This window comes from Microtus pennsylvanicus, chromosome 13 (genome assembly GCF_037038515.1).
Source record: "Microtus pennsylvanicus isolate mMicPen1 chromosome 13, mMicPen1.hap1, whole genome shotgun sequence".
Lineage (NCBI taxonomy): Eukaryota > Metazoa > Chordata > Mammalia > Rodentia > Cricetidae > Microtus > Microtus pennsylvanicus.
In genome coordinates this window covers 41,263,377-41,407,555 of record NC_134591.1, presented here as the reverse complement: position 1 = coordinate 41,407,555, position 144,179 = coordinate 41,263,377, and the positions used below count along the sequence as shown (strand labels likewise).

The window sequence follows — 144,179 nt, the reverse complement described above, 5'->3', positions numbered from 1 at the left end:
CGTTCATTTGCCACCATGTATTTATGGAGCACCTAAGATATGTAAGATAACATGCAAGTGAAAAAGTCATATGATCCCAGTAGAAAGCAGACACGTGTCACTGCCTGCATAACCGAGGAAGGCTTCTCAAAGCAATGACATTTGATCATGGGGGAGAGGGGATGACATACGTGGGGATGGTGGCAACGGGACTTTGTTCTAGAAAGAGTGAACAGCTCTGCCTGACTCGGAAGAAGCCGTCCTTTAGAATGGAAGAGCGGGCTGAACACTCCTGGTTCTGTGAAGTTTCAAACCTTGAACAAATGGCTGACATGCCTATGTAACAAATCAAAGCAGACCTGGCCTCCAGGTTCTCCCAGCATCCCTCAGTCACTACCTGTTCTATGGTATGACTGGCAAACTCCACCCTCTACCCTGAACTCTACAACCCAGAGTCTGGGCTGCCCTTCTTCCAAGGACTCTTCAGTATATAATTCAGGCATTTTGGTTACCCAGCCTTTTTGTACAGTTGGCCTCCTGGCTGCTGCTCCTGGTTCCCCCTCTCCTCTTTCCCTTCTACCTTCCCCCTCTCCTCCCCCCTCCCCCACGGCCCAGCTCAGTCTGGTCACATCTATTCTGGATTCTCCCAGATGTCCCTGTCCCTGCCTCCACCTCTACTCCTCCTTTTATCTACAATAAACTTTATCCTCCACCATACCTAGAAGCAATCATGTCCTTCCTTTCCTTTTCCTTTCTTTCTTTTTTTCTTTCCTTTGTTCCCCCCAATTTCTACAGCCAGGAACACAGTCTGCAAGAACATAGGGCTGGTCACTTAACAGGATAAACTTCAGTTGGCCACTCTTCCCAGGCCCAGCCTTTCCTGTAGCATAGCTCCCTGCACCCTTATCCAAAATCCCTGTGGTTAGTTCTTAGAGCATTCAAGGACTTCCTGCTTCCGCCCTAAGTCCTTGGCTGCTGCTATCTTCATTGTCTCCCCCTTAAGGAACAAGTTTGCTCTCAGTCCTGAAGGTCAGACAATAGAATTCTTGTGCAAGGTCCTTCTCTGGCAGGGGACAACCAGGCAACCTTGCTGCAGCCTGAGGAGGAGAGGGCAAGGCAGATTTTCCTTCCTGGAAATCCAGCTAGCCTGCACACTGCCTCCCCACCCTGCTGCCCTGCTCACTGCCCTGTACCACCTCGTCCCTTCCTCTGCTTACCCAGCAGCTACTCCTCATCCCTGACAGACAATATGGGCCTTGACTTTTCACATTAAGGCCCAGACTCTTGGGTGGTGCAGCTTCCCCATGTTTTCCGAATCAAGGAAAGCTCAGCTCTGTAGAGACCCCATTCAGAGAAATACCTAGTCAACAATCAGGTTCCCTTCTGCAGAGTCAGGAGCGTTATTTACAGTCTCGGGATGTCAATGGCTGTTTGGACTGACCCACCAGTTCTTTTAATATATGTCTTTCTTCCCACTGCCTTCCTGTGTCTGTGAGCATGCGTACACACACACACGCCACACCCGCATGCGTGTGCATGGAAGTGGGGGCACTTGGCCCTCTTATGACCTATGCTCACACCATTACCCACCTATTACTCATATTTCCTGACCTCCCACGCCTCCATGAATTCTCACACCACCACTGACCTCGGTACTACAACGGCACCTGTGGCAGAAAGAAAAGACCGACAACTTTAAATCAGAGCAGACTCAAATGTCAGCTCTAGCAACTGTTGTATCAACTCTGTGTAAAACACGACTCTCTCTTCTTTCTTCCACCCCACACCCAGAGACTGAAAGAATTACATTGCAGATTGACGGCTACAGTCCATCAGTAACAAGGGACAGTGGCTGCGCCAGAGCGTCATCTCAGGGTGTTTCTTGGGTCTTTCGTTAACAAATCAAATTCAACTGCATTCCAGCAAGTATGGAGCCAGACTGCTCATCAAGACCATGGAGAAATGGCAAGAAGAGCAAGGGCTCCTGCCTGTATCCTTAGAAGACATTTTATTACAAAGAACTCAAACCCCAACTCCAGCTGGATTTTCAGTGGAAAGATAAAGAAAATATTGGCTTGACAAAACCTAATCACTACACCTCTCTAAATCTATTCTCCCGCCCTTCTTTTTATTAGTAAATCTCTCCATGCATCTTCCATGTACACTGCAGACTGGATTGCCCAGCCTTCTCACATCTAGGAGTGGCTGTACAATAGAACAGAAACGAAGTAGATGAAGACAATCTCAGGCCACTTTCTTTGAACCTAGATAGGGAAGCCACGTGTTTCATATGGCAAACTCCTGCAGCGTTGTGTGAGGTCAAATGCACATCTATTTGATAGGTCCCTTTGTCGAGGAGCCTGTGACAGTAGTCTAGTTGGTCTTCAATTCATTTCAGGTGGGATCTCATTCTCCACAATGCCAACAAGACTCCGGTTCCCTTCATGGCCCTCTTTGATGGTGTTCATCTTCCTCTAAGACTCTAACTGTGCCCCTTCCTACCTGCTCCTTGGATCCCCAGTCAGCTCTCACCCCATCCCCCAAACAATTTCAGGAGCAGTAACAAAGTTTTCTGCAGCAGGTAACATCTCAAATTACTACACTCCTAGTAGAGTGAGCTGTTACTCCTATTACCACTGGAAATTACCACCAATGACAATGAGGTAGCGAGTGCATCTGAAAGGGGGGTATTTGTTTTGTTTCTTCTTCAAATGTCTCATTTAGTTTGAGCCACTTAATTGCAATTTGTGCTCTAATACCCAAAGTTTGTTCTTCTGGGGCCATTTCGGGATCTTTTATGAGAGGCAGGAACCTGCTTCACAATGTCCCATCAAGACGCACAATGGAGTAAGACAGATCCCCAGAATGAAACTGAGTCCCGCTAGGAAGTAGGAATCAATACTGGGAAGCTAAACAATGGCAGATATCTATCTACTTCAGCCAAAAATGCTGTCCCCTAACTGACAGGGCTGAGACTAAAGAGGTAAGCAAGCTGTCTAAGGTATAAAATTTAAGGAGACAGGGTCTCATATGCTGACTTTTTACTTAAGGGATCCTGAGAGAATCCTTCAATTTTGCTCTCTGTGTGACCACTTTGCCTTTCCCTAATCCTGACCTTTGACCAGAAGCCTATTTGTCATCCCTGCACGAAGCAGGACAGTCCACAGACTTTGAAAGTCCAGCATGATTAAGACTGAACCAATTATCTTCACTCCCCAGTCTCATCCTTTTATGCTTCCTGACACAATGACTGCTCAGGCCAGAATCCTGGAATCGTCTTTGGCACTGCCCTCCTCTCCCTCTGGGTCTGAGCAGCATCCACTCCATATCACCCAGACATTATGCCACCAGCATCTTTCCCTTGACATCAGCATGCGACCTGTTTTCTTAGTTCTGATTTTCTGTCCTCTGTTTTGTCCTTAACACAGTCAGAATAATGTTTCCAAGCATGATTTACAGCATAGTCCTCCATAATGATGAACCCACCTACATCAGGCCTTCATTATCACAACCAAGCCTTCTCTGCCACACCCCAGCTACGGAGTTCTTCTTTGCCACATCCCAGCTACGGAGTTCTTCTCTGCCACACTCCAGCTACAGAGACCTTCTCTGCCACACTCCAGCTATGGAGACCTTCTCTGCCACACCCCAGCTATGGAGACCTTCTCTGCTACACTCTGGCTATGGAGACCTTCTCTGCCACACTCCAGCTACGGAGACCTTCTCTGCCACACTCCAGCTACAGAGACCTTCTCTTCCACATCCCAGCTACAGAGACCTTCTCTGCCACACTCTGGCTATGGAGACCTTCTCTGCCACACTCTGGCTATGGAGACCTTCTCTGCCACACTCTGGCTATGGAGACCTTCTCTGCCACACTCTGGCTATGGAGACCTTCTCTGCCACACCCCAGCTATAGCGCTCATCTCATGGTTACTCAGCTCCTCCATGTTTCCAGGCCTTCTCAGCATGCTTTTCCCACACCCACAGCCAATTTATTCTTCAGGTAACAATTCCTCAAAGAAGAGCTCACAGCTCACATACCCACAACACAGAATTATACTTTTACAACACTTAGCATTGACGGGAAACATGGCTCATCAGACACAAGCATTTGTTGTGCAAGCATGGGAGCCTGAGTTCAAATCCTCAGCTCCCATGTAAAGAGCCAGGCATGGCCACAAGCCCTTCTATAACTCCAGAGCTCGGCTTGGGAGAGATAAGTTCCCTGGGCCTTATTAGTCACCAGCCTAGCTTCAGTTTCGTTGAGAGACCCTGACTCAAAATAATAAGACATTGAGTGGTGGAGTGGGACACCCTATCCAAGGAAGGAAGAAGGGGAGGGAAAAGGAGTGGAGGGGAGGAGAGGGGAGGAAAGGGGAGGAGAGGGGAGGGAAGGGCAGGGAAGGGCAGGGAAGGGCAGGGAAGGGCAGGGAAGGGCAGGGAAGGGAAGGGAAGGGAAGGGAAGGGAAGGGAAGGGAAGGGAAGGGAAGGGAAGGGAAGGGAAGGGAAGGGAAGGGAAGGGAAGGGAAGGGAAGGGAAGGAGTTTTTCCAGTCTTAGGACCTCCTCCACCCACACTATTGTTCAGAGTTCCCCGAATGCCCCTTCCTCCTTCCCATCTTCTTCTGTGCTGTTCATCTATTCAGCAAGCACTTGCTCAGCTCCTCTCTCACCTGAGTTCTGGTTAAGGAAGGAGAGACTTGGCTTTGCTCCTCAAACACAGTCTAGCATTACCTACGCCAGTTACTGACGTGAGCTAGTAATGGAGAGAAAGACATGGAAGGAGCGTTGTTTGTGAGCACAGTAGCAGAAGATATGGATACAGTTCTGGAGTTGGAGAAGGCTTCCTGCAAGCAATGACTTAAGCCTTTCCTTTAGAGGAGAAAGCCCTACTGAGCGTTCAGGAATGAGATCGTGATTGTGAAGCCCTCTACAGCTCCCTCAATGAGACCATCATTCCCTTATCTAAGATCTGTAGCTGCTTTACCATAGAAACCAACAGTTCCAGGGAAAACAATCACCATCTCCCACCGGCCTATGGTCAGTCTCCCTGCAAACTGGCAACTCCTGGATCTCAGATACCTCTTATTCATTTTTATGGCTCCAAGGTTGTGTTATATACAGGAGGATGCTAGGGAAGCTTGAACTAATTCTACTGTAAATATACTCCAGAATTCAAGGTATTTTATTTTTAAATGTGGGCTGGGAATGGTGACTCACCCTTGTAATCCCAGCATTCCAAGGCTGAGGTAGGAGGATGCCCCTGAGTGCAAGGTCAGTCTGAAGTACAGAGTAAGGTCAAGGCCATCCTGAGCTACAGAGTGACCCTGTCTCAAAACAACTGAGGTTCTAGACATTTGAGGTTGATGAGCACACCCACATATTGCTCCCATTTCCCAGTCCAGCTGAAGTTAGTGCAATACCCAACCTTCATCAGGGACACTTGACTGCAGTAGGCAGCAGTTAAGTCAGAAACTCATAACCGGTCAAAGTGCTGAGAGTAGTGATGGTGGGGTGCTCAGCCTTAAGTGAGACAATTATTTCACCCCCTTCAGGACCCAGGAAACACCACAGAAGACGAGGCAGAAAGAACCAAAGAGCCAGCGATGGCGAGACCTGGAACAAAAAGAGCCTTTTGGTCATGACAGCCATTGCGTCCTTGGAGTCACTGCAGCTGTGGTAAAATGTGCAAGACCTGTGCAAGATTAAGCCTGTCAACACTTCACCATGGCTGGCAGAGGTTCCCTGAATCCTCACCTCTCCCTTATGGTTTATTGGCAATTGCCAGTTGCTGGAGGGGAAAGGTGTCATTTTCCTGAGTGCTGTAGCTGTAAAGTTGTCTTTGCTCCAGTAAATAGTCTCCCAGCCTCACTCAGGCAAGAAACTCTAAACCCAGTGAGTCAGAAACAAAAAGAAGACATCAAAGCAGGAGGGGGATTGCTAAGAAGTGTTTCAGTGGGAGAGGGAAGGGAATGAGAGGGAAAAATAGAGGTGAAAATGATGACAATTAGCTCTCCAAGTGTATAAAACTGTCAAACAAGAAAATTTTAACTGAGATCTTGTCTCAACAAAAAATAGAAAGAAAAGAAAAGAAAAAAACTATCACAGAGAAAAATGGGCACTTATTTCACAATTAGCAGCACAAATATGTTCTTGCTTCTGCTGTGGGAAAATGCTCTTGTACACTGATTGGCCAGTAGGCTGGCAGGAAGTATAGGCAGGGTGATTAGACTAGGATAATTCTGGGAAGAGGAAAGGCAGAGACATGGTCACCAGCCAGATGCAGAGGAAGCTAAGCATGGTAAGAATTATAGGTTACTTTAAGTAGCAAGAGCTAGTAAGTAGACCAAGGTGAGTCTCTCTCGAAGGGACTGACTAGTGCCCCTTTCAGGAACATAGCAATTTGGAAGCAAGTCTGGCATGCGTGAGGTCTCTGGAGAACAAGGGATGCTTTTTGCCTTTGCCTGCCTTTGGCTGCTTACATGTTTAAAAAAAAGAGCTAGTTAGTAATAAGCCTGAGCATTAAACTAAACAGATCGTAATGCCTGGAAGCCAAGTGGCTATAGAAAACCCTACAATTCAGCTGTAGTTTAGAAACCAATTGATTTTTGTTTTACGAATCATTTGCAGCAAATTTGAGCCTTTCTTCCTGAACACCCACATCAGCCACTTTGCTTGCCCGACGGGGCAGCTTGAAGAGGCAAGGTCTTAATCAGGTTCACAGTTTAGAAGGTACAGCCCACCACGGTGGGAGAGCATAGTGGCAGGGGGTAGAGGGAGGAGGGTGAGCAAACCATGGTGGGAAATCAGGGCAGTGGGAGTGTGAGCAAACTAGTCCCCTCAGCTCCAAAATCAGGCGGCCGTGAGATGGATGCTCACACTCCATTGGCTTTCTCCTTTTTATTCAGCCAGAGCCCCAACCCAAAGAATGGTGTTGCCCACATTTACAGTGGGGGTTAAGCCTATCACGGTCACACCCACAGGCTTGTCTGTAAGATGTTTGTAAATTTTAACAGCTGACAGCTGAGATTGACCACTATAACCGGTGTGCATGCCCTGTTCTCCACAGTGACTACTCACTGTGTTCTCCACACACACACACACACACACATACACTTTACGTGAAGAAGCCAAAGCTCCTTGGATTGTCGCATGTTTCACAGTTTGTAAGAGAGCTCTCTTTCCACCTAAAAAAGAATGCTATTAAAGAAAGGAGGCGGGTGAAATGAAGAGAAAATGGTCATGAAAAAGTAGCAAATGGTCAGTGAAGGAATGGGCTCTCACTGAGTGTTAAGCAATGCAAGACCGTAATCATCAAAGAAAGATGTTTTCAGTGGTGCTAAAATTCCTGAAGACTGGGTGCCTTAATTTCTTTCTGTATTTCCTCGATGTTAGTCAATCAACACATAGAATTTTTAAATTAAAAAAAAAATCCACTTTCAAGCTCAGCACAATCCCTCTTCAAGGCCCCCATACCTTGCTAATGATTTGCAAAGTGAAAACAAAATGGGATTTTTATATTTTTTTAAGGCTAGAAAAGTGTTGCTTCAAAAATCTTTACTATAGAGGAAGACAAGCAAGGGTGGGGCTCATTTTAATAAAGGAGAGAGAGAAGCATCTTTACCAAACTCTAGGCAGTGGCCTTTTTCTTTTGTATAACCAAGCAGGTAAGTTCACCTAAGCTATTGACTTATTGCCAAAGCTGACCAGGGAACAAAAACATAAGCTATGCCAACCCCTAGCAAAACAGAGTCTGCACTGCTGAAGTGAGGGCATCCAATAAAAGGTCCAACAGAGAAGAGAGACCAGGGAAGAGGAGACAGCAGTCAGTACAGAGAGGATCATGGCCTTGGCTTGGAAGCTTAGCTCTCCCCATCACTGCCATGGACTTGAGTCTGTTTCTTCTCTGAACCACTTCTTTTGAAAGGGAGTGGACAGAGTGAGAGATTCAAGGGTATGGGGAAGACGAGATGAAATGGTTAACTGTGCTGTTATGGACCATGGGGCTTTTATTCCTGGAAAGATTGAGATAGAGTCCATAATCCCAGACTGTGAAAATGTGATGCCACTTCTGCAGACTCAGAGGGAGGGCACTTCTGCCTCAGACGCATGTGATTCTCAACATGTATTCTAAAACTACTAATTCTATTTAGTATGGCGTTGACCCAGACATGAAATTCAGAACTTGGGTTCCTTTCACTGGTAGGAATCAAACCCAGAGCCATGTGTATGCTAGACATGGGCTCTATGTGCTGTGCCACTGAGCTAGAGTCCCAACCCCTTCAAGTCTTCAACAGTTTCAAGCAATAGTAACACCAGTTGTAGGCAGACTTTTCTATTTCTGCCAACCAGTCCCCAAATAACCACATAGAGATTAATGTTAATTATAAATGTTTGGCTGATAGCTCAGCCTTATTAACAGCTATCTCTTGCTTTTTAAATTAACCCGTAATTCTTATCTACCATCTGCCATGTGGAAGTACTTTCTTTCAGCATGCCAAGTTCATTTTGTTTCTCTCAAGTATCTCATGACTCCCCACTTTTCCCTGCCCAATCTCTTCCTGCCCAGTGATAGGCCAGTCGGTTTTTATTAACCAGTGAGTATGACCCATCTTCAAAGTGAACAAAAGGATTATTCCATAGCAACTAGAGGCAATGCAGTTAATCGTGTATAGGCCACATTAGTACTTACTGACATTACAGAGGGAGAGATTCCTATCGTAAACACGAGTAGCTGCTAATTGAAGGTGTGACCTACTCCCTGTGGAGGCCCACAGGAGCAGATCCCTTCCATCTTGACTAAAGGTCAGAGAGTTCAGACCTATTCTTACTCCTTCAAGGTTAAACAACAAGATGTTTGACCTCAAGTGTGGCTACCGGATGCCTTCCTCCTCCAAGGCCAGTCAACAGGATGTTTTGACTTAGAACTTGATTATCAGGTGTTTTGAGATGAAAGGAGGTAATCATGCTTGCTTGTTCTTTATATCAGGGAAGTCTTGGGCCCTACTTTTTTGTTTGGGGTGTATAAGACTTTGAGTAATAAACTTGGGGCTAATCACAGTACTCACTGGATGCCCTCCCAACTCTTATCTTCTGCTTCTCATCTATTTCTTTCCTCAATCCACACCCCCTTCTCAGGAATGTACTGACCTGTCGGGCCAGACCCAACACTCACTGATCCCCTTTGGACTCTCTCAACCCATGACAGTGTCCTAGACTAACATTTCTGGTTTTTTCTACCCATTACTCACTCTGTGCTGACCCTTCTCCTCTTCTAGGACAAAAAGCACATTCTTCTCACTTCTGCCTGGAGGAATCATGACTATTCTTTTATTTCCAACGTTCTCACAAGCTCTTGTATTCACAAACTGTTTATCAGGTGTTTCAGTAAAGAAAAATAGTAATCTCCCTGAGATTTATGGTGCTGCTATAGAGACGACTTTTAGATTTGTTTTTGTTTTGTTTTCATTTTATTATACATATATACAGAGGCTATGCTTCAGAGCAGTAAGAAATGGTATGGTGATGTATACCTTGTTTAGTTTACTTCAGAAAAATATTTATTTAAATTCACTATTTTCCTATGTGAAAACTGAGGATTATAATGTTATTAGGCTTGCAGCATGTTAAAGGAATTATATTAGCTAAAGCTGGGTCTGGTGGTACATACTTGGAATCTCAGCACTCAGGAACTAAAGCCAGGAGGATCGTGAGTTCAAGGCTAGCCTATGCTACATAGGAAGATCCTGTTTTCAAAATCAAAGCAAACAAATGAGGAATTAAATTTGTTAATGGATGTAACAAACTCATATTTTTTTTCACATGGCATAAGGCTTTGCAAATACTTATCATTCAAGCTTACTAAAGACTTCACTGCATTTGCTATGATGGCCTCTTCTAAGCACGGGATTCATACCATTCCAGTTGCCTCACCATGCAGTCAGTAAGACAGGGAAAGAAGGCATGCCATTTTGGCCATGGGGCTCTCTATTCTGGAGACACTTCCAGGTGGTTCTATGTAACTAGAGTCTGGATACGGCAACACAGCAGCAACAAGCTGCAAGCATACAATCGGTTTTGAAACTCATACCTGAGTCTCAGCCCCAACCCTGGAACCCATCTGCAGTGTGATCTTGGACAACTGCTCTGTAGCTCTCAGACCTGTCGCTTCCTTCTCTTATAAACTCAATTAAAACTAAAATCCACTAAATGGGTTAAAGAATTAAGGAATATAAACTACAGGGGAACGTATCTTGTACATTGCGTGCACTCAATAGTGTCCAAGCAGCAAACACAGGCACTTGCGTGGTCGGCATCCAGAGCATCATCTTTCATCCTTAGGGCTGGTCCTTAGAGTATGCGTTGATACTGCCAGCTCCCAATTCTGTGCCAGTGACCTCTATAACAGCCTGCCCATTTCAAGGTCACCCAGAAACATGTCAGGAGCAATAAGCATGTGAGACTTGAACATTTATGTTTAGTTCGTATTATTTTATGTCATTGAGATCATTTCTGTATAAGGTATTTTATACCCTACTTTTCCACTGGTCATGATATTATAAGTATGTTCTCACACCCTTAAAGTTTTTATACTTTAGTAACCACAGAACGTTCTGCAGTAAAGACCTGTTATAATTTCTTTCACCACTGTCCTGGTGCTGGGCAGTTAGCTTGTTTCTAACTCAGGGTTATTCTAAGTAACACAATAATGAATGTTTTGGTCCAGAAGGTTTTGTCCTCATTTTGGATTATTTCCTTGAACTAAATTCCTAGACAGAATTTCTGAGCCAGAACCCATGAGCTCACAATGCATATTGCCATAGTGCTGTCCAGATCCTTCACATCTTTGAAGCCAATGACTGCACTTCCCAGTCTTTCCTCCAAGCTGAATGCCTTCAGATCCTCGCAGCCTCTGTTGCCATCACCTCTCCGGTACTGGCATTGTCTTTGCCCCTGATATATAGAGTTCAACAGAGATCCATAAGCGGGTATCAAAGCTCTCACAACCCAACCTGAGTTCATCTTCATGCTCCTCTCTCCTGCTTCCCCTTGCCTCTCGCCGGCCACCTTCCCTCCCCTCAGCTGCTGCTCCCAGGATGCACACGGTGACGGTGACGTCACTCACCCACCCATCAGTCATTCCTACCCATCAGTCATTCTGCTACGTCAGTGCAGGATATCTATGTCGGTCAGTTTTCTGCCTCTGCGACAAAATACCTGAGACAATCAGCCCCCAAAAGAGGAAATCTTTGTTTGGATTTCTGGTTATGGAGGTATGGGTCCATCGGCAGTTGGCTCACTGTTTGGGGGCTTGTGACAAGACAGCACATCATAGCAGAAGTCTGTCCCGAAAAAGCTGCTTGCCGAGCAGTTACTGGCAAGCCAAAGGAAAGAGAAGGAACAGAGGCTCAATCTCTCCTCCAGGTACAATGGCCACTGACCCAAATGCTATTGAGCCCCCTTCCTAAGGGTTCTAATATCACCCCAAAGCACAGAGAAGGGCATCTTAGCCTTTATTGTTAACCTTTGGATATGTATACTACACCAGTATCTTGGACATTCTGGGTCCTGAGGAACTGGGTCACCTCTTTGAATACAGGTCTCAAGTGCTGTTGTTTCCCTATGGCCTTCTTCATTCCTTTCTTCTTGCCCAAGACCGAGCAGCTGGTAGGTACACTTGACCTCTGTGCCTGCTTGTGCAGTAGCAGCCAGGAAACCACAGAATGGTGGCTCACTTGTGTTTGACTGACTCCAGGAGAACTGAATAAAAAAGCTGATTCATGAAGACATGGCCAGTCCCTAGAAGCGTGTGAGAAATAACAGTGTCCAAGAACTGTCAAAGTTCTTACTATCCTGTGCCTGAGGGAGCAGGGACAGGAGGGTTTGCTGGAATTCAGATGGAGTCTAACAGAGAGGCCCACCTGGAGAAGACAGACTCCATCGAAGGGCAAAATGAACCCAACTAAGCCCACAGGGAGGAACTCAGGAGAGCAAATATCTTGACATCACGTCCCCCTCTTTATCCCCTGCCTAGTCTTCCTTTAGTAGAGCCCAACTTTATCCAGCCAGAGAGGAAGCCCTAGGTATCCTCCTCCAGGGACAGAGGCTGGTGGAGAAGGGTTGCAGGTAGACGTGTCGGACAGAGCGTGAGTCCGTTCACCACAGCAAAGCTCGCTCCTCTTGGTTGTCTATGCAAGCAGGCGGCACTGAGTCTTACCCCACTCAAAGCTTTCTGCACCATGGCCTGACTATGACGCTGCGCTGCTCTGTCCCCTGCACTCCTCACAGATGCCAATTCAATGCATTAGAACTACGAACAGGCCTTTCTTAGTCTAGCGTACTTTCTTGTGGCCCCTCACCCTATTCTGCTGCTTCACCACCTAGTCATGTGGACAATTTGGGTTCTCTCAACAGCGCATCCTCTTCCAAAGCGCCGTACTTCACCCCTGAGCATGCATGCACGTGCTCGCGCGCCCTGGAAACTTCCTGCTCTCGCTCTTTGGAGCTCAGGCTGCTGCCACTGGAAGGCTTTCCGTGCTTCCCCCAAACAGAGCCTGGCTTCTTTCTTCAAAGCTCCTTTGCGGCTTCTATCGTGTGACATTTTATATTACAGATGTTTATAGGTCTGCCTCCACAAATAAATCACCGACTTCTTTACAGCAGAGACTGTGTCTTGCTTCATCTATCTCCCCCGGAGCCCAGCGGAGTTTTTGGCACGTGACAGAAATGCCGCGCTAAATTGAAGGGTGAATCGCTGGATTGAATAGGTATTTGCAGCTAATAGGGATTTCCTTTTGCGCGTGATTTTGCTTTCAGTCTGTCGTTACTCTTTACGCACTTCTAGCTCATGGTTTTGGAGCAGAGTCAGCTATGTCCTGAGTATTCCAGCACAGGCCAGCATGGGCACCATCTTCCCGAGGCAGAACCTCGGACGGACGACAGACATTTTGGGAGGTCGAGCATGAGATGATCTGAATAACGCCTGCCCTGCGGACATCCATTTGACAGATGGACCTTGTTAACAGGTAACTTGCCAACAAGCCCTTAGAAGCTCTTGTGCCTGCTTCCTAAATCCATTTTGGAGCAAAAATCTGTTTTATTAGCTGAAGACAGAAGAGACCAATTCCAAATATTTAGAAAGGCTTAATCTTGCAAATTAGCTCGCTGTCCTCAGGCCACATGGTGGCCACTTGTGTGGAAGGGAAGCAGGCCCATTTAGGGACAGACCCTTCTCTGTTTCTTGAAAAAACACAATAAAACACCCTTCCTCTTTCATCCACATCTGGCGGCTGCAAAAACAGTGACCCGTGGAATTGGCATTTTCATTCTTGACTATGGCAGGCCAGCGTCCGGAGGTTGCTCTTGCTGCTCTCATGAAAGAGCAAAGCCTGTCAGGATAAGCAGGCTTCTGATGGAGTGCTTATGCTTATTGAGAAAACATACAGGAATTTCGGTTTCCCCAAATTCGAGAGGGTGCTTATGATAAGAATTCCTTTCTTGGATTTCTCCTCCTCGGCTTCCAGTGGGATAATTAATAACTCTGAGGTTCCAATTTGTAAAGAACGTTCTAGGAAAAAATTCCCCCAAGGTTGAATAGATCAGGTGATCCTAACTCCCAAATGTCTCGAGTTACAAGGAAATCATACGGTACCCTAAGAGGGTCACTTGCGCTCACTGGGCTGAAAAAGGACTTTGTTGTTGTTGTTGTTACCATGTTAGGCTAGAGATTTCTCAGTGCACCCTATTTGTGCTGCTGTGTGTTGACTGTCTGATCATCCTTCTAGAATACATGACAATGGCCCAGACAAGTAGAAGGCACCTTCAAAGAGTATCATATTGGAACTCAGAGGAATGCCATGATGAAACATAGGTCATCAGTTCAAATCAGACTCAGCAAAAAGTCATGAAACAAACCAGACAGAGACAAGACGGAGTAATGGGGAAGTCACAGTGGACATTGGGATGGCTGCTTAGGTTAATAAGCATCACTGACATCTCAGTGAATAACTGAAGACCAAGGAGGTACTGACCTAAACAAAGGAAGACACTATCTTGGGGACACGGAAAGCCCTCAGCCAATGCCTGGAGACAGAGAGCTCTAGGTGGGATGGATAGGGAAGGCACAAAGAGGCCAGAGGTAAAAGGGTGTTTTTGAGCCAGGTGAGGATTAGCCTACTCCCTGTTCCAAAGCAAGACACATTTGAGTGTGGAGTCCATGCGTGGATGACGCACCGCCTGCTTTGGGAAGTCTCCAGATGAGTGAGGGTCACGGAATGACCAGAGGTCAGTCTGGCCATCAGTGAGCCTAGTTATTCTTCTGGTCATTGAGCTATTTGAGGACATGGAGAATGTTTTATGTGCCTCTTCAAATCCAGGTCCCCCAGACAGCGCCTAATATGGAGCTTGATAAAACATTTGTTGAATGAATTAGGAAGACATCTGTTGAATGAGTTAATGACTCAACAAACCAGTTTCCACCAATTTTGTAGTAACTCGGGCTAAAATTAGGGCTGAACACAGTTTCTGATTAACATCCACTCTGAGCTTGCCGCTTCTATAAACATGGGAACAGATAAAGGTGACCCCAAACCTGCTTTAAGTTTGCAGCCACCAGCCACCCAGAGCTTTTTCCTCATCTCATCCCCTTCTGTGAGGTATGGACTGGCAAGCTTGAGCGTCAACCAAATCCAAGATTGATCCTGGAAAAGCAAAATCTTGTCGTTTCCTCTGCTTATATAACAATAGAGAAAGCCTATTGTTCAACTTAGCGTGTGTGTCCTGCCTTGGTGGAAGGTGTGAGCTGTGTCTCATGCACCTGCTGTCTCACTTTGTCAATGATTGGCAAATGACGAAAGTCACAAAACACATTCAAAGAAAGTGTTTTCTGGAGGGAAATTTTATGGACAATTTTATGTAAGGACTTGAGTGACTTTTAGCATCCGCTGTTGAGGGTATCCTTTGTTTTGTTTTTATTAACCTACCTTTGACCTAAGGAAGAATGGCTTGCCAGCATCCTGGGATTGAGTGTATAACAAACCTGCATCCATTTTGCATCTACTTTCTTTATTTGCTGCTAATAGGATGGATTGAAAGGCCTTTGCAATTTCAAAAAATAGAGCCAATCCTGTTTAGCCAAGGATGAGTTATGAGCAGCATATGGAACACAATTGACGTCAAATGGTACAATTACCATTAGATTGTCCAGAAAACTCTCCCACACAACACTGTATTGATCTAAGTGAGAGAAACTTGCAAACTCAAAACTTGACCTGACGTTGGGCCTTTGTTTCATCAGCTCTTCTAGACAGTCTTTGCCAAAAGCTATGTTATTGACTTATTTACGAATGCAGATACTCAAATCACCATTGTGTTATGGGTAATTTGGGTAATAGTCTCCATTCACACTTAATTTCCCCCACTTTATGTGGCTCAAGATGAATTCTCCACAATGTCCATCATCTAGAAGCTTGACAGGTTAAGCTCATTTCCGGCCTCCCCCCATTTTATTAACCACAGCTTCACTTGGGATTTTATTTTGTAACCATTACATAAAATATAATTTCTCACATCAAACAGTACAGATCTGATTTTAATAGGAAACTCTGATTATTTCACCACGTTTTTTTGCCAAAAGAGCGGTCAATAGCGAAGACTGGAGGATGTGGTTTGAGTCGTTGTCAGCTTGACTTTGTGATAAGGGCTCATCAGCATTCAAGGTATCCCAGGGATAGTTTGCCATTTCCAATAAAATCAATGCATCATGATGGCCATAATTACATAGAAATTAAAAGTAAAATGGTCTAAATAAGTTTTTAATCTGTCTTAACAAGAAAGACTGAAGGGAGGGGAACAGACTACTTTCAGATTAGACTATGGTATAGAGAAAGTTCCCAAAACACACGAGGATGAGTCACAAACCCTGGGTAACAATACTGAATTATGACAATAGGGCCAGTGTGCGAAGTGCCTGACTATTACCACATGCAATAACAGCTGCCACTTCAGGACTGCTCTTCTGACTGCTGGTGCTTCTGCTCTCGGCTCAACAGTTTCCCGGCCCCTAACAGGAAAATAAAACGTCAGCTGACGGTGAGGAGACTGGCTACCTAAGAGACACACTCGAATTGGTTCGAGAACTATCCTTAAGAGCCAGCTCCTGGGCCAGCATTGGTGGCGCACACCTTTAATTCCAACACTTGGGAAGCAGAGGCAGGTGGAGCTCTGTGAGTTTAGGCCAGCCTGGTCTGCAAAGCGAGGAACTTAATTCACTTGGTGTTTACCCTTGTCAGACAGCCCAGGTACTTAGAGAAACTGACAGGTTTCTTCCAGGTAGCAACCCAATCCTGTAGGTGCCTTCTTCACAGAGGGCAGAAGTTGATCACTTTAGAGAAGTGAATAACTGCAAGCAAAGGTCCATCTTTCTATCACCATCACCACCACTACCACTACCGCTCACCGCCATCTGCCCTGCTCCCATACACCTAATCACACAAGACAGACATCTGGAGCAGTTAGCACAAGGCCTGCAGCAGCATACAGAAGCGTGCAGTAGCACTTGGCTATCTGGCATGAATAAATATATACTTTCAAATTGTCAGGAGTGTGTCCCAAATTTGGACCCGAGCCACTGTCCCTAATGTGTGGGAAGTTAGGGTTAACAAACAACAGCAGCTTTAGACTACAGAGCTGGTAGGGCCTGAGTGCACCCATTGGCCCAGCCAACCTTAAGTCGTTTAAGGAAAATGAGATCCTCTGGAGCAGCCATTCTCAACCTCTGGGTTGTGACCCCTGTAGCAAACCTCCATCTCCAAAAATATTTACATTACGATTCAAAAGAGTAGCAAAATTACAGATATGAAGGAGCAAAGAAAATAATTTTTATGGTTGGGGTAACCACACCATGAGGGACTATACTAAAGGGTCACAGTGTTAGGAAGGTTGAGAACATAAAAGTCTGGAAGGAAGGATTTGGGATAGGCCATGGTCTGAGAGCAAGTCGGAGTTCAGTTCTGGTCCCCACATGCCGTGTTAGGTTTGAATATGAAATGGTCTCATAGAGATCATGAATTGCAGTGGGTCTGGGGAAGTGATTGGATTTAAGAGTCCTAACATGTTCAGGGTTAGTCCCTCAGGATCGTCATGGAAACAAGGCGATATCAGGAAGTGGTGAAGTGTAGGACATGGGGCATGGTTAGAAGATGTGCCATAGAAATATATGTCTTTGGAGGAAATCATCATCAGGTCATACTCCAAAAACCTGTACTCCACCAAATAGGAAAACTTAAAGAAAAGGAACAACTTTCTGCATAAATATCACTTGCCAAAATTAAATGAAGACCAGATAAGCAAATTAACTAGACCTATAACTGCTAAAGAAATAGAAACAGTCATCAAAAGTCTCCCAACAAAAAAAGAGCCCAGGACCAGATGGTTTCAGCTCAGAATTCTACAAGATTTTCAAAAAAGAACTAATATCAATACTCCTCAAATTGTTCCACACAATAGAAACAGAAGAAACATTGTCAAACTATTCTTACAAGGCTACAGTTACCCTGATACCCAAACCACATAAAGACATTACTAAGAAAGAGAATTATAGACCAATCTCACTCATGAACAGTGATGCAAAAATATTCAATAAAATACTGGCAAATCAAATCCAAGAACAATCAGAACCATCATCCACCATGATCACAAGTAGGCTTCATTCAGAGATTAAGAGATGGTTCAACATACGAAAATCTGTCAATGTAATCCGCCATATAAACAAAGTGAAAGGAAAAAAAAGCCACACATGATCATCTCATTATATGCTGAAAAAGCTTTCAACAAAATTCAACACGGCTTCATGATAAAAGACTTGGAGAGGGCAGGGATACAAGGAACACACCTAAACATAATAAAGGCAATATACAGCAAGCCAACAGCCAACATCAAACTAAATGGAGAGAATCTTGAAGCGATTCCCCTAAAATCAGGAACAAGAAAAGGTTGTCCACTGTCTCCAGATCTATTCAATATAATACTTGAGGTTCTGGCTATAGCAATAAGACAACAAAAGGAGATTAAGGGGATACAAATTGGAAAAGAGGTCAAACTCCTACTATTTGCAGAAGATATACTAGTAAAATATATGAGACCCCAAAAATTCTACCAGGGAACTCCAACAACTCATAAACACCTTCAGTAATATAGCAGGATAAAAGATTAACTCAAAAAAGCAGTAGCTCTACTTTATACAGATGATAAACAGGCCAAGAAAGAAATCAGAGAAACATCACCCTTCACAATAGCTACAAATAACATAAAATGTCTTGGGGTAACATTAACCACACAAATGAAAGACCTGTATGACAAAAACTTAAGAACTTTGAAGAAAGAAATTGAAGAAGACACCAGAAAATGGAAGGATCTCCCATGCATTTGGATAGGTAGAATTAACCTAGTAAAGATAGCAATCTTACCAAAAGCAATCTACAGATTTAATGCAATGCCCAGCAAAATCCCAGCAAAATTCTTCACAGACCTCAAAAAAACAATGCTCAACTTCATATAGAAAAACAAAACAAAAAAAAAACCCAGGGGAGCCAAAACAATCCTGTACAATAAAAGAATTTCTGGAGGCATCACAATCCCTGACTTCAAACTCTACTACAGAGCTACAGTACTAAAAACAGCCTGGTGTTGGCATAAAAACAGGCAGGAGGACCAATGGAGTTGAATAGAAGACCCAGATATCAATCCACACACCTACGAACACCTGATTTTTTGCTAAAGAAGTTAAAAATATAAACTTGAAAAAAAAAGCATATTCAACAAATGGTGCTGTCATAACTGGATATAAACATCTAGAAGAAAGCAAATAAATCTATATCTATCATGATGCACAAAACTTAGGTCCAAATGGATCAAAGACCTCAACATAAACCCAACTACATTGAACTTCATAGAAGAAAAAGTGGGAAGTATACTTGAACACTTTGGCACAGGAGACCACTTCCTAAATATAACCCCAGTAACACAGACACTGAGAGCAACAATTAATAAATAGGACCTCCTGAAACTGAGAAGCTTCTCTAAAGCAAAGGACGTGGTCAACAAGACAAAATAGCAGCCTAGAGATTGGAAAAATATCTTCACCAGCCCCAAATCATATAGAGGAATGATCTCCAAAATATAGAAAGAATTCACAAAACTTGACATCAAAAGAACAAATAATCCAATAAAAAATGGGGTACAGACCTAAACAGAGAACTCTCAACAGACAAATCTCAAAGGGCTGAAAGGCACTTAAGGAAATGCTCAACATCCATGACCATCAGAGAAATGCAAATCAAAACAGCTCTGAGATTCCATCAGAGAATGGTCAAGATCAAAAACACTGATGACAATTTATACTGGAGAGGATGTGGGGTAAAGGGAACACTTCTGCATTGCTGGTGGAAGTGCAAACTTGTACACTTACTTTGGAAATCAGTATGGTGATTTCCCAGAAAATTAGGAAACAATCTACCTCAAGACTCAGCAATTCTGCTGTTGGATATATACCCAAAGACAATTATACCACAAGGACATGTGCTCAACTATGTTCATAGCAGCATTATTTGGAATAGCCAGAACCTGGAAACAACCTAGATGCCCCTCAACCAAAGAATGAATAAAGAAAATGTGGTACATTTATACAATGGAGTACTACACAGAGGCAAAAAATAATGACATCTTGAAATTTGCAGGCAAATAAATGGATCTAGAAAAAAAAACATATTGAGTGAGGTGACCTAGACCAAGAAGGACAAATATAAATGTATTCACTCATAAGTGGCTTTTAGAATAAAGAAAAGAAAAACCAACCTACAATTCACAACCCTAGAGAACCTAGATAACAAGGAGGACCCTAAGAGAGACATACATGGATCTACCTAGGAAGGTGAAAAAGACAAGATCTCCTGAGTAGGAGAGAGAGAGTAGGAGAGAGGGGAGGAGGGGAGGGGAATAGAGAAAAAATGTATAGCTCAATAAAAACAATAAAAAATGTGTCTTGACTTCTGTCTCTTTCTCTTCCTCCTTCCCTTTCTCCCTCTTCCTCACCTTCTTCTTCTCCCTCACCATTTGTTTACTTCCTGTTCACCAAGCAGTATACTAATTTGCTCCTGCCATCAACTTCAGCCTCACCTCAGGCCCACACAATGAAACCGGCAGATTCTCTGAAACCTCTTATAGTAGTATATTATTTGTGTTTTAATAAATAAAGCTTGCTGAAGCCACACTAGTCAGCCATACAGGCCAGGCAGTGGTGCACACACCTTTAATCCCAGCAGCTACACTAGCTGGCCATAGAGGCCAGGCAGTGGTGGTGCACGCCTTTAATCCCAGCACTAGAGAGGAAGATAAGGTGAGATGAGACAGGAACTCGCTCTCTTTGAGCCTGAAGATTTCATAGAGGTAAGAGCTCTCTACTGGTTTGGCTGCTTTGCTTTTCTGATCTTCAAGTTGAACCCCAATATCTGACTCTGGGTTTTTATTAGTTGTGCTACAATGTCTAAAAACAAAAAGAAAAAAGGAATTATTCCTCTTTTCAAAACAGTTTTTCAGTTATTTCTTATGGTAACAGAGAGACTTACTAGTGTATACTTATAATCCCAGCTCATGACGTATGAAGGCAGGAGGCTCAGGAAGGCAGGAGGCTCAGATGTTCAAGCCCACCTGCATCTGTTTGGGGTCAATGTCACCTACATGAGACACTGTCCACAGTATGTATGTGTATATATATATATATATATATATATATATAGTTTGACTATACATGCTGCTACCTAAGCTCCAAACCTGTATTCTCCCTCCCATCCCCACCCCCTGCACAGTGCTAACATTCTAGTTCTCCGGTAAAGAACCCAAACTGTGAGCTGAGCACTGCGATCATAGTGACAGAGTTCATAGGCGTTGTGTCTTCCTTTAGCCCTCCGCCTGTCCTCTTGGATTTCTTGGAAAATAATTAAGTATTCTTATTGTTCTTAACTGTTCTTAGCAGTCACTGCTGGCCTTTTCCTTGTAACAAAGGTACTTGGGGACATCTGCTTTGAAGGCCCAGATAAGAAGCATTTAAATGGTACTCAGTGCTCCAGTAGACAGCTGAGAGACTCCAGCCCTTCTGACATTTTAACCCCCTAGTTGGCTCACCCTGGAGCCCTAAAACTAGCTCACAAAGACCTTTTCATTCTTTTCTCCATTCCTCCCTTCCTAGCCAGACATGGAACATCAGGGCTTTAGAGACTCCTGAGTTTAACTATGATCGGCACTTTGCCGCTCCATAGTTGGGAACCATTGCCAAAAAGTTACTAAATTATGTAACTTATCTGAGCCTTTGTTTCCAAATCTGTAAAATTTGATAGCTTCCTCAAAGGCCTCAGTGAAATGGCATAAAGAGCCATGGCTTGTATAATCCCAGGTACTTATTAAAACTTGAGCGTGCCTACCGCACAGCGGTGCTTTAAGGGTTAAGTAAATTAGTGCATCTAAAGCTTTCAGAGAAAGCTGTCTTTTGTGATTTCTATCACCAGCATTGCTGGCAGCCAAATGCTCTCACAGATGTTAAGGACATTGATAAGAAAAAGACATACCTGCTTCAAGATGGGCTTGGGCGTCTTGTTAGCCTAATTAAATGGAAATGAGAGGCAGTCCTGAAAGTCCGTTGGCATCCAAAGGGTGTCAGATGGTATACGACAGACAAACACACATCTGACGCCAAGCCCCAAGTTCTTGGCATCACCGCTCAGATAATACTGCTTTATTTCAGCAACCCTCAACATGATTACATATCTGAGTTCTTTGTTCACAAGGGGAAAAGAAAGAGGGGGGAGAGGGAGAAGGAAAGATGGAATGAAGGAAGGAAGGAAGGAAGGAAGGAAGGAAGGAAGGAAGGAAGGAAGGAAGGAAGGGGGGAGGGAGGGAGGGAGGGAGGGAGGGAGGGAGGGAAGGAAGGAAGGAAGGAAGGAAGGAAGGAAGGAAGGAAGGAAGGAAGGAAGGAAGGAAGGAAGGAAGACTAATTTAAGATACCTTTTCTAGAAACTTCGTAATGTTTTGTCTTTTCCTTGTGTGGGGTGCTTGTGTTCCTGTTGCTTGTGTACGGTGCAAACGTGTGTGGGAGCTTGTGTGTGAAGGCCCAAGGCTGACGTCTGCGGTCTTTCTTAATTCGTTTCTACCTCCTTCTTTCCATTTAATCCAGTTCTCTGACAACACTAGTGCAGTCTTATCTTATTCCAGGGTTTCCTCTTGCTACCTTCCAAGCAAGAATCACCCATGGGTCACCATGCCCATTCTGCTTTAATGTGGCTTCTGGGGACCTAGACTCCTGTTGTTAAACCTGCTGCTTGTACAGCAAGGGCTAGCTGCTGAGCCATCTCCCCAGCCTTCATATACAACATTTCATGAATATCATGGTCCTCGTTCTTAGTCCTTGAAAATCAAGTCATACAAACAGAATTACGGATTTCAAAAGTAGTTAAAGAATCTAGGACTTAGGCTCTTCTTTTTTATTCATAGTTCATAATCTGAAATTCACGTAAAGATGCTTCTTATATCCATGATAATCTCCCCTAGCAAGTATTTGTTACTGCAAACCTGTACATCCTTTTTCTCTCCCGGTCAGGCTATAAGTATAGCAGAGCTTTCTGCTGTGCTTCCTTCCCAATTATACATTCCAAACTTGGGCCATGCCCTTGCTATAAATGCTACGATCTACAATCAAAAGTAGTCACACAGCAGCCCCGTGTCGTGTTGTTTGGATGTGTCCTCTACCACTCTCTCCCTTATCACTTCTGTTATTTCTTTCTATTTTTAATTGTACACGCATGAGTGTTTTGACTGCATGTATGTGCACCGCATGCCCCTAAAGGTCAGAACAGGGCATCCAATTCCTGGAGCTGGAGTTATGACGGTTGTGAACCACCTTGTGGTCGCCGAGAACTGAACCCGGGTCCTCTGCAAGAGCAAGAAATGCTCCCAACCTCTGAACTATCTCTCCAGCTCTCCAGTTTATCACTTCTAAATGTAGCCCTAGCGTATGAGCACAGTTCAGTCAAATTCTTTGCAGTGATGGCCTTACCTCTACCTTCCAAGTAGAATATTTCTCAGCTTCATCAATGTCCTGGTCTTCTCAGCAATAACCCCCGAGATATGTCCGCTTTTCTCTGGTCTTCTTGTCTTCTGAGCCTACCCCAGATTTGCCATCACAATCTGCTTATAGTAGTCCAGGCACTTCCTAGCTTCATCCTCCACATTCTTCCAATCTATGTCTGTTACCCACTGCCAAAGCCACTGACACATCTCCAGGTGTTCATTCTTAGTGTCGGCCCGCGTCTTGGTACCAATTTTCCATATTATTCTGTTTTCCACTACTTTAATAAAACACTAGAGAGTGGGTATTTATAAAGAAAATGCATTTATATAACTCCCAATTTAAAAGGAAGAAAGTCAAAAAAACAACATGGCACTGGCTTCAACAAGGGCCTTACTAGTTGTTGGGCCTTGGTGAATGGCATTATAGCAGGAATGCATGGGGTAGAGATAGCATGGTAACACTAGAAGATATCATGCTAACACAAAAGGAGAGGATGCCCATGCGTTTCCATGCAGCTAACTCATGGAAACCACCTCATCAGCTCCCAATGACCTAAGGGCCTCTCATTAAGTCTCACCTCTTGGAGGTTCTATCAGCCACCACAACTTCACACCAAGACCAAGCTTCCAACTTACAAAACTTTGAGGAACATGCTTTAACTGTATCTAAACCACGGCAGAGACTCATGGATTGTAACAAAAGAACAGGCAACTCAATGAGAATATAAATTATCTAAATTATCTTAGCCGTTAATTGTGGAAAGCCCTATGGAAATAATTCAATAGAAGTTCCAAACCAGGACATAGGGAGAGGAAGCGTTATGTTGATCACTTCTAGGTTTATTACAGCTTTCTTTGTGATAGCCAAGATGTTGAATCTAGGGGCTCAGTGCTTAAGAGAACATACTTCTTTTGCAGGGGATCTGAGTTCAGGTACCAGCATATACATAGAGTGGCTTACTACTGCCTGTACCTCTAGATCCAGGGGATCCAGTTCTCTCTGCCTTTCTTCTGGGAACCAGCACTCACGTGCACATACCCACAAAGACAGACACATACACACATGCACACATTAGAAATATAAATAAATAAATAAATAAAATATTGAATCTGGCCTTATTTGAGACTCTATTCAACAAATACATGGATAAAGAAATATATATGACTGAATAATACATATATATTATGTGTGTATATATATATATAATCATGTGAATATATACACAATGAGTTACCTTCTTCCTTAAAAGAGAAAGAAATTCTGCCATTTGTCACAAATGCTGTGCCTCTCCTTTTCTGCTGTCACACAGCCAGGCTCCATCTGCTGGCTGTCCACCCAGGCAGGGTCAGAGCCAGTCCACTATGGCAGCCCACTTCAGAGGCCCAGATGAACCTCTGGCTCCATGGAAACCCTTACTCTTGTTTTGAAGAAATGAGGGCCTGACCTGATCCCACATCCTCCCCTCTAGGGAGGGATGCTAACTACTCCTCACCTCAGCAACACAGCCTAGACAAGTCCTGTTTTGGAAAACGATTTATTACATTTGTATGTGCGCGCACATGTGTGTGTGCGCGTACGTGTGTGTGCGTGTGTGCGTGTGTGTGTGTGTGTGTGTGTGTGTGTGTGTGTGTAAGAAAGAGTTTTCTCCTTCCACCATATGGGTCCTGGAATCAAGCTCAGGTCATCAGGTTTGGCAGCCAGAACCTTTACCCACTGAGCCATGTCACCAGCCCACAAATTCTCAGTTGTACTTTTATCTCTCAATCAATCTCCAATATTTTAGCTTCTGGATGTGGATATAGGACCCAAGAACTAAAGAATCATTTGGAAGCTGTCTCTTCTGTAAATTATGGTCGTCTTAGCCAATGCTTCATATAAGCATCTTGTCACATGAACAAGTTAAGTGTGGCCCATTTCCACATTAGACAACTCTCAATGCAGAAATGATTCCCTAGTCTCTCTTCGGAGAAGGACTCTTCCCAGATCTTGTCCTGTTTCATTCAGAGTCCCTTCCCAGTTGGCCTCAGTGGAAAGTGACATCACTCTGCTCCTCCCTCCCGAATCCTTTGTGGTCTGATCCGTGTCGGTGACAGAAAGTCTACCTTTCTTGTAGTAGGTCCTCTTTTGTTTATCTGTGGTCCGTGGATTTGAAAACAATGTCAAACGCAACTGCATCCTTCCAGCCAACCCCATTACATCCACTGCTGATCTTCCTCCAGGAGCCAGCAGCATGTATTCACGCATGGAATTATGGGTATCCGTGACCTGAGCCATCGCGGCAGGAGGCAAGGCGTTCCTCTGCTCTTACTGACTAAGGAGCTCGATCTTTCCTGAACCCCCACATGCCGTCTGCTGATCCTGATGGCAACAATTTTCCAAAATAGAACAGGTATTCATTTGCCACTTCTCCAGATAAGAAAACTGGCTGCCACACAGGATAAGTATACCCAGACAGGCCAGCATCTCCATGGTGAAGTTAGACTTGAGTCCCTTTGATTCCCAAACCCATGAGCTATAATGAAAGACGACATCAATTGGTAGGCAGGAGACATGGGTTTTATCCAGCCCTGCTGTAATTTGACTGTGGCCTTAGATAATTTCCTGCCCTGGCCTGAACCTCCTCATCTGTCCATGGAGGAATTGGTTGCAGTGGCCATTCCTGCCCCGCTGCAGAGTTTGGGGCTTCTGAAAAGGGGCTTATGTTAGAGCCTGTTTCACGGCGGCCTGCCCAGATGTTTTAATCCAGAATTTCCCGTGTGGTAATCAGGCTCATCATGTTATTTCCTGTCTGCACTTCTAACCTCCCTCATTTAGGATCATTTATATCACTGTTTTTATGTTGCTAGTGTTTACTGAGGACTCGATTTAGATTCAGCTGTAAATTTCATCAAAGGGCAGTTATTCACCACCTACCCGGGGAAACGCTATGGGCCAAGTGAAATACCAATGGCAGAGCCCGCTTCCAAAGAGCTGTTCTTCAAGTGTCAGCCCTGTCCTGAAAAACCATGGCCCTGGGACAGGCAGACCCAGCTAGAGGCCTTTATAATCATCTCTTTTGAAGTTCGGATTAGCCATTTGGGAAGCAGGAATAGTCATCCAACCAAACTGGTGGTTTAATATAACGGTTATATACAACATATAGTAAAGAGCCTTGGTTGGTGTCTACCTTCCTGTGGTCACTTTCACAGGGCCTCAGGTAAACAGGGGTCTTTGCTCCTGAGCTTAAAAGGCTTCTCCTTCTTTATCCAAATAACATCCTATAGAGCTGACATTCTCTAATGTCATCATAAACTTCTTAACATCTTCTACAAATATAATGAAGCAAATAAAAAAGGAAAAGAACTGTAGGTATCTCTAGTGAGCACTTCATGGGCATTGCTTCATCTTGCTAAGGCTTTTGTTTATGCCATCTAAGGCTTTGCTTAGGGAGTTCAGTGAAATGACAAGGTATAGTGTCAGGTCATATGTAGAAGGCACTCAATACATCGTATGGGTCTAGATTTGAACCCACAGCTTCTGTTTAATGTTAGAGACCCCTTTGGAAACTAACTTCTAAGCCTTTCAAAAAGAGGTGAAGATTCTTACCCTGATAGTAGAGTCTAGGCAGCAAGTAACGTTAGTGGGACATGCCTAACACAGAAAAGGTACTCAGGATAGGCGGGGGTGTATCCCACTTTATTCCTCTGTGTGTGTGTGTGTGTGTGTGTTTACAAAGCCCCAATTAAGTTAGGAACAGGAACAGTTCCTGCAGGAAGTTGAGGCAATAACTGAAGCAGAGACCAGAAAAACACAAAGACAAAGCAAGTGAGGCGCGTGCCTTACTCTGGAGGGCTCCTAAGAGTTAAAGTTAAGATGGTTCTGCATAAATAAAAGCTACAAGATGATCACATTTGGTTCCTATCAAAATCACTCAGATCCAAAGATGCATTCCTAACGGCTGACATTCATTTCAGTTGGATGCTAATCCAATTTTTAAAAATTAATCCAAACACGACAAGAAGCTGACCTCATGCATCTTTCCAGAACATTCTCTTCCCAGTGATTTCCTGAGAAGGAAGCTGGTATCAATGGCTCCCTGAAACTGCACACGTTTTGCTCATGTCCTTTTAGATTCTAAAGCCCCAGCACTGAAAGGGCCCTCGGCAAACTTTCTTTTTCCTTCCCATCAAGCAGTCGCCATAGTCTGTCCTATCTTTTCAGTATTTATTAAGTATTTCTGTTCTAGAGTGTATTCTATTACTGCAAGAAACACCATAACCAAAGACAGAGACGGAAGGAAAAGGCTAACCTGGCTCACACCTTCACAACACAGTCCATCTGAGGGTAACTGAAGAAGAAACCATGGGAGAGTGCTTCTTGCTGGCTTGCTCTCCATGGCTTGTTCTGCCTGCTTTCTTCAATTACCCGGAACCAACTGGCCAGAGATGGCACCATTTACAGAGGGCTGGTCCCTCCCATATCAATCAGTAGTCAAGAAGATGTCCTCCAGAGTTGCCTACAGGCAGTCCGATGAAGGCATTCTCTCCACTGGGTTCTCTTCCCAGACAACTCTACCTTGTGTTACCTTCACAAAAAATAAAGATAAAAAAAAATAATACCACCATGACACGGTCTCTTCCTCGCAGCTTTTACTCCTATTGAACCTTCCTGATTATACCTTAGAACACTGTACTCATGTCCCAGATCGTAAGACCTTTCCCTCTCCAGCACAGTCAAAATCTGTAGACTGCCTGGAGGATCCAGCACGCAGTGGTTGAACCTTCCAGGGCTTCATCTCAGAATGAATTGTGAAGTGTTTAACTAGGCTGCTGGCACTCTGAGTGTGTTCTGCCCACTTCCTTTCTCCGGGCATTCTGCTTCTATGACTGTCCTTCCTTTCTAGAACGCTCTTATATGCCTGGTATTTCCTGAGAGCCCCTGTTTGCCCTTCGGGGCTGACATAAAATAATCTGCCATTAGGGTGACTTTCCCCATCTGTACTCACTCTGCTTACACCCTTCTAGAAATATCTTGTGCGTGTCTGCTTTCATCACTATGTTTTAATTCCCAGAAAGCTAGAGTTGCATCAGATCACCTTGGATTCCCGTGGTCTCCGAGTGGGCATGCACGGATTCATAGTCCAGAGTAGTCACAATGCATCTACTACAGGCACAGCTCAAAGACTGGGGAACGGAGATTACACAGCAGGACAGGAGACAGTGCGTAAGATGCTTCTACTGGAGTCCTAAGGAGCGGTCCCTACTGACATGGATGGGCAGGACCGGGAGAGACAAGCTTCCAAACACAGTAGATACAAATTTCCTTTAGATTTGAATTAGATTTAGACCCAGAATTTCAGGGTTGTTGAGGTGGCAGACAGGGCATCCGAAATTCCTATAAGATCTCAAAACAGACTACATAAATCTTGGAAGCTTTCATTTTTAGGAAAGAGAGTTGTCTCCGAACACTAGAGAGTCATAGATTCCTGGAGAGTGCAAAGCAAATGGTATTGCTGAGATACGGGTAGAGCAGGAGAACTCAAGTGTTAATTAATAGAACAGGGCGAGCATGTCAACAGTTTCACTCGCTGGACTGGTGGTCTGGGAAAACCTCTGGATGGGCTGCTACAGAAGGCTCAAGGTGGCCATAGAGAGGGAATCAAGGCCAGACTGGGGAGGCCCAATCTGTGTGGCAGCTGAGGACAGAGACAGAGTTCAAGGTGAATCCACAGATGGAAATCGAGAACAGATACTTGGATCCAGAGGAAAAGGTGCCACAGTCTCCCATGCCAAAGGTCTACTCACTGAAGAACCTGGGCATGCAAGCAAACTAGTATGCTCCCCCATTCATAGCTAAGACAAACTTAGCATTCAGTAAGACCCATTCCCCCACATAAATCTCCCTAAGCAGCTCTCCCATCTGGAGAACGGGCTTGTTGGGAAAATCAGTCTTTTTGGTTACCAAGGAAGCCATACCTGTTACCTATGCTTATTGCACAAGAGTCATTAATAAGAGTAAAATTTGGTCAACATTTAAGGAAAACTGAGGAGAAAGAAAAACACACATAAGAAAGCCAATGAAGAGTAATAACAAAGGTTAAGAAGGGAGAGAAATAAGCAAGCATGGGTAGAATTTTCAAATTCTATTTGATCAGTCACCTCTGAGAAATTCAAGAGGTTACTGCTTCTTTGAAAAACAAATAGTCAAGCATCTTTGGGAGTATAACCTATATTTGTAGACATTTTTTTAAACAATCAATAGAAGAGACAAATAATGCCTGGGTCGTGGGAGAAAACAAGTAAGTAGCCTGGAACATTAAGGCAAGAAAATCTCATGGTGTGGTGGTTTGAGTGAGAATGGTCTCCACAAGCCAGATATTTGAATCTTCCAACTGCAATAACTTGAATTGTTTGGGAAAGATTCGGAAGTGTGGCCTTGTTGGAGGACGTGTTTCACTGGGGGTAGGCTTTGAGGCTTCAAAAGACCACACCATACAAAGTTAGCTCTCTCTCTCTTTCTCTCTCTCTCTCTCCTTCCCTCTCCCTTTCCTTCTCCCTCTCTCTGGTGCTTGTAGATCAGATGCAAGCTCTTAGCTAATGCCCCAGCCCTGGGACAACCTGCACGTTGTCACACTCTCTTTCATGACTCTAACCTTCTGGAACCACAAACTCTCAAGTTAAATGCTTTCACTTATAAGTTGCCTTGGTTACAGTACTTTGTCATGACAATAGAAAATAAGACAAATGACACGTAGGAAGAGCAGATGGGAGTACTAACTAGCTTTCATAGCACTGAAAGGGGCTCTGTAGGCACCTGGCAGGTGTAGAGGACACGCCTTCAACCGTCTCACACAACTTTGAACCTTGTGAACTACAAACTACAATAACGACTAGTGTGGCCAAGATAAGCCATGGATACAATAACGGCACGAATGTTAAAGAGGTAATCAACTCCTTTTTTTTATTGGACTTAAGGCCTGCTGCACAGGAGCAAACACATGTATGGTACTAGAAACCTCCTCAAGATCCCATGTCTGGGAACTCACAGGCCCCAGGAACGTACTATTATTTAATTAAGAAGACATAGTGCTAAATCAACCCCACATGTGTATTTCTATACCTGTAGATTAGTGCATCCACCAGGGCTCATCGGAGAAGTTTCTATATGCAGCGGACAGTGGTTAAGGCAGAAGCTCACCACTGATTCGGTGCCAAGAGTAAGTATTGGTGGTGTGCTCAGCCACACATGACACATCTATACCACGCACATACATCCCACAAGGCTCAGGAACCACCACAGAAGAGGGAGAAGGAAGACCCAGAGGTCAGGGAGGGCAGTATCTTTATGGCATGACCAGACTATGGCATGCATAAGCTCACAGCAACAGTGGCTGCCTGTATAAGACCTGTACAAGACCAAACCAGACAATAGGCCAGCATGGAGGACCCTGGGGCTACTGGTAGGTCAGCCTTGTTCCAGGGCATGGCCTCACACCCATGCTTATGGAAAGTATGAATTGGCCTCCGTGGGTTATTTTTTTAAAGGGGACACAACGCTGGGGGTGGGGGTGGGAAGAAGGGATGTTAGGAGGAGCTGGGATGACTATAATCAACACACTTTGCATGAAGTTCTCAAAGAGTTAATAAAAACACTCTCTTCTTTAAAGGTGAAGGGAAGGAAAGGATGAGAAAACTAAGCTAACCTAAATGGAGAATACAGTCAGAAGGTTCACTAGTGCTCTGAGGAGAGCTTCAGATATAAAAAAACAAATAGATGCAGAAGTTTGTGAAGATCTCAGGGATGTAAATACAGTTGAAAAGAAAAAAAAAGGAAGAAATACCCTAAATAGAGGTGGGCTTGTGTAGGCTGGAGGGGCCACCTCAATGTGCCTCATGTCAGACACAAGCAAACAAAGCAAGAGTCTCAGACATACTCTGGTGTGGTTTCAAGGAGGCGGTCCTGAAAGTGCCCAGGGGACATGGCACTGCATGGATCTGTACAGGTAAAACTCAGGCAGCACTCGGACCTTGGCTCCCAATGACAGTGGAGCAAAGTCCCCTGAGTGAGTGGTGTTGAGTCTGAACTTCTATGAGCAGTGGAAAGCTAAGAAATTCTGGAACTCAAGAAAAAATGAAAAGAAACTGTGTGATAGGCATAAGAATGATACCCTCATACAGTGCCCCACCCAAAGTGTCCACACCTTGATTTCAGAACATCCTCTTTAGGGTACATGCAAACTTTGTAGATGGAGGCCCTTGGTGAATTAAGTCCTTAGTCAATGTGTGTTGTTGACATGAGCTGGCCATATCAAGAACCCCAGAGACTCAGGCCCAAAGAAGAATAGCAAAGGCTTTCCCCGGGGTAAGGCTCAGAGTCATGGCGAAGTCTTCTTCTGAACTAAATGTGGTTGCTGACAGGGTGTGCATCAAGTGTCCACCAGAGCTTTCTACCCGTGGATGCTTAAGGCCTGAAGACTGCTCCCTACAGAGACTGCTCCATCAAAATTAGCTAAACCTGGCTCCTTGATCCAGCTGTATACCACAAACCCCGCCTCCTTGTTTAGCTGTTTGCAGCAGCCCTGCATCTCTCTTCAGCTCTGTCCAGTTTATGTAATAAACACGCTGAGATTCCGGGATGCTGCAGCTTCTCCAACAGAGAGCCCAGAATATACTTATCCCAGCTTTTTGGCTGTGTGTCTCTCTTTTTCTTTATCCCTTCAACACACTAGTCAGGTCCTTCCTTGGAGGCCATGCTGGATATCACTAAGAATGAGAAACCTTAATATGAATGTAAATCGCTTGATTTAGACCTTCAATATTGCATACACATTTCAATGTATGCTACGCAGCACAAATATATACAGATTTAGTTCATTAAAAATATAAAATACATTTTTAAAAGAAAATGGCCAGTTTCCCCTTTGTGATTAGAGGGTGTTCCTGCAAGCGAACAGAGTGGCATGAATGCTGAATTTGAAGGTGCAGGAGTGAGACCTTTACCCAAGGACTGTGAACAATCTCCAGAAGCCGGAAGACATAGCAGAGACTTGCCTAAGAGCCACTGGGAAAGGAGCCAGCTGGGCCACTGCCCCTACTTTAGCCTGTGTGGGACATCTTACCTTCAGACCTGGAAGATAAGAAACCTGTGCTGTCCCAGGCTGCTCATTCAGCAGTGATACATTACAGCAATGACAAGCGGCTAGACAGTGAAGTCCGACGACCCTCTTCTGAAAGCAATTACTGGAGGCTGCGGGCTAGCAAAAGGACGGCAGATGCTAGGGAAGAGAAACATCCCGGATACAAGGAACGTCATCCAGAAACAAAACGTGAGTGGAGGTCGGCTGCCAATCAAAGCATCCCGCAGGACCCCTGCTAAGATCAGAAGAGAAAACTTTGGAAAACCAGTGAGAACATCCTAAAGGACGAAGTAATTCCTATTGCAGAACTTCCAGGGTTGAGAGGTTTGGTGACCTTAAATATTGACTGAAGCCACAGCTCCGTGTATTTTTAAGAGGTTAAGCATTAGGAACTCGGAGAGAACTTAGAAGCTATATACAAAAGTCATAGCCTAAATGCATACATCTCTAAGCAGTTGGTAGAAAATGGATGAGAAAGACGAACCTACTGGCTGCTGATTGAAGGGCCATTTCCCTTTGCGAGCCATACTTGGAATCACCACTTCTCCCTATGTTCAATCACAAGCCTAGTGTCTACAGGAAATACTGCTGCCCAATTAAAATATCTTAGATATCTCCTTATGGGTGTTTGGTCATCTTCTGAATTAACTTATAGATAGTACAATTAGTATTTATTAACAGTTAGGTGCAGAACGTAAGAACTATCAACACTGACAATGGGATACACATGTTGACCATCAGAGAAGACGGGAAGGAGGAAAACATAGTTCAGTGGAGTCTTCTGAGAAGACAAAAAGAATCTGTCTAAACAAGTGACAGAATGAAATTTAAATATGAATATTTTCACGCAGAGTCATTCATGTAGCAAATATTAATTAGAGGCTGTGCTTGGCATCCTGGCAGGTACTGGGAATATGAAATGAACAAATTAACCACAGCCCTTTTAATCCCAGAGTCTTAACACTCTCACGGCGCAAAGCAGACTACAGGGAAACGAGCGCTTTCCTTACCTAGTAAATGAGGTGGTGACCAGTGCTACACAGCAGAGACCAGAACACTGTTGCTGTGGCGAGGACACAGAGAGCATGTGTCTTAGATTTTGCAGCCCATAGGCTTCTGTCTTGATATTTAACTGTGCCATCGTAATAGGAATGTAGGAATAAGGAACACATATATGAGGGCACGTGACTATCTGAGTAAAACTCTATTTATTGGGTGATTGGCCCAAACGGACCTAAGAGCAGAGCGAAGAGTTGCTTCTTTAAAGTAGAGGAAGAGAGAAAACCTCTGGAGAAATCAATATGGGCAGGTTGTTGAAGAGGCAGAAGTGAGTCTTGGAAATCTTAGGTCTTGGAGAAAAGTGCAGAGAACAGGAAAAGCAAGAGGGATGGCATGCAATAAGGGGTGGGAAGGCTGGAGCAGGAAGCCAGAGAGCAGGGGATGGGAGCAGGCCCAGGGTGAGGTGGGGATGTGGGTCTGGAGAGGAAAGTGGTACTCTAACCAATGAATTAGAAGCCCCAGGGTCAGGCTCCAGCAAGATCCCGAAGCAGATCCTGTGCAGACTAAGGATTGAAACTGGTATAAAGCCTCCTGGGCATCTGAAGCCCTTTAACCTTTTGCCTGGGGCAGGTAGAAAGCTGATTTGATTGAGTGACTGGCTGGCTGATTTGAAAGAATGAATTGGACCATTATTTTGTGACTTCTCTGCAGGAGGGCAAGGAGAAGGCTTTGAGGCGATGGAAGCCTCCAGTAATCCACTTGAAGGTGATGTGGATTTGGAGGGAAGCAAGTTGGCAAGCACTGGTCAACATCTGGATGCGGTCTGAAGGAGAGCCAACTGGAGTTTCCTTCCATTTGGGTGTGATGCTGAGGGAGACATCAAGGGCTAGAGAAGTACACGGTTTGAGACCTGATGGAGGTTGCAGTTAGCTGAGTGGAGAAGTCTGTGGGGGAACAGATGGAGACGGCCAAAGGGAATAGAGCTGTCAGTGTGGAGCGCTCTACACATCTGAGAAGCCTGTCAGACACCAAGTGGAGGGCATGGGTCAAGAGTTTAGTAGAAAGAACGAGTGCCAGTCAAAGGGTGCCAGGGAGATGGCTCAGCAACTGAGAACAATGATCGTGCTCGCAGAAGACCCAGGCTGGGCTACCAGCTCCTACATGTGCTCACAACCACTTCTAATTCTGTTTCTGGAGGATCCGATGCTCTCTTCTGGCCTCTATGAGCACCAGGCATGCACATGGTACACACATAGAAACATTCAGGCAAAGTCCTCCTATACATAAAGCAAAATAAATCTGGGGCTAGAGACATGCCTTGTGAGTTGAGCACTTGCTGCTCTTTCAGACAACTGGGGCTCCCATTCCATTTCCAGAACCCATGGGGTAGCTACAACCATCCGTAACTCCTGTCCTAGAGAATCCGAGTCCTCTTTGTCTTCCTCAGGTGCTAGTTACATCTGTGTAGTATACAGACACACATGAGGACCAAACACCCATATACATACAAATAAATAAATCTGAAAAAGTCTAAAAGTAATAATAAATCACATGGACTATGGAGAAAGTAAAGAGGTTATAGAAGAAAGGCAGTTACCCAAAACTTCATCACAAAAAATTGATAAAAATTGAGAGATTAAATTATCCATATAAACGTATAAACTAGACCTATGAGAGTAACCTACTAAAATGAGAAAGTCAAAAACAAAATTGCACAAAAAGCCAATCATGAAAGTACAAATATTTTAAGATTCTCCTTTCCTGTAGTGTCTTGAACAGTCGCACTCACAGAGACAGAATTGTGATGGTGGCGAGGTGGGAAGGTGAAACAGTCCTGGGGTGGAAGATGCTGGCTGTACAGCAATGCCAACATCCTGATGCCACTGAACAGCACGGTTAAAAATGGCTAGACTAGGAAGTTTGGAGTTATGTGAGTATTGCTGCAAGAAAAGTGTGTGTGTGCATGCGTTCTTGTATACCTCTTGGCTGCTGTATGGTTGGCCCTTGAGGCTGGGTGCATCCTACTGTCTCTGCCTCCATCTTGGGGTAGGACTGCTAGGATTACAGATGCTAACCACATCTGGATTTGTACAGAGCTGCAGGGTTTGAACCTGGGCTATCAGGCTTCCACAGTCAGTGCTTTTTACCCCATAACCCGCCTCTCCAGCCCACAACAAGGTTTTTTTTAAACCATCTTTAAGCTCTCGGAGTAATCACCACACACACAAATAAGTTGTTCTTATGGGACTAGGAATGAGAAAGGAGGGTGACATTAGACACATCTTTTTATTTTCTACTTCTTCTGTATCGTTTGCATTCTTTAATCATACACACACATTATTTTCCCATTTAAAAATAAAATGTTTTTTGAAATACTAAGCATGGAAAGGGAGAATTTCAGTCCACGTTTCTGCTTGACTTGCGCTCAAATTCTCCCAACACTATTTAATAGAAACTGATTTCCAAGAAGCCTTCAAAGCCCTCTTTTATTATTATTACTAGAAGCCATTCCCTTGGAATCAGACACTTGTGTTTTTCCGATGGAGCTTGAAGTCAAAGCCTGGAGGGTGGGTGCCTTTGGAAGGCCTCTCAGCACAAACCCTGGGCTTTGAACACTGCTCTCTCCACGCATCCTCGTCCAACTGGCCTCCCATCCAACATAACCGTCAGGCAGCAGGGATTTATGGAAATGCTTGTGGGGGTGCCCAGAGTCTGCTGGAGGATGCCCATTAAGTGAAACAGACCCACCCACACAGCAGACCTCATGAAAATCCCAGACTGCAGCTGTTCACTGCCTGGACGCCAACCAATACGCTAAAGAGATGCCAATACGAAGACCTTCACCTCTGACAGAATTCACCAGAGATTTCAGGTTCTGGGCAGATAATTCTAGCTTGGCAGAATTGAAAAGGACCTCAGCAATTATCCTCTTTTATATTGGAGAAAGGAAGGCCCAACTATACACAACCAGAGAGGGAGCCCAACAGTGAAGTAGTTGTGGCCTTAAGGAAGTATGGCCAGCTCTAGATATAAGTCTGAGGGCATCTTGCAGAATGGGAGGCTCTGGTCTTTGGGGAGTGGGAAGAATGAGGAAGGAGGGAGGGGGCGAAGGGAGTGGAAGAAAGCAAATTTTCATGGCTTTAGTTGTACTGGCAGATACAGTCACAGCATACCAAGCGAAAAGTCCGTTTTTAGCCGAGTCTTGCATGTTCCCCATGAAGTCATCCGCGCTCTTTGTTGATGGGCTGTTTTCATGTTCTTGCCAGACCTGACTTGAAGTGCTTTGGATGGAGAACTGAATCAGACATGCTCTGTCCTTGAAAGACACACAGTCCAGGACAGCAGATGTAAACCAAGCTGCTGACAGACCCACAAGTCAGCAACACTGTGAGATGGAGCACCGTGTCCTACGTTTTTCTGATCATTAAGGTACTCACTCACCCCAGGCTTGCTGAGTTAGATGAGTTGGGAGAAGTCCTGGTAATCTGCATTTTTACAAAAGCCCAGAGTGCTACTTAGGAGCAGTCTACCTTGAAGAACAATTCAGAGTTGCACTCCAGTTCTGGCTCAGGCCAGAGGTATTATCTACCTCACAAAGCGACCTATTGGGGCACTCATCTTTGCCTGTTCCCAGGGTGCTTGAGATAATACACTACCCTCCTGTGAGGCCTTACAGTCACACTGATGTTGTACATGTCCTGTGTTATAGAACACCAGCCAAGGGGCTGAATGCTCGCTGAGCCCCACTCCAGGCTCTAGGAATTTCTCCTCCCAGAGGAAAAGGCCCCATTATTGCTTTGTCCAAACACTCTTTAGTCTTAATTCTTCTGAGTTATATCATCCCAGAGGGAGTACTATGTTTTTTCTATGTTACACAGAGTTCCCATATAGACTATCAGGTCCCAGAAGACCCTGCTTAACACAGGTGCCTGATGATTCTGGGACCTGCTGTTCACTCCCATATCACCCTGACACTAGGCACCTGTCCTCATTAGGGTTTCTATTGCAATGATGAAACACCATAACCAAAAGCAACTTGTGGAGGAAAGGGCTTATTTGGCTTATGCTTCCTAGTCACTGTGTTCATCATTAAAGGAAGTCAGGATAGGAACTCAAACAGGGCAGGAACTTGGAGAAAGGAGCCAATGCAGAGGTCATGGAGGAGTGCTATTTACTGGCTTGCTCCTTCCTGCTTGCTCAGCCTGCTTTCCTACGGAACCCAGGACTAACAGCCTAGGGTTGGCTTCACCCACAACGGACTGGGCCCTTCCTCACTAATGAAGCAAAGGCCTTCCAGGCTTGCCTACAAGTTGATCTCATGGAGGCATTTTCTTAATTGAGGTGCCCGCCTCTCAGATGATGCTAGCTTCTGACAAGCCGACACAAAACTAGTCGACACAGCTGCTCACATCTGTTTAGTGCCTCCACCAGGCTTGTGAGTGACCTCTTTCCTGGCCAGAGTCCTTTGCCAGTCTCTGCAGACTTGTGATAAAGGATGAGCTATCCCAAATACTGTTGGTCCCATGCCTGGAACAAGACACCACGTACCTTGAGATTAAAGCCATGAGCTGAATCAGATCTGAATTTAACACTCAGTTTTACTCTTAACCAAACTGATCATTTTCTATATAATGTTTACTGAAAAGTTTCTTGGGCTCATTTTTTTGTAGGACTGAACAAAATAACGCACATGAAGGTTTGTGGTGCAGAGCCGAGGACCTACAGAGCCTCTGCTTCCTGCATGACTCTTCACTGGATTTTAGCTGCACCGCAACATTGTCAGACAGCTGTTGTTATCATCTGTACGACAAACAAAGAAGGTGAGTGTTGGGAATGAAATTAATACAAGAGCTGTATCCCTATCCAGCTGCAATTGTCTAACCCATGTTCATTCTACTTCAGCCTTTTCATCCAGACATTAACCCTTCCCAGAGTTCGAGGCTCACTGCATAGAAAGGATAAGATTTCACCCTCGATTTACAAAAACACCTGGGTCAAGCCTAGCATCGTAGTCAGAATAGCCATTGGGCTTCTGATCTCAGTGCCAACTCCAGTCTGTTTGTAATTACTGCCCAGAAGGCTGTGTTAGGAAGGACTGTGAGGTCAAGTCAGGGTTCACGTAGCATCGTGATTGATTAATGGCATCGGCCATGGGAAAAGGATCCAGGAACGATGGCAGGTCCTGGACAGCACACAACCCACCTTCTTCAGGATTCTGAGGGCTTCTCAAAGCCGAGCACATTTGATAAAAGGGGAGGTCTAGGGGAGTCAAATAAAGCTGCTAAGGGCCATTAGCAGCTTATTAAGACCTTCTCCCAGATGTGGTCTGAAACATCCAAAGAATACAGAATGGAGGAACATTTTGGAGAGAGAGCATGGATGTGCTCAATGGCATTTTATTTTTTTTAATTTATTTATTTTTTAAAGATTTCTGCCTCCTCCCCACCACCGCCTCCCATTTCCCTCCCCCTCCCTCGTCAGCCCAAAGAGCAATCAGGGTTCCCTGTCGTGTGGGAAGTCCAAGGACCACCCACCTCCGTCCAGCTCTAGTAAGGTGAGCATCCAAACTGCCTAGGCTCCCCCAAAGCCAGTACGTGCAGTAGGATCAAAAACCCATGGCCATTGTTCTTGAGTTCTCAGTAGTCTTCATTGTCCACTATGTTCAGCAAGTCCGGTTTTATCCCATGTTTTTTCAGACCCGGGCCAGCTGGCCTTGGTGAGTTCCCGATAGAACGTCCCCATTGTCTCCGTGTGTGGGTGCACCCCTCGCTGTCCTGAGTTCCTTGCTCGTGCTCTCTCTCCATCTTCTACGGCATTTTATTGAAGGACGAAAAACTCAGTTATGCCTGCCTCCAAGGCTGCATGCCTGCCTCCCTCTCCCGGAACCTCCAGGTAGGTGGAGAGAGGCCATTGGGGAACTCTGAAACCTCTGCCCGAAGTCCAGGGGGAGCTGATGTGTGACCTTGGGAAATGAATTCAGACTTTCAGACCTGCAGGTGTTTTTGCCCGGGAACTTTAGAAAATAGCCTGTGACCTCGGGTGCATTGTGCTTTGCAGATGTTATCGAAAGCCGGGCACAAAGAGGAGCCATTGAGAAGAACCTCAACTGAAGCAAGCACTTGACATCATCCATTCCCTGTCCCTCCCTTCTTCCCACAAAGGGATGCTGTGATATATTGTTTATATGTATAATTGTTGCTGAGGTGCAACTTACAAATAGTGGGAGTCATTTATTTGGGGTAAGTAGTTACATAAGTTTGGGCAAACACATTCTACCATATAAATAAATACTACACTAGAGTTAAAACGTCCCCGTGATAACCAAAGCCTCATCGTGCCCCTCTCCTAGCAATCTCCTAGCCCTACCCCCAGGCCTTGCCCCCAGGCCTTGGCAAGCATGGATCTTATTTCTACTCGTATACTTTTACTTTTTATTGCAGCCTATTTTAAATGCATAAATCCAAAGAGCAAATAATTCTCCTGAGTTTTTTCCTTCACATCCTACTCAAAATAGCTCAGCTCTGATGGCAAGCTCTGTGTTCCAGGAAAATTCTTCATTAAATAAATGAATTCCATGTGCATATTAAAAAGACATTCTGTTTAGTATTCCTTCTATTTATAGACAGAGTTCAACCAGCAGAGGCCCTGAGTCTGTCAGGGTCTCCCTGGCTTCTTCACCTCACACCCTCTCTCCTCCCTGCTCTGACCCAAGAACAGGTCTGGCTGCAGTGGGTGGTTGTGGAAAGGTAAGGCGCTGAAAGGGCCCTAAGACATGCTTCCTGAGGCAGTGTGCTCCCCAACCTGAGGGGCCATGCTTTAGGATATTCCCCAATGCCTGAAGGCTTTCATAGTCATACCATAATTGACTACAGCATGAGCGATCAAGAGATCAGGATGTCAAATAAGGCTGAGTAGAGTTAGGTGGTCTCCAAAGTCCTTCCTGCAGGGAATCTCACAATACACACAGATCGGGCAATAATCTAAGACTATCCCTCACTCATTTTCATGCACTAGGTGCTGGGTTAGGCACAAAACCTAAGAATGAGAAGGTAATAATAATAATAATAAGTCTTGGTTTCTGTCCACAAAGATTTTACTCTGTAATAAAGACATGAAATAGGCCCTGGAGGATATGGCTGGGTGGGGGGAAACGACTTTGATAGAGTTAGGCGCAATGAGCTTTTAATCTGGCTCGGCCACTTGCCGACTGTATGACTGTGGGTATGCTGCTTTACTTCTGTGAGCTTCGGTTTCTCATCTATAGCTGAGAAATTATACCCACTCCCATTCCAGAGCACTGCAGTGAACCAGGTAGTAGTGGGAACAGATTAGCCAGCCTAGTTTATGCCAGATTCAGACTAAGAAAAGGATGCTTCCTCCTTATGTCCTGTGTTCACTAGGCTTTTCTAAGGAAATAAAGCCCATGGGAAGTAGAAAGGTGATAGGTAGGTAGGTAGGTAGGTAGATAGATAGATAGATAGATAGATGATAGATAGATAGATAGGTCAGATAGAGATAAATAGAAAGAAAGAAAGAAAGAAAGAAAGAAAGAAAGAAAGAAAGAAAGAAAGGAAGGAAGGAAGGAAGAAAGAAAGGAAGAAAGAAAGAAAGAAAGAAAGAAAGAGATATATAAATAGATTAGATAGATGATAGATTAGGAAGATAGATATAGAGATAGATTATAGGTAGATAGATAGATGATAGATAGATAGATAGATAGATAGATAGATAGATGTAAATAAATTAGATAGATGATAGATGTAAATAGATATAGAGATAGATATATTATAGGTAGTATAGATATATAAATAGATTATATAGATGATAGACAGACAGAGTAGATAGAGATAAAATATTGGGGGAAGACTTATTACAAAGAATGGGCTCATGTGATTATGGAGGCTTTGAAGTCCCACAGTCTGCAGTCAGCAAGCTGGGACCTCAGAAAAGACAATGGTTCCTGTTCAGTCTGAAAAACCAGAGGACCCAGAGAGTCCATGCTGTCAGTTACAGTGTGAACAGCAACTTGAGACCTAAGAAAAGTCCATTTTTTAGTCTGAGCCTGGAAAGAGAGAATGCCCAGTTCCAGCAGTCAAGCAGGAGGATGCCTGTGCTGGCATGTGTTCTGTCAACTCAGCAGACTCGAGTCATTTTGGAAGAGGGAAGCTCAATTGAGAAAATACCCCCACTAGATTGGCCTGTGGGCAGGCCTGCAGTGTATTTTCTTGATTGATGATTGATGTGGAATGGCCCGGCTCACTGTGGGTGGTGCCACCCCTGGGATGGTGGTCCTGGTGTGTACAGAAACTAAAATCAAATTGAGCAAGCAAGGAGGAGCTAGCCAGTAGGCAGCGTTCCTTAGTGGCCTCTGCTTTAGTTTGTGCCCTAACTTGCTGGGATGATGGATGAAAACTATGAAACCCTTTCCTCCCCAAGTTGCTCTCAGCCACAGAAACCCTAAGAAAATTCCCTTCCTCAGATTTGTGTTCTCTTCTTGAGCCAACTGGTCAAGGCCCTTTCACTTTGCTCTGTCTATCGCTTCAAATATTAAATACTACTCTTAGCCAGAATCACTCACATAAACACACCTAGAATAGTGTTTGACCAAGAACCTGGATACTCCATGGTCCTGTCAAAATACTATACCCTCTAAAAAAGAAATAGGAAGATTTCTAAAGGGAAATTGTATGAAAGACTGACTTGAACATGAGGATTGGTTGGCTGCAGGGCCTGGAGGGGTAATGCTGAGACTTTCCATAGCTCCCCCTGCATCATCTCCTAGGAGTCTGTCTCTTCCTACAGGAGAGTCCTAGGTGGACGTCATTCACTTCCTAGAGGTCTCAACTGTAGTTCATAGAGTCCCTCGCTTTTCCCCTTGTATTAGCAGCCCTGTGTCCATCCTACTGTTCTGTAGACTTCATCATGCAGATTTTGTCAGTGACTAATACAGATTTGGTGTCTCCCACAAGGTAGGGAATCAGGCAACAGCGACCATGCAAATGTGAAACCTAATGCAACCATGTTATGCAGTAGAAAACACGACGGAGGCTGAATACTTATTTGTTCATTCCATCAGTATCTGAGTCCCTACTGTGTTCTGTGAGAAGTCAAGCCAAGTATATACAGAAACAAGATAGCATTTATGCTCAGAAACTTCAATTGGGCATGATAGGTTAAGAAGAACTCCCACTACATGGGAAGTTCTCTATGTACATCACTTCACCTCATATTGCCGCTGTCTGTCTAGCCATCCATTCATTCATTCAGAGTTATTAGTGAGCAGTAAGAGGTCCAGTACTTGCTGTTGGCTCCAGAGATTCTCTGATCCCTGGCAAAAGAGGTGGGAGTTCACAATGATGTGGGATTCCCCTCTGTATACTATGACTATGTTTTATTACCATTGGTTAATAAAGAAGATGCTTCAGCCTATAGCAGGGCAGAATATAGCCAGGCTGGAAGAGATACAAAGAGTAGGTAGAGTCAGGGAGACATCACATAGCAGCCAAAGGAGACAGATGCCAAATCCTTACCAGTAAGCCACAGCCTTGTGCCGATACACAGATTAATAAAAATGAGTTAATCCAGGATGTAAGAGTTAGTTAATAAGAATCCTGAACTAATAGGTCAAGCAGTGTTGTAATTAATATAGTTTCTGCTTGAGTATTTGGATCTGAGTGGCCAGGAATGAACAATTAATTGCTAGATACAAACAGACTAAATATTGTAACTGTAATTCTTGTTTGAGCATGTTTTGTTATATGTAATTTTACTATATTAAAATTAAAACCTTTCTTTTTATTTAGACAGAAAAGGAGAGATGATGTGGGATTCCCCTCTGTAGAAGGAGTGGTGGGCAGGCCTGCTTTTCGTCCTACCCAGCTTCCACACAGCTAGCTTTACATCTGAAATAACAACACACAAATTGTATTCATTTAAACACTGCCTGGCCCATTAGTTCTAGCCTCTTATTGGCTAACTTTCACATCTCGATTAACCCATTTCTAATAATTTGTGTAGCACCATGAGGTGGTAGCTTACCAGGAAAGATGGTAACCTACGTCCGTCTTAGGTGAGAGAATCATAGTGTCTGCCTGTCTCTGCTTTCTCTCTCCCACAATTCTGTTCTGACTTCCCCGCCTATCTATGTTCTGACCTATCAGGCCAAGCAGATTTCTTTAATAATTTACCAATGAAAGCAACAGATAGATAGAAGACCCTCCTACATCACCCCTCTTTATATTATGAATATGTTTTATTACCATTGGCTAATAAAGAAGCTGCTTCAGCCTATGGCAGGGCAGAATATAGCCAGGTTGGAAGAGATTTAGAGAGAAAGAGTAGGCAGAATCAGAGAGACATCATGTAGCTGCCAAAGGAGACAGATGCCAGATCCTTACTAGTAAGCTACAGTCTCATGCCAATACATAGATTAATAGAAATGGGTTAATTTAAGATGGAAGAGTTAGTTAATAAGAAGCCTAAGCTAATAGACCAAGCAGTGTTGTAATTAATATAGTTTCTGTTTGATTATTTGAGTCTGGGTGACCAGGAACAAATGAGCAATCTCTGCCTACAGTTCACAGTCTCATAGGAAACACAAACAGAAAGATAGAATAAGACAATTGCAATGTTAAGACTAATTGTGAAGTGTAGATGAATCAAAACAGAAAGCAAAGATTAACTTCCTGAGAAACACAAAAGGTTTAATAGTATTTGAGCTAAGAAAATTTAAGGCACAGTACATGGCGGCTAATCAGAAATGCAGGGGAACACAGCAAACTCAAGATAATCATCTTGGGTGATGAAATGTCTGTACAAAGGATTGGGAATGTGGAAGAATATAAACAAACAAAAGCTTTCTTTTAGTGACAAAATCTCCTGTGGTCTGGTGCTGTCAAAATACTACACTAAGCAGTGTGAACACCACTGCACACTACAGTCTGCCTCTGATCCTTTATCGGACACACTCCTGGCTAAATATAACTGTGGCCAAAAGCCAACAGTTCCCAACAGCCATCACTCAGATAGTCACGCCTCCTTGGGCTGCAACTGCTGAACCCAGGAATGCGGGGAGGCAGGGGACTGTCTTCTGCTACTACCCTGCACACTTTCTGACTATGTGTCCATTTTCTTCGTCAATCATTATCAACTATTTTGCCAGAGGTGTGGGGATCTACCAGACAGCTGTGCTGGGGGTTAGTACAGGCTCTTCCTTGTGACTAGTGTTCAAAATTGGCTTGTCTAATTAGACTCAGTTTCTCTCAGTTAGTAATCCTTCTTTTGATTGATGGCTTACTGCTTGCAGGCAGCATACTGGACAGGCAACATAAAGTCAATCAATCTTCAGGACAATTCAGGGGACCTAGATGCTTGTATAACTGTCCTCATTTTATTGCTGTGGAATCTGAGCCTAAGAGTGATACACTGACTTTCTCAGTCACACGGGTAAGATCTAAATACAGTCCAGAGTTCACTTCTTTCCACTCTCTACTACATCCTTCTACAATTGGACGTAAATTCAGCTGCATATGAAAGCCGTGGCTCTAACCGTGGAGCTAAGCTTGCCTGGTAAGGAGCAGCACAAAGTCTATATTCAGAGAAACCTAGGTCCAAAGCCAGCAATGGGTCTTGGCCTAGGATTGCATCTGCTCTGTTCTGTGAAACAGAATGTTGATGATACCTGATTAGAAATTTATCAAAGAAATATGCATATGGAATATAAAATCATGGTTGTTGGGTAATAAATTCCGAATGACAGTATTATGTCAGTTGATTCTTGCCTGTGCAATGTTAGTTGACTGGTTTATGAGGAAAAGCATAAAACAGTGTTAAGTTTCCCCTAATATAATTCACTTGAGAACTCAGCAGGAAAAAAAGGGCATATTCTCATTTATTCCACTGTTCAAAGAAAAGGCCATTTTCCAAGTGAAATCCACCATTTATGGTCTCATCGTTGGACTTTCCTGAAAATTCAGAGCCCTTTCAAGGCCCCATGGATGCACCTAGACCCAAGGGCCACCTGCACCTCTCTTCCTAAAACACCTTCTTCCTGTGCTGTCCTCTTGAGGTCTTAGGGGAGATGGTGCAGATGTTGTGTCTGAGTTTCCTCTGGATGGATAGCATTGTATAATGTTGGTTTGATGTCCAGTAGGCCTAGCTGAGCACCAGCTCTGTGATCGAGGACAAGTCATTCCATCTTCTGGACTTCAGCGTACACATGAGCTAGGTGGTGACCACTTGTGGGCTCATTTTCAAAGGCAAGTGAGAAGGTTCCTATGCATCATTTAACTGAGTACTTTGATAAGGAATATTTATCTGTTTTTGGTGCGGAGGATGGAACCCAGGGCCTTGCGCAAGCTAAGCACTTACTCCACTGAGCTACATCCTAGCCATGTGTTCAGTTGCTATTGTCATCGTCATCATGAGTATTTTCTTTCAGCAAGACCCACCCTGGTCCAGGAGAACTGGAAGCTGGGAAGGTGGCAGCTGGTGGAACCAGGGCCTGGATCTTGAGGCCACAGGGAATGGCTATGCCGTGGTGTTGGTGTCCCTCACACACCCTGTTCTGGGGTCACATGGGGTAGAGAGCAAGGAGAGATTGCTGGGAAGGCTTTGGCCCACGTCAGTTGCTTAACAAGCAGCTAATGAAGTCAGATGAGCGTTCAGAAAAGCAACTGCTCTTGAAGAGGATACATTCAGAGTAGAATAGTTTCACCCTGGCATTGCCAGAGGGGTTAAGCTCCCAGTCTTTGGAATGGGGCCTGACTACAACTTAACCCTCTGCCCTTACCAGTCTATTTGTCCCTAAAAGACCTTTCATCTCTCCAAGGTTCAGTTTCTTTATACACAAAATGATGCCATGGTAGTACCTACCACTTCTAAAGCCCTTCATGTAATTCAAGCACATAGACATCTTAAAACAAATGTTCGCTTGTAGTATTATCACTGATTTTCCCCTTTAATTGGCGCCTACTGCTCTTGGACTTTTGTGGGGGAACAAATTCTTTTATCTGATCCCCATACCCAGAGTTTATCCCAGCTCTCCCTTTATCCTAGCATTCCTCTCTGCTTAAACATACCACCACACAAGAGAGACAGTAGCAGAATTTCTCAATTAGTAGGGACTGAAGGGCTCTCTAGCAGGCCCAAGCATGGCAAAGATGGCACCGGCAGGTTTGCCCTTTCTCCTTCCCTGTCCTTATTGAACTATTAGATAACATTCCCAATGATAGCCCCCAAAGTCTATTTCCTTTTTTGGCTATTAACTCATCCCTGAATAAAACTCCAAGGTCCAGCAATCAAAATTCATTATTTGGCTACACTGGCTAAACCATCCAATCGGAACTTACTAACTTATCCCAGCAGAGACTTCCCCTTTTTCTCCATAAAAACTACTTCTGCAGAAACAACTGCAACAGCCTTTGTCTGACCCAGAGGCAGCCCCCATCCCCTCCCCTGAGGTAATAAACCTCCCTTGGGCTGGGAACTTGGTGTCTGAGTGTACTCTGTACCAGCTCTTAGGCCCCTTAAAGTGACACTTTGGCAAGCCCACAAAAGTCTCTCTCTTCCAAAACAAACCATTTGTTTTTATTTCCGGTGTGGGAGTGCTTCGCCTGCATGTGGACCACATGTGTACCTCACGCATTTGGAGACCAGAAGTTGGATGGTCTAGAACTGGAATTGTAGCTGGTTATAAGCTGCCGCCTGGGTGCTAGGGACTGGATCTGGGTCTTCTGTAAGAACAGCAAGTGTTCTTAACCACTGAGCCATCTCTGTAGACCCTGTGAAGACTTTCTGAATGAATATTCTGGATTTAAAAGGAGACTATCCATGGTAAACAAAGGAATGTGGTCTCCTAGCCACTGACCTCTCTCTATCCATAGTTGGTACCAAGCTCCTTTGGAACATCATGAACGCTGCTTTACTCAGCCAGAATGCCTCTCACTACCCTTCCCCATCACCATGTCACCTGTGACCCCCCCCCTTCAAGTCTCACAGGAAGTGACCTTTGCATCCCCACACCCTACAAGCACCCTGGATTACTTTCTAATAATGCCATTCATCATTTTTCTTTAAATGGCTCTCTCTGTCCAGGCTGTGTGACATCTCCCTCTCCCAGGAGGTCCTAGAGCTTCATGTGCATGTCTATGTGTTGTTCCTCACTGTGTCTCTGGTTTCCAGTGGGTACTAAATGGATGGAAGTATCCGACTGGATCTGTATAGCAACTCTGTCCAAATGAAAAGTTCTCACAGTCATTGCTTTATAGATGGAGAAATGGAGATGTTAAGAAACATGTTCAACGTTCTACAGGGTGGTGTGGGAGTTCCTTCTGTTTATGTGTTACTTTTATTGGTTAATGAATAAAGAAACTGCCTTGGCCTGTTGATAGGGTAGGACTTAGGTAGGCGGGGAAAACTGGATTGAATGCTGGGAGAAGGAAGTCGGAGCATCGCCATGGATCCGCCACCAGAGATAGACATGCTCAAATTTTGCTGTTAGGACACCACATCGTGGTGACATACAGATTAATAGAAATGGGTTAAATTAAGATGTAAGAGTTAGCCAATAAGAAGCGAGAGCTAATAGGCCAAGCAATGATTTATTAATACAGTTTCTGTGTGGTTATTTCGGATCTAAGCTAGCCACCAGCAGGAACAAACAAGCAGCGCCCTCCTCCTACAACAAGGCATCACTGAGTAGATGGAGTTGTTTCATCTTGTCTCTTCACATTGCTTGCCTGTAGTATCTGGAGTTCGATAGCCAGAGCAGCTAAGCAGTGCACAAGCAATGCCTCTGAACACAGGAGCCTTCCCTCTTCCGTCCATGGGAGGCCTTTGCAAGGGAAGTTAACCTTCAAATACGTGTAAGAAATAGGCATTTTCTCCAGGTTGGATGGAGCCCATTCCGGTGGCTACTTAGATGAAATCTCCACAGCAGTGTCCAGGCTGACCACATCCCTCCAGTTAACACAAAAGTCTCAGGCTGTGCCTCAGGCCAGGAGAAGCACATAAGGAATTAGTTCCCAGTCCCCAGGCTCCCAGGCAGCCTGGATGGCTGAAACCTGAGAGGCTTCCTGAACTTGGAGGAGAGGTCAGTCACCAAATGCTGCATTGTCCACCGAACACTAACCCGCTGCAGCCCCAAAGGCTCAGGAACAAAGTCCTCTTATAGCAAGACACTTTGCATTATTCAAAGAGCTTCCATAAACAGCAGTGTCTTCCTTCTATTCTACCAGTTGTGGGGTTTTTAAAAATTAATATTAAATAAAAAACTAAATTAAATTAAATATAAAACTAAAAAGTATGGAAACAGAAAATGCAGTAGAAATGGTTAATATGGGATTTGATGCCGGATGGGTTTGGGTTCCATTTCGGTTACCCAGTAGAATCACCTAACTAGTCAGCGTGGTGATGCAGGTGAGGTACCTGACTCATTCAACATTCTGCCAATGTGAACAGACTGTGAGGTAGAATCTCTGGATTCCATTATGCCGCATGCAAGAGCAGTGACGTTCACCCCCAAAGATCCTCTTCTTCAGTTGTCTCCACAGCTAAACCGCAGCCTGAATAAATATTTGTAGAATATGAATGGATAAAACCAAAGAAGCTCTAGCCCATTTTGGCGCCAAGCGACCTTTCTCACCGCCCCTGATTCAGAACCTAAATGCTTCTGGAATAGCAGGTGGTCGTGCTGTGACGAGTAATGAACTGGTGGAGCTGTTGCGCCTCCAGAACAGTGAGGTTTAAAGGCAAAGCCTTCCTGGAACACTGAGGAAAGCCAACTAAAGAGAGGCCGACTCTTGATGAATCCCACACACAGGCTGACAAGGTGAATGGCAGTCTCGTCAAATCGGCCCTTGGCAGAGGCACTCGGGGAGTTCTTATTTACCAGCCCCCGCAGACCCGTCTGTCTGTCCACAGCAGCTCTGGCCGCTGATTGGGGAAGCCTGAGCCAGGCAAACAGGGGGTCCTGCAGATTGGAGTCAGCTTGCTCAACTGTCAGCTAGAGAGACGGGGATATTGAATTCATCTGTCATGCTGACAAGGAGTACGAGTGGGGGCAGGAGCTCCCAGCGTACTGAGGAAACCCGGAGCTCAGGGAAGCTGGCAAGAATAACGAGCTTGGTTTTGAGCAGGGTGACCCCTTGAGCCAGCTTAGCAGTTCACAGATTCCTGGGTTTTCTTTCAAATTGCACTAAATGATGAATGGATAATGCTGGCCTTGGTCTTCATTCAACTCTTCTTTTAAAAAGCTGTGAACACTTATATGCCGTTTTTATGATTTTTTTAAAAAAATATATTCTTTATGCCGTATATTCTGTTACTCTCTGGGCAAGGGGCAAGAAATTGGAATTTATTTCCCACCTGTTTCATGGCATGCTTGTGTGTGCAGCTACCATTTCATGTACTTCTCTGAGATTGGACATGAATATTTCCCCAATTGTAGACAAGGAACGAGGGACAGAGAGGAGACTAGCAAGCCAAGTCCTCTCACGAGACAGAGAAAGAAGCAGGATTTCTATTGAAAGCTAAGCAACACTCGAGTGGGGTCAGCCTAAGTGCCACCCGCTGGACCTTGGCTCCGAAAAGTGGAAACAAAACTTAGTTTGGTCCATTGTTCACTTGTTGATAGGAATGAAAAACTTTTCACTGGTTAATTTTAAACTGGGTTGTTGCTCTCTCTGCATGTTGGCTTGAGTCCTGTTCAGACACCAAGCGAACCTTGCAGGTCAGTTACCTTAGGTCCTTGGGGCCAGAAGGAACACTAGTCTAGTGTTTCTCTTTAGGAGACCCTCACAAAGACTGCCCAGGCCTGGTCCACACTAGTGACCATGAGGTTCCATGTGCTGGATTCTCAGAACCAGGACCAACTTGGAGGTTCTTATTTGTCCAATGGCGGTGTTGCCCCTATCTGGCTTGAAGGGAGAGGTGAGAATAAAGGTTTTACAGTAGGGACTGAGAACTGACCTAAGGTCCCTCCAGCTGTGATGCTTTGGTCAGAGTTTGTCTCCCCTTCTCCTGTTCCAGCCTGGCTCCCATGTCCAAAGACTGCATGCCACTATCAGGTTAATGATCCCTAATTACAGATGAGGAAGGGAATAAGTTCAATCCATCAGGGGTTGTATCTTGTGGCTGCTAGTTTTTATATCCACTTGACACAAGCTAGCGTCATCTGAGAAGAGGAAACCTCAATTTAAAAATTGCCTCCATAAGCTCTGGCTTCAAGCAAGCTTGTTGGGTGTTTTCTCTTAATTGGTGGTTGATGTGGGATGGCCCAGCCCACTGTGAGTGGGGTCATTGCTGGGCTGGTGGTCCTGGGTTCTGTAAGAACGCAGCAGAACAAGCCATGAGGAGCAAGCGATTAAGCAGCACCTCCATGGCCTGTGCATCAGCCCCTGCCTCTGGTTTCCTGTCCTGACTTTGTTCCGTGATGTACAGTGATGTGGAAAAGTAAGCCAAATGAACCCTTTCCTCCCAACGTGCTTTTGGTCACCTTGCTTTACAGCAGCAACAGTAACTAGGACAAGTCTTCCCTCCATGATCCTTGCTGTGTAGTCAACTCCCTACCGCTGTCCCGTTCATCATTTCCTTCTCTGTACCTAAAGTACTGGAAAGCTATTCTGGTCTATAAAGTTGTTTTAGGCAGAGAGAACAATGTAAGCCCAGGCATGAAGACAGCAACAGCCTTGGCCTTAAAGACCTGGAGTTTAAGGCTACAGTTCAAGTCCCATGCCCCCAACTTCCTAGCTGGTTAACAGATTTGTGTGACATCTGCAGGCACCGATACCTCTTAGCTTAGTTATACAATAGGGTAGTAGTACCTTCACCATCTGCCCTACAGAGAGACTATGGGAATCAGAGAAGATAATGAACAATTATGTTCGCAGATTTAAAAAGACGGTACACTGCCTTAGTTCATTTTCTGCTGTTGTCCTAAAATATTGGAGGTTGGGTTTCGGGCCTCCAGGAGGCTCTGATTGGGGCGGGTATCCGCAAAGCCCCACGTTGGGCGCCAAGTGTAGTGGCATAAAATGAATGCAGACAGATTGTAAAAAATATATACAGCTTTAATGTAGAAATAGACTTACAGTATCACGGTTCCTGCGGAGAACAGGAAGCAGAAGGGGTGGCTGGGTGCACGCCCAGCAGATTTATAGGTAAACATTAGCCTGAGGCGAACACGCCCCCAATGGGCTGGACTTGGACTTATCCCTACATGTTAAAGAAGAAGATTTAATTTTGTTCACCATTTGAGGGTCTAAGGGGTTAAGATCAAGTATCCCCAGGTGTCTGACCATCTGCCAGGGCCTCGTGTTAGATACATGGAAATGGCAAGAGTATGTCCAGAATGCATCTAGTGAGATGGGACACCACCTCACAACACTCTCTGAGAGAGACTAACCAGGGTCTTGTGACAACCACTCAGTCCCCATGACTGAACACCTGCCATGATGCCCTGTATTGTAAAGGTTCCACCACTTCTCAGAAAGCTTCACCCAAAACAAGATCTCCAACACGTGAGCCATGGGGAGACACACTCAACCCCTATCCCAGAAAGAGCATCTGCATTTCAAGCGTGGTGCTTTTATCCTAGATGTTTGCTTCCCTGTTGTCCCCTTTTAAATGAGAAAGGGACCCAGACACTCACTGTTGTTTCCTTTTGTTGCTGTTTAAGTGGTAGGAAACCCAACACCTGTCATGAAGCCCAGAGGGAGCTCTTGCTCAAGTGTCACTATGTAGTTCAACCAAAGTATTTCCAGATGACACCATGGAATGGCACATCCCTAAACCCCCTCCTTATCTATACTTAATCTCTAGATACCCCGGGGGAGGAGGTTAACACTTTGCTGATCTTACAGCCAAGTAGTCTAGGACTTGCACGGCCAGTGACAGAGATGTCAGCAGGGTGAAACCAACGAATGAATTTTGCCCGATCACTTAAGCCAGATGTGGATACACACCTCAGAGGGAAGAAAAGAGGGGGCGAAACATTTTGGCCTGTCCCTGCTGTGCCACGGTCCACTCTACTTTTCCAAGATCATCAACATGTCTCGTGAAATTTTTGTGAAATGGTATCTTCGTGTCCTTGGGGTTTGAGCATCCCTGAGTAATCACGTCCTTCTTTGGGAGCAAGACTTACTTTACGAATTCTTGTGCAACTGTTCTTGATCTAAAGGCTGTAGCATTGAATTTTCAAAATAACTGTGGTGCGTTTGCCATGCATTTAGGGAGACTTGATTGGGGGAGGGAGAGGGAAATGGGAGGCGGTGGCGGGGAAGAGACAGAAATCTTTAATAAATAAATAAATTTTTAAAAAAAGAAAAAAAATGTGCAAAGTGACTCTGAGAGAACCGAAGGTTGATTGTCCAAGCTCTCAGGGTTAACAGAACCAAAACTAGAACAAAGAAGTCATGGAGGCAGTCTCTGTGGAACACACATGTCATCAGCTAAACCCCTTCTTTGAGGCTCTAACTGGAAGAAGCCCTGGAGGTCGGGATGGATGCAGATGATATCTAAGGGGGAGAATGAGAAGGAGTTGGTTTTCATACACTGTGAACCATGTGATTCATGAATGTGCCCACTGGACAGATGTTCACTGGTGGGCAGTAGGTGTCAGCCAGTGCTCTAGGTGCAGAAACAATGTGAATGAGCCCCTCCCCCAAAATAGAGGACACAGATCAGAAGGAAACCTCTCCATATGGTTAAAAAATACATCGACCAACGCTTATGTCGAGTATTTGGGAACACAGAAAAGCTTGGGCAATGGAAAATGCAGCAAAGGAGAAGTCAGCAAGACTTCTGGAAGGAATTGTTACATGAAAAGTCTTAAGATTCAGGTGTGGTTTAGCCAGGCTCTATGAAGTCGGGTCCAGAGGCCAATCAGAGCTGAAAGGGTATAACGCAGTAGGAAAACATGGGGAGTCCTAAAACAAGGGGTGAGATATTTTGACCTAAAAATGTCGTCAAATATTTTCATTATCTTAGTAGGTGACTGTGTAGACAAAGACTCAAAAACTCGCAGTGTTTTAATGTGAGGTAGTTTTCTTCTCTAGGTAGACTCTGTCTGGGTAGATGTTTGATATTCACAGTGGATCCCACAGTGACAGGAGGAGGAACCTTGTAGGGTTGACCAATTAAACCAAAATCAAGAGAAAACTCGAGCTAATGGTCATCCAGAATCATTTTAAATTTGGTAACCCTGTGCACAGTTTTGGCACCATCTTCCCCCCACTCCCCACCTCATCTGGGGAAAATGTTGGCCTTGAAAGAAAAGAAAAGCTGAGGTAAAAAAGTGCACTAAATTCCATGCATCTGCCTGGTTACCCACTCGTCATGTGATAATTACCTCAGCCTAGGTAGGTCCTTTGAAAACTCAGCTTCACTGAAGTAAAATTTGGAAACTAGCAAATGCACAAAATTTGATGGATTTTAACAAACATATATTTGTTATATATATATAGTTCTACAACTATTGCCACTATGAAGTTATATTTCCATCACCTCAAGTTTCCCTTCCAAATCTAGCCTCTTCTTTCCCACACCATCTATACCACCTCAAACTTTACAACCACTGGCATACCTTCTGCCAGGAAAAATGGGCTGATATGGAATGTCTTCATAGTCTATTCTTGGAATGCTGTTAGGTCCTTCCACGTAGTTGAATACTTCACTCGTTCATTCCTTTGCAGTGCTGATTAGATTCCACTGAACGAATGCACCGAAGTTTATCTGCTTACCTGTTGGAGGCAGACATCATGATATGTCATGGATATTAGTATTCATAACACTTTATGTGGCCAGGTGGCTATTTTATTTTTAATAAAGACATGTGACTAGAATTGCCCACTTGCACGCACAATAAATGTATGATTAACTTTGAAACAGGTCACAGCATTTTCCCGGGTGTTCCATTGAATAGTCTTATCAGCAATCTACAGCATTCTTGTGTGGAGCTTCTTCACTTCTGACGTCAATCCTTCCGTTATTCACCGTTCTGAAGTCTGCAGTGAACTCTACGTTCCACTTTACCTTTCCTCTAATTCCTAGTGATTTTGATTGAGTCTTTTGAACCACACACTGGGAAAACAACAGCAAATTATTCTTTACTCTTCGGAGAAGAACAGTCCATTACTAGGGTACAATGGCCAAATATTTATTCCTTCACTCCTCCAGTATCATCACAAGGCACCATGGTATAAATCAGAAACACAGGATGATCTGAAAAGAAAGAAATCTTTGACTAGAACATGAGGGTAAAGAAAAAAATCACCCTGAGTCTCAGTGTACTCCTGGCCTCTGATCTGTTTGCATAGCTGCTGACTCTAAGCTTTTACTTCTCCTTTTATTGAATTGGTGGTAATTGGATTGAATTGCACAACTTCTTTATTCTACATAAAAGACCTTTGTGAAGAACATATTCCTTGGTAGTTTCCTCAGCATTTTTAGCAATATTTACAGGGGAACAGAAATTTTAATGTTTAGAAAATTCAACTTATTACTTTTTCCTTTGAAGTCAGTCTCATGGTTTTGTGTCCTAAGAAGCCATCGCCTGTCATATTGTAAGGATTTTCTCTTGGTTTCTTCTCATTTTATAATTTTAGGTTTTACATTTGGGCTTTTTATTCATTTGGACTACTGACTGTGCATGGTATTATAAAGGAAAGATCAAGGTTAATTTTTCTCCACATGAGCACCCAATTATCCCAACATTTGTTGAAAAGACTGTTATTTTTTTCTCTTGAATTACCTTGGCACCTTTACAAAACAGTGACTGACCGTGGTCATTTCAGGACTCTGTATTTTGTTCCAGTGAAATGTATGTCTTTCCCTATTCCCAAACCACACAACTCATTATATCATAAAATCATAGAAAGTTGTCCAATCTTGCTCACGAAACAAAAATAAAAGAAAAAGAAAAAGAAAGAAAGAAACATTTTGGCTATTCAAGAAGATCCCTTATACTTCCATATGTACCTTGTCAGACTCTACAAAGTTTCTGCTGGTTTTCACTGAAACTGCACTATAGCTATAGATGAACTGGAGGAAAAATAATGTCTTAATAATTCGAAGTTTTTCATCCTATAAAGCTGGTATAATTTCCCACTTACTTAATAATATTGTGGTTTTATTGTCTCAGTTTCACACATATTTGACTTATCAATAAGAATGTCATAATTTTAATATAATTATAAACATATTTATTTTTAATCATTTTAATTTTCAACTTTTATTTGATAGCATGTGAAAAATAATCATTTTAGTTGATCTTCATTTTGTGGCCATCTTAAATTTATATTTTAGTTACTCTGTGCACTCCTTATCAGTTTCTAAGATGATCATATACTGTATGAATACAGATAGTTGGATTTTTTTTTACTGTATAATACATAGGTTATTTTTAAATTTCTTTTCATTGCTTTACTGCTTTGTGTATGAATTCCAATATAAAGCTGAACAGACATGACAAGGGCTGGTATTGACTTCTCGCAATCTTAGTAAAAAATAAATCAATCCCTTATTTTTACATATATTAACTATAATTCTTTTAAGATAAGCCTTGTCTTAGTTTGAAAATCTTGAACAAATATAGACTGAGTGGTTTATAAGCAACAATGTTTTTTCCCAGAGTTCTGGAGGCTGAAATGATGTAAACATAACAATCTTGTATTGAGAACCCTCTTTTAATCCGTAGGCTCCTGACACTGGGTACTAGAATGCTGAGGTTCCATTAAGGGCCTTCTTCTAGTCTGCAGACTCCTGAATTCTCATTGTGTCCTCACACCGTGGAAAGAAATTGAACTATCTTTCTGGTCTTTTCTTTCTCCATTAAGAGTATTGTTCTAAAATCTCTTTTATTTTATTCTAAATAGCCACTTCAATTTACTTCAGTTTAATGCTTGTATAATTACCTTTAGTGATCTTTAAATATTGTTTTTATATTTCAAATGTTGTAACAGCAGGTAGATATGTTCTGCATTTTTTAACCTAGTCTGGCTATCTCTGCCTTTAAGGATATAATTTTTGTCATTCACATTTAATACAATTATTGATTATAGCTAGGTTTAAATCTACCATCTCATTGTTTCTTTTGTTTTGGTTTTACTTTATGCCATACTTTATCTTTTAGCTTTTTACTTTGCTAAGATGACTGGGGTTTTTCCTCAAAGATTTGTATACATTTATGTTGTGTTTTCAGTTCTTTTTAATACATTTCTTCATCTTCTCAAGAAGAATTCAATTGTCAGAATTATTTAGATTTCTGTCTACCCTAAGCCTTAAACTTTCTGAATTCTCTTTAGATGACTTAAATCTTAAGACATTGTTTCCCTATCTTGACCTTCCTTCCTTCCTTTCTTCTTTTATTTTTGAGATTATAATATAATTACACCATTTACCCCTTCCTTTTCGTCCCTTCAAACAATCCCATATATTCCACCTTCCTCTCTTTCAAACTCATGGACTCTTTTTTAACCTCTTAAACATTTATAATTAAAATATAGTTATATTTTCCCCCTCCCATTTCCTTCTCCAATCCTTCCCAAGTCCCTACCCTCTAACTTCTTTCATGTCTCCCCTTTTTCTCAAATTGATAGTCCCACTTCTCCGATTATTGTTGATATATGCATATGTATGTGGATTTATGCACAAATATATACAAATACAACCTGCTAATCTTTTTTGTTGTTGTTATTGTCTGTGTGTATATGGTTTCAGGGATAACTGCTGTGTACTGACAACCAGGTATGAGAGCCCCCCTGGGAGAGGCTCATCTTACCTTTCCCACCAGCACGTCATCAGCCTCCTACCCTTCCTGTCCCAGGGGTGACCCTGTGAGAGACCCCTGCTTCTACATTAGCACTTCTATCTCTTCTTCATGCAAATATTTCTATGAACAACTGTTTCATAGCAGACTGCTTGGTACTCTGGCTCTTAGAATCTGTCTTCCCTCTCTTCCATGAGAGTTCTTGATCTGTAAGTGCAGGAGCTGTGGTGTAGATGTACCTGTTGGCGCTAGGCTCCCTATGTTGCCCTAATCCTCTGCATTGGGTCCAGTTGTGGTTTTCTGTGATGGTCTCCATTTGCTTTATGGGTATCTTGCAATACTGGCCATTGTTGTGGTTTGTAGGTTTCACACCTATATAAAACTATTTATTTCTTTGCTACTTGGTAGATTGCATAGTATTTGGGGTATCATGAAAGCTAGACAATAGGAAAGAGGCATTTGGGTTAGATCCAGCTCAAATAATCCAAGCAGCCCTATTTACTAAGTGTATGGTATCTTCAGGGATGGGGCTTACCTTCAACCTCTGATCAACCATTCTAAAGCCTGGTTCTCATACCTGGCACTGGAGTGGTTCTTGTGCAGAACATTGCCATTCCTTAGAGACTTGGCTTCCATATTTATATGGGAAATCTCTCAAGGGAATTCATCAGACAAAAATGAAAACAAGGTGATGAGGTACTAACATGTCTAGACAAATAGCTAAAGGATAACAAAGTAATACTTATTTGGATATATGTTAAATGTTTTCTCATTTAAAAATTTCTTTAACAGAAAATTGATTATTTTAAGTAAAAACAGTAATAATTATTATGAATTTATAATGACTCTATAAAGGACAGGTATAAGAGAAGAAACTAAAAGGCTTAAATGATCTTATATCATACTTGAAGTGGAGCACTATTTTATGTAGACTATATTAAAGATACATATATTAGAAACCCTAATTTAGTGACTTAAAAAAATTGAAGTATTTTAGCCAAAAAAATCCAAAGATGGCCATAAAATGTAATCTTGAAGAAATATTGAAATTATTGAAAGAGTAAAATCCACAAACAAAATAAACAAAAAGGGGGAAAGATGAACAAAGAAGAGTTTAAATGAAAAATAAACAACATACTTAAAATTTGTTCCCTTTAGGTACTTGCCAAGTGCCCCAGCTAATGACCAAGGCTTTTCCAGCCTGAGTATCTGGAGTTTGATTGTTTCCTGTGAGCTGGGAATTGACCTGACTATAAAACCTGGTTGCTCTTGCTTGGTTTTATTCTATGCAATCATGATTTTTTAAATTTTAATATTCTGGACATACAGAAGTAAATGCAAATATGAAAACTTTAAGATTTGATTTGTACAGCCTGGTCTACAAGTGGTAGTTCCAGGACAGGCTCCAGAGAAACCCTGTCTCAAAAAATAAAAAAAAATGATTTGTAATGTAACACCTCTCTCTTATTTCAATGTCAATTAAAAAAACAAAACAAAATAAAGCACACCAACCACTATGAAAACAGGCCAACTAAGATGGTAAAAGAATGAAAAATGAAACTCTTCGTAATAAAGTACATCAAACTGTGAAGAGAGCTGCTCCTGGTGTCTTCACATCCTTCACTTCTGTGTACTTATAAACAGTACATTGTTTCTGTGATGGTCTGCTCTGTCCCTTTAAGAGATAAGCCACACCTATTCCCTCCCCCCCTAATCTTCTGCTTCCAGCCTGAGTCTCTTCCTTTTCCATCTCCCTGTCAAAGAGGTAGCATCTGTCTCTCCCTTCTCCCCTTCCCCCTTCTGTTTCTCTCTCTCTCTCTCTCTCTCTCTCTCTCTCTCTCTCTCTCTCTCTCCCGCCCCCTTCTCTGAGTTCCCCCTTCTCTCTTTCCCTCCCATAACCCACTAATATCCAACTTCACTCTGCATAGAATGCCTATCCAGCTGTCTCTTGCCCGCCGCATGACTCCCTGTCCCTGCCCAGGACCAGCCGAGACCTGCGGCATGGTCTCATGGCATGCCCATCTGTCTGTCTCTCTGCCTGGGACTCGCTGCCCCTGTGTCTTCGCTGCCTGGGACTGGGTGCTCTCGGGACCCGCTGCCCACTGCCTGCCCCCACTTGGAGACCTGCAGTGTGGTCTCATGGCCCACTGACCACTGCACCCACTGGGGGATCTGCAGCATTTTATTTTTACTACCATTACAGTTTCTTCGCATGAATGCATCCCCGTACTTATTCTTCAGCCGTCCATTTACATACTCTTCTGTCTGTTCCAGCCATATATTCATGGAGCCATCCAGGCAGGGCAGAACTTAGTTTCACCACAATTGTCTGTCTAACGATCTGCTTTAAGGTATATCCAAAGGATGCTCAATCGTGCTACAAGGACATGCTCAACTATGTTCATAGCAGCTTTGTTTGTCATAGCCAGAACCTGGAAACAACCTAAATGCCTCTCGACCAAACAATGGATAAGGAAAATGTGGAGTACTACACAGAAGAAAAAAATAACATCTTGAATTTTGCAAGAAAATGGATGGAGCTAGAAAATATTATTTTGAGTGAGGTAACCCAGACACAGAATGACAATTATCACACATACTCACTCATAGGTGGTTTTTAAACATAAAGCAAAGAAAGCCAGCCTACAATTCACAACCCCAGAGAACTTAGACAACAATGAGGACACTAAGAGAGACTAAAATACTAGCCTAGTGTGCATGAAGCCCCGGGTTCAGTCCTCAGAACCACTAAAACTTGGGGAAATGGATCTGGATCCATTGTAGAGAGTCCCAGTGTGACCAGATTGGTGCCAGGAATGGAGACAAGCAATAAACAGCCAGAGAAGCAAGGAGGGGAACGGGGGAGGGGAGGGAAGCGGAGGAAGGGAGGGGAGCAGGAGCACAGCATCCAGACACCATGGACTTCTGGAGCCTTGTTAGTTTTATGTTAGGTGTTAGATAGCCCAATTTAAAAGAAGTTTTAGTAAAAGGTAGCCTAAAGGCATTTGGAGATCAGGCCTCCAATTGCAAGTGACTATTTTTACAAGTCTATGCCAAGTCTTGGGACTCAGTGCCTACCACAATGCGTCCACTGTGATAAGACTCTTGAGTCAAAAACAGGGGTGTAAGAAATGTGTGGGGAGACATCTCCGTCCCATACAATCTCACCTCAGCAAGGTGATGCCTGGCCTGGCCATGACTCCAACAGACAACCCGTCAACCGGACCCTAGCAGCATGTGCTTGAGAAAGGGGAACTCACCCAGACAAAGCCGATCTTAGCCTGGCAGAGAGCATGGGCAAGAAGGGCATTTTCCAACATGTAGCCTTGGGCCAGTGGGAAAAATAGCCCCCTCAGTGGGAAAACCCAAATCAAACCAGATCAGACCAAATTAAAAATGCCCCAGGTTTAATGGATGCCAGTGCTACCAGATGGCCCCTGGGAAAACACAGAGAGGGGAAAGGAAAACCAGAACTACCAGAGAAAACCAGGAGACCATGTGTTCATGGGGGGGGCAGTTTAAATAGCCTGTGGGAGTGGTCTTGAACCTCCCTGGGGAGGGGTCACCATTTAGCGGGCTTTCTTGGAGGTGGAGTCTGGACTGTGGCCCCTCCCAGGGGAGGGAGCTTGGAACTTTCCACCAAACATTTCAGGCTTCTGTATATATGGATGCCAGGGGACTGGGGTGAAGCCCCCAACTAAACAACCTGTATAAGGTTCAGGTTTGGAGTTCTGTTTTTTGAGACCTTGCTGGCTGCACAGCGTGGGAAAGCAGTTCGTCCTGTCTCTTGTTCTGGATGCAGTTTGTTTACGAGAACATTAAGCTCCTTCCTGTATCCCTTCATCCAGGATGAAAGCGAGGGAGGGGTGGGAGGGGGTGTTCCACATTCCTCTCTGACTCTCTGCTTCACCTGCCCCAGTGTTTGGAGGTCCTCACGCAAGTGCAATCCAGGATGCTAGAACCCCTTCCAAGTTTCTTCCTCCTCTAAGTCTCTGTTCAATAGCTCAGACTTCTGCCTGGGGCTGTTTTTTCTCTTAAAAGAACATTCTACACTCCTCGTGGGGGGGGGCGGTTCATTTGTCTTATTTTATGGATGGGAGGGGGTAATTTGCTGCTGTTTTGGTTTGTTGAGACAAGATTTCACTCTTTAGCTCAAGAGGAAACTCACTAATAGCTAAGGTTGGCTTTGAACTCTCACAGCAAGGCTCCAGCCTCAGCCTCTCTGGTGCTGGGGTTACCAGTGTAAGCCATTAAATCCAGTTTACACCATCTGTTTTGACTTTTCTGCTTCTAATTCATCATTTTGTCTAATACAATTGAATGTCATTTACTGGACTTTGCTGTCACCGTTGACCCTAAGGGCAGATAGAAGTCACTCATTTCTACATGCTTAGATCCATAGAAGACTTTGTGCACCACTTATCTGGCTGTCTGTGTATCTATCTGTCTATCTATATATGTACCTATCATCTATTTCATTATTTATTCACTTATTTACTTTTAAGACAGGATCTCATGTTGCCTCATGGGCCGTCTTCACACTCACTACTTAACTGAGGATGACATTCAACTCTGAACATCCTGGTTCCACCTCCTTGATTCTGAGACCTCAGGCTAGTACTATCCAGCCAAGTTTCAGTTCTGAGGACTGAACCCGGGGCTTCATGCACACTAGGCTAGCATTTTACTAACTTAATCACGTTCCCAGCCTTATTTTATGTCTCAGCAACATTTGACATTGCAGTGTCTTTTCTCCTTCTCAAAACCCTCCTTGTTTGGAGAAGAGAGGACTCAGGTTTATGTCTGGCTAAAAGCACAGATTTTCAAACAGAGATTTGGTTCTAATCTAAACTCTGCCAGTCACATAAATATAAGACCTTAGATTATTACATGGCTTCTTTGAATCTCGTTTTTCTCATTGATTAAAAGAACCCAACAGAGCATCTCTTTCAAAATGTCGTGGCGAGGTAAAATGACATATATTCATAAGACTCATCATTGAGGGCTGGTTACATGGAAGTCCCTTTCTAAACTGTCTTCACAGGAGTTAACTTTCTGCTAATTTTTAGGGTTCTATTTTTCTCTTGTCTTGACTATTAAGTGACCTCCTTTTACAATTCCATGTCCACTGACTATATAATGTTTCAGACTGTATTATTCCTATGTTCAAGCCTTCTTCATTATTTTAACTTTTAGATTATTACTAAAACCCAGAGTAAGTTGTGAGGCCATCTCTCCTGAGATGGCTCAGGCAAGAGGTTGTATATTGTACTAGCATGAGATTCTGAATGCAATCCCAGAGCTCTCATGAAACATCAGGCATAGTGGTGTGTACTTATGATTGATGTGGGATGCCCCTCTGTATGCTGTCAATATCATTGGTTAATAAAGGAACTGCTTTGGACCTATAGCAGAGCATAGCTATAGAGGAATAGAGCTAGGTGGGGAAAACTAAATGGAATACTGGGAGAAAGGAGGCAGAGTCATAAAGAAGCCATGTAGCCCTGCCAGAGACAGATGCCGAAACTTTAGCTAGTAAGCCACAGTCACGTGGTGATACACAGATTACTAGAAATAGGTTAAATTAATATATAAAAACTAGCCAATAAGAAGCTAGAGCTATGGGCCAAGCAGTGATTTAATTAATAGTTTCTGTGTGATTATTTCGTGCTAAGCAGCTGGGAACAAACAAGCAGCTCCTGCAACATATGATCCTGATACCAGGGAGATAAAGACAAGTGATTTCTGGGGTTCACTGGCAGCCACTTCAGACTAATCAGCAAATCTCAGGCCAGTGAAAGACCCTGTCTCAAGAAAACAAGGTGGCTGAGGAGCAACACTAGAGGTTGACCTCTAACCTCTACAAACACATATACTCATATGTGGAATATTCCTTTACACTGTATATATATATATATACATATATATATATATATCTGATTGGTTTAATTAAAAAGCTGACTGGATGGTGGCCAGGCATGAAATCTAGGTGAGGCAACCAAACTAAGGATGCTGGGCTGAAGAAGGGCAGAGTCTCGGGAGTCATCAGCCAGACACAGAGAAAACGGGACAGGTACGAAACGGCGTAACAAGCCATGGGCCACGTGGTAGAACTTAGATAAGAAATATGTTAATTTAAGTTGTAAGAGCTACTAAGTAATGAGCCTGAGCTATTGGCCAAGCATTTATAATTAATATTGAATCTCCATCTTGGTTATTTGGGAACTGGTGGGCAGGAAAGAAAAGTTCGCCTATACTCATACACATACATGATCATCTACACACAAAAAGATAAAAATAAAAAAAACATAAATATTTAAAAGTATTGAGTATAACTATTCCACATTCTGAAAGTTACATTTTAAAAAAAGAAGAAGGAAAAGGAGTGAGTGCAATGGGTACCCTTTTCCCTTCTACACTTAGTGAGAAATGCATTATTCCGGTCTCTAGAACCCATGACACCCCTGGGATCCTAGTCCTTCCTCTCCTTCCCCCAAACAACTACTATTCTTATTTTTGTGTTTATCCTACCCTTACTGATTTTTGTAAAGTTTTTCCCACATGTGTTTAGTTTTGCAAGCGTATGAACTTCATATAAAAAGAATTGTACTGGATGTTCTCTTGTGTGACTTGGCTTTTTCCACTTAGTTTTCTGTTCCTGAGGCTCATCCATGCTGCTGCACGAAGTTCTGCTTCATTAGGCTTTATTGCGGTGTCTTTCCATTGTGTGAATATTCCACAGCTTATTTAGCCTCTCTAGTTAGTCTGGATGGCTAGGTGGGTTGCTTCCAGGTTTTGCTAGTGTTGCCACGTTGCTTGAGTGTCTTCTGTGTGACTTCTCCTATGTTTTCTAGAATATACGCCTGGGACTGGCATTTCTGGGTAAAAGGATTTGCACATCTTTACCAGATGACTGAAAATTATTTCTCAAAATAATTGCATCAATTTCTACTTCATGCCCCTTGCATAAACAATCCACTTCAATAGCCTCCCCTACACTTCATAACCTGATTTACTTTTTGCTCCACCTGCTTTCCTTTAGTTTGAGCCATCCGTTCTGAGCAGATGACCACTGAATGCGTATCCCTGTTTCTTATCTTCCACCTAAGGTCCAGATCCACACATTCAGTGCCTTACTTAATAATTCTTCCTGGTTCTCCTCAGGAAGCAGAAGTAACATGTGGCTCACTGAGCATTCCTTTTCCTGTGAACTGTATACCATCTTTTGCCTATCATCAATCAAGACAGCAGAAATCAGAAGACTGGCTGCCTTGCGTTTCTCCTTTTCCTTTTTGCTTTCCAGTTGACTGATCCTCAAACTCTGATGGTTCTACTTCCCCAGCGCCTCAGACAATCTGTTCCCTTTCTTCCACATGCTTCTGATATTTTAATGCTTCTCTTCTAAAGCTTGTATCACAACACCATATCATCATTCCATGATGTTTAAGCCTTGCATGTTGCTTGGATAGTCACATGTAGACAGATATGGCTTGTGTCTTTGTCCTGGTGGACCGCCTGGGTGAGCTTGCCTATTCTTCCTGACAGGATAACTGGAAGTACTACATTGATGGCAACTCTACCAGCCTTGATGCTTGAGTGAGAAGGACACAGAGCAGCTCACCGCTCCACCGTCAACATGAAGCCTACGTGAAGGGAAGCTCTGCTCTGTCAAGTCTTTGGAACTATAGCTCCAGCACTAGGTAGACTGTCCTGACAAACACACGCCCCCTTCCGTATTCACAGCTATTGAACACAGGCAAGCAGAAAAGACCCAGGAACTTTCCAGTTCCCTTGGAGTTCATCACTATGGGATCTGATTGCTTTTTCTTCTTCTTTGCAGCTTCCTGAATAAACTCTTATGTTGGCATAGAAATAATAGCATTTGAATCCCCAACTGCAGGGTAGGCTGAGTTCTTTCCAGATGGCATTAGCTGAGGCTTTGGCACTTTCTTCCAGAACACAGGCATTCTCTATCTGCACAAAAGTCAGCTGTTATCTTCTTTCCAAAGCCATCAAGTCCCAGAATAGCACTGCCTGTGAGAAGGCTAACGTCTTCCTGGCACGGCCCAGTGTCAGCTTTCAAGGGCACCACTATTTCACATCCAACTGCCAGGGCGACATAAGCGACATGTCTCTAATGCTCAAAGACCTACAGAAGTTTGCTTGGAAGGAGCCAATCAAGCTGATGCCATGCTATAACACTAACGGGTGAACGGAAATTAGCTCTGGTTGAGCACCTTCAAGTGCCAAGCATCTCGCGGATACTGCCTTTTTTTCATCTTCAGAACCATCGTCTATGTGGGATATTATTAGTCCAGCTGACAAGCCATTCCAAGAAAATAAATTCAAGCTGAATAAGTGGCTGGCCAAGGTCACTTGGCCATCATTAGTAGAGATCCTGATTTAACCCCAGAGCTTAGAATGTCCCATAAGGCATTTTTTGACTTTGCCATGTATTTTTTTTATTATTTTTCTAGACAGGGTTTCTCTGTGAAACAATTCTGGAACTCACTCTGTAGACTAGGCTGACCTCGAACTCACAGAGATCTGCCTGTCTCTGCCTCCCAAGCATTGGGATTAAAGGTGTGTGTCACCACCGCCCAGCCCTTGTATTTTTAACTGTTTTTCTTTGTTTTAAAAAATGTAGCCAACCGAGTTCTCTGGATCTAGACTCAACCGTCTAACAAATACTGTCTCCTACTGACTCAGTGTGAACAGCAGGACTGAAGAGAAGAAAGACAAAATAGAATAAATAAGGCAATAAACGCCCGCCCTCAAAGGGGGCTTATGGTATGGAGTGGTACGCAGTTCTAGGCAGGCAGTTTAATTACAGTGGGGGGCGATTAATGCATCTGTTCACTTATTTCCCAAACACTAAGAGCTCAGGATGTGGAGCTACAGACACAGACCCTGGCTTCCAGGAGCTCACAGTCCAGCTGGAGGAGAAACAAGGGGCATCTATCAAGCAAAGGCTTCCGGGAGAACGTGTCCAGTTCCTTCTGCTAAGTCAACAAAGACATCACACCTGGTTACATCTGGACATGACTTTTGAAGGAGCACCGTGTGACAAGCAGAGGAAGAGCATTTCCAGCCTCATCCATGCGTAAGCAAAGGCCAAAAGGACTGGGATGTGAATGCTGCCCTGAGGTAGGGACGAGGCAGCTGGTTTAAAAGAATGACTAACAACAGCCCGGATGACAGGTGGGAAGGCACGACGGAGACAAGGCAGCACACGCTGGGGGACCAAGGTTTCTTGGAGTAACCAAACAGAGCCTGCACAGGGGAATGGCTGGAAAATAAAGGGCAGGCTACATCATAAAGCAACAAAGACTGAAATAGCTCTTATGAGCAATAGACAGCTTATATGTTTACACACACACACACATACAAGCACACACACTAAAAATAACTAAAAGTGTTTAGTAATGGTAAGTCCTTGGTGTTAGCTATTGTAGTTTGGGTCCTGTAACAAACACCTCAGTTGGGGTGACTTATTAACAATGAATTTCTCGTTTGGAGGCTAGAAGTCCGAGGCAAAGGTGCTGGCTGAGAGCTGTCTTTCTCGTTCATAAAAAGCCCCTTCCTTGCTGTGTCACCACATGGCGAAGAGATAGAGGGGGTGAGAGGGGACAGAGAGTTTTTGTCTCTTGTGATGAGGGCACTAACCCCATACACACAATCCTAATTACTTCTCAAAGGCCGGACTTCCCAGTACCAACCAAGTCTGTGGAGGCTAAAGGTTCAATGGGGACCTTGAAGAGACACAGTATTGCATCTATATGAATGAAGCTCATTTTAAAAGGCATTATAAGTAAGAAATGACATGATCACATTTGCCATTTAGAAAGTTCACTAAGGCAGGCATATGGGATGTCACTAATGAAGCCCTAATAACGGTAACTGAACGCTACCACTGACAGTGACTTCGCCCATAAGGTTGGGGCTCCTACTCTGCCCCAGCAGCTCAGCTCTGCCGGTCTCTCACACTTAGTTCACCTTCTGGGAATAGTCTGAGGATGAGCTGGTTTCTCACACCATATTAGGAGTTTCTTGAGGCTAGTGGTTGTATTGATCTCTATCCCTGGCATTGCCTCAAAGAAATTGTACACTAAGTGGAGAGAAGATGAGAGACCCATGCCACTGACCTGCACTGCACAGCAGGAGGACTTCCTTTTGGTATATTCCATGTTTGAATGTCTTACCACTGTAGCCTTATCTGGCCTCAGGCTTATGACATCATATTTCAAGAGTTCCTGCTGAGACCGTGGGTAGAAAGCTTGGTGCCCATGTGCTCCTGGCTTCCCAGAACCATCCACATCCCAGCTTCCAGTTTCTTGGCCCTCATCTTGAAACTGATGACAAAGGAAATTTGCAAGTCCATCTAGGAAATTACCTCAACACTCAAGCCATTTCCTCGGCGCCATTTGCATTTCTCAAGTATGCAGAAGCCCAGCCGAGTTCCATGTGTTTCTCCACATTCCCTAGGCTGGTGGTAAATCATTCTCACCCACAGAGATGAATGGCAGGTGATGTCACAGTACAGTGCTTGCAGGCTCTTGCTGTTCCAGCTCTCCCTTCGTGTTTAACAACTGACTGAGGTTTCTCTGACCATGGCTCTTTCTTAGATGCTAACATGTCAGAGCATGGCACCTCCTCTCTGCCCCTTGAGACCAGGCACACTAATTTTTCAGCTTCATGATGTTGGGCTGCACTCCCTGCAAACCCATCCAGGTGGATCCCTTGGCTGTCCAATAATTGAAGCACATTTTACAGAGCTCTCACATGGTGCTAGGGTGGGCACAGACTTGGGAAAGCCCACATCCTGTCCTGGAGGGGGCAGGGCATCACACTAGTTCCAAGATAAAATAGTAGGCTACCATCTGCTTCCTTCACATCAGTAGGTAAAGAACAATATCATGCAAGGATGGCAGCTCATGCCTGTGATGCCAGCGCTCAGAGGCTGAGACAGGAGGGTCACGTGTTCAAACTTGGCTACAGAACAAAGCTATGTCTCAGCAAAATCATATACAGGTCATTTGCATGCATATATTACACATGCCTATATACATCTAGTCTCTGTGGGCCATATATGTATATATACATATTACACATGTGTGTGTTTACCACAGTTGCTTGCTATGGACATGGTGTTTTGGGCTTTAAATATTTTCACAATTCCTTCAATTCTCACAAAATTGCCCTAAAGTACAAACTTTTGCAAGTGGCTTCAGATGAGGAAACTGGAGTGCAGACAGTTAAGCAATGTGCTCATGTTAATAAACTGCTGAGCAAAGATTTGAAGCAGACGGAATATACCACAAGGCTCTGTTACTAACCCCTGTGCTACAACTGCAAACCTGTTAACAATAAAACCCTTCCCAGAAGGGAAACTCCATGGAAGCCTTGGGGTGCAGGCAGAAATACTTTGCTCGCTTTTGGGGATTCCATAGTCTGAACCTAAGACTTTATACATATTAGGAAAGTATTCTACTACTGAAGTATATCCCCAACCTAGGCAGAAATGCTTCCAATTCATCCTTTGAGAAGGGATTTTGTAGGCTATTCACGCACAAAGAAAGGCAAATAATGTGGTTTGATTGGAACAAAGATATGTTTGTCTTCTGCTCGAGAAACTGTCATGCAGAAGAAGGGACACAGTCTAGAGGGGGTGTGGAATCCAACCGGTAGAAGGCAGAGGTACACAGATGCTGCCTGTGGAAATGGAATCATCTGTCCCCTCTTCCGTCATCCTGGCCTAGGCCCATGCACTGGTGACAGGACAATGACTCTGGGATGCCAGGGGGATGGCTTGCTTCACCGAATGATGCTGCAACATGAACATCATCCTCTCCAAGTGACATCACTTTAGTACGCATGGCCCCATATAAAAGCTCTAAGGCCCCATTTTTGTTGTCTACTATTAGAGATGAGAGCACCGGAAAGTCAGCTGGAGGACTCAAAGCCAAGGTGTCTTGAGGTAGGAGCAGAAAGCGTGTGAAGACCCACATCTGGAGCTGACGCTCTCTGTGGGTGAAAACCTCAGTCAGCCTATTGGTTACAACATCTACATGAAGCCATCCTGTGTGACTTGCTGGGCTTCTTCACAGTTTGGTGACCAGGTTCCAAGAATTACCATCCCAGGAGAACCAGACGGAAGCTCCCCTGCCTTTGATGGCCTGGCCTCTGAAGTCAAGAAGGATGAATTGTAGTCTAGGCATAGAGTCAAGGGACGGGAACTAGACCATCTCAGTTGGAATTGTAAATGTCAAGGCTGTGTGGAAGAGAGCGCTGTGGCTTGCTGTCTCATGGTGCCTCATATTCGGCTTTCAGACAGCTTGCCACAGAAACCAGTCATCTTGTTAGGAAGCATGTGACAGACAGACAATAGCAATGATCCTAGCTCCATCACATTTCTGAGTCATTTCACTACAGATTCTGTGCCCTAGGAGATTTAAGGGGAAAAAAGTATCCTCTGAGCTACTCTTTTTAAAACTTTTATTTTTTTGAAAATTTCATACAATTTACTGTGGTCATATTCTTTCCCCTCCCCCACTTCCTCTTATACACCCCTCCACACACAAACCCAACTTCAAGTCTTTCTCTCTCTTAAAAAAATAATAGAAACAAAACAAAAAGTGTGCATGCACATACACACAAACACACACACACAAAATGGAGTCCTTTTTGTGTGACCAACTACTCCTGAGTATGAGGCCTGCCCCAGAGTACGGTAGAGATATCCAGTATCATCCACTGAGGAACACTGGCCCCTGCCCTCTGAGATTATCAATTGCAAATAGTTTCTTGGTTATCGATGGGTCTTTGCACCTACTTTTCTTTCTCCACACTAGGATTTTGTTTGGCTAGAGCTTGCTACGGTCTTGGGCATGATGTCACAGTCTCTGTGAGTTCATATGTGTATCAGCTCTGTTGTGTCTGGAAAATACTAGTTCCTTTAAGTTAACCACCACTTGAGGCTCTTTTTGCCTTCTCTTCTGAACAGATCCCCGAGCCTTGAGGGGAGGAGTCAGATAGAGACTGTCCATTTAGGGTAGAGTAGTCCAAAGTCTCTCACTCTCTCTACACTGTCCAATTGTGGGTCTCTACATTAACTACCATCGACTTTGAGAAGCTGCTTCTCTGATAGGGTAGAGTGCTGCCTTGACCTCTGGGAATAGTGTTATATCATTAGGGGTTGTTTTATTGATATGTTCATCTAGTGAGATGATAGTAGTGGGGTTTTGTCTAGGGCGCATAGCCAAGTCTACTTTTTAAAAACAGTAATCCAAAGTTTATTCATACACGATGTGATCTCAGGGTGTGTCGTGACACAGAGTTGCAATTCTAGCACTGGAGGAGCTGGTGCAGGAGTAAAATGAATTGGAAGGCAATTGGAGCTATGTAGTAAGACCCTGGCCCCAAAGAAAATAAATTAAATTAAACTGGTAAGTGATCCCAAAACCAATTGTTTCTCAAGTCCTTCCTCAGTACTTTCAGACCAAGTCTCCCCCTGCTTTGCTCGCTTCCTGGGATCATTGTTAAAATGGCCTTTCCTGTCCCTTTCTTCCCAAAGAGGTAGTGGCTGCCATGGCTCCAATCCTCCCTGCCCCTTCTTGCCTCTCCTCCTCTCTGATTCTCTCTCTTTCTCTCGCCTCTTTCCCCTTCCCTTCTATAACCCATCAAATAAATACCCACTTTCTCTACCCACCATGTGGCTCCTGCCTAGGACCACTGACCCTCATGGCCCGTGGGCCTCTCCAAGACTCTCTGCCTGGGAATGGTTGCCTTCATGGCCTGCCATGGTCTCGGGACCTGCTGCCTATTGCAGACACTCAGGGAACAGCGCTGGTTTACCTAAACCATAACAACTGTAAGGCTGAGTTTCCATGTCAGTTAACACACCCTCCTCAGAGATGCATGTTGGACTGCCCAGGTGAAGCTGTGCCTGCCTTACAGCACACTGTCTGCTACTCTGTCCCTGGGGATTCCACCACCTGTTTACTTGTTTATTTCTGGGTCTCATTCTCACTCCCTCCCTCTGCATGACGAGAACCATCAGAACACAGACCCTGTTTCTGTTCTCTGGCATACAGCCTGGTGTCTGGCACATAAATCCATTAATATGTCCATTAAATAGTCACTGAGCGAGTAAGTGGAATATGGTGCCAAGTGCAGAAACGTGTTTGTTTCATGTTTGCAAGGTCCCAGGTAAGGAGAATAAAGGGATTTATAGATATCGGGTGAAATGCAAAAATTTTCCTGTCATTCTACTTCTTGAATATTTTCTTAACTTTTATTCATAAAAAAATTAGAGAATAGTATTATCCAAGACTGCAAAAATCTAGAAAAAAAGTGACTACTTTTAAATTACTTCTCCACATGATTTCAAGTAGTTCAATATGCCTCATTGTAAATTCACTCATGAAATTATTTTCTTTATCATAAGCAAGCTAAAAATATGCAATGAGAATATATAATAAAACATAGCATACAATATCATATTATACTTTATTATATATTTATTGTTGTATATAAATATATGACATAATATTTATTTAAAATACAAATGTATTTTATGATTTTTATATAAGGCATAATGTTTATAATATGTTTATTATATTTATACAAAATGTAAATTATTTATAACAGCAGTTTATAACATCTATAATTATAATCTTTTCATGATTATAAATTTTATATAAATATATTTATAACATTTATGCAAAGAATAAAGGTATATTATAAAAAAGTAATAGTACCTTAAAATGTTTGATCTTTCCTTTACATATTTGATTTTTATAAAATTCATTCCTGTGGGGGAAAAACAGCTACAATATACATCAAAACAATAAAGAAGTATATAGTAAGAAAATATAAATATCAAAAGCAATGAAGTGGCTAATTTGAACGAGGCGAAGGCCGTCTGTTTGAAAAAAACATCAAGTAGAAATAAAGTCAAAAATCAGAGAAATATAATGGAATTTTACCTTCATCTCCTTCATTCCCACATCCTTATTCTCCAAACTTCTATGAAGTACATGACATAAATGCGTACTTTTCCATCTAAGATTGTTATGGATCACAGTTGCAAAGAAAAGGGAGCTGTCTTCTAACATATAACCCTTGTCCTTCCCATACTGCCCCGCCACGCACTACCTTCTCACAGCGTACCTGACTGAGGCGCGTCGGGCTTGACCTAGCACCTAACATTTTTCATGGAACTTAAATTATACTCACCTCACACCAAAAAAAAAGAGGTCTGCTAAGAATCTTTTCAAAAACGGGCGCTTAATTTATATGAGATGGTGTCTAGACATTTATTTTCTGGAAATATTTAACTTGGATAAAACACGTGGCCCCCAAGATGAATGCAGGATTGAAATATTTTACTTGAAAATTTGTTCAAGGAAATGTCTGGTTGAGTGCAGTGGGCTTAAACATCAAAATATTTTCCTAGGATGGAAAGGTCATCCTGCCGGCTGTGCCCTGGAAGGCCGTCACATCTGAATACCTCTGGCTTCCTAGGCAGCCGCTGCCTTTGTTACAATTCTATTTCTGCAGTTACGTTTGCATTTATCTAAGTCTGTATGTGATGACTATAGCCCATAGACAGCTCCTAGGGTAGAAAGACAGGAGACAGAAATTCTGAAGACTGACTACAATTGGACTTCAAAATGAAAGCTTTGGCCTCAATAGCATAAGCCAAAGGAGAGGACCACTTCTCTATAAATGACCAAACAAATAATTTAGGCTTTGTTGTCTGTACAGTGTGTTGGAACTAGTAAACTCAGCTACAGTGCTGTGGACGTGACCCAAGACACTACAAGTGAATGTGGCTCTATCCAAATACCTGTTCAGCAAAGCATATTTGCCAACCCATCTCAGGGCAGCAGCAGCTTTGGATTGCTTTACCTGTGACACACACTGAGACATGAATCGCTCACCTTCACCCAGAACAAAGATGTAGATGGATCACTACGTATGTCCACCAAACAATCTTTTTAAGGACCATGCACCCTACTATTTTCTATTCTGCCCACTTTGATTCTACGTCACTTTTCAAATGCCGACACAGCTGCCGTCTAAATTGATTTCCAGACCCGCGGATGGCTCGTAACCCCCAGTACAGGGAACACAGTGAGGCTAACTCTATGCTTGTGTATAAAATAAATAGCGTGCAAACAGCTGAAAGCAGACAAAGGGTCACTGTCCCTCTGCCGATGAATGGGAACACTCGCCCTGAGTGTCCAGCCTCAGCTGCCTGCTTGGGCATGCACATCACTGGGATCTGATAAAGCTGTGCTGAGAATGAGTGTAAAAGGTCCCAGGGAAGGCTGGGGGGCCATGGGGGAGGGCGGACAGGAAGCTAGATGCTTATCTTTATCCAAGGAACAGGGAGGCCAATTTTGTTCTCTTCAGAATAGGGTTGGAAGAAACTTTTCTTTCAAAGGAGACACCGTGGGCAAGAAAACAAGGAGGAAGAATCTTACTGATGCCATGGGTGAGACACTGAGAAAAAACCCAAGAGCTGGGTCCAGTCTGCAGCAGCCACTCCATCTGACAGCCTTGACCCATGTGATGTCTGATCTTGGTTGTTAATGTTCCACACCTGGCAAGAGGGTGCCCCAACTGAGGAATTGCCTCCATCAGACTGGCTTGCCTATGAGGTACTTTCGTGTTGCTAATTGGTGGAGGAGGAGGACTTAACCAACAGCGGTCGGCACCACCACTGGCCAGGTGAGCCTGGTCTGTCTAAGAAAGGTGGCTGAGCAGAGCCTGGCTGTGAGTGAAGAAGCAGAGTTCCTTCTTAGTCTCTGTCTTCAGTTCCTGCCTCCAGGATCCTGCTTGAGTTCCTGCCCTGCCTTCCTTCAACGATCGACCGATAGACTCAAAGACCATGATGAACAAGGATAAGCCAAATAAACGCATTGGTCCTCCATCTCAGTTTGGTGGGTCTTTTATCACAGCAAGAAAAGCAAGCTAGGCCAACCCAGCAGCCCTTCCCCTGAGCTTCTGCTCTCTACCTGGCAGGCTGCATGAACTTGGGTGAGGGTCTGCCCCTGGGAGTTTCAGATGCCACAGCTACAAAGTCAGGTGGTAATGTCACCCGCTGCAACAAGTGAGGAGCTGGTTAAACACGTTGATATCCTGAAGCTGGAGCTTGGGGCCTGGCACTTGCTAGATAGAGACAAAGCCCACTGCCTAGTAATTGCCACTACCGTGCCCATCTTCTTCGTCTTGAAAAGTTTCAAACAGAAGATCTTTAACAGCAAAGTTAAGTGATCCTATTATTTTCCCCAAACCCTTAGACTTTTGCCGACTGTTGGTATTTAACTCTATCTGTACACCTCTCAATCTCTCTCCTCTTCCTCCCTCCCTCCCTCCCTCCCTCCCTCCCTCCCTCCCTCCCTCCCTCTCTTCCCCGTCTCACTCCACCATATACATATATATTTAAGAGCAATTTACCAACCAGGATCACCTGTAACCCCAGCACTAAGGAGGAGGAGGCAGGAAGACTGAGAGCTGAAAATGTTGGCGCTAAGAAAAAAAGGAGAAGGAAGAACGCTGTATTCAGCTCTATGATCTTCAAATCATCATGCCTCATGACTTGAGCAGAGGACAACAGTGGGCTACTCTCTTCTACTCGAAACGAGAAACTGTCTTCTGTCGAGAGCACCATGGGACAGTTCCGTTGTCCAGATCTTCCCTCATTTCTACGTTCATGACCCTTCATTTGAGTGGAAAAGGCAGATAGAGCAAAGGGACAAAAGTCATTCCTTAACAGTAAGTCACATAAACACTGCAGAGGTTTCCACATGTCGCTTGCTGGGGATGGGTCATTCGACTCGCCCCAGAGTAGGAATTCCAGAGAAAAGAAGTTTATGGTTCTGCCTCATCTGGCTTTGGTGGGCTTCCTTGGACAAAGAAGCTGGCGATGTGACCAGCCAGCCTTCTGCTCCTGCCACCCTGTATGCTGCCATGCCTTTCTGGTCACGACAGACTGACTATACCTTCTAAAACAGTGGGCTAAATCAACTTTCTTTCTCTTAAGCTGTTTCTGTCAAAGTATTAACACGGTAACTAAGACACGCGCAATGTGAAAGGGACCCCTAGCCCAGATCCTTTCTCCCAATGTACCTCTCCCTCCTGGTTAGGCACTGCCAATTGTTTCCAAACTGACTTTGTCACTGACCTTGTATGATGGCTCCTGTTTCCCCTCATCCTCACCAACAGTTGGGTCCATCACATGGACAGACATGGTATGTTCTTGCTTTCATCGGAGTCCCTCCACTGGCTAGTAATGACAAACATCTTTTCATGTGGTTACTGGCTATTTGGATGACCTGTGCTCATAATCTGTCAGCCTTTCCAGGGTTGTTTGTCTTCTTCTTATTGACGTACATGAATTATTTATACATCCTGGATAATAATCTCTTAAAACTCAAACGTGTCATAAATATTGGGACAAGTTTTGCAAACTTCAAAGCAGTTTAAAAAGAGAAACCTTGGGGTTCTACCGGTGTTTCACCCACTCTTACATATGTCTTATCACCTAACCAGAGCCTCCCTCCTCCTCAGGACGGAGAATGTGGCTTCCTCGTGTTTATTTATCCAGGGTAAGTGTTAATAGGAAGCAGCCTGGAATTGTGGAGGAAATTATGGCTTTGAAAATAAAAATGGGGTAATTCTGCCTGTCCTATGAGGAGCCTATGGAGCTTGCTCAGTTGCTTCGCCTTTCCAAGGTTATAGGAGGAACCCCCTAAGATACTGCAGGTGAATGTCCTTGGTAAGGGGCATAGTGGAGGCCAGATTGTCAATGGATATTAGTCAAACAGAAATACTGGTAGGTATTTGGGGGGGGGACGGCAATTTTGAGTGATTGTGTAATAGCTTCCATCTCTTGGGCTCTCAGGGCTGTTCTCAATGAACAGTCTTCTCTATTGAAGCTGAGCCCCATGTACCGATGAAGAATCTAGGAGAGATCTGGAGAGAGGTTCAGCTTGTGAATGACAGCACTGAGGTATATTCATTGACCTATCTCAAGCTTGTCCCTGAAATGTACCCATTATTTAGCAATGCTTGTTAAAACTGTACTTTGGGCCAGGTCCCCCTCTGCACTGGTCTATGGTGATGAAGGAGATGCAAGCAGTTCCTACCTCCAAAGGTCTTGCATCCCCTAGATTTACCAAAACAGGAATAAGCGGATAAGTAAATTGTGGCTAAGTTTCACAACTCGTGTCTGGCTCAGACTGAGCCTGTTATGTACCACGAGGAAGGAACGAGAGATAAAACTTATGGGTTCCAAAGACTTTATTAACTTACCACATAAGCAGGTCATTGATCGATCAGAGTTGCAAGATAAGGACTTGGAAGCCATGTTTCTCCTGACAGCCCCTAGCAGGGGCAGAAATGGGGTTTGTAAGCACAAAAATCACAAACATTTGTTGCCAAGTTACACTTAATATTTTCACCCACCAGGATTTGGAGATTGGGGGCTTCCTTAAGTGTTCCATCATTGCCAATCGATATAAAATGCAAGCCTTTCCGTCTAACCAGATTCATTTGTTTTGTTCATTTTGTTGTTAGGAACAGCGATAACGTTTCTAGAGACCTAGAAATGCGTAAGGACTATTTCTATAGATTAGGGAGGAGGTTGATCAGCCATTGGAAAGTTCTCAACTCCCCTAGGGCTTGGGACTATTTTACCAAGCAGGCAAAAATGGAATCTTAAAAGTTAAAATGACAGTACTTAGGCCAAGGTGCTTTCGCTTTCTCCCTTCAAGACAGCATAAGCCTTATGTCATAGGCAAAGAACTTGGGGGTCGGGGCTTGCAGGGTGGAGATCATGGCAGCCTTTTCCAAGATATGATATTGAAGCTGAAATAGAAAGAGATGGGACAGAGCAAGCTGACACTTGAGGAGTCTGAGCGCTTCAAACAGGGTAACTAGAGGAAGATCCAATTCCAGTGTACAGCCGGAACTGAACAACTGAGGTGACCGCTTTTCCACTCCTTTTAGCCTAACTCAAGGCAAGGGAGAAAAACATCATGAGTCCCAAACAGCTGGGAAAGCCATCCTTCTCAGCTGTCCCCACATCATCCCGACTAAGCAGCAGCTAATAGGACAGCCTCCAGACTGGCTACTCTCCTACCAACTTACCTTTCTTTCGCTGCCCCAGCTCTCATGTCCCAAGCCTGTAGACTCAGCCAGAGGAACTTACTTATTTTCTCACATAAAATCTTCTCACCCCAGCAGTCCCCACGCCATCTATAGGTGGAAACTCACAGACCAATCTGTACGCATTAGCTGAGAACACCAGAGGACTGAACCAAGCCTGGAGGGGTGCCAGGTTTTCATTAAATCCCTTGTAAAGCGGCAGTACACTTCTACAGGGCAGCATCTGCTGAGGAAGCCATCTGGGATCCATATCGTCGTGCTCCAACAAAACGCCAGCCGTGTGAAAAAAAAAAACCTCTCCCCTCTCCTCTGCAGTGAACTGGAAAAGTAACATTAGTAATCACTTCTGCAGGCTCCATAATGACATAATGGGCACTGGCTACAGCCTTGAACCGAGCCTGGCAGTCCCCACCAACAAGCTGGGTGGATCCATATTGTCCCAAAGAATGTAGGTCACTACTCAGGCCCATCTCTCTACCCGAGAAATAACAGATACAGAATTTCCACTCTGAAACACAGAAAGAAAACATATTGGATGAGTGGCGGCTGCTGCTGCTGCTGCTGCTGCTGATCTTACAATCCGGGTATTGTGACGCTTTTCTTACAGATGGGGAACCTGAGACTAGAGGTCTGATAGCTGACCCACACAGGCAAGCTACAAACACAGGTGAGAGGCTCTACTGAAAATCAGACCTGCGTCTCATGAAGTCCATAACCTGGCAGCATTCCACTGTCCCAAAAGATCTCTGAGAGTGGTACACAAACCACCACATGCTTGGATTTATTGCTAATTATAATTATATATAAATATATTATAAATAATATAATTAATTTATTATAATTATAATTTGCGAGTGCATTAAGCAGGACAGGACATACAGGATATCTCCCATACACAGATGCCCGGATCTAAGCAAAACTACTAAGTAGTAGTTACGGCCCACGGATGACTTAAGTCCCAAACTGACCCTCAGTTGGTTGAGCTAAAAGAAAGTCCCTTCCCTGCCTCATTCTTCTGCCCTCTTCTCCAAAGCCCAGGTTACTCAAGTTAAAAACAAATACAGCCATATAGCTATATAAACTGTTCCTGATACCTGACCCTACATCCCAAAGCAGACATCCCAGCCAGCGTCGCTGCCACAAAAGCATCTTCCAACATTGTGCTCCCTGTGCTATCTTCTGCTGGAGAACATGAGCAGCCCCGTGAGTGCTAAATAAGACTTCTGTTTGGAACCTGCAGAATGTCCATAGTACCACATAGGACAAGGAAATGGAGTCTTTCTAAAGAGGGGAGCTTAGAGAAAACAGTGGCTCCTATCGATACACAAATCCCCAGGCAGACAGTAAGAGAAAGGAATATAATAGGAAAAGAAAAACCAATAACAACAAAGAAAGAAAGAGAAACCTGGCTGGGTATGGGCACACGCCTGAGCTGCCTAGTAATACTACCTCAAGGAAAGAGGAGGGGAAGAAATAGGAGGAAAGAAAATAAATAAGTAATGTCTAAATTTTAGGGCCAGACAGGCTAAGGCATTAATCTTGGCCTTGATGCCTAACCATTGTGTGATGGCAAGACATCTTAACCTGTCTGAACATCGTTCTGTGAGAACTAGACCTACAGGCTGTCTCGTTGAGTTACCGTGGACAGTACAGGAGAGGACATTTCTGGAGTCAGGCACATGACAGGCGACAGTGGAAACACACTTGCTCTCCTTGATTCTCACATGCATCTCGCGCGTGGCTGAAACTTCAAAGGTGTGTGTGTGTGTGTGTGTGTGTGTGTGTGTGTGTGTGTGTGTGTGTAAGGAACTGCTAGTTTTCTTTCACAATGATAGCTTTTGATCTTTCAGATACTGGATCATCCAAATGTCTGACTTTTAGCAACTTCTCTTCATTTCTTATACAAAAACCCACTAATGATTTCCTGACTCGCATCCTATTGAAGCCCAAGGGCACCTGGACAAGGGAAGGCAAGTCATTAAATCACTTCGTGGTACTCTCCCTTCTGCTATGAACAACTGGGTTAGCCAAAGGTTCTGTTTTGAAAAGAAAAAGAGGTAAGGAGGAAAATGCTGAGAGCGAAGGAAAACCACCTCATGAGTGCTTTAGGCTTGACTGGGATTCTCAGAACATGCCCCTCGCTCACACATCCATAGTATAGTCTATATAGAATGACCCCAGTTGGAATTCTTCTGGTTTGAATGCTCGAGCAAATTGCTCCTCACCTCTGAGTTTGAGAGTCCTGGTTCAGCAAGGGAGACTAGAGATAGTAATAACTATATTTGCCTCATGATTAGGGGACCACAAATTAAATCCATGTAGCTACTCGGCTCATTGCCTACCCGAGAGCAGGTGCTTACTAAGCCTTGCTTTAAAAAAAAAAAAATGCATCCACAGCAACCATGTAAGTAGAACCACTGAGACACTCTCCTAGATGAGGAAACAGAGATGCAAGGGGGGGGGGGATCACATTCGAGCTCCAACAGCCTGGCTTGCTCTGCTAGGGTCCACGCATGGATTTACTTGACGGCAAAGCTCTTCCAACACACACGGTGCTGCCACGCCATAGAGAGAAGGAATGGAGGTTTGAAAGCATTTTGCTTCCATCTGGGTTGCTTCCTCTCTTCTGGCTGGTGTGTTCTTGCCCTGTAGTGCTGACAGAAGCATCTGGTATGTTGCCAGACTCCCCACCCTACCCTTGCTGCCAACTGAAGCTCCTGCCCAGCCCAGAAAGGCAGATGGACAACCACATCCCCTCCTCTCCCCTCCCCTCCCCTTTGAAGTGTGCCTGTCATTCCCACCCATTCTTACTTCAGCTACAAGTTCCAGGCTCCTAGGCTACCTTGAACCTTGAGTGTCCTCTGCATCCATGTAGCCACTAAATAAGGAGCTTCATTTACTAAACGTCTACCCTGTGTCAGTCATGGACTTGACTGAGGAAGTAGAAAGGGTAAAAATTAGACTTCAGACCCATGGAAAAGGAGAAAACCCAATGTAGCTCAGGTGAAGAGTCACTATGTCCCCCCCACCTTGTGCCAGATCTTATGACAGACACGGACAAGGGCAGAAGGTGCGGAGACGGCAGGATGGTGGTCCTCTGGAAGAGCTAATGGCCGGGGACAGAATGTCTGGCCAATGTCCATAGCTCCCTCCATGGGTCCCATACGATGCTTTACTTGAGAATATTCTCTCTAGTGCTCAGAGGAACATTGAGATGGATGCTTGAAAGGTCAAAGACAGTCCTCAGCTCAGAAACAATCACGGTGAAGAAGATTCTAGACTCTGGGTCTGCTTTCTCTCTCAAATGCGGCTGTTTTCTTGGCAGTGTGGTGGCAGGTCCATTTTCTTATTATTACCTCACAGTTGAATAGAGTACAAGGATTTTCCAAATCACATTCCCTCCATTATCTCATCTGAGCGTCAAACTCTAATTGTGAAGTACTTTCGGAGAGACCCTAGGGGTCACCGAGACAAGAAAACCGGTGCCAGACCTTGCAAGGCTTTTTAACTTTGGCAACACCCTGGGAAAGGGAATGCAGGACTCCTCTCCCCATTTCCTAGCTAGAGACCCTGAGGCTCTCCCAAATTTCCAGCCTGACTACAGAGAAACCCCGAGCTTACTCTACATTCTCCCAGCGGCCTCCGTCAGCCAGACAGGCCTACCTTCAGAAGAAGCCCCCATGAAGCCATCCAACCAGGACAGCCTGTCGGCCTATGGAAAGATAAGAACAGCTTTGTAGCCACTCAGCGCTCACTTGGTCCTTTGCTATATGACTGTGAGGCGCTCTCTGAACCTCCTTAGACTTCGGTTTCTCCTTTGCCAAGAAGCAGCAATAGCCTCTGCTGTCTGTGTCAGGGATTCTACAAGAGGCTGGTGAGCTACAACACAGAGAAGGGGAAGGCCTCGGGGAAGCCAGCAGCGCAGGAGGGTGTCCTTATTAATGACTCTGTCCATATTGTCCATATGTTAGTAGGGAATCAGAAACCCAGGAGACAAACGCCAGTCCCTTTTAGGAGACCTGCTGTGACATCAAGGGGCTTCCCAGAAAGGTCTGGGCCCTGAGGTCTGGTGATTCATCTGCCTTTGCCTCTTCAGCGAGGCTCCATTTTTAGACCAGAAAGAAGGGCTTTCACAGAAAGAGACAGGCCTGCCATAAGGTGACAGCAGCTATGCCAAGAGCCCACTTTGCTTTAATGGATGACACCAAACACTTCGGCCATAAAGTCTTCAGGTTGCGATGTCTGGCGGTAATTACACGGCTCCCGTCAATAAATCCTGTCCATGAGTGGTTTACTGCCCCCTCCCTCCTCACACGGCAGGCTGAAACCTGTCCTCGGGGCCAGAGGCAAACAAAGTAGGGCTGCTTTCTGGGCAGGAAGCAAGTGAGCAGCGAGCCCCCTCCCAGGTCCCCAAAGGGCAAGGGAGGCTGGGATTCAGACTCTAGCTCCTGCAGATTACAACCCCTCCTGTTTGCCTAAACTCATCTCTGCCAACACTGACTCAGCTGGCGATGCATCTGTCTCTCTAGAGCACAGGGACCATTCTCAGTGTCATTGTCTTTATCTGTCCTCACGTGAGGCCAGCAGACACTCCACTCACGTAGAGGGAGGGACAAACAGACAAACAGACCAGAGGTGTAGGCTTTCATCTCCTGTCTAAAGGCCCCACCGTAGTCCCTGATTGTCCAGGATGAAGTCTAAACCCCTCTGGTCAAGGTCCTCCAGGACTGGCTATCACATGTCCAGCATCCTCTAGATGGGAGGTTACTGAGCTTCGGAAATGAGCCTTGAGGGTCGTCTTCCTAGATGTCTCAAGTGGGGATGACCCTTCTGTAGCTTTAGAATGCAGAGGTGGGGCCCAGGCAGCTCATTCAGAATACAGCCTCAGTTGAGATACTCTCTTACCACACTTTTCTCATACTTTCATGTGCACAGAACCACCTTGATTTGGACTCTTGTTAAAATGCTGGTTCTGGTTCCTTTGGTTTGGGTGGAGTTCTAGTAAGTTCTCTGCCGTGTTGGTGCTGCTGGTCCTCAGGGCCTTCACCAGCACAACTATAGATGGCAGACTCCTTGCCATTCCCCAGCATGTCTACCTACTGCTCCTCACTCTGAACCCTTGTGAACTCTGGTCCCTCTCCTTCCTTTCCTTTCCACCCCTTTCTTACCTTCCTTCTCCACAGGACATGTTTGCCATTCCCCAGCATGTCTACCTACTGCTCCTCACTCTGAACCCTTGTGAACTCTGGTCCCTCTCCTTCCTTTCCTTTCCACCCCTTTCTTACCTTCCTTCTCCACAGGACATGTTTGCCATTCCCCAGCATGTCTACCTACTGCTCCTCACTCTGAACCCTTGTGAACTCTGGTCCCTCTCCTTCCTTTCCTTTCCACCCCTTTCTTACCTTCCTTCTCCACAGGACATGTTTGCCATTCCCCAGCATGTCTACCTACTGCTCCTCACTCTGAACCCTTGTGAACTCTGGTCCCTCTCCTTCCTTTCCTTTCCACCCCTTTCTTACCTTCCTTCTCCACAGGACATGTTTGCCATTCCCCAGCATGTCTACCTACTGCTCCTCACTCTGAACCCTTGTGAACTCTGGTCCCTCTCCTTCCTTTCCTTTCCACCCCTTTCTTACCTTCCTTCTCCACAGGACATGTTTGCCATTCCCCAGCATGTCTACCTACTGCTCCTCACTCTGAACCCTTGTGAACTCTGGTCCCTCTCCTTCCTTTCCTTTCCACCCCTTTCTTACCTTCCTTCTCCACAGGACATGTTTGCTCATCTAAAGTCAGTGTGCAGAGCTGGTATGCCAGGAGGGCTCTGAAATTCTCAGGCTGGATGAAAGCCTCCCATACCCTTTGCCTCCTTCTCTCTCTCTCTCTCTCTCTCTCTCTCTCTCTCTCTCTCTCTCTCTCTCTCTCTCTCTCTCTCTCGCACACACACACACACACACACACACACACACACACACACACACACACACACACCGTTTGAGACATCACACTAGACCATCTCTCTGTCTGTCTCTCTGCTTCTGCCTCCTCACCAACAAGAAATAAGACAACCACCTTACCTCTTGCATCTGAGTACTTTTCTGTTTTATTTGTTGGTGGTTGGTTTGTTTTTGAGACTGGACATGAACTCATGATCCCCCTGCCTCGGTTTCTCAAGGGATGGGATTACAGGTATGTGCCATCTGACATATCTCTCCCTCATGCGACTCTTACTCAAAGCAGCCTTTTCCTTTTCTCTTTTTTCCTTCCCAGAAAGGTGACTCTGATTCCTTTGTAGAAGGAGCTGGAGAAGATGGGAGATAGACCTCCACCTATGAAGACCCCATAATTATTCTGTTTAGAAGAAAATCAAGGCCGAGACCACCCTGGTTGCAGAGCAGTGGGTGGAACACATTAGAGTACCTTGCTCTAGAAAATTCCTAGGTAAAAACATCCCATGTGCAAATGGTATGCACGCTCAGAGTGGAGCCCCTCGAGGAAGGTGACCAATGGACACAGCGCCTTTCATTTGTGACACATGCGTGCCATCTACTGACTTCTGGACCAGACCCCCAGACGGGTCATCAGTTTGCCTCAAAGCATGAAGAACATTCCCAATAGCCATGTGTGTCAGTGTGTGCATGGTCATCTCCATCTCCATACACTGGAAGAGGCAAGGGGAACTCGGGCATTTTATACCTTGCCATTTTTAGGCTGGTGTTGGGCCATGGTGAGGAATGAGTAATTTTTCAAAACACTGCGAGTGGACCAAGTTTCTCATCAAGCTGAGCTTCTGAGAAATTTGGATCTGTTGGATCCGGGAAAGAACGTAGCTACACAAAGAAAAAAAAGATGGAGGGCTATACGCATGTCAAAGAGACTCAGCACATCACTCAACCCTCAACTGATTAACCTAGAGACCGCAACTGACCAAGGTACAAAGAATAAGGTAACGAGGAATGCTCAGCCCTAAATGGAACATATTTGCCGAACACCATGCCAAACACACACACACACACACACACACACACACACACACACGGCTCAGAGATCACTGTATACGAGGAGACAGAAAGATTCTAAGAGCCAGAGGCAGAGGATGACTCCAAGGAGAACAGTGTCTTCTGAACACAGCCGGACAGCTGCACGTACGAACTCAGCAATTGTGAGACCGCATGCACAAGGCCTGTACCAGTCAAATCAGGCCCAATCCTAGCACGAAGAGTCAAAGTGGGCAAGAGTCAAAGTGGGCATGAAGTCCCCCCTCTAGCCGCAAAACTATTGGCAGTTGTTAGCTGCTATGGAGGAAGAGGAAGTTTCTTTGAGGATATAGCCCCAGGTAAGTTGACCACACTCCAGTGGAAGAATACATATTCAAGAATATTGGTGCAGTATAAATTGGTCCTGACAGGTTTAAAAAATAATCAAAGGACACAGAATTAGATGGGTAGGAAAAGGGAGGGTAGGTTTGTGAGGAGTTAGGGAGTCAGAGAGCATAGATCAGAACATGTACAGACTCTCGAAAACCAATCAGTTTTAATAAGGTGGAAGGGTGCACACAGCAGACATGCATCTGCTCCTCTTTCATTTCCAGTGTTGAGGAACTGAGGACCTGGCACATGCTAGGCCGGCACTCTACCATGGAGCTTTGCCCCTTACCCTCTTCCTGCCCTTAAATCCTCTATGATGCTTATTCAAGAAGAGAAAATGACTGCTGTTAGGAGCATTTTAGGGAGGGGATTTTTTTTGAGGTCTCTTAGACCATTTGACAAATCCTAATCCTAATCTTAGGTCTGAACTACCTCCAAGGATGACTTAATTCCCCTTTTCAGTATGTAAACAAACTAAGATTCAGAGAAGACATGGCCCGTCTGGCCTTACAAAACTGGTTTTGGCAAAGCCGTAGATAAAAAGCTCTTGTGCTAGTTCTTGATCTGAGGCCCATGCTCTGTGAACCTACACACACACACATACACATGCACACACACACACACACACACACACGCACGCACTCACACAGCAGGTTTCAAACAATGATGACCTTACTGAGCCTTTAGCACTGGGCTCTAAATCATCAGCCTGGAATTGAAATGAACTTGGGAAAGATTGCAGCATGCATGTGTGGAAGGTTTGACTTGCTCAGAATCCTCAATAGTCACAGAAGCTATGATTCTCTGCATTCTTGAGACCAGGGAAGCTGTATCTTCATCTCCACATCTGCCCACTGAAGAACTGGGCAGAGAGCGCCTCTGGATGAAAGGATGCCTCTCTGGCTATCCTGGGATTGCTCGTGACTGTAAAGTCCACTGCTGTCCTGAGCAGCTTGGCTTTCTCATCAGCTCTGGCTGGAGGAGACTCCGTGGGCAGTGGGTGGGTGGCAATGACTGTCGCTCCCTCACAGGTCAATTGCCTTTCGGGTGGTCTTTATGAAGCAATCCATCTTTAACCCTGACAGTCACTGTGTCCCACTGCAGCTCAGGAAAGAAATCCTTCTTAATTATCAGACCTTTCTTGCTCCCCAGAGATCCTTAGTGGCACAGCAGGTGGGGCTGATGGTGTGGAGTCTGCTTCTACCAGCCAGAGAGGCATCTGGTTTACTCAAACTCCGGGGCCAGCTTGCTGGTTCAGTGTGTCTGGAGGGAGGACTCCTGTAAGCCACCCATGTTTTATGTCTCCAGGAAAAGACCTCTGTCCTCCAGCACTCGGAGGGCTTCTGAGTGGTTAATGAGTCAAACTCACGGGGTCAGAGTCAGACCCACAGAATATAGGTTTCCATATTGCCTCTCACTATGAAGCAAACAGCTTGGCACTGCAATAGAATCTTCTTGCCCTGTGCCACTTTGAAATCCTAGTGGGCGTGGTCCCTGTGCCCTTTTCTGTCTACCTTCATCTCTTGATGATATCGGAAACGTTATCTATGTGCTGTGTTAGTTTCTTATAACTACAGTTACACAGCTAAAGAGACAGCTAAAGAGATGAGGTTCAAACAGCCCATCTTTGGGGGGCACTGGAGTAGAAGCCACATGGAGAAGGCTCAGGAGTTGTCCTATGGCACATCTTCTTCCTGATGGTACAGAGCAAAGGTGGGAAGGAGGAAGCACATCCCTGTTGAGATTTAGTGTCCTAAGAAACTCCTCTTAGCAAAAACAGCCTAGTGTTGGTGTACCCCGTCAGTCAAATGGCAAGCCTCTATTTGAAATTAATCAGAAGGACAATATGCCTGTGATATAAATATGTAATATGGGCTGGGAAGATAGCTCAGTCAGTAAAGCACTTGCCCTGAACACATGAGGATCTTATTTCAGTCTCCAGAGACTATGATTCTTATTGTTTGTTTGTTTGTTTGGTTGGTTGGTTGGTCAGTTGGTTTTTCTCAAGACAAGGTTTCTCTGTGTAGCTTTGGAGCCCATTCTGGAACTCACTCTATAGTCCAATCTGGTCTCAAACTAACAGAAATCTGCCTGACTCTGTCTCCCGAGTACTGGGATTAAAGACGTGCGCCACCACTACCCAGCCTTGTTGTTGTTGAAGGCTGTATATGGTAATATACCTAGCCCAGCACTAGGGAAGCAGAGACAGGTAGAATTTCCAGGTCTAGTGAGAGACCCTGTCTTAAACTAACAATGAGGAGTGCTTCCTTGGAAGACAACGCTCTCGCCTACACACAAACACACACACACACATACACACACGCGCATGTTTGTACATATATGTCTGCACACACACCCCAATACACAGATATGTAAATAAGCAAATACACACTATGATTACAATTACAATTGAATCTAAGTAGTAGATAAGAAACACCTAAAGCATTGTGCTACAAAGCACACTAAACCTTAGACATGAGAAGGTGGTAGAGCAGAATACCCGTATTGAATTTTCAGTGTTGGCCACTTCCCAAAGAAGAAAGCAAATGAGAAGTAAATTGGGCTACTTCAGCTTCCCTGCTTTTAAATATGGATGAAAACAAACATCACCTCTGGCATCACCTCTGGGGTCTTGCCAGTACCACTGGGCAACTAAGGCTTGAAAACGTTGAGAATAATACCTGGGTTGTTGTACTATTTCGTTAACAGTTTTGCCTTTACTTTTCCCCTCTGTTCTTCTCATATGTTACCTTAAAGAACTTTTCTTCTTCAGAGTTGTCCAAGAGACTCTCAAAATGCATAACCTATCTCTATTGCCTTTCATTGCCCCCAAGAGTTGGATAGTAAGCCTGTATTGCTGAAAGTGTCACCCACTTCAGACACAGTGCCCAGGGGCTTCTGTGATACAACTAACCTAAATGACTCCTCCCTACACACTAGCTTTCCTGGTACCAGGAGGTGCCATGCAAGCTTTAAAGGAGGGAGACAACTAATAGTCATACCCAGCTATGACATCTATGACCTTCATCAATGATCATCACGGCACTAGAACCCTAATGGTGCAATAGTGGCGTACATAGCTTGGTAGTGACCAGTAATTCTCTAATTGGACTTAAGACCCTCTCAATAAGAAAAAATAATATCTAATACTAGAAACTTAGCCAGATACCTAGGGCTAGTGAAGTCATGGATCTTGGAGGAGAACCTTCAACCATTTATTTCCAAAAGGATAATCTCCAACTGCATTCTAAATGTCTTTATACCCACAGATAAGTGTCGCCCCCATCCTTCATCAAGGAAACTTCTATTTGCAAAAGATGGAGACCATTACAGGAAACCACAACCAGTCAAAATGTACAGCTGTGGAGCCCAGTCCCAATGAATACATCAACAAAACAACACCTGAAACTAAGGCTCCAGGAACATTGCAGAAGAGGGGGCAGAAAGAGTGTAAGAACCAGACGAACAGGGACTTTGCTGTGAGACTGTGTCTCCTAGAAATGTCAGAAGCTACACCCATAAGCCTCACCAACAAGATTACCTACACATGAACTAAGTAAGGACAACAACAATACATATGCTAACATGGATGGGGAAAGAACTCTGGAAGCCTCAATTCCACATAAAGAACTACAGGCAACTAAAAAATGCTGAAGAGTAGAAGAAATAGTCTTCCCCTGGAAAGAGCACACCAACTGGGTATCCAGTACCAAATGGTCAGCCCTGAAATCATGCATCTAAGTGGCATTATACAAGCTATGTGTGTGCATGTGTATGTGTCATCTGTGCTTGTGTGTGTGTTTATGTGCGCATATAATAACAATAATAATAATAATATAGAGTCTATGAATTTGAAAGAGAACAAAGGGTTGTAGAGGGTTGGAAAGGAGAAAATAATGTAATTATATTTTATCTCAGAAAAGAAAACAAGTCATTTTTAAGAAGAACTTTCTCTTCTTTCTTAGGTCCTATAAACAAGCTCTTATCTCATCAGCCTCCAGACTCCAGTTTATATCTACCCTAATGATAATTTTCTAAAAAAAAAAAAAGCAAACAAACACCTGCTTCCCTCACATCCACTGCCAGCCTGGCCTGACCCAAGGATGGACTTGGGTGCTCTTGAGTCCACCGTTTTACATTGTGATAGGCTCCAGACTTCCTTATAGGTTAGGACACAGGCTCACCCTGTAGCCTGGTCCATGGTTAAGTGCTGGGCTGGAGACGCAGCTCAATGCTAAGAGCTTCAGCCTAGCATGGGCAAAACTCAGGCTTCCAATCATTAAAATATAAGAAAAGGGGGGTGTGAATGTATTCTGAACCCCTAAAATACTCATGGGCTGGGCATGTGCTGCTGATGTTTGAAGTTGCACAGAACCTCAAACTGCACTGGAGCGACCATGTCCACGTAAGAGGACAGAAGAACAGCCTAACATGTGACTTGCCCAAAGTCACACAACTGGAAATTCATAGAATAAAGGCTTTAACAACTGTGCCAAACCCAGGGCCTGTCTCCTTCCACATTCTTCTCCATCTGCCCGCCTCACGGGTGCACTCTTCAGTTTGAATCTTCAAACTCACTGGTCCACAGGCATGTCCTGAGTCCTCTAAGTTTGGTCATTGCCTCCTTCTGGAATGATCTACACTCAGGCACACCCCTTCCCTATGTACTCGTGCACACCCACATTTTTGTCTAGTTCCCGTGGTCTTGCCTGAATGTTATCCCTGGTCCTTGTGTGGCACCTTCCCTTACCCTGCCTCATGCACACCTTCACCCTGCATTGCAGTCTGGTTTCTATCCATGGAAACTGTACAGTAGAGAAAGATAGCCACAAAGTTAATACTTAGTATTCCAGTTTTGAATCTATATGCTGAGACATTTAAAAGTTCCTTTTGCAGGACAGGCTTCAAAGCTACAGAGAAACTTGTCTCAAAAAACAAACCAACAAAAAGTTCCTTCTCAGCTTTTAGTTCAACACACACATACATATATGTAGTAATAGGAGCAGTGGGGCTGCGTCCCCAGCACCCTGGTCGCCTGGCTAGTCTATGCCCCGAAATAATTACATGGACACTGTATTCTTTTAAACACTGCTTGGCCCATTATATCTAGCCTCTTCTCAGCTAACTCTCGCACCTGGACTAGCCCATTTCTAATAATGTGTAGCACTGAGGTGCGCTTACCGGGAAGATTCTAGCCTACGTCTATCCTGGGTCGGAGCTGAATCACGTGTGTCTGCCCAGGAGTGGGGAACATGGCGTCTCTCCGCTCACTTCCTCTACCTCCTAGCATTCTGTTCTGTTTACTCCTCCCACCTATGTTTTAACCTATCAGGGCCAAGCAGTTTCTTTATTGCTTAACCAATGAAATCAACAGATTGATATATGACACTCATGACACTCCCACATCACATATATACATACACACACACATACACTCATGCATACACACTCACACATGCACATGTGCACACACATAGGCACACACGCATACTCACGCATGCATGCACTCACACATACATGCATACGCACACGCACATGCATGCACATGCGCACACACACGCACATACAGAAGTAGTAAGAATAAATCAAAAATGTAAAATATAGAGCCAGGTATGGTGCCACACACCCTATAATCCTAGCACTTAGCAGTAAAGCAGGTGAATCTAGGTGAGTTTTAGACCAGCCTGGTCTACATAGTGAGTTCCAGAACAGCCACGGCCATATAGTGAGACCTTATCTCAAAAGAGATGGCTCAGGAGATAAAAGCCTTTGTTAATCAAGCCTGAAAACCTGAGTTTGATCCTGGATCCCACATAAAAGGGGAAGGAGAGAATCAAGCCCCCAAAAGTCCTCTGACTTCCACAGGTGTGTCTTAACACATGTGTGTCCACATTCATATACACACACACACACACTGTGGTAGTTTGAATGTAACTGGCACCTACAAGACCATGGAGAATGGCACTATTAGGAGGCGTGGCTTTGATGGAGTAGGTGTGGCCTTGCTGAGGTTTCCCATGCTCAAGCTATACCCAGAGGCATGCTTCGCTTCCTATTGTCTGCAGATCGAGATGTAGAGCTCTCAGCTCCTTCTCGGGCACCACGTCTGCCGGCATGCCACCATGTTCCCCGTCATGACGATAATGGACTAAACCTTTGAAGTGTAAGCCAGCCCAGTTAAATGTTCTCAAATGAGAATGTGAACGGAGACCCCAGTTATTAACACAATTATGACTGCTCATACATTGAATGACTACTAATGTCAAGATAGTGCGGCTTTAGTTCATATTTGAATATTTCTTTGGGAATCTTTTCATGAAGTGGTGTAAGCAGGATATCAAATATCGGGGTATCTGGCTGGAAGGCCAGTCCGTAGGCCATGGGCTGAATCTACCTTCAAAGGCTTGCACTCTAACACTGAGAGCTGGCCAGAGCTGGCCACAGAGCAGGTCATCTGGGGCAGGGCAGGGAGGGTGGAGGAAACAGGAAGGCTGTTAGGCTTGCTTGGCTTGAGGAAACATTTTATGAGAGTGACGGAGGCTCACATCCTGACTTAACCAAGCTTCCCTGTGAGCCTCGGCCAGACTGTGTGTCAAAGGGTATTGGTGGGCTGGACATCTTCTGACCACCCTCATTCCTACTCCCAGCAGTGGGTCTGGAGGATGGTAGTGCTCGGCAAATGCTCCAAGGTTGAGCACGTGAAGGCTGATGCTCTAAGACCCCCTTTAAGACCAGACCCAGATGCTGTAACGTGACTGGAGGCATTCTTCCAGAGTGGAAGGACCCACAAGCTCTATCCAAGCAGAAGATGGTTCTTCTAGGGCCTTGTGCATTGCCTTCTCTCCTTCCCCACAAAATCTAGGCCAGGTTTTCTCTGAGACCGTTAACTAATCTCAAATAGAGAGTTTTTAATAATTTTCCAGAGTCCCTGTGCCCAGCTGGCTGGAATGAATAAACCAGCCAGGTCTTTATCTTAACAAGGGGTCTTAGGTTCTAATTCTTTCCTCATTAAAGACCTGACAGCAATGGGAGTAAAGCAATTTAATTTCTTATTGAATTCCATCATGGGCACGAGCCTCTGACGTCGGGACAATTTAGGTTTAGAATAAAAGATAAAAAGAAAACTGGGACAGAAGGAAAGGAATGAAGGAAAGAATGGAGGGAAGAAGGGAAGGAGAGAGGGAGGGAAGGAAAGAAAGAGGGAGGGAGGGAAGAAGAGAAGGAGGGAGGGAGGGAAGAAGAGAGGGAGGGAGGGAGGTGGTTAGGGGGCCTTGTCTTTGTTGAAACTCAAAACTGGAGCAGAAAGCCGCTTCCCCAGGGGCGTTTGGTGTGGAGATGAAGGTAGGCGGAGTCACAATTCCACGCCCTGCGCACTCCAGGCTCTGAACTGTCTGAGTCACCTGGGAAGTCTGAACTGTCATCTGCAGAGCATGAACTGGGGACGCAGGAAGAGCCCTCCAGAGGGACAACTGAGAACCGAGTTCCCATTCAGGCAATGTTGAAGTCACCTCACTTACTCCCCAGCCTTTTCTCTGGCCATGCCTATACAGCTTTCACCAAATAAACTACAACATGTGGTGGACGTCCACGACATTCTGCCATTTCTGATTTTTCAGTCTCCCAACTACCATACAAAACACATATAAAGCCAAATAGTTCTTCCCTCTTTAAGATGAGGCTAGTAGAAATGCATGTCTACAAATAAAGGAATGATCATAGAGACAGGGAAATTTACACATGTGTGTATGTATGTACGTATACTGATCAATTTTTTGCACATATTTCTAACTTCTATCAATTTTGTTCTTTGTCATTGTATATCTATGTATAAAAACACTTTCATGCCCACTTCTCACCCTTTCTCATCTCCCTTCCCTCTTGACTATCCCCCCAAGTCCTTAGCACACACCTTTGTCTTTTGGTTTTGTGACCCCCTAAATTTAAACAGGGCCTATCCGTATGACGGGGGTGGGGTGGGGGTGGGTTTAGAGCTGCCCATTGGAGCTTGCTGAGCTCAGCAATGGATACACAACTGAATTATTGACAGCCCCTTCCCCAGAATCTCTCGGTAGCTAATAGGAAGAGTCTCTTCCCAGGGAGCCCCTCCACTATCCCTGCTTGACTATGGGCAGGCCCAGCCTTGTCTACACAATGTTTAGCAGGTACAGCTGTGTGTGAGTCTGTAGTCTCCATTGTGGAACTGTGGGAACTAAGTTTGAATCACCTAACTGTGTGACATTAGACAAATCCCTTAATCCCCTTGAGATCTCATTTCCTCATTCATCAGGTGGAAATAATCCTATCTTGCAGGGTGGCTGTAAAGGTAAAACCTGGAAATGTGCATCGAAAGGAGTCCTGCAGGTTGGGCATACGTAATCTTTAATTTCGCTACACACCCAGGAGTGTTTGTGTGCACACACACTAACACCCATGTCTACTTAGAATATTCATCAGGACCCACACGTTTCTAATAAACTAATAATCTCTTTGTGGTTGGCTCATTTGATAAAGTATGAGAGCTAAAAGTCACTAGATGCCGAGGATAAGAGAATGTGAAATTTAAAAAAAATAATAAATCAATCTCTTAATGCTTGAAGAGAACCATTCATTTTCCTTTTCAAATTGTGTTGTGTGCATAAGTATGCCTTGTTTTTATGAAGCTTCCAATCAGTCAGTGACTGGGTATTTTAAATACTGTAAGCATTTTATCCCTCTAAATATGTTGCAAATCCTCTAGCACCATGTATGGTGTAGCTATGATCTCCATAACCCAGATGGCCTAAGTGGGGGCTCAAAATTCAGTGCTCCACTCAAGACCATGTAACAAGCAATTGCAGTTTTCTTTCATCGTATTTGCTTTGTTGGTGGCGGTGGTGGTGGTTTGTATTTATTACTTTGAGACATGGTCCCACTGTGCTGTGCAAGTTGGCCTGGAACTCACTTAGCCGAGCATGACTTTGAATTTCTGATCCTCCCACCTCTACCTCTCCATTGCTGAGACTGCAGCCCTGCAGCACTTGGCCAAGTTTATTCCTTCTGGGGGATGAACCCAGGGCTTCAGGCATGCTCGGCAAGTGCACCTTCTTCCAGCTCTAAACAGGGTCCCCACTGCCTCTCTGCTGGAACAGCCCTGCCCCCTCTCCCCATCACCTTAACCTACACAATGCCAGCTACCTTGAGGTTGTTATACAGCATTTGTGGATGCTGGGTGGACCACACTTCCTTTAGAGCAGAGGACAATTCCACATCACATCGTGGGACCTGAATGGGGCAGGCTGTCTAAGCAATTATGCCACTGTGTTCTTTTAATCATTTATTGTTTATTTTTCAGCTGATAATACATAATAATGAACTGATATTTTCATGGAGCACAACACATTGTGATGCAGGAAGGCACTGTGACCATATCCTGCTACTTATCATCACCTCACACAGTTATCCTTTCAGGCGGTAAGAACCTGAAACTCTACCCTCTAACTTGCACTATAATTCACAATGGCAGAGATAGGAAAGCAATTTAGGGGCTCATCAGCGACAAATGGATAAAGGAAATGTGGCTTATGTGCACAATGACACAGTGTTCTCACCTTAAATGGATAAATTCGAGTCCGGTGGGGTGGTGCACACCTGCCATCCCCCAGGAAGTAAACTCCTTTCGTTTGCAACAACACGAATGAATCCAGAGAATTCCGAGCTAACAGAATTGTTCTTTCGGGCTTCTCTCCTCACCCCCACACACCCTCCCATTGCTCAGGGAGTTGCCCACAGGTGCTGGGGGAGAATGCCAAGGTCAGTGAGATCCCAGGCACAGGTGGAACCAAAAGACAGCAGAATTCAGAATTGAGAGGGAGTCCCTGTGGTGGTAGACAAAATAGACTTGATAACCAGGGTCACGTGGTCGAGCAAGCAAAGCAGGGGCTTTGAAAGCAGCATGAACCAAACACAGGATAGAAAACAGCACAGAAAAGGTCACCCCAAGGGCTGGGTGTCTGATGCCCAGAAGGCAGGACGCCATAGGTTCCCCCTTTAAAGCAGGGATTGGGATGTGACTGCGCTTAGCAACCACAGGAGACACACCTTTGGACCAGAGCTGGAAAATGATTGTCTAATTACAAACTCTATGGATACATATCAAGCAAGCCAGTCATAGTTAAATAATTAAGTCCCTAGTCAGACTTAATGACAAGGGAAATACGGTTTGTCTGCCCTGCTGCCTTCCTTGAAGGACCGGATGGAGTTGCTGTATGGAGGTCAGAAATACACCCCATGTAAAAACGCTGGGAAGCATGAGCTGCGGCCATCCGCTGCAGGGGGCCGAGGACACAAAGGGGCTTCTCTTTCTCTTCTGCTTCCAGGTCAATGGGACTAAGGGAAGTCAGCCTCCTCCTCTGGGTTCCCTGCATAGGTGGAACCGAATCATCTGGACGGCTGCAACACCGGTATGCTGGCCGGACAGAAACTGTGATCTGGCTTTTTACTCACTTGGCTCCTGAGCTACAGGGAAACCAGGAAATAAGAAAGCGCAGTCTTCCTCAGTCTTGGTCCTGGGAGACACATTCCCTCGAGACTAGGATTTGAAAGCTGTAGACCTGTGTCTGCACTTTTCACTCATTCATCCTCTATAGTCAGCAAATAAAGTCCCTTGCCTCTGCCACCTCTCCAACCTCCTCTAACACAGTCCACCTCCACCCAAGCACCCAGCCCCATTGCCTTGCCCTGACCCTTGAATACTCCAACTGATGCCCACAACCCAGGACCTTCGTTTCCTCAGGCATCCGTTGTTTCCTCTTTAGAAAAGGTGTTTCCTTGATTGGTAGCACCAGAGCTTATATATAAACCTCAAAGCCCCTTGGTTCAGCCCATAGCCAGCGGCACTACCAGTCTGAGACAATAGTGTTTCAAAGCTACACTATTCCCTTCGGAGGACCAATGGGGAAATCACCATTTGCTTTATAAAGTGAGATGCCCAGTTTATCATTATAAAAATAAGACACAAATGAATTTCCCTGTTATCCTACACAACCGCCTGAAAAACTGATCATCCGGGATGACTTAGATTAGCTTGGATACTAGCTGGATGGGAAGACAGCGCCATTGCTAAATGAGGCAGAGCATTTGTGCCCAGGTCCCCAGATGCACCTACCCAACAGTGCAGGGCATTGCTGGAGAGGCCAGGGGACCGTTGGGAGAAAGTCTCTGGCTGATTCTCGCTAGAACCCTTTGCGAAGACTAAGGACTTGGTGGTTGATTGTGTGGGATCACATCATGTCTGAAGAACATGTTGTTGGTATTCTAATGACTGTGGTTGTGACCCAGAATTCCTTCCCACACAGCCAGGGTGGGGAGCAAGGGAAGGGAGCCTCCTTGTCTGAGTATTTATCCCACATAGTTGCACCCAGGCACAAAACATTCACGCTGGGTCACAGGGTGTTCACACTCAGTGATGAAATTTCATCTACTGCCCCACCCCCAGGGCCCGCCACTATGTGTTCCATACATGTAGATGGAAAAGGGTGCTCACCATATCCTGAGAGAGAGAGAGAGAGAGAGAGAGAGAGAGAGAGAGAGAGAGAGAGAGAGAGAGAGAACTAAGAAGAAATGGACTGAGAGCCAGAAGATCCGGGTAACTAGAATAAACTTGGCTTCTAAATCAGTTCATATTTATCCTCAACTTGGATAAATGATGTGATCCCTCTGAGCCTTGGTTTCCCCTACCTGTAAAGCAAGGGGCTTGCTTACATGTGGGGCACATACACACTTGCAGGCAATATACTCACACACGTAAGATAATAAAAGTAATAAAGTTAAAAGAAGCCAAGGGCTTGACTTCAATCGGCAATTCCAGTTTCCTCAACAACAAATACAATCAAAGGGCCAGGATAATCTACACAGCATTGCACAAACACGGGAGCCAACAATCAGCTTGGTTTACTAAAGAAGAAAGGTCCCATCATCCTATGCGCTATTCTCTTTCCATTCAGTCCTCTTACACTGCCAAGAGCTGTCAGTCACTGCTCGGAGTTCAGAACCCATGATTGATTTTAAACAAATTCATGTAGATGCTATGACCGATCCACTTTCTGCTCTTTGTAGGTGACTTAACTCAGGGGCGTTGAGACTTATCAGTGGTGTGGCATGAATCTGGCTAACTTGTTTCTATATATGACAAATATTCCATTATATGAACATACTTTGAATTGTATTGAAATATATTTAGCTGAGGTAATAGTTTGCATAAATTAAAATGAATACTTTTAAAAAAATAATCTGGCAAATTCTGATAAATTTAGGTACTTTAGGAACTCTCTTTTCCTATCCCTTCTCTTTCTATTTTTTTTTAACACTGGGAATTCCAATTGGAAATTCTCCTGTCTCTGCCTCCCACATTCTAGGTTTACAGTCCCTGCCATGTCTTACTGGAACCTGGAGCCAAAATGCCAATTTTAAAATGCTTCTAGAATCACTGACAACTTCTCTCAAGCTTCGGGCCTCAGTGCCCAGGCCTCCAGTTGGCCACCAACCTGATTTTTAGTCCCCATAGCTTTGACTTTCCTATCCTGACCCTATGTATAAACTGGATCATAAGATATTTTCCATCTATTTTACTTTCTTCAATAATTTTTTGTATTTAAAAAAATGTATGTATATAGTTTTTGATTCTCTCTTGCTGAGTGAGGTTGGGAGTTTATACCATCTAGTACTGAGTGTCGCTGCAAGGTGATACCCAGCAGCGTTTCCCCTCCTGTCCATCAGCGGACACTCGTGCCGCTTCTGACTTTAATCTGTTGTGAACATACCTTCAGGACCTCTGGGTAAAGCATCTCTTTCCTCCAGGGGCTCTTGGTGAGGCAACATTCGATTATAATACCGTATTAGATGCTGCAGCAGCAGCAGCTTCACAAAAATGCTGTCACTGGGTCAGAAAATACCAGGTATTCTGAGAATGATCCGATTTGCATATGCTGATTTGCAAACACTCAGAAACTAGACTCACCTCAGTCTATAAAATGTGTGCCTTTATTGCAGGAGATGCATTCCTTATTTGTCCTTTGAGTTGATGGCTGGTCTTCTGCCTTCCTTCATCCCCAGCCACTTGACAGTTGTGCTTATTGGAGAGTCGTGATGCTTTCAACTGGCATTGGCTGAGATGCTAAACAAGATTTTGGCTGCTTTCATTCGTTATCCACAGTGCTCATTGGTCAGATGCATCTCCCACCTTACACCCAAAGACACCGAAGCTCAGAGATGTTAAATGACCAGCCTAAGGGCTTTGGGATGTCTGTCTTAGCTCCCCAGTCCTCACTCTACCCAAAGCAGAGAGAAGGCAGCTGGACTTCCTACGAATACCATGTCTCCTGCTTATCTAACAATAATTATAATAAATGTCCATGAAGAATGGTTCTACCCATCCCTTCTTGCATATCCCCCAGCTCTTCCTTGCCAGGGCTCCAGGTTCAACTCACACAGCCTTCTGTAAGTTCTCCTAAAGTCTATCCGCTCTGACTTCTCCAAACGTCAGCCATCCAAGGGAAGCTCAGGCAAAGCAGGAAAGCAGGACTTTCCGCTCAGCAGAGGCCTCCAGTCCTGCCAAGTTCTCGGCAGTCAGGCGCCTGGAGGTGGGCCCCGAGCACTCTATCATTGCATAAGTGTTATTGCAGCCAGTTCCTGGAGTCGGAAATATGGCAAACCATTCACCTGGTGGAAAGCCCTTGCCAGGAGTCATGGTTGTTTGGTTAGCTGTGACTTCACAGTCCTTTCCAGAAGACTGGCCAGAGAAAAGGTTGATCTAGCAAGGCCTGTCAAAGTCACTGTGTTTTTACTATTCTTCAGCAACCTAACCTAGATTTTTCTTCGCAATGGTCTCCCCATCTTCTTCACAAAGGCCATCCTGGTTCAGGCTTCTCATCTCTGATTGAAATTGTACAAGGGTTTACTTGATGACCTCCAAGGCTCCCTGCTTCTCCCAGGACCCAGGCCAAAGCTAGCCCCCAAACTACACCAAGAAGATCTTTCCACATGCCAGGACCATCCCAAATGTCAATCATCTTAAAGGGGGCCCACCCTGAATGTCTCCAACAGCTGTAGTACCTGAAGACTGAGTGTTCCTCTAACTTTTGGAATGGTTCACAATGAAAATATTTTGTTCTAATCTAAACAAAATGTTTTAAAACACTTAGTCAGATATGCTACCCCCTCGGAGATGGCAAGTTTCTTGAAATAATAAGGGCGTCTTTTTTTATTTCTATATCCCTAGAACACAGCTCAGAGCCAGGCCCACAGGAGTAATTACCCAGGCCATGATTATGGAAGTTCTATGAACTGGCCTAAGGATACTCTATCTCGGTGGCATATTGCTTGTTGATGCCTTGGGTTCAATCCCCAGCGCGTTTGAGAAGTTCTGTGACCTCCTGGTGGATAATGGCTAATCAGAACTTGTGGCGCTAACGAGACAGCCAGGGTAACTAGACGTGAGCTGATAAAGTTTCAGCCAAAACAGATTAGTCCACACCAGCAGCTTTATCTGACACTGACAGACGTTTTCCATTATAATTTTTCGATTAAAAATGGTTCTTATAGCTCTTTATGAATTCATTTTAGACCAGGGTTCTAGACTGGGATCTGTTAACTTGTTCTACTCGCTCTTCTACCCATGAGGAAGCTACTATTGTTCCAATTGCCCAGAGACCCTCATCAGAAGACACATTTGATGAGGTATGGCCACACATAAATGGGAGTCCTCTTTGGATGAGCTTCTAAGACATAATCAGAAGATAAATAAAAATTACCAGTAAAACAATTTCTGCCTCATGATGGATATTTGTATCTATTTAAAATTTCAGTGGTAGCCTTTCTGTACTTTATGCCTCAGGAAATGAAATTTATATTCTGATATTTAATTGTTGTATGCTGTATCAAAATTCTATAGTTTCATATTTTCACATGCAAATTGCAAATTGTGTGTGTGTTTCAAATATTAACTGACACATTTGAAAAGCACAAAAAAAAATCTACAAAATTACTAAAATAACTTTATTAATCTGTCTCTCCTGCAAGAATAGTTGGTAGTCCCAAGGTGATTCGGTGGACAGCAAATAACTTTGGACAGTTATTGTCAAAAGTTCCTGGGTATATTGGTAATCCTGACTGATAGCCAAACAAAAAGCCAAGACCAGGAATGTTCATGGCCCTGATTCAGACTTGTGTCCATGAAGAGAAGAAAACACTACCAGAACGCCACAGACGGTCCTGCCTCCTCAGGAGACCACCTAGGAGGGTGTTTCCCTCACTCATTTACTAAACTGGATTTTCTCTGCTGTTCCACTAGCTCAGAAACCTGATTTTATGATCCCAAGAGCTGATACTTCTCTCCTATGAAAGGCAAGAGATTTCCTTATACATGTTTATATAGAGAGAATAAAAAGCCATGTCATCAAAGAAGTGGAGTCTTGACGTGGGCTCAGCCAGAACAGCCTCTCCATGGAGGTCCTTGGCTTGGGATATGTCACACTCTAAAGATCTCCAAGTGAGCAAGTTATTAGTACAAATGGAGTTAAATGAGTAGAGCTTATATAAGAACCCGAGTAAGTTAGCCTCTTGGCCCAGGCATGGTGGCACATGTCCCAGGCATGGTGGTACATGTTCCAGGATTACATGCCTGTAATCCCAGCACCCAAGAGGGGCAATAGAAACAGAAGTGTAACTTTGATTCCAACTTGGGCTACTTAGTAAGACTCTGTCTCCCACATACAAACAAAACCCCAGAATTCTAGTTTCATCTGATCCCTAATATGCTGCATGGACGCGGTACCAAAGTGTTCTCTATTCTGCTGTCCTTGTTTCTTCAGGTACAATGGAACAGGCACAAAATCCATAATCAAGGAACTGGGGCCGAAACAAGCTCAGCGATGAGAAATCCCTCACCTCAGATCTCTCCCCATCTGTTAAATAAGAATGAAACTTTAATAAAAACCCCACAGAGTAGTGACAAGGGTCACACTGGACTCCGACGTTATCTAACTCATACAACATGTTCGCCGTTACTTTTGTTATTCTTATGTAAGATCTGGGAATAGGACAATATGTCTCTCATTAAGCAGTTTGTAATTGACGCAAACAGAAAAACCACTCCTCAAATATGAGGCGGGTTTTCACACACCACCACTAGCCTGTCCCCTCCTCCAGAACATCCATGCCTCTTGAATCTGAAATATTGGTGCCACATTCCTCTAAAGGCCCTCTCTGTAAGAGCATCCAACTGGACAGATCCCCTGAAGAGGAGAAAAATCCCACTGCTCATGGGCCATCTTGCATATGGCTGGAAGCTCCTGTGATATGAGAGCTAGAAACTGGGTGGAGCCCCACCCAAAAACTTTCCAGGCCTTCTGGGTACCAGAAGGAGATCCCCTGAAGCTGGAGGGATTCCATTAGCAAGTAGTTACAGACACAAGCAGCTAAGCAGCCCACCCCTTGTTGAGAAAGAACAGCTGTGACAAATGAATTGGCTTACCAGAGGGCCAATCATCACAAGTGGCTCGAACGTGGCCCAAAGAACTGAGAAGCCCTTGCAAATCTCTCTCTGTTCTTCACGTGATGGCAAGCTGTGGACAGCAGAGCAATGTTGTCATTTGTTATGTGGTCTTATCATTAGACTGCCAACCTGACTTCCATGCCTTCGACTCTCTAACGCCCACCTTCTGCTTCAACACCGACATCCTGACTTGATTGTCATGCCCAGATCATTTCCTGCCCATTTATGCTCATACTGCGGCCTGTTGACAGTTTAGGTGAAGGAAAGAGGATACAGGTCTGTATATATTCATGCAAAGCACTGAGCACGGCATTAGTGTTGTGTGGACGAATGAATGACTATGTGTCTTCAAAATTCGCAAATGGAAGACTGTGTTTTTTCTCCCTCGGAGATGCACCAGTTGACTCCCTTGTGCTATTCTAGGATGAGCCCAATTGCATATTTTTTACAGTTGGTGAAACCTGAGGGCTCAAAATGAATTTGCAATATTTTAGGCTACGTTCTCAGGTATGCGATCAGAGTCCAGGGTTTAGATGCGGGCGGACTGACTAGGTTATGAGCAAAGGTCTCTAATGTGGGTTGAAATCTTTTCCTTCTCAGTCTGTGTCTCTATGAACCTGTGTGAACGACAGTTTTCTTGGGTCAGAATAAGTCCACAGAAGTAAAAACAAAACTAATGTTTCTCAAATGCTCAGAGACGTGTGCTTTTCTTACATTTCCTGTATGTAATAAGCGTAGTTATTCCCCATGTCACCACTGAAGAAGCCGAGTATCCTATGGGGAATGCACCTTGCCCAGACCTATGTCACTGATTCATGCATCCTAGATTCCAGAACCACATCATCAAAGCTTCCCAGGTGGGAAATACCTGGCTGAAGTATCAAAGAGGACCATCAACTGCAATTAATGGAAGCCAGCAGGATGACTTGCAGGGGGCAGGGAAGAAAGAGCATTTTTATCATAAGAATGTAGGCGCTTGATCTGAAACACACACAAAAAAGGAAACATAACCAAGTTCCACCAACAAGCCTAGGAATATTCATGTTTAGAACATGCCCAACATTCTTATGATGAAACGCCCTGAAGCTCAGCCAAATGCTTCTCCAAAGGTGACCTCTCGCATTATTTGGGGACTTCTTAGAAGTAGAAATTCTTGCCCTCCAACCCAAACCTACTAAATCAGAAAAATAGATGAGATCCAGAAGCAGTGGCTTTTGTTTGTTTGTTTGGGGTTTTTTGTTGTTGTTTTGTTTTGTTTTTAAGTCCTTCCAGGCACTTGGTGTTCTAGAAGTACTCACTTAGGCATCTCTAGCAATGGGTACAAAGCACGGGAATGTGCCAGGCATTGAACTTGGAATGCTTTCAACAAGAGATAGTGTTGGGTTGGGTTTTTTCTCTCTAAGATTTATTTATTTATGTGCATTTGTGTGTACCTGCATGAGATTATGTGCACCATGTGCTTGCAGGTGCCCTAGGAGGTCAAAGAGCTTTGGAAGCCCTGGAACTGGAGTTACAGGCAATTGTGAGATCTGAATGCTGGGAGCTGTACAATCATCTCCTGGGGAGAGCAATAAGTGTTTATAACCACTGGACCATGTCTACAACCCCAAAGACAGCTTTTTAATTGTATCTTCCATTTGTTCCTCTCTGGAGTTTATTTCTTTCTCCATTTACACGCTTCTGAACCTCCCTTCCTGTCCATTGCAGGCAATGTGACTAGAGGCATTTAATAACATTATATTATTTTAAGTCAATGGCCCAAAGGAGGACCAGTCCCTCCTCCCACTGATTCCAAACCCCCAGGGGCTGAATGGCATGAGATGTAGGTTCCTATTCCTGGTCCTATCACCTGTGATCAACATACAGATGGCAGAGTGGAGGCCAGGACCACATCACTGTTACCACAGAGGCTGACATAGAAGGGAAAGAAAAAAAACTGAAAAGAGAAAAAATTGAAAAGTCAAACCAACCACTGAGCCCTCACTATGGCTGGTATGCATAAAATGTGCATACAGATAGGTAAGAAATGAGAATGCTCTATTGAACCAGAATTCAAGTGGACCTTGGCTGGGGAAGCATGCCCATGTTGGTGCTAATGGCCATCAGAAATAATCTTACTCTCCTTGAACTAGAGGAGACACAGTAAACAGTCAATCCATCTGGTTTGCAAATTCTCTCCTAAATAAGCCTACGCAGAAGATTCCTGGGGTTAAATAGAGCCAGCTCTGTTTTCTTAGAAGGAGAACAATGGAATGTGGGATGTTGGCCCGACGCCGCTGGCCAAGCTTGGTCAGAGGAAAGGCACAGATACATTCATTAATGTTTTGCAAACCCACCCGGTCCACCCACCTCCTTGCCAATCTTCACTCCACCATGCAGGGAAAAAAAAGCGCAAAGTTGCTGAAGAATGATTCAGGCTGAAGTCGATGCTGATCTGGTCTGGTGACTTCCCGGTAGGTTCCAGAACACCCTTGATGCCTTTCTGAGGAGGAAGCTTTTCCAGTAGGTGCTGCTCCAACTACTGCTGAGTTTGCTGTCTCCCTTCTTGGAGCTACCCTGGAATAAGAGCCATGGGTTTGCTTACAAGAATTCTTGTCCTTGGAGTCACGGGAGGAAGAAGTGCTGTTAGGTATGGAATTGGACCATGATCAAGCCTTGGGGGACCCAGCTGGACGTGGCAAACTGAGTCATCTAAACTCCACGGTCTTCCATCTCCTCCACTAAAATAGGCATTGCAGGGAGGTTTGCCTGTTTAGTTACACATCCCTCTCCAAGGTTCATAACAGTGAGGCACTGGGATTGCTGCCTGCTCACCAGACACTTCCTTACTTGACCAGGGCTCAAAAGAGGCCAGAAAAGGACCCAGGAAGCAAATGTCAAAGCCATCCTGAGGACAAACCGGTACCTGCCTTGTTCGTTGGATGACACGTCCACTCCCTTGACCCTTTCTGAAAGCAAATTTCTCCAGTAGCAGCTTGAGTGGTGAGTGGAGTCCAACATACAAACCTACAAGAGCAAAGGGCATCAGATCTTTGCCACAGGCTGTGGCTACTTGGCAAGTCATTAAACCTCCTTAGCCTTCTTTGCCAAGAGTCCATATAGCTGAGCAGATGATAGATCTGTCAGATGGCCACAAGTAAAGGACCAGATAGCGGCAATTCCCTCTTGAATCTTCTCAGCAACATTCTGAGGTCTGGAGAAGCTTGACAATGTTCCAAGATCATATAGTTACTGCACAGTCCCAGGGGAAAGCCAGCTCTCTCTGATGCCCACGTAGCTCCTAAGCCTCGTTCTTCCAACATAAGCAATCACACACTCCAATCTCTGCCTTGGAGGACGGTGTTCTGTGTCTGCCAGGAATGAGGAGGGTCAGTTCAGGGAAGAAGAGGCAGGGAGACTGGGGTCTGAACATCATTCTTACACAGCCCACCTGTTCTTGACTCCTAGAAAAAATCAGACTCAGATTTGTAGCTCCTTGTAAGCAAATGTGAAGACTGATAAGATCTTTGAGGTGTGCTGTCCCAGCGTGCCCAAGACTGTTCTTCTTTCCTACTTTCTCTTTTACCACGTGGTTTCCTGGAAATGCTCTTCATTGTATTCTTTTGAAAGTGAGCTGTCTGCAGGTGTTTTATAAAACAGGTAGATGTTCCATTGGGAACTCACAGACGAGAGGCCATCCTGCAGACAGGAAAGCACAGACACTGTTCAGATTCACCCCTCGTGGGCCCACTTCCCTTTAAGAACCTTCTCATTCTGCAAGGGGGACCCTCGCCCGCTTTACCTACATTTGGGTATAGGTTATAGAGGAGGCCTGATGTAAGCAACTGGAATGTGGGAAAAAGAATCAGTCAAGCTGCTGGGCCACCCAGGGGTGTTCCCACCTTCAACAAATGTGGGCATGGTGCTCTACCAGACGTCCTGCCCTGTTCCCAGTTCTTGTTGGATGAATTTCAGTCTTGTTAAACCCGGAACCGTAGCCTAGGCTCTCGGTGCCAGCCCAGAAGCCCTTAGTTGGCTGATGGTAAATGCTAAGGGGCAAGAAGGAGAAGTCAGAAGTACCTTGGAAGGCAAGTACTAAGGATGCTTGCAGCACTGCCTTTTCAGGTCAGTGGATTAGAACAGAGGTAACCACATCCCTTGGGGGAGGGACAGAGAGGGACTTCCATTCAGAAAAACCTGTATTTTCCCACGTGACCATTAGCATTTCTAGAGAAAGATGATGCTCCCGACCCAGGAATTGGCTAACCATTGTCTTTTGAAGAACAGGTCATAAATCCAAACCCAGTGGCAATGGTCATATAGAATAATCACCCAATAGTTTGTGGCAGGCCCGCCATATGGTAGACCTGTCCCCATCATGTAGTAATTGAGATGCTTATTCTAGTGTTATTAACTGAATTAATAACTCATTAAATACTTTCTCTCTCCACTTCTCTCTGTTCTCACTATTCCATACTTACCACACTCTCTAGCTGTGGGCTTCAGTGGGCCCAGCTGCTTTCAGGGAAAAGAGTAAGCTTGTGTTTGTGAAAGAGTGCCTGCAAACTTGGTTGACAGGCTAATAAACTGGTTCTGAGACCCCCTTCATTCTCACATGCATAGTCTACCCCTGCGGCACGGGCACTCCGTGAAGTACATCTTCCCACAAAGTCACGTGTAAGCCCAAAAGCCCACAGGACTCTGGAGAATCCAGCAATGGGAGACCCCGGCAGCTGAGCTGTGTAGAATCTCCAGTTAGAAAACAAGTTATCAAGAAGAGAACTTGTTCTGTGTCTCCCCGGTTCCTCCTAAAGCTGCTACCCACAGAAGACGGCACAAGTGTGGTACATTGTTGGCAGCAGCTCCCCGCCCAGCCCACTCGGCACAATTCCTGGAAGACACTTTGTCAGGCACAGCCTATGCAGTTCGGCCACTCCAACCAGTATCTGTGGGTACTGCGAACCCACTGCTTAGTCAAATCCATCCCAGCAAGACCCATGCATGGCCAGGCTCCTCACCCACCTCAGACCTGAAATGTATGGTCACATTGGAGGACTAACAGGTCATGAGTTCTCATATTTCAGCACAGCGCATTACTTGAACTGGGTCAAGAAATCAGAAGGTAAAATATAAAGTGCATGGATTTAATAACAATAAACAGGCTGGCAGGGATACAAGGCAGGATTGTTTATACTGCTGGTAAGAATTTAAAATGCTATAACTTGGCTCGGGGATGTAGCTCAGTGCTAGGACACTGGCCTGGTATGCGCTTGGATTCAGCTCTGGCATTTAAAGAGTAGCTTACAGTGTTCCAAAGGGGGAGTGACAGTTTGGCAATCCATTAATTTGAAATGTCTTTAAAGTCAAACTGTACCTTAAATCATCGATCTTACTTCTAGGAATCTCTTCGAAGGAAGGAAGACATACTCAAAGACCAAACTTGTTTATTTGTAATATCTTATATTAGTGAAAAGCTGCATGCAAGCTAAATATTTAAAACAGAAAATTGATCAAATATAAATAGTATGGCTTATATAATGAAATACTATGCAATCTTTGTAAATTACATGGAAATATATTTATAGGTTTAAAATGTTTCATGATGCTTAGTTCAACAGGAATGCTGGTTGCAAAAAACATACGTTGAAAACCCTGAGATGCTGCAAAAAGACATACAGTGCAAATACAGCCTTGGATTTATATATTATTTATTTATTTGGTTTTTCCAGACAGAGTTTCTCTGTAGTTTTAGAGCCTGTCCTGGAACTAGCTCTTGTAGACCAGGCTGGCCTCGAACTCACAGAGATCAGCCTGCCTCTGTTTTCCGAGTGCTGGGATTAAAGGCGTGCACCACCACCACCCAGCCAGGTTTGGATTTAAATGGTTGGATTTATGATCACTTTTCATCTTTTTTACTTGTTCCTCAGTATTTTTCTCACTTGTATGCAATAAATGTACATTATGTACATAATAACAAATAAAATACATTTTGCTTTTCCAAAGGTTGCCTGTGTGCCCAGAAGTGAGTTCAAATCCCAATCAGGCCACTGGTGCGCAGAGGGGCCCTTCAGGCTCCACTTCTGCCCAACCTCAGCTTCCTCATGTCCTGGATGGGGCTAGTGCGTTCCTCTAAGGGTGGCTGTGAGGTTTAAGGGGGAGGGCATAACCAAAGTGTGGTCCAGGACACACACTGAATAATGTTTTTTCCTTTCCTTCCTACGAGTATAAAATAACTTGGGCATAAGAGTTCACAAGTATGATGGTGAAAGACAGCCCTAATCAGGTAAAATATCTGAAACTGTCTGGAGAGGCGCTGAGGATACAGCTCAGGAGTAGAGCACTCCCTAGCATGCCCAAGGCCCTAGTTTCAATACCCAACAATAAGAACAATGAACAGAGGCTTGTGTTAAATACCTGTCTTAATAACTTAGATCAGGTCTTAATCTTACCCAGCAGGAGGCCAACACCCCTATCATTAGTCAAGTTAAAAAGGCCGGTTGTGTTACCCAACCCCACCAGTAGGTGGGGCCGATCTCTACCCGGTGCCCACACAGCCAGTCACACAGCTCTTTAGATACCGGCCACTGGGCATCGCTGTCTGGAACACACCCCCATCAGAACCGACTGCAAATGTCCAGGGCTTCCCTCCCCACATACTCCTACCTCACACCACTTCCTGTTAGCAGCTCCCCCCTCCTTTATGACCACCCCACCCTGCCTTCGAGACTCACTCTTCGGAATGAGACCCCCTCATCCATAAATGGGATTCTCTATCAGAAACCCAGCTGGAATTTGCCCTGCCTATCCCCAGCTTCTCTTTCACTCCTCCAACTTTACGACTGCCCGGTAAACGCTAAGCACTGTGCTAGGAACCAGTGAGGAATCACGCACGGGCCCGGCTCTGGCACCCTCCCAGCCCGGAGGAAACAGGCCGTCACGTGACACCAATGTGTTGTAATAACTATTATACTGTAAAGCCAATGCAGGCTAACAAGGCCAGCAGCTGTCCTCAGCCGTTCATACAGGTGAACGGTCCTCACAACCTAGCTCACGAGCCAGAGTAAAATCACTCCTGTTTAAAAAGAGAATGAAGCACGGGGAAGGTCAGGAACTTGTCTAAGCACAGGCTCAAAATAACCAAAACTGTATTTGGAGTGAAATTTTACACTCGTAAATTACCAAGAAGCCCAGGGTGGCGGTGCACACCTGCAATCCTAGCATTTAGGAGGGAGAGACAAGACTGAAGTTCAAGGTGAGACTTAGATACCTGGTGAGCTCAAAACCAGCCCAGGCTACGCGAGACCTTGACTCAAAAGCATGGGGCTGGAGAGATGGCTTAGTGGCCAAGAGACCTGCTACACTTCCTGAGGACCAGAGTTCTGTTCCCAGCACCTACCATCCCTCACACCCGCTCCAGAGGATCTGGTGCCACTGTTGGCCTTCGTGGGTGCCAGGAACACACAAAGTACACTTACATGTATGCAAGCAAAACAGTCAGACACATAAAATAAGTATTCTTTAGGTATGACTTCAAGATACTCAGGGAGGAACGGCGCTTGTCACCCAGCCTCATGAGTTGAGTTTGTTGCCAGGACCCACATAGTAGAAGAGAACCAAGTCTTGTACGTTGTCTTCTGACCACTACACATGCTTTGTGGCATGTACATACATGCATACATACATGTAATAAAAATTAAGAATGAAATTAACTATGAAACAAAACATGACTCCAAAGAGCTATATGGGTTATATCTAGTAATGTCTGCTATATTATAGATTAGAATTTAGAAACATTATATGTATTTATTAAATTTTACATAACTAATTGATCCATTACATGTCAGTCTAAATGATATTTATAAATTAAAAGCTACATAAAAATTCTTGGAAAAAGACTATATTTTCTCAAGTGTTTATAGGTATCTTCAATGTCTGATTATTTTTTCTTTTTCTTGTTTGTGCTACTACAGATTGAATGTGGGGCTTTGCACAAACTAGGCAGGTGTTCTACCAATGAACTACATATATCCCCAGCCCTGATTCTGACCAATTAGCAAGTAAAATAGACTCCTGTGTCTTACCTTCACTCTCTTTTGTGGTTCGCTATTTGGTTGCAGTGTGAGAAAAGGTTCGGCCTCACGCAGAACTGTTGGAAAGGGAAGGGTGTCTGGCCAGACTACTCGTAATGGCAGATACCCCGCTTGGATAGCCCGCCAACATGTGACAAGTGCTGCTTTCTGAAAGGCTTGCTGCAGAGCGGAATCTGGAACTGATGAATGTGGTCTGCATGTTTGTGTCCCTTCCAAACTTCATGTTGAAACGGAGCCTCCAATGCCTTAGTATTAAGCAGTGAGACCTTTAGAGGGGATTGGTGATCTTGTAAAGGGGCTGGAGGAAATCATCAGGGCCTGTTTCGGTCTTTTATATAACCTCCCATCACTATGGCGAAAAATCTGCTATGAATAAACATTGTGCAATAGGAAAAGGATTGTTCGGGCACAATGTTTTGGAAGTTTTAGCTTATCATCTAGAGTCTCGCTGCCTTTAGGGCAGCATTATCGTGGTGGGGAGTGTGTGGCAAAGCAGAGGAATCACCTCGGTCAGGAAAAGAGGGAGAGAGGAGGGTTGTGATCCTCTGTCCTCTTCAAGGGCCTCTAGTGACTCTAAGAAGCCCTGCTAAGTCACACCTCATGAAGGTACCAGGCTGGGGATCAACCCTTTAACTCATGGGCCTTCAAAAGACTCTTAAGATCAAATTATGCCGCCCTTCTTCCTTCAGTGTCTCTCTCGTCTCTGTCTGTCTGTCTGTCTCTCGCTGTCTCTCTTTCTCTGTCTCTCTCTCTCTCTCTCTCTCTCTCTCTCTTGTGATCTGCCAACTACCCAAGGACAAATAAACACAGTGTGACTCTAAACCATTCTGTCAAGGGAAAATGACACTTAGTTAAAAATATAAAGTTCAGCTTCCACTCAAGCAATCTCTCCAGCTTTTGTATTTGGTAGTCAAGACTATAATAATAATAATAATATATGTATATATTTGCCATTTTGTCACAGAAATCAGTGTGGCAGTTCAGGGATTGTAATAACCTGGTAACTATCCCTGCAGGCAATACCTTTCTCCCAGTACATTTTTTTAAAGATCTATTTTAAAATTATACATGAAATGTGTATCTGCATGTAGGTTTGTGCACAGAGGAGTGCAGGTGCCCAGAAAGTCCAGCAGAGGGCATCAGATCCCCTGGAACTGCAGTTACAGATGGTTGTGAGTAGCCCAACACAGGTGCTAGGATCCAAACTCGAGCTCTCTGGTAAAGCAAGAACACACCCTTAACCAACTCTCCGGGATAGTACCATTACTTTGATTCAAACTAAAATGTAATGGTTTTATCTTTGGTTGTTTTTACAATATCACTTCAAACAACACCTCCCCTTCCCCCCCAAAAAAGTGCAAATAGGAGTTGTATGAATTGCTGATCAGTGATGGACTCATGGAAGTTTTCTGGGTCCCTCCAGGGACCAGAGGCCATACTGTGAGAATAGCAGCTCCATGTTATAATATGACCCAGCCTGAATCCAAAACATTTTGTACCATTGCTGACCTTGAAGAGTCCTTTGCCACACCCCTCAGAGTCCTTGAACTGCAAGTCCCAGCTTTGAAGGTTCACTAACAATCTAAGGACCACCAAACCAGACCCAGCTTGGATTGGTTAAGCCTTGGTTTGCCTCCCCTAGACACGGGTTGGGAAGGGGATGAGACCTGGCATCCAGAGCCCATGGCTTTTACCAGGCACGGTACACTGTCCAGTGATAGTTCTTACTGTCTCTACTTGTCAGTGAGGAAACTGACGCTGGGGAGGAAGAACGCCACATAGAGCTGTCCAGCGTGAAAACTCACGCGGCACGTCATGTTTCTGTCTGTTCCCACACTCACTTCCTGCCTGTCTGATTTTCCTCCTCCCAGCGCCCCAGTTGCTGAGGTTCTAGCACGCCTGCCTCACTGCCAAAATTTCCTGAAATGAGAAAGTTCCCAGCACTGGCTGGCCGCTTGAATCTCCCAGTGTCTGAGTTACTAATGGTCACAAATCACTCAGACTTTGGAAACTCTGAGCCACGTCAGTCCTTGGCACACACAGTTGATGAAATTGACAAGCTTTACTTCGGCTGTTGTTCATAGTTTTGACTACTAGCTCACGCAGGCTTTCCTCTAGGGAGCATTTTCATCTGAGCTGTAAGTTGGTCATCCCCGTCTGCGCTATACAGAGAGGTCGACATCCTCTGGGCCCTGTGGTGTCCCTGGAAGAGCGGCAGTCACACAGCCGTGTGGCAGGATACCAGCAGGATGAGACTCACATCCTAAGACTCAGCTTCAGGAAAGTTCAGCCCAAAATAAATCTGAAGTCAAAGTAAATAAAGCATTAGGAATATTTTGGGAGAGCAATTCCACAAAGCCGCGGGGGGGTGGGGGGGGGGGGTGGCGGCGCCTGCAAATAGGATTGTCCACCGTCCTTGCTGTAGGTTCTGTCCTCTGATACATCTTGTTAAATGCTGGTTCCCTATCTGACATTTGTAAGGGCAGGAATGAGCCATGTTTAGGAAAATTACATTGTATCTTCGGAGGGAAGTGAGTCCCTTAAGCACTAGTTTGAGATAGTGCCGGGAGTTTGATGAGGTCTCAAGGCTATGATGATAAAAGCAGGCTAGAAGGAGCGTGTAATTTGTGCCAAGGGGCCTGGAGAGGAGCAAGCTACGCTACTGAGTCACACAGGGCATGCTGGGTAGCCTTGGCTCCACAGAGCTAGAGGGCAGATGCCTGGAATCTTTATGATTCCACAGGATGGCAGGAGAAAAACCCTCCTGCACATGCGGCACAGAGAAGGGCTGTAGAGGTGGCTGAGGGGCGGGGTATGTGCTCTGGTTTGCAGGACTCTGGGTTCAATTGCCAGAATAAACAAAAACAAAAACAAGGCTGGAATGAGATAACACTCGAACATTAAGTGTTATCTGCATGTGCACTTGTTAGCAAATCAAGCAGATCTATTGTTGTGACTAATCCTGCATCCTTCATTCATCCAACCAAAATTTAATTAATGTCTATTATCCCCCACAGCTAAGTACTGAGACAATTAGAATGATAAGAAACTGGCTTTTTCCTTAGGATGTTTTCAAGTTAGTGGGAGCCCTAAGGATAAAATAAAGCGATCAAACAGTCTGTTGGGGAAGGAGGTGCTGAGAAAGGCTTCCTTCTAACAGTGAAAATGACCTTAGCAGGGCCAGGGAGATGGTTCAGTGTGTAAAGGCGCTTGCGGCCTAGCTTAACTACCTAGCTTGATTTCTGGAATAGACATGATGGAAGAAGAGAACTGACTCCTGGAAATGCCCTCTCACCTCCACATGAGTGCCAAGCTCACTGCACATATGCCTCAACCCTAAACAAATAAATAAACACATGAGTTAAGATGCTAAAAGGAAAAAAGTAAATTGACCTTATTGAAATCCCAGAGAGAAAAGAGCTGGGATTTTGACAGGTGAAGGGAGATGTCGACTATAACCCCCAACAACTTATTTCAGTCTGCATTTATCGCTTCACTTAAATTCCTTAAAATTTCTGGACATGGTGGTGCATACCTTTACTGCCAGCACTTACAAGGCAGAGGTAGGTGGAGCTCTGTGAGTTCGATGCCAGGCTGGTCTACATAGTGAATGCTAGGCTACCCAGGGCTACAGAGTGAGACTGTGTCTCAAAACAAATCAAGACAAAAAATAAATAAACACCTCAGGGTAGATAGAACTCTAATGGTCTTTATTTAAAGGTGAGAGGCAACAGCTTGCTGGAGTTGACTGAGACAAGCAGTCTGAAGCAAAGGTGGAAATCCGGATGGCACAATGTTTAGGTTTGGAGATAGACCTGGGTTTGAATTCTGCTGTGGAGACTTGGACAAGTTCCTTAACATCTTAAGATGTCTGCATGAAAACTCAACCGTATGGCTACCCAAACAAATCCTGACTATTGATAATACCAGTTGACATGTCAGCTGTGGTGGGGGAAGCCTCACAAGGCCCCAACCCTAGACGAGGCACTACAGGCAATCAACGGCTGCTGAAGGAATTGGCCATCTCCAGGGACAAGTGCACTGACAGGTTATCTAGGCCCAAGTGGTCTGCCTATGCACATTTCCCTACCAGCCACACTAAATTGACTCAGTAGGTTACACATTGTATGCAGATGTATGTGTGTCTATGAAACAGTGACCAGAGAAGATATTAGGAGCTTGAGAGTGGGTTGGGGCAGAGGAGTTGGAAGGGAAGGAGGGAGGAGAGAAAATAATGTAAATATAGTACTCAAGTATAAAATTCTCAAAAAAATAAAACACACACACACACACAATCATACCTTGTGGATAGGAAGAGGTTATGAGAGAGAATGAAGCTATCAGAGCACCTGGCACAGAACATCTTCTTTCTCCGAGATCAAGTAGGGCATCTCTCACCCTTCAATTCCCCCAGTACTTCTCTGCACCCCTGAAGCCTTCATCCCAGCTGCTGCCACGTCTCACTGATGTTACGGGAGGACTCTGGATGTTTGCCCTGCTCCTCAACCAGCTCTGCTTGAGTCCAGTCCTTCCATAACAACCAAAACTGCTTTGCAACCCACGGGGACTCGTGTCTTTGTCCTCCTCCAGCCCCTTGCTTGGCTCCCTCATCTTCCCATGCATCTGAGTAGCTTCCAGATCTCTAGTATCCAGCCCTCAGATGCCTTTCAACGTATCCTGTTCCTGCTGTTCTCAGATTCCACGTTGACCTCTGGACTTGGAAGGTCCTTTTTCTACCTGAGGTACCACATCCCTGCTGACCCTAAGTTTCTCTTCAGGCTAATGCCCCTTCCTTGCGATGCCTTCCAGACATGTAGGACTTCTCAGCTTCTTCTAGCAAACAAGCCATGATTCCCTCCCTTCCTCGCCACAAGCAGAGCCAGATTCAGTGCCTCATCTCATGACCTTCTCCTTGCATTTCCTCCACTAGCACCCACTATTGACTTCTACCTCTATGTATCCATCACAAAACAGAGACCTTTAGAAGCCCATACTATAACTTTTATCCATTGTCTGCTCTATTTGAGTGAACGCACAGCTGGGCCCGGCGGTACTTGCTGTAACCTCAGCTGCAGGGTGAAGCTGAGGCCAGGATAGCTTAATGAAACCTTGTCTCAAAATAAAAAGTGAGAAGGGGGTAAGGGTGCTACTTAGTAACAGAGTGACTGCCTAACGTGGAAGGTCCATATTTAGGGAGAATGGGAAGGGGGGAAAGATGGACAGATGGATTAATGAATGACTTTCCCCCCAATTTTCCAAATGGTGAATGGAGAGATGAGATTCAAACTGAAGTCAAAGCAATGGTCAAACTCATCTACTCCCATCATCTTGGCTAAAACCTAATTAAAACCTGAAGTAGATCCCCCAGCCCCAGAACAACTTCTCCCTCCCAGTTCTTCCCACACACATCCTCTATGACATCTCTGCTTAACTATGGTCTCCCTTGGGATCAGGAAATTATATCTCTCTTGAGGACTGAAGGACTCCTTCTATTGTACAAAACCATTACTGTTTGGGCAAATATCGGCCCCTGTGACTCAATTGACATCATTTTGTCATGACGCTGTGATAAGCAGGGGGCTTTCCTGGGTCCAGAACTCTGGCAAGAGGGGTTGAGAGTGGGAAACACCTCAGTTCAACTCAAAGTTCCTGGAATTTGGAGCAAATGTGTGTGTTTTTCTTTCTTCTTAGTCATTCAGATTCATTGAGCTAACCTTCATTCTTTTGTCAATATTTGTGAACTGAAAATATGACAAACTGTCCCCTGTACGGTTCAAAGTCTAGACATTGACTGATGGGACCAGGAACAAAATTCCCTGGGAACAAAAACCACAGATTTCAAAATTGGCTATAGAGTAATGGGTTTCTGGCTTTGGAGAGCTCTGCCTATGACGGGAAGAGTACTCTGTCAGCTGAGGAGAGATCTGGCGCTTAGCGCCATGTGGTCCCAAGTGATGAAGGAGCTTGAACGCCACAATGAGCAGTAATAATGCCTTGTGTTGAGGGCACAGCTAACGGGTCCTCTCCAATCCAGAGGACTAAGAATTCTACAGCCAGTTAGCCGTGTTTTAAAACTATCAACAGAGAAGTTTGAAGAGCTGCCACTACTGACAAGGGGCCCAGCGTCAGAGATGTGTTCTCATCGAGGTCTCTTTGTTTTGTTGTCCGGAACCCTTAACCCCACCCCAGGGTCCAGCCACTACTGCCTTTCCCCGAGTAACGAAAAATCCCTTGTCCCCTACACCTCTGATCTTTTCTCTCGGGCAACTGTCTTGGAATAAGCAACTCCAGTCACACCCATTTTGTCCTTGCAGCTGGCATTATTCCTGCTTCCTCTCGCTGATATTCAGGTCTCTCTCAACCCTTGCTCTGGAGGTAAGCCAAGTTCGCCGAGTCCACTGATGTCCTTGGCTCTGCTACAGGGGTTGGAATTCAGCTTTTGTATGCTGTTGGTCACTGAGATGAGGTGGGTGTGAGGAGAGGCCATCAGATGAGCCCCAGCCTGACTCTTCAGGCTGCGTGTGGGCAGTGATGCCCTTGCTCTCATTCATCGAACCGTGTGAGAAACAGTGGCTTGCGTGCCTGCTGGCATCTGTGTCGTGACCTGGAGGGTCACTGGGGTGAGGAATGGAACATGTCTGCCTTTAGGAGGAGGACAGAGCAAGAGGATCCGAGACTCGTGGCAGGAGCCTCAAGGGCCCAACATCTGAAGCCCGCCCACCTTCCAAGCTCATGGCTATGGGGAGCCAATAAACTCTTTACTGCACAAGCCAGCGTGGGTTAGTTTGCTGTAACTCATCACAGAAGGCCTCCTGGGTGACTCAAATGCCTCCCGGAGCTCTGGGAATGGCATCCAGACGCCTACCTTGCTATTAAATGCCCACTAAACTCTAAGATCAGTGAGCGCTTCGGGGCCAGGGCTGGGTTTTCATTGGCCCTGGGAGTAGCTGGCCCCTGCTAGCCCTCACTCTAGCACACAGCAGGCACTCCGAATTTTTGTTTCGAACAAGTAATCCCGGTCTCCTTCTAGCACGTTTTCTGTCTCCCCAAGGCAGGGGAGTGGGGGGGGGGGGGGGGGGGGCTAAGGTCCCCTGCATCTTCTGCCAGAGCCGCTTCTGCGCATGAGCTGTATTTTGCTAAACACCAACCTTCTTGTACAAACAACTTCCCATCCTCACAGACGCCATCATCAGGGAAAGACCAGCAGGTCTAAAAATGAGGCTCTCTGTATCCAACAGAGTGCCTGACACTCAGGCTCCCAAGAAGGACAACGGCCAGAAAGGCCCAAGGTACAGAACATTGTGAGCCCTCACAGTAAAAAGCCTGGAGAAGAAGTTGGGATCATCCACGTATTCGGAGAGTGCTTCCAAGCCATTGTGATTGTACCATGAATAGGGAGGATGCCCATGTGGGTCTGCTTAGTCGGCCATATCCTCCTTGCTGCCTTCAGCTCCTCCCATAGCCCCTTCGGCTCCTCCCACAGCCCCTTCGGCTCCTCCCACAGCCCCTTCTACCTGATCCGCCCTCACTCTACACTCAACCAACTTTTTCTTACTCCTCTGCAAAAGTTGAAATTTCATTTATTTTTCTCTGCACCCCTCTCCAACATATGAGCTCTCTGTGAAAGCAGGGCTTTCATCTCATTTATCACCTTTTGTTTAGAATCACATGAGGCGGGAGAGATGGCTCTTTAGTTAAGAGCAGGTAGTGCCCTTGCAGAGGACCCGGATTTGGCAACTCCTACTCCAGGGGATCCAATATCCTCTTCCAACCTCAGTGAGCACTGCATTCATGCATGCACGTGTGCGCATGCACACACACACACACACACACACACACACAATCAAAAGACACATCCCATATTTTGGGTGCCTCAGTATCCTTAATGAAGGATAATTTAAATGCAACCCCAGCAGGCTTCCCCTCTCTTGCAGACCCGTTCCCCTCTCCCACAACCAGCTTTCTGCCATAGCATTCAGGTTATTTCCTCCATTGTCCCCATCAAAACAAAAGGCTCCAATGTGTTTGTTTGTGGTTACTTGTTGGTTGTTAGCAGAATATAAGTCTGCCCTTTCCCTGTTCAGTCTCCAGGGCGACCGACTGCTTCCAGGCTGCAAATGGGTGCTGGAATAAGGAAGTGGGATTGAAGCTCCCAGGCTCTGGAAACAGTAAATGCGAGGGAAATAAAAGGAGAGACGGAATCTTTGTGACACAGAGAAAGTCTGCCAGGTAAATGAGGTCACTTCAGCAGGGGGAAGCAGAGCTTACAGTGCTGGGAGCTCGTCAGAACTAGCTGCCTGACAGAGTCCATGTCTGCCTTGAGTCCCTGACTCCTTCTCCGGTTGCCATTTTTTCTGCCCTGCGCAGCTTCCCGATAAGGTCCCTGCTTATTTTTAACGCGCCAGCAGCATCCCTGTCCAAATCGACCGGGTATATGAGAAGCCCTCGCAGAACCTCCAGGTCTGTTTGCCTTCTCAATGCTTCAATTATGCCATTTAATGAGGGCCCAGCAGCCAAGCCCAGCCTGACATTTTAAAAGATTCCCAGTGCCTTTGTGTTGCAGCAGGCCTCTGGCTTCTTTCTCTCAATTATTACCTTAACCATGCCCCAGAGACCCAAGGAGACCGTTTATTTTGACTGGTAGATTGTTAAACTACAGGAGGCAAGCCAGATCCAGCGCCAGGCTGTGATTTCCATTGCTCCACAGGCCAAAGCCGTGGTGCTGAGAATAGCCAAGACCACTTCCTGCTGGAGAAGGAAATGGCAGTTTCCTCAGCTCCCGGAAATGTGGCTTCCTCTCTGGTGCCTAGCTCAGTGTTCATCCATCAGACAGTCTCTTCCCACCCCAAACCCCCAGGGACCCGGCTCCAGCCTGGAGAAGACATCCTGTTTCCCTGAGGAAGTGGCCCAGATTGGGGCGGCCACCAGGGCGTTGGAGTGGGCATGAGTGGGTAGCAGGGCAGGAAGGGGCTGACAAGGAGCGATGCTAATAATATTGTGTGTTAAGAAGGAGGCACACCCGCCCCTTTGTCCTGACCCCAGAGACCTCCGCAAACCTGCCAAAACTTCCCACGGCCTTTGAAGGATACAGTTTTTGCTTTCTTCATCTCTCTGTGCTAACTGTGCATCTTTGTGGAATATAGTGTGACTGCGCCTGTTTGGTACATGCATGCCTGGTGTAAAGGTTGAGTCCAGGCAATTACCACCTCCTCTTTAAACAGCTACCATTTCCTTGTGGTTGAAGCTTACAAAACCCTCTCTTCTGTACTTTTAAATCTAATCTACCAGTATAAAATGTTGTAAACTGAGTCACCCTGGTGCACTGTGAAACATTAGAATTTATTCTTTCTAACTAGACTTCCAGTACCCTGCCATCTCTTCTTTCAACAATATTTCTGACTCTCCTACCAGTCACCCAATCCAAAAATGTGATTCCAGGGCCTGGAAAGTTGGCTCCATGGTTGGTTCCCAGCACTCACATGGTGGCTCACAACCTGCTTTAGCTCCAATACCAGGGGATCTGATGCCCTCTTCCTGCCTCCATGGGTGTCAGGCACTCACATGGTGTACAGACATATATGCAGGCAAAGCACTCATACGTATTAAAATAACCAGTTATTTAGTTAAGAAAAATCAGTCTGTTTCTTATGCTCATTCTATGGGTTTCGGGAATTAAGAACATTGCCAGGCAGAAGGCTGATGCCACAGCCCAGTGGTAGGGCACGGATCTAGCGTGAACAAGCCCTGGGTTCAAACAGAAGGGAGGAGGGAAAAGAAGGATGGGAAGATGGGAGGATGGGGGGATAGAAGGATGGGTTGCTTGACACTGACACTGATTGTCACAGGACAGAGGCAAGCTCCTCTGGTTCAACTCTTTTCTTTAACATACACTCTTTCTCTCTCTACAGAGAGAGAGGGAGGCAGGGAGGGAGAGAGAGAGAGAGAGAGAGAGAGAGAGAGAGAGAGAGAGAGAGAGAGAGCAAAAAAAAATCACACTATACCCCACAAAAAGATACAATTAGTGACCTGGTAGTGGGTTGTTAACCTCTCTGAACCTCAGCTTTTCTGGGAAGAATGGTATGGCCGCCCCCTTAGGACCGCTAGGCGATTCCATGAGCCAGACCCCTCAGAGCAGACGGAGCACTGGCACATAGTCCATGATTGTTTCCTCTGCCCTTTCAGAAGGGGCGTGCCTTCCCCTGCTTCTTGAGGAATAATAGTCGCCCTTCTCTGAAGCCTTGGCACTGGCCAGCACCCGTGGCCTTGGAATTTCAGCCTCTGTGGAGATGGGCCTCAGGAGGGCACTTCTCTGAATGTTCTCCTTGTGGGAAATTTGCTTAAATAAAAGCTTAACCCAGCTATCGTTTTATTATAATTTTATATGAACTACTTGTCAAGCGATGCTTATGGCATCATCTCATTTTTTAATTATTTTTTACATTTTAAAATAGTTTTAGACTTACAGAAGAAAATTACAAGGGTAGTAAAAAATTCACAGATAGTTCAAAATCCACTTTTCCCAGACATTGACAATACACAGTAATGTGCCACGTGTCACAGTTAATGAACAAATGCTGGTCTGTTTTTATTAACTGGAGTCCACACTTTCTCCAGCCATTGTTAATTTTTAATCTAACTATCATTTTTTCTGTTCCAGGATACCATTATAATATCACCTTGCGTTCATTTGTTCTGTCCCTCGCCTCCAATTAACCTGACCATTACTCAAGTTATCCTTGCTTTTTTATAATTTTGTTTTTGTTTCGTTTGTTTTGTTTTTCCAGACAAGGTTTCTCTGTGTATCAGCCCTGTCTGTTCTGGAACTAGCTCTTGTACACCAGGCTGGCCTCGAACTCACAGACATCCACCTGTCTCTTCCTCCCGAGTGCTGGGATTAAAGATATGCACCCCCATCATCCAGCCCTTTTTATGAATTTTACAGAGTACTGGTCACATATGTTGCAGACTGTCACTTGATTAGACATAGTCTGATGTCTTCACATGATGAGACAGGCTGGGGTTTGGGGCTTGAAGAAGGGACATTTCCATAGACATGTCACTGGATCTCATCATATCAAGAGTGATGCTGTCACCCAGGCATGGTGGTACATACTTGAGATCCCACCACTTGAGAGTCTGAGGCAGGAGGATCACAGTGAGTTGGAGGCCAGCCTGTGCTATATACTGTGATCACAGTCAGAAAAGAGTATATACTATCACTAGGCATGGTGGCACGTGTCTGAAATACTCAGGACACAGAAGGCTCAGGTAGAAAGAGTAGAGGTTTGAGTCCACCTGGGCTGTACAAAGACCCTGCCTTTAAAAAGAAAAGACAAGCAAACCAAAGCCAAAAGGGAAAAGGCTGTCCAAATGTCTTGGCACTGTCTCTGACCTTGATCGCCTGGCTGAGGAAGTGTTTTTGAGGAATCCTGACTGAAATGTTATTCATTCTTTCTTCCTATGCTAAAGTCCCCGGGAGGAAGTCACTGTACACGGTCCACTTTACATTCTAGCACCTTGGGGGCAGAAAAGCTACAAATCACTTGGAATTTGATTGCAAGAAAATGTGTATATATATCCCCTTACTGGTTTATTCTTCCTGTTATTGAATTATATTAATATTTAAACAAAGGAGTAATTTTCATATTTTGTATTATAATTCAGTGCGACTCCATGTTGTTCTTCAAATTACTCCAGCTTTAGCCATTGATATCCCCTTCAGTATTGATTTGACATACTCCTTATAGTTTTTGTCATATATATGTGTGCTTATATACATATATATGTATATATATATATATGTATACACAAACACATATATACACATATCCTAGGGTCTCCAGTGCAACAAGGCTCCGCCCGTAAAGTTTATACATTCCCCACTCAGGAATACCCTGAAGAAAATCTGACCCTGCACATTGCCTGACTTTGATGGCTTTTCTCATGCCTCTTACATTCTACAGGCCGGCAACACCAGCATTCGGCAGACAGCATCAAGTTCCACTGTTAGCATGCAGTGTAGCCTGGCTCCTGTGGACCATGACTGCGATAGCCTTTGGGTATTTAGATGGCTGGAGATGGAAAAACATTTTCTAGGCAATCCCTTCCCAACAGGTCACCACTTCAGTTGGCATATTATACCCAAGAGCCTTTGGTGGGAGAAGGGTCTTTTTGTCTTCATACAAAGCACTGGGATTCTCTTTAAGGACACTACTCTCCTTAGCAACTACAGACATTTTATCTTCACTTGCATTGTCTAACTTCAGTCACTTTCAGGTTTCTTTCTTCACCAAACAGTATGATTTTCAATTTTCTCCACCCTGCTCTTTCCTCTCTCTTCTTCCTATAAAGCTGACTAAATGTAATGAGTAACAACCATGCCACAGACTACACCTTGTGCTATCTTGACTTTCTCCACATTTCTGTTCTTCAAACTCCCAACAGCAGGGCACACTCATTTCTGCTACTAATACCCCAGATCTTCCCTAGCCTGCATCTCCAAACTTCCTACAATCTACTTCCCATGCTTAAACACAGCAACAGAACACTTCTCTGTATCGGTCCCTTTGTCATTGCTCTGAGAAGATACCTGACAAGACCGACTGAATGTGTGAAGGATTTAACAAATACTTAAGGTATGAAGGATTGATTTTGGCTCAGTTTCAGAGCAATCCACCACAGTGAGGAAGGCATATCACAGAGAAGCAGTTCAATCTCTGCCTGTAGGAGATTGTGGGAGCTCTCATATGCTGTAGACCAGAATGCAGAAAAGAGGCCAAAATGAGGGGCAGATTATCCTCCAAAGACCTATTCCTAGTAACCTATTCTGCCAGCCAAAATATCAAAAGATTCAAAATATTATCACAAGCAGAAGGGCAGCCGTCCAAACATGAGCCTGTGCTGGACTTTCCAGAGTGAAGCCTGAACAAGGACTTGAACAGAACTCACTTTGCCTTCCATTCCATTCATTCATCAGCAAAATTACTTAAGTCATCAATGTATTCCTCTGGTCCTTTCACTGCGGTGTTTGCATACATTGAAATAATTCTATGTTTGTGGGGGTTGGAGAGATAACTCAGCGCTAAGAGCACTGGTTGCTCTTCTGGAGGAATCAGGGTGGGTTCCTAGCATACACAAGGCAGCTCACATCCATCCCTAACTCCAGTTCCAGGGACCTCTGCGGCTCCAGGCAAATACTTGACACATGCAGGCAAAACACTCATACACACAAGATAAATAAATTTTTTTTAAAAAAAAATCTTGAGTTATATTGTTTTTCCACATTGTATAATAAATCTTTGGTCTTCTGGATGACTTTTAAAGCATGATACTTTAGCCCTGCCCTACTTAGTTTAATAAGCAAACGCATGCCATCGTGTGCACCAACTTCCAGCTATACACAATCATTTCACCACTCTACAATACCTACGACCCAGTCTTCTGGACCCCTGGAAACCGCTGACCCTTTTACTCTCTCTGTGGTGTTTCTAGACTAGCACAGGGGTGGGATTGGTCTGTGCCCATTTCAGACGACAACCCTTTGCTTAGCAACACGTACCGTAATCTAACTTTGTCTTTTCATAGCTTGATAGTTCCCTAGTTTTTTTTTTTTTTTTGGTTTTGTTTTTTTTTTTTTTTTTTTTTTGGTTTTTCGAGACAGGGTTTTTCTGTGGCTTTGGTTCCTGTCCTGGAACTAGCTCTTGTAGACCAGGCTGGTCTCGAACTCACAGAGATCCGCCTGCCTCTGCCTCCCGAGTGCTGGGATTAAAGGCGTGTGCCACCACCGCCCAGCAGTTCCCTAGTTTTAAAAACCATAAAATAATATCTCATTGTACACACGTCACAATTTGTCTAGTTGTTTGCTTCTTGCAAGACGTTTTGTGGACGTTTTCCCATGTAAAGTATAAAAGCAAAATGCTGCGGACACTAGTATGTAGTTCAGGCAGGTTTTAAACCAGCTAAGACACATCTGTAAGTACAATTGCTGCCCCCACAGTGAGAGTATATTTAAAGTAAGTAGTAAGAAACAGCCATGCTTTTCTTCGTAGCTTATCAGGGGCCAGCCTTGACAAAAATACCCTCTTCCAGAGTGGAGGCATGGAAATTTAGAAATATAGTAAAGAATGAAGACACGAATGAAAATAATAAACCACAGAAATATACAGGCTAGTATCGGAAGGGAACTTCAGTGAGGACTAAAAATCTGCCTGTGTTTAATTTCCAACAGCTTATTATACCCCGGATTTCAAAAGTAGGAGTGGAACAAAAGAACTGCATTAACACACAAATTGAAAGTCGTGGGGTACATTCATTGCTCACGCCCTAGACCGAACACTCTGTGGGCAATTCACTCCCTGGGTGGAATCCCAAGTTATTTCCATAAAGGGAATTGAAACTTAGTTGAATCCTTAGACTTTTGCTTTAAGTAGGAACCAACTACTTCCCTATTTCAGGAGCACAGGTCTGACAACTAGGCACACCTGCTGACAATAGCCTCGAGAGAGCAGAACTCTGATTCACAACTAGGTGGGACCTTTGCTTGAGTTAGAAGCTCAAAAACCTTGAATGAACTAAAAACCAGTTCCAAACTCTCTGACCTCTGGCTTCTTTGGGCTCCACGGTAGCTAAATGTTAGGAGCACAAATTTCATTCATAAAGGAAGTCTGAAAACTCTTGCTCCACATTGGCCTGGGCTCCGCACAGCTACAAGGCACTGCACAGTTGTGATAACTTTACTCCCTGGTGACAAATCGTGTTGTTCCTCTACCCACAAAAGTATTTGCCTGGCTTATATCTTGCTGATAAGGGGTCTATTTAGATTAAATTGTTTTCTTATCATTGAGTTCGCAAGTTCTTTGTCTACTTTGGATATAACTTCTTTATCAGCATATGTTTTGTAAATATTTTCCCTTGCCCTGTGCTTAGTCTTCTGGCCATCTTAATAGCAACTTTCAGAGAGCAGGTTTAGTGGTAGCGAGCAATGTCTTCTTCCCCGGGTGATGCCTCTGATGAACCTAATAGCTCATCACTAGACCTTGAGTGGCTCGAAATACAGTCATCTGTGATCACTGTAGCAGTCCTCTTGGGGACAGGATGCTATTCCCATTTTACAGGAGAAAGTTGTCTACCATATTTCTTTTTTCTTTCGAGTATACATGAAAGGCACCAAAAGAAAATAGCCAGTCAACAGTAGCCCAAGACAGAGCCTGAATATCCAAGAGCATCTGACTGTCTCTCTTCCTCCATAGCTGCATTGGCTGTGATATGAATATCATGCCATCATTTCTGTGTACACATTCAGTCCTCCCAGCAGCCAAATACTGTCATTGTGCCTCCATCACCAGTATTGTTACCACTACCATCACGCCATCACCATTTCCCCCAGCCACCTCCTCTGTCACCACCAGAACGCACGTGTGCACACACACCTCAATGTCACTACTGCTCTGGCAGAGCAAGTGCTTCACTAGCGAATGTCATGGTTTTTGATTGGTTGATGTCACTTCACCTAGCACAGTACCATGCTTCACCCAGAACCTTTCCACCTCAGTTTGGGAAGCAAACTGGACTGACCGCTAGGAAGGTCAAACTTCAGTGCCTGACCAATGTCACACAGCTAGCAAGTGCCAGGATTAGTCTGGAATGAGAGACTCTGAAGCCAGTGATCCAGAGAGATCCGAGGGCTCAGTGTATGTGCCAGGGCCCTTGGCAAGGGCAGCCCCATGCTCAGGAGGCTGATGTCATTCCCTTTTAAAGAGACACCCTTCTCCTACTTCCCCGGCAACTTAACCTTCCCCCAACCTCACAGACTCAGCACCCTACAATATAATTTAGAACCTGGAGGTGTCCCATCGCTAAAGCCTATGAGCATTAGAAGGAACCCACTCTATGGAGCATAAAATCCTGGGGGAAATAATCACCATTCCTTTAAATGACAGAACACTGTCTATATCCAAACTATTTTACTAAAATAACGATGCACTCCATGACAGGTACTGGGGGGATTTATAATCATTCCAAACGGAGCCACACAGAAGTGGCTCCCTGACTGTGAAGCCACTGATTTCCTGGTGCAGTCTGTTCCATGGCGAGGGCCAGGGAGGCCACAGCTCTGCAAGCCCAGCTTCCTGGAAGAAAGAGGTCTTTCTGTGAGGGATGGCCTCTGCCCTCCAATTCCAGCAACGGACTGGCTCCTGGGGAAGGAATGAGAGCTGCAGGCATCTCAGGGAGCTGCTTTCACATCCCTGGGTGGGAAAAAAAGCCCCCTGTTCCCTGCACACAAGCAATAAACTTCGCCAAACGTCAAACTTGCACCTACCCCCATCAACTCCAGCTTCCTCTTAGGGATTCAGTGGCTTTAGAAGTATTCCATCCCCCTGCCACTTCCCTGGAGTCCAAGACCTAAATTTAAGTTCTATTGAACTACTGACTAACTCTGTGACCTTGCTTGACCCCTGAGCAACTTCTTTCTGTGTGTAAACCAGAAGTAATAGGATTGTGGGGGGGGTGGGCAGGATGCCCCCCACCCACCCTCAGTGTCATTGAAAGAGATTGGTATTTCAACAAGAGAAATGGCAGAGAGGTGACCGATCCGTAGCATCATGGCATCGTAGCTAATATATTGCAAGGCCTTTGGATCCTTAGGGTAATGTTTCCTCTCAGGTGCTTGTAAAGCCCTCAACACAGGCACACCTGCAATGGCCATGCCCTTTCCTTCCCTTTTCTTGCAAGGGCTTCAAACTCCCCACCTACTTTTGCACGCCTCAGTGCCTGAGGCCAGGAGCTTTGACCCACTTCCTATCTGAGCCCAGAACATCAATGCATCTGCAGAGAAAGCTTCAAGCTTTGGGGTGACTGCTGCCATTTACATTTCAGAGACCCCTAAGCAGGGCTCAGAGGCCCACTCTTATCAGGGAAAGTTCGGAGGATTAATCCGTTCTCCTACAGAGAGGCCAGGCAACCTGTGTAACTAAATCTCCCTGTTGGATTATTCCAGAGCCCAGAGATCACCCACAAGGCTGAACAGACACAGCAGGATGTGGCACTTTCCAGGCCTTGGTCCAACAAAGGAAGTGAGGGTAGACTTGCCCAGGTCCATGGAATCCGTCCTTCCCTCCTGCTCTGCGCTATTGGCAGAAGCACTGAGCTCTCTTGGGAAGAACTTGGGCCTTAAAAGTTGGGTTGTTCCCAAATTGTGTTGAAATGACCTTGGGCAAGTCATTTCACTTCTCTGGGCCTCAGTTTCTTCAAAAGAGAAATAGGGTTCCTTGTATGGATCACACACAGTTATGAAGTATATATATGTATCCGTAGTACACATATATACCTATATATTTTTTAAAGAGGTATTTCCTCAAAGATCCTGTACATGACACACTATTGTGACCATACTGACTGGGATGAAGGGCAGACTCAAATGTCAGGTGAAGTCTGTGGTGTTTTCTCCCTCCTCGGTGTTCCACAGCGCCTTGCTTGCTTCGTGTTAGCATCACCTCACAACTTCCTCTCAATAACTCAACTTCTCAGAAACAGGGCTGCTAATCTCCATGTTTGTGCTTCCGCACTTGGCCACCTCTGTGTTCCTAGAGATGGGTATCAGCCCTAGACCACTCTGCGGCTGGGGTGCCCTCTGTGATGATTAACTAGGAAGTCCGCCAGTGTGTCTCACCACCTCCCGTCCACCTTAGACATTTGCTAGGCAGAGAGCAGTTCCGCTGCTGCGTGCATCTCCCAGGGTCCCAGGCTCCCATGGTGGGTGTTCCATGAGCACACACAGAAAGTGAGAACACGGGTTGGAAAGGGGAAGAGTGAAACAGAACTGCCCCAACAGCAGGCTGTTCTACTCAATCACCCACTGGGCAGCAAGATCTCCCGCAACCGCCCAACCCTGCCTTGTGTTTCAGCCTGCTTTCTGTTGCCTCAGCAGAGTGGCACAGGCGGTTTAGTGTATAAATAAGAGATACTGATATGGTCATGGTTCTGGGAGGTAGATCATGAGATGCCATGGTTTCCAGCTAAGCTGTCCCCACAGCCTCGTATTTTGGGAGCTTGATCCTCAGCTTGCAATGCTATTTTGAAGACCACGGACGCTAGAGGGGGTGGCGCCTGAATGGCAGAGCAGGTCACTAGGGGTGGGCTTGCGAGGTCATACCTGCTTCTTGTTCCAGCCTGGGCACTCCACATGCTCGTCTGTGCCAGGTGAGGAGCCTCCCACACATGCCTTCCCTACTATGATGAATTAAAATCCCTCTGAAGCCATGAGCCGAAATGAAACTCACCTCCTTGGGCTGTTTCTTTGCGGTACTTTGTCCTGGCCACAAGATTAACTGTGAAAGGAGACGAAGACACTGTGACTTCTTCATTAAGACCGATGAGAAGGATCCATGTCCCCTTACTTGTTCTTAGACACAGTCTGCTGTCTTGAGCTTCTGTCTTTGCCCTAGCTCTTCTCTCTCTTACCTGGAGTGATTCCCAGCCTCAGAATCACACCCTCAGTGATTCCAACCACACTGTGCTTGCTGTGACCAGCCAACCAAGTTGCCTAATTTTTCAAAATGCAGCTAAAGTGTCACCTCACTAACAAAAGAGTTTCCAGCATGAATGTGTACAGAGCAGATTCAAGAACCCGAGCCCTAGCGGCAAGCCTAGATTCCAGCATCAACGACCTTCTGACCTCAGGAAAGTCCCCTTTCATCTCTCAGCCTGTTTGCTCAGCTGTAAAATGGAAATGACTACACCTTCTTGGGGTGGGAAGGGTGAGAAGTGTGTTGGTTAACGAATACAAATACCACGGCAGAGCACTGGACACACAAAACCAGTGGCACAGCTGCATTGGGTAGGGAGTATTAGAGAGGGGTCCCCTCCCCTCAAGGCACTCGATGCTCACTTGTATAGCTGCCATTTTACCTCAGTGTCTTCACATCTGTGTATTACCTGTGGCCCCACTAAGAATGGGGGCAGCTTGCAGGCAGGAACTCTCTGTATTGATTCCATTGGTCAGTTTGGTGTGTGAGCGAATGAATCGGCGAGTGTATGGAACACAGAGAGCGAGTCCGTAGCCTGGGATCAAGCCACGGGGTTGAACCTCACAGGCCTGCCTCCATTTATCCCAATACCATGGAGTCTCACTTTATTCTCCAGATGAACCCATGCATTATAGAAGGAAAAAAATATGTGTTTTCATTATGAGAGAAGATTGGGAGTCTACAGGGCTACAGTTATGCCTGCGGTATGACCTTAGGCAGTTGTTTCCCAACCTAATGTGATGTCTGGTTCTGTTTCTCTTAAGATGCTTGTAGCTGCAAGAAGGAAAAAGGGGTCATTGGTAGCAATAGTCCATCAACAACAAGGGGTGCAACCCGAGGGCCCAGCACAGCTACTACAATGCCCGAAAGACATCAGGGCCACAAGCCAGTGTGTATAAGTCTGACGATGTAAAACTGTTTCCCTTAGCTCCAAATTCCACTCTCACTCAGCAATGACCACAGGCAAGAGAAGGGGAGTGCTTGCTTGGTGAAGCTATTAAGAAAAGAGTAAGAAAAAATTTCCCAGATTTGACCGCGTGCCTCTTACCTAAACAATAAGGAAAAGAGAAAGAGAATTGCCACCAAGCACACATGCATGTGGAAAGTTGAGATGGCCTCGAGGGTAACACAGATGTGGGCTCTCCACAGCTCATTCACATCTTAGTATAATCAGCTGAGACTAAGTCTAAGGTCCACCCATCTCCAGCACCCGTCTGGTCCCCCAGGCCACGCGGTTCCTATGGAACTGAGGTGGGGGGGGGGGGTACGACTGCTGAGGGACCTGCCAGAAGCCTCCTTAGCCAGGAGGCAGGCACATCTTCCTAGCCCATCCAACCTGGAGCCTGGGTTCCCCAACTCACTGTATGGTCTGATAAATAAGCAGAAACCAGTTATAGTGACCACAGCAGGTGTGGTGGCTCACACCTGTGATCCAAAGACTGGAAAGGCAGAGACGGGGGTTGGAGTTTTAGGCCATAGTAAGACCCTGAAAGGAGGGACAGAGAGAGGAAGAAAGGGATTGAAAGAGGGAAGGAGAAAGGAAGGGAGAGTGCAGAAGAAAAAAGAAAGAAAAATGGAAAAGAATTATTCGGACTGGAGAGATGGTTTAGGGTTAAAAGTGTGTGCTGCTCTTGCAGAGGTCATGAGTTCAGTTCTTCCAGGCACCCGCCTGTACCTCCAGCTCTTCTGGTCTCTCTAGGTATCTGCACTTATGCATACACACGACACACATGAGCACACACAGTTTGCCTAGAAAGAGTTAAGGGGTGGAGTTTGGGGGTGAACATAATCAAATTTCACTGTTTGAAACCCTCAAAGGATTAAGAAAATATTTTAAGAATAAGTGGGTAAAATAAGAAAATTTAAATGCAATAAATAAAGTGACAGGCGGGAATCTTTTTTTTTCTCCACATGTAAAAGGTGAGTAATCTAGGGCCCAATGGCCTCTGGGAAGCCGAATTCCAAATCCCTTCTTTTTGTTCTGTCTTTTTGTTCATTCTCAGCACACACAAACCCTCAAGGTTCATAGTCCAAGATCTGGCATTGTGTCTCATTCTGAGTTGTTTGTTTGGTTTAGTTTTTCAAGACAGGGTTTCTCTGTAGACCAGGCTGGCCTCGAACTCACAGGGAGCCTTTGCCTCCCGAATGCTGGGATTAAAGGTGTGTGCCACCACCTCCAGGCTCATTCTGATTTTTAAAGAAAGAAGATGTAAAAAAGAAGACCAAGGAAGATGTGGAAGAGAAAGGCAGTATTTGTTATCTTCCTTTCTACCTTCTCCTTCACCGACCTTCTTATAGCTGCCTCATTGGTCAGAACGTGGTGATTCACTAAGGAGGTTAAGAAATAAATAATAGCATGACAGAGAGACACACACACACTGAATTTGAACTAGTAATGTGAGCTTGAATCCTGGTGTGGAGCGGGGTGGACTGTGAGTCTTGTCAAGCAGATAGCAACCTGCCATTGTTCCAGGACTGATCTGGAGAGAACAACATGAACTCTATACAAAGACCTGGACTATTGATAGCTGTAGCCTTTTGGCTGGGACACAGCGCTGAGCTCTCAGGCTGGCTTCTGGTTGGCTAGCTATGGGACCTCCCTTCTCTCTCTCACCGTCCTCAGGGCTAATACTGAGGGTAGGACTCCCAGGACAACTGTGGGGAAATGCACCTGAACACAAGACTCATTTATTTGCACATATCCAACAACAACGGACCACAGAACCTGGTGTGTGCTGTGCAGTGCCTGCCACTGAAGAGTCAGAGATCCGTTAAAGAACTGCTTCTTCACATTCAGAATGATCTTCGAAATGCCTGGGAAGCCATCTTTTAGGAAACACTGTGTTGGCTGGGCATAGTGGTGTATGCCTTTAATACCAGCATTTGGGGGAAGGAGGTCAGCATATCCCTGTGAGTTCAAGTCCAGCCTGGTCTACATGGCTAACTCTAAGCCTGTCAAAGCAACACTGTGGAACCCTGTCTCAAAGGAAAAAAACAACAGGAAACTGTTAACTTCTGTTACGGGGTGGGTACAAATGAATGGGATATAGAGACCAACACAGGCAGGGATTCTCAGCCACGTTGTCAAGATGGACAGAGGAGTCAGCTGTGCTCAGAAAGAAGCTGGAACACGAGGAGGTAGGAATCTCTAGACATGTCTATCATGTACTTGGAACACTGACCCTCGAGCAGAGGATCTGATTTCTAAGCCTTCTCTGCCCAGTGCTATTGTTTATTCTACACATCTGAAATCAAACATTAGGTTGAGGTCCTAGCTGCACTATCTCACAATGGGAGCTGAGGCCAGGGGCTTCACCTCACTTCTCTCTAGCATCCCACCTGTCACCATCCTTGGCCATCACTGGCAAGGGACAGGACAAGATGAGCGTACAAATGTTCCCAACACGGCAAGTGGCTGCTCAAGAAGGGCAAGGGTAGTTCCTGTGTTGGTGGTGCTTTGGGCAAAGAAACAGGCGATCCTGGGAGACAGGAGACAAGTCACTCCTCAGGGAGGACAGATGACCACGCCATGTGGCTCTGTGGCCTCCTGTGAGCCCCATGACGGGCTCTGCTGGTTTTACTATCCTGGAATATGGGGAAATGGCCCTCATCCGCTGAGGGTTGGGTTTGAGAAGGATGTGGGCAGTCAGCTTGGCAAGGTCACTCATCACTGTCTGCATAGATCCGCCAGGCCAGGCTGTTGGGCTGCCCTTCACCTACAGCCTTCTTCTGTTCACCTCCCATCTTTGATGTGTCCCAGAAGGCCATCTTGAGGACGGTGGTCTCATGCTCTGGCAATGTCTTTAAACTGTGTCACATTGTGGGAGGGCCAGTCCCACTATACTTTCACTTTCTGTTACTTTCTCGCCTCACTCAGCGAGGGCTAGCTGATCTTCCACTTCCCCTGCACCACCACTCTCTCAGCGAAGCCTCCGCCCCCGACCCCCCACCTGTGTGAAATCTGGCCTCACTCTCCTGCAACAGTCAAGGCCACCTGGATGGTGCACCCTCCCGTGATGATTTCGGTTCCTCAAATGTATCATGGTGAAGTGCATCTTCCTTTGTCTTCTTCCTTCAGGCCTCAGCTTTATGGCTCTCCCTCTTTGACCTTAGCCTCCAGCTCCCTTCAGGTTCAGTTTGTTGTGGTGAATTCTGAAGCCTGTGACTCCCCCTTCCCCAAATTCCAGCTCAAATCAGGGATGAAATTGTCTATGCCTTTCTCTCCCTCTCAATAAATTGCACAAGGTCAGGGCCTCTCTTTCGAGTTCTGCACATCACCCCAGCATAGTGCTAAACAGGGTAGGGGTAGGAATGACCTACTGCTGCCGCTTGCATGGCTTGGGCCCCAGAATCCTGACTAGAGGTGACAAGGGGATAAAGAGAAAACAAACACAGACACACAGACAAGTTAAGGTCAGGTGGACTAGGCTCTCTGCTGCAGAAGCCACAGCACCCTGGAAGTTCAGCATCTTCATTATACGCAGTTGAGCAGGGAGGCAGGGTTATTAGAAAAATTTGAGCATGCAGAGGTTATAGTATACAGCTGAGTCCAGGAGGCTGATCTAGATAACCTCAGGAAGAACCATGTCTGTGGGACATTTTCTGCAACACTATCCACATTCACACTCGGACCCTGAGGAAGGCTCTGCCGTCCCTCCGAGCCCCACCGGGTGAGGGCTTCCACACTCCCACAGTCATGTCTGTGTCAACAACATGAATTCACTCAGGATTTCACTCACTCCCTACAACCTCTCCAAGTCCATCCTACTTTCTCTGCTTTACCACGCACCACCTCCTACCAGATCCTCAATGAACACCAGCATCAACACATTGGTCTCATACTATTTCTTTATTGCTACTATGCTCAGCTTCTCTCCTGCCCGGCCCACCAGAGTCAGATACTCAGAGAACAAGGCCAGCTGTCTGTGCTTGGAGAGGCCTAGTAGGTAACGCTAATGCACCTTCAAGTTCAAGGACCACAGAGCCAGACAACTCCATGTCTTTAGAATAGAAAAAATGGGAGGCAAAGTGTTTCCTTTAGCTCCAGAATTCTCCAGAAATACACCCAATATGGGGGCCTCCCATCAAGATATGTTTATTCTTTACCACAACACACTGCACCTGTTGCGCAGAGTTGAAAGACAGAACGGTTGATCAGTTATCCATCTCTTTGACTTACTCCACTGAAAGGGGAAGCCATGCTATGTGTGTTTCCGAGCTCACTTCAAACCTACCTGAGTTTGAATACGGGCTCCTTCATTCTTTGCAAGAATAGAAAAGAAGGTTAGCCAAGGTTTGGGAGAAAGGAATAAGACAAGTGTAGAGAAATTCAAGGTTTGGCTCTACCTACAGGAGGTAGTGGTTAGGGTGCACGGCTTCCACCTCTCCTCAAGGATCCTTCCGAAGGTGTTCCTAGCTGTGCGGGGAAGGACACAGAGTGAGGTGCTCCAGCGATAAGCACACATGTTTCATATTACATGCAGCATTCTTTGTGGGAGCTCCAGAAAAAAAAAGGGCATGGCCAACCACCCTTCTTGGAATGAAGGGCCTCAGGAAAAAGGATTTTTTTGGCTGCTGACTGTATCAAAAGTCAAGAACTTTAAGGGAAGATCCTGTGCCTTTTAAGAAAATAAAGTTTGCACTTGGGATTTTAACTTTAAGTCTATAGGGAGGGCAAGAAGATCAGTGGATACCTGAAGAGTTCACCTGGGACTCAAGACAATGGTAGGAAGTACAGCAGCTCCCCCAGCTCCCTGGTGTCTTTGCTCAGTGACATCAAGGGCCCCACCTGCCACACTGAGCCTCCATCTCCTCATCCTTACCTCAAACATCACAGGGCAGACCATATGCAGACACGGTAAAGTGGCATCTCCAGGCAGGCCTGGTAAAGCACACTAGAGAAAAGGTAAACTTGGTATATGTAAAAAAAGTCAAAGAGAAATAGTCTTCAAAAACCAGCTAGCAGCATCATACAGTGGGAAGACTATGGTTAAAGTCTTAAGGGATTAGCTACGAAGACCACTTTTACCTCTTACTGGCTCTGTGGCCTCATGTAAATTATTTGGCTTCTCTGAAACTTGACTTTCTCATCTGCAAAATATAGGGGTGAAAGTACCGCCTCCTCCCATGAGATAGGGCAAGGACCAATCCTGATGCTCTTTTTCAATAGCCTTGGTGCAAAGACAGAACAAGATGCAAGTAAACAGCTCCACCCACCCACCTGGGCTCACAGACTCTGAGCATCAATACTACCCTGCCTTTCCCAGTCTTGGAGGCTGCCTCCTTCAGTTTGACAGAGTCTGACAGCCCTTCACCGTGGTTCCATCAGTGTGCAAAGCTGTCTGCTTGCCCTTTGCAAAGGCAACTTCCCCTTTTCTTCTAGATTCAGCTTAGTAAGTGGAGCCAAGAGTTCACCTTGAAGTAGCACAGCCCTAGAACGCCTCAGGCAAACACAGGGGAAAGTGTCACCACTGTCCTCTGGTTTATTCCCTCAGTCTCCAGGTCCCCAGAAGTTTCCATTTTCCATTTCTTACCAGTTAAGCTCCTTAGGGAGGGAGGGAAGAGCTTTTCACCCTAGCAAAACGCAGCACGTATCGGTGAGGGATCTGACCAGGGCAGGGGAGCAGAAACTATTATTTGTAGCCCATTTCCCACTCTACAGGCTCCTCCTAGGCACAACTTTCAAATGTCATTATGAGTGCCACTTTCCTGGGACCCTCCTCTGACTCCTTCCAAGATTCAGTGACATGCTACTGTCTCTTGCAATCTGTGTTTCTTGTTTCGTACATTTTTTTCCTCATTGCTGGGCATCACACTAAGGGCCTCAAGCCCAGGAAAAGCACTCCACCCCTGAGTTACACTCCCAGCCACAAGAACGTATTTAGTGTCTTTCTTCCCTGGTAAGTTTCACTGGGGGGAGCACAATCAATTATTTCATTTTTAAATATTTCCTTAGCTCCTATCACAGTGTCTGACACAGAGAAGCAGCTTAATAGGTGAATGTTGAATGAATGGCTGGATGAATGAATGAATGTACTAATAAATGCATGAAATAATCAGTCTCAAGGCTTTCTACATGGTAAAGACAACACCTTCTGGATTTTGCAAAGAAGGTGCCTCTTATAGGCTACTGTTGCCTTGCACAAGACTGTGAAAGGCAAAATGCACTTCCCAAGGCTACACAAATAGTGGCTGAGTCAAGATTTGAACCTAGGTTATCATTGGGCCTCGCTGTCTTTGATTTATTTTATGGTCAGTCTGGAAACACTGTTGACAAAGGCAATTTTTCCAAAATAAAGAAGTGGAATGTGTCGGCCCATAATTCCTTCCCCGCCCCCAACACAGCCTGCTCTGTGCTGAGCAGGAGGATTCTGGAGAGCCCCGCGCAACCCACGCAAGGCAGAGGGACAGAGACAGGGGCTGCCCTTGTCCTTCTGCTGCCTCCGACTGGCTACTCCGTGGAGCCCCTCCCAGCCTGTCCCCACTAAGGCAATACTTGGATAAAAGTCTAGGAACAAAGCCCACATTTTCCTGCCCCAAGTGGAGAGGCCACTGCTAGAGAAACAATGGCCTTGCTGCGGATTAAAGGAGCTGGGCCCAAGCCTGGGACAAAAGCTTAGCTTGATAAGAATGACAACCTGCCCTGCCCCTCCTTTCACGGAGGTCTAGGGTCCTGTGGAGGCCCAGCCCACCTTCGCCGCGCACCTCCCAGCCTCTGGTTTCTTCCCTGGGAACACTCAGAGAGCCTCCTTTTTCACGCTAGGCTACTGCCCTTCCCTCACTGTCTCCGCTAAGGCCTCTGCCTAGGCTTCATTCAACGTTTGTGCCTCCAAGTGGCTTCCCTTCCACTCTCGTTGACCTTTCAGCTGGGTTTCATCACAGGCCACTGTGCCCATGCATGGAACTGTCTCCTACCCTGATCACAGCATTAATCACTCCAAATTTGCTATCGCTACTGGCTTTAGAGCCTGCCAGTTCCCTAGACTGGGACACTTTCACAACCTTGTGAGTGTATTGCCTAACTCAAGATGCTCAATGAAGCCGGCAATGAATGGCAGGGAGGAGGCTTTTCAAAAGCTGGAAATGGGCTTGGCTGTCCCTCCCTCTATATGAACCCAAACTGCCTGGTCTCTCCAGTTCTTTCATTTTAATTTTACCAAACTCATACTTTTTAAAAATGCAACCTTGGTGCTGGGAAAGCAATGACAGCCAAAACAATAGAATGAGCTTCACTGGTGAGAGATGCATAGACAGAAGCTAACCAACTGTGTGATTTAAAGTTATGGTACACGTTGTGAGACAAAAAGCAAGTGGCAGAGCAAAGAACACACCCCTGGACTGGAAAGATGGGTCAGTGGTGAAGAATGAGTGCACTCCTCTTCCAGAGGACAGGAATTTGGTTCTCAGCACCATGTTCGGCAGCTGACAACCACCTGGAACTCTAGCTCCAGAGAGATCTGCCACCTCTCACCTCTGCAGACACCCGTGCATGCATGCACATGCACACACGCAAAATTAAATAAAATAAAGCCTTTTTAAGAGGTAAAAAGAGTGTGTACCGATATTTATGCCCAATATGTGCCAAGAGTCCACCAAGTACCAGGCAGCGTCTGGAGCTGGGGACGACCTAAGTACCTTCCATGCAGCTAACCTATCCTGTAATGGCAGGCGCTGGTTCAGACTGAGAAGACCTTCCTTCCAGAGGAAGAAGTGACTGAGCCACCATCTAAGGAATGAGTCACGTTTAGGAAGGATGAAGCAGAGTGTAGGAAGGCTGAAATAGGGAAGGACTGGTAACATTGAATGGGATGGGACTGCTTGTCGGTAAGCAGGGAAGTTCACCAAAATGTCACCTAGAACCTGAGAGCTAGCAGGATCATCCAGGACTAGCACTCACAGGCTGGGAGAGACTTAGTATTTTGCCCCCACTCATCCCCATCCTTGTGGTAAATGGAAACAAACATGTTTCTTTGCTTCCTTAGATTCAGTCCCATACTGTCCTGTTAGATTAGAAAAACCCATCTGAAACATGGGCAATGGTGGCACACACCTTTAATCTCAGTACTTGAGAGACAGAGGCAGGCAGATCTCTGTGAGTTCAAGGCCAGCCTGGGCTATACAGAGAAACCCTGCCTCAAAAAACTAAACAAATAAATAATAAGGAAGAAAGGAAGGAAGGGAGGGAGGGAGGGAGGGAGGGAGGGAGAGAGGGAGAGAGGAAGGGAGGGAGGGAGAGAGAGAGAGAGAGAGAGAGAAAGCCTTCTCCAGCTGGAAGACAAGTCCTGGAATTAGAGCATCAAGCATGGCAGGATACTGTCTCTAAGAGCTTTGTCTGTAGCTTCCTATGAAGGGACTGACATCAGCCACAACAAAAATAAGGCACATTGTGTTCATTCAACAAGCATTTGTAGTTTGTCAAGCACACTCACTGAGTGGGCTCACTTATTGGAACAAAGTTCAAGCCCCAGGTTTCAGAGTCCTTGAGAGCTGTGCTCAATAGGTCTTATTAACTATTATCCTTGGGCTAGCTGGTGGACCTCCACTAGCCAGTGCTTTCTCTTTGTCACTGGAAGCCAGGGCTTTCTGCCATCGAGGTTACTGGTAGAACTGTGTATTCTAAGGTTGCCATAGCCATGTGCCACAGCCTGGTGATTTAAGTAACAGAAATAACAACAACCTCATGACCCTAGAGGCTGGAAGACTGTGATCAAGGTGGACCGCCACACACACACACACACACACACACACACACACACACACACACACACACGCACTGTGGCTTTGGTTGTTTTGTTGTTGTTGCTTTGGGTTTGTTGTTGTTGTTATTTTGCTGGGGATTTTTTTGTTTATTTTTGAGACAGGATCTTCTTGAGTAGCACTGGATGGTTGAGAATTTGCTAGTAGACCAGATAGACCTTGAACTTATAGAGATCCTCCTGCCTCTGCCTCCCGAGTGCTGGCACTAATGGCAAGAGCCAGTCACCCTTTCTTACAAGTCACCAGTCACACTGAATTAGGGACAACTGCTGAAATCCTGGGGGTTAGCCCCTTCACACAGGCGTTAGAGTAGTGGCTCTCAGCCTTCTTAACGCTGTGACCCTTTAGTGCACTTCCTCAAGTTGTGCTGACCCCCGGCCATAAAATGATGGTTGTTGCTTCTTCATAACTGTAATTTTGCTACTGTAATGACCATAATGCAAATATCTGATATGCAGGATAGCTGATATGTGACCCCTGTGAAAGTGTCATTCGACCCCCCAGGGGGTCATGACCCACAGGTTGAGAGCTGCTGATTTAGAGGCTATATCATCTGCCTCCAACAGATGGAAGTGTCCATCAAAACCTCCACAGGGGCTGGCGCACAGCAGACCCTGGACAGATAGTGAACCTTGTCTTTGACACCAATACCATGAGGAAGAACTCAGGACTTAGTGGCACCAGCTTTTGGGGGAGGGGGGAGGGGGGTGTCGAGACAGGATTTTCTCTGTAGCTTTGGATCCTGTCCTGGAACACCAGTTCTTGCTGTAGGCTGAAGTCCTTGCTTCTAAGCCCTCCCTTGCTGCCAGAATGACCCTGGCATGATCGTGGTGCTTTCCTTCTCCCTAATAACCAAGGGCATGTTGGACCCCGTAAACCCTGTGCTCCTTTCAGTCTAAGTCCTAATGTAAGTTGCTAAATCTGCCATGCCAGAAACAGCCTGAGAAGGAAGCAAAGACCTGGCAATTTTCAGAACCACTTGCTCTCCGGGAACTTAGCTTCTTCCTACCATTTCTGCTGAAGAGGTAGTTGGTACAAGGCTAGGACATTCCCCTTCCCGACCCTTCCCCTACTGCCCTTTGGAAAGGGGTACCAGCAGCTGTCTGAGAGGAAGTCAGCGGTAAGGCTATCTATCAAAGACCTAACTTTGGAAACTGTGCCCATTTGTCCCCAGATCACCCACTGGTATTTTAGGCCACACGCATTCCTCTGGCCACCTGCCCTGCCCCGGTATGCTGGGGACAGCTAATCTAGTAGCCACCGGTGGAAAAGTCAGGGAGCCATCCTTGAGGTCACTTTCTCATTGCCCTGCTTCCTGGGCGATATATTAAAGAGGTTGTTAGGTGGTTGGGTTTGTTTGAGGAATTTTTTGTTTGTGGGTTTTTGTTGTTGTTTTTAAGGTCAGGTCAGTTTGTATCTTGGGCCTAAGCAGTTCCTAAAGACAAGCTTCAGTCCGATGGTCATGCTTTTTCTTTGAACCCAATCAAATCCAGATAGTAACTGAAAGAGAGGATTAAGCACTAAATGGATGTTGAGATGGCACTTTGATACCCCCCAAAATAATGAATACTATATAATAATATATAAATAAAGCATTTGAAAAAGCATTAATTGCTCTTTAGACCAATGAGAAGTTCCTTGTGCCCCTTTATGAGTGCCGTATTTTGCAATAATTTTCAAAACAGCTCATGTCGTTGGGATTGGGACACGGAGAGACAGACTGTGCGTGCATTCATGCAGATGCACAGGCCGCATCTTCTTAGTTAGGATCATCGCGACTGGTGCTGAGCTTGCTTTTCTTACTTCCTGGGAAACCGGGGGCATGCTAGAGGTAAAGGTTCACGTCTTTATTGTTTTAACACAATTGTTCCCTGAAATGTCTGCATCGCATTAACCTGCCACCATTAACCTTTCATCCTGCCGCTGTTAACTGAGCCATCCTCCCATCATGGATGCTGCTGCTTCTTATGTGGCTGTCTTTTTCATTCGTTCTATATAACCTGCCCAGTTTGGCCTGACTTTTCAGCAGTGCTACCTCTGGCATCCATCTACTCGATCCACCTTTCAAAAGCACATCCTTGATCTCATGATGCTATCATCGTAAAACAACTATGAGAATGAAGTGGTGACCCGTAGTGAGAACTGATGAGTCAAGATGTGAGACGCAGCGAGTAAACGCAGAACTGAAACACAGCCTGCTCGTTTCTGCCTGTTTGCTTGTTTGCAGCATGCGCGGTTGTACCTAGAGTCTTACGTGTGCTAGGCAAGTACTCACCACTGTGCTACTTCTCCAACCTTCTTTTTGTTTCTTTTATTTGGAGACGGAACCTCGCTAATTTGCCCAGTTTGACCAGAAACTTGTGGTTTTCACGCCTTGTCCTCCAGAGCAGGCTGAGAGTACAGGCAAGCACCCACCCCTCGCTCTTCCTGCCAATCTGGGTTTTGTGTTAGAAAGCAGGGACAGAAGCAGGCACCGCCCCCAGCTTGGAGCTTTCCCACTGGGCAAAGCTAGAAATGCTCTACCTTTCGAAAGAAAACTTAGAAAACAAAAATGTCCCCCAGCTCTGTGATGCTGACACGCTGATGAAATGAAAACAGACCGATGTGTCATAGGCAGAGGGCAGAATTCTGACATCCACATGCGATTCCAGCAGAGTCCCGCTCAGCGTAAGGAGCAAATCTTGTGCTCTGGGGACACACAGGAGGTCAGAAAACACAGACTAAAGTTTGAATCCTTATGCCATTGCTTATTGGCTGTGTGACCTTGGAAAAGATCCCGAGTGCTCTCCAGAACTCATTTCCTACATACTCAAAGTATTCCAAGTTGCTCTGAGGATCAGAGGCCATGGCCACTTAGCATGTGTGTTGGTATGCAAGAGCGCTCACAAAATGGTCATTGTGTTTTTGTTTTTTTGTTTTGTTTTATTTTTTTGATGCTAGATTTTAGCTGTCTGACCCTGGCTGCATGGAATGATCAAACAAAGACTAAAAACAAACTGAGTGATCCTAATGTCTTTGAGGAAAGAGGGAAGGCAGAGTTTGGAGTTGCAAAAGACTTTGCCCCATTGCTTATCTACCGAGCAATGCTACTCTGAACAGCCATCTGCTTTATCCACCTTGACTCACCAATGGCAATTTCGCGTCTCATTTAGCTCATCAATGAGATGATGCCCCTGAGAACACATGTAAAACATCATCTGTACTTCTGATAAAATGACTGCCATCAGCCTCAACTACCCTTAACAACGGCCCTCGTAGTTTACAGTGTTTAGGAAGAGAGGCAGCCAGAATGATAGGCACTCCTGAAGCTCTTGGTTTATGACACCTTCTGAGGAATTAGTTTTCCTTCCTCCGAAATGTCTGCAGCATATAGAGAACAGACTGCCTGGTTTCCAGGATGGTTCGGGAGCCACGAGGGCCCTTCCCTGATCCCTTCCCCTCCAGCTATGGGACATGCATGGGTTTCAGAGAGTTGGCCACGGGAGCAGGAATGTTAGAAGTGCAGCCTGACACATCTTCCATCAACTTCCTTGAAAAGATGGATTCCAGAAAGGCAGGCTGCCCTCATCACCTGACCTCATCAGCCCAGCCACTTCGGGTCTTTATCTTTTCATTGATCTCAACCCTGACTGATGCCTGTCACTTGAACGCCCATTACAACAGGCCACACATTCCTCGTCCTACTGCACAGACTCCATTTGTCACTAAAGAATGGACAGAATTGTGTGCAGGGGGAGGGGTGTTTGGAAGCAACTTCACCTCGTAAATTCTGACTGGGTCCATCTCAGCCAACTTTCCTTTTCCTCCACTGAACATTTCTGATCTGGGTCTCCTGAAAGCCAAGCCAGGCAAATAAAAACTCTGAAGTCAGATAGCCCAGATTTAGCGTTTATTCTATAGCATAAAGCCCTGTGTGTCAGGCCCTTGTTCCATGCAGCATCAGAGTGAACCCTGCTAACGACAGCTGTCAGAGTAACTGCAGGGTCTTAGGCGAACGCTTTTTGCCTTGCTGTGACCGTTTCCTGTCTGGGAGAAGTGACAGCTACAAACGGTGCGTCGGAAGGAAGCACACAGTGGGCCAGGCTCAAGCCTTACTTCTCTCTCCTCGCAAACTGTGAGTCCTCGGCATGCTACCTAATTATTGCACAGTTCAGAGCTATAAACTGCAAATAAACATATGAATCTTTTAAGGAAGTTGGGTGGAATAGAGGTAATACCTGGAGAGTACCTTCTGTACACTGTGAAGATGTGTTACTCGCATGGTTACTAAAAAGCTGATTGGCCAATGGCTAGGCAGATAGAATGCTGGGGAGAAGGGCAGAGTAAGAGGAGAAACCATGAGATGCAGAGCAAGCAAGATGGGAAGTGCGTAGATGATTTAAGCAAGCCTCGGGGCAGCACACAGGCGAATAGAAATGGGTTAAAATAAGCCATGAGAGCTAGCTAAAAACAAGCTTAAGCTAGTGGCTGAGCATCTATAATTAATCATAAGCCTCTGTGTGGTTATTTGGGAGCGACTGCAGGAACACAGAGAAACTCCACCTACAGTACCGAACCTGAAAAAGAATGTGACCTTCACTGACAGAGTGACCACCATTCAAGGTTTCCATTGTAGCAATATAGATCAGTATCAGGAGACATCACCCTCTTCAAAGGGCGACAGAGGCAATCACCAGCCAAAGCTGCCAAGGTAGCCACTGAGGCAGGCAGTATGGGCACAAGCGATGAGCTGTACCAGTGAGATCAGAACCGCAGGCCCATAAGCAGCCTTACACACTCTTCAAACACTGTCTTCTGCCCTCCCCAGCCTGTTCCCCACCCTGGCTCAGGGTTTGATATTCCTCTCAAGTTGAGTTCACAGACAGACACCCAGCTCTGAGTTTCTGTCCCTTCCCTACCTCTCGGCTTTCTCTGGTCCTTTACTACCTCAAAGTAGCTATGTCACATGATTCTTGCTGCCCAAAGTGCATAGTGAATCTCTGATATCTTCCAAACAGAGTTCAACTTCAGAGCAATCATGAGGGCTTCTAGAATTTTCGACAATTCATCCTGGTTAGCGATCATAACAAAGTAGGAGCTAGAGGCTCCAAACTAGGTGGCATACACTCTCATTCAAGGGGCTGGAGAGATGACTCGATGGTTAAGAGCACTCCCTGCTCTTCCAGAGGCCCTGGGTTCAATTCCCGAAACCACACGGCAGCTCACAACTGTCTGTAACTCCAGTTCCAGGGGATCTGGTGCCCATAGCGAGACATCACTTCACATAAAAATAAATAAACACACCCTATCACCCAAGTCTGCCCCGTGACATGTGCCTCAGGAGCACAGGGAAAATCTCCAGGAAACCAGGAGTTGAGGACTAGTCAGATGGCCTAGTGGGTAAAGACCCTTGCCACCAAGGAAGTTTGATACCCAGGACCCACATGATGGGAGTAGAGAAGAGTGTTGTCCTTTAACGTCCGCATAGGCATGCATAGGCATCACAGCATGCGTACAACCACACACGGGGGGGGGGGGAGTGTGTGAGAGAGGGGAGACAGACAGAGGGAATGGAGGGATGGAGGGAGAGAGAGAAAGAATGAGGGCTTAACAGTCCTCAAGACCTACAAGACAAAGCATGGCTCTCGGCATATCCACAAGGGATTTTAGTCTTTTCCCACAGCAACCTCCCTGAAGGAGGGGCTCTTACCATCTAGGCTTTGTAGAAAAGTGACAGAGCCATGACCAAACAACACAGGCCACCTCTGAGCTGCCTTCCTATTTGTTCACTAGGGATGCTGAGCAGACTCCCCGGGAAGTGTGAGATTCAAGGCTTTCCCACACCACTGAGGCTATGGTGGTCAGTAGTCCTATGTGTGGCCTCACCATGCTTGTTTAGAGGAGAGCCATAGAGACCAGCGTGGGCCTGGAAACAGCCTAGATTACAGTTATGGAACCATTACACCGCAACTGAGTCCTAGTTGCTCTGGGTGGGACAGGTGTTAGTATTTAGGCATCTGCACTGGCCTGCCCTTAGGTCCTCAGCTGCAGCCACTAAGCACCTCATGTTCATATTTGTTCTGTTCTGTTTAAAAGGTGGGCTTTGCCCACCTCCCTTCTTTTTCTCTTCTCTCTCTCTTCTATCACTCTTGTCCTCAGGAACTAGTCTCTGCATCCCTCTGCCCCTTCTCTCTCCTCTTCCCATAAACCTCCTACGTGAGCCTTCTTGCATGGTGTGACTTCTCTTCGCTGAATTTTTAAAATTACAACATCAGTTCCCTGACTGGGAAAGGCTCTCCTGGCACTTCCTCCTGCCCGCTGGCAGTCTGAGGCACACTGAGACCCTGGAACACAGTTTACATACGACAGCCTCGCTTCTCCAACTAATGGATCACTGAGTCCCTCCGGCTAACATCAGCAGGATTAGTGAGCCTCCTCTTCTCCACCGCTGGCCATTTTCCGCAAATGAGGACTTCTTTCTGCAATGTGGTTTCTTGCCCTTTGGCCTCCTTAAGCCCTGGTGCCAGGTAACCATAGTTCTCTCAGGTTCCAAGCCCTTGGCCCCTGCTGTATTTGCCAAATCACTGAGTAACTTCTGTCTTCTTGAATTGGACCCTGTCTGATTTCCTGGGATGCTGGGGATTATAGAGCCTTGGGTCTCACTCATTTGCCTCACTCATGGGAACTTTGGCATCATCTATACCTCCAACTCTTGCCCCAGTGCCTGATTTAAGGACTTCTAAACTCATCCGCCTTTACAGTAAGATTTGGTCTTAGATGTTGCTTTCTGATCCGCTCTCTTCCACC

At 45.1% G+C, this 144,179-nt stretch overlaps 1 long non-coding RNA gene and 1 other non-coding gene across 6 annotated transcripts; one reads left to right on the top strand and one right to left on the bottom strand.

The window, feature by feature from the left end:
- Positions 1–6,324: 6,324 nt before the first annotated feature.
- Positions 6,325–6,466, top strand: LOC142834508 (small nucleolar RNA SNORA67). Its single transcript, XR_012907599.1, has one exon. It is a non-coding gene; the product is annotated as a small nucleolar RNA SNORA67 (small nucleolar RNA).
- Positions 6,467–48,006: 41,540 nt separating this feature from the next.
- On the bottom strand, positions 48,007–127,762 carry LOC142834007 (uncharacterized). 5 transcript variants are annotated; one of them, XR_012907486.1, is made up of 6 exons: positions 127,392–127,762; positions 103,394–104,722; positions 101,024–101,114; positions 71,734–71,785; positions 53,792–53,948; positions 48,007–48,773 (listed from the first exon to the last, which is right to left on the bottom strand). It is a non-coding gene; the product is annotated as an uncharacterized LOC142834007 (long non-coding RNA). The 5 variants fall into 5 exon arrangements; XR_012907485.1 differs by lacking the exon at positions 48,007–48,773 and having other exon boundaries at positions 52,911–53,948; XR_012907484.1 differs by lacking the exons at positions 48,007–48,773; positions 53,792–53,948 and adding an exon at positions 53,961–54,429.
- Between the last annotated feature and the right edge of the window lie 16,417 nt (positions 127,763–144,179).